The 144,179-nt window shown below is 43.0% G+C and overlaps 3 protein-coding genes across 3 annotated transcripts; 1 reads left to right on the top strand and 2 right to left on the bottom strand.

Annotated features, from left to right (window-relative positions):
* The first annotated feature begins 9,091 nt into the window (after window positions 1-9,091).
* abtb2.L (ankyrin repeat and BTB domain containing 2 L homeolog) lies at window positions 9,092-83,087 on the top strand. The gene is made up of 17 exons (XM_018257374.2): window positions 9,092-10,263; window positions 67,246-67,392; window positions 69,443-69,656; window positions 70,906-71,058; window positions 71,862-72,027; window positions 72,877-72,966; window positions 73,802-73,903; window positions 74,266-74,362; window positions 74,479-74,614; window positions 74,920-75,146; window positions 75,248-75,426; window positions 75,656-75,761; window positions 75,887-75,989; window positions 76,125-76,203; window positions 80,578-80,646; window positions 81,354-81,467; window positions 82,215-83,087. Exons 1-17 carry the CDS (start codon window positions 9,402-9,404, stop codon window positions 82,410-82,412), a joined length of 3,042 nt encoding a protein of 1,013 aa, XP_018112863.1. The 5' UTR covers window positions 9,092-9,401; the 3' UTR covers window positions 82,413-83,087.
* Window positions 83,088-84,851: 1,764 nt separating this feature from the next.
* On the bottom strand, window positions 84,852-103,977 carry nat10.L (N-acetyltransferase 10 (GCN5-related) L homeolog). The gene is made up of 29 exons (XM_018257376.2): window positions 103,820-103,977; window positions 98,557-98,676; window positions 98,356-98,447; window positions 97,795-97,966; window positions 97,449-97,571; window positions 96,943-97,004; window positions 96,719-96,833; window positions 96,448-96,555; window positions 95,817-95,950; window positions 95,163-95,256; window positions 94,749-94,847; window positions 94,025-94,161; window positions 92,049-92,173; window positions 91,313-91,463; window positions 90,277-90,373; window positions 89,973-90,089; window positions 89,610-89,711; window positions 89,443-89,517; window positions 89,069-89,185; window positions 88,829-88,962; window positions 87,891-87,939; window positions 87,597-87,693; window positions 87,233-87,343; window positions 86,964-87,136; window positions 86,231-86,350; window positions 86,054-86,152; window positions 85,889-85,962; window positions 85,466-85,549; window positions 84,852-85,209 (listed from the first exon to the last, which is right to left on the bottom strand). The coding sequence occupies exons 2-29, from the start codon at window positions 98,662-98,664 to the stop codon at window positions 85,113-85,115; spliced, it is 3,066 nt and encodes a 1,021-aa protein (XP_018112865.1). The 5' UTR covers window positions 98,665-98,676; window positions 103,820-103,977; the 3' UTR covers window positions 84,852-85,112.
* A 4,239-nt stretch (window positions 103,978-108,216) lies between these two features.
* Window positions 108,217-113,371, bottom strand: lmo2.L (LIM domain only 2 L homeolog). Its single transcript, XM_018257377.2, has 3 exons — window positions 112,980-113,371; window positions 110,143-110,358; window positions 108,217-109,075 (listed from the first exon to the last, which is right to left on the bottom strand). The coding sequence occupies exons 1-3, from the start codon at window positions 113,018-113,020 to the stop codon at window positions 108,856-108,858; spliced, it is 477 nt and encodes a 158-aa protein (XP_018112866.1). The 5' UTR covers window positions 113,021-113,371; the 3' UTR covers window positions 108,217-108,855.
* Window positions 113,372-144,179: the final 30,808 nt, after the last annotated feature.

Genomic DNA, 144,179 nt, shown 5'->3' on the forward strand with positions numbered 1-144,179 from the left:
TCAAACAAATGATTTATGCTTTCAAAGTTGGCCACAGGGGGTCACCATCTTGTAACTTTGTTAAACATCTTTGCAAGACCAAGACTGTGCACATGCTCAGTGTGGTCTGGGCTGCTGCTTAGGGATCGTCCTAAATGATCAAAACAGCACAAGTCAAATAATATCTGCCAGAAGCCGATACAGCAAGACTGATTAATAATCAGAATATACAGACTGCACTGGGTCCTGTGTTGTCATGTAATCTAATGTGGATTTTATAGTTTTTGTATTGTTTAATACAAACATCTCCAACTCTGCAGAACCAGTGGCTGCAGCAAAATAATCCTCCAAATAGAATCCCAGTTTATCTGTTTAAATCTGGCTCCATGATCTTTGTCCCTGCAGCTGGAGTTGGAAACAGTAAAGGGGATGTAAAGGCAAAATAAAATCCAATACAAAGACTGTCTACACAGTCGCCGACTGCTCTACAGGGAAACAAACAAAGCTGCTTGAGTTCTGCATGGCTGGGAAGTAAGGCGGGGGCTCCCCCTGCTGTTCATAAGTATGATTGTTTCCCTGCAGAGCAGTTAGGGACTGTCTGACAATTCCTATCCACAGCAGTAAATGAAGGAAGAATTTCACTGCATACAGTCAGGTTTCTCATAAAAACAGTACACATTTTTTAATTAAAGTATATCGGAGATAGGTTTCTTTTTCATTAAACTAAAGTAAAAATGGGATTTTATTTTTTTGCCTTTACATGCCCTTTAGGGTTCAATTAAAACCACCGGTACAATTTGTTTTAATATTGCACTGGCTCCTCCGAAAAAGCCATGAAAATATTTACAATGCCTTTGTGGGCCTTCATCTGGAATTCAGTCAAACGCTTACTGATTTTGTACTTATACGGCAATCTGTTTGGACAATTTGAGACTGTCCCAACCAATGTGATTGGCCAGAACGATAAACAATCTGTGCATCTAATTGGCACTTAATTCAGATGCATAGTGGGTGGCTGTGTCTGCACCTAAACAAACTAAGGGGCCGATTCACTAAGGGTCGAATATCGAGGGTTAATTAACCCTCGATATTCGACTAGGAATTAAAATCCTTCGACTTCGAATATCGAAGTCGAAGGATTTAGCGCAGATAGTGCGATCGAACGATCGAAGGATAATTCCTTCGATCGAATGATTAAATCCTTCTAATCAAACGATTCGAAGGATTTTAATCCAACGATCGAAGGAATATCCTTCGATCAAAAAAAGTTAGCCAAGCCTATGGGGACCTTCCCCATAGGCTAACATTGACTTCGGTAGCTTTTAGATGGCGAACTAGGGGGTCAAAGTTTTTTTTTAAAGAGACAGTACTTCGACTATCGAATGGTCGAATAGTCGAACGATTTTTAGCCCATTCGATGGTCGAAGTAGCCCAAAAAAAACTTTGAAATTCGAAGTTTTTTACCTTCAAATCCTTCACTCGAAGTTAGTGAATCGGCCCCCAAGTGTGGATTCAGAATGTGTCGGGTTTTAAAGGTGTGAGGTGGTGACCCTATAAACATTTCCAAATCGCAACCCAAACACCAGTTTTAGTTTCCCAGTGAGGGCAAGAATGAATACTGAATATTTAAAGTGTTGTGTTCTGTCAGTAGATGGCAGTAGAGAGCAATAGTGTAACTGCTGCTAATAAACGGGAGGATCACCTTTGATTTAACTTTTAGTATGTTATCAAATGACCAATTCTAAGCAACTTTTAATTTGGTCTTCATTATTTATTTTTATAGTTTTTTTTTGTTTTTTTTAATTATTTGTCTTCTTTTGACTCATCCAGCTTTCAAATGGGGGTCACTGATCCCATCTAAAAAGCAAATGCTCTATTGAGGCTACACATTTATTGTTAAAAGGGTTGTTCACCTTTGAGATAACTGTTAGTATGATGTAGAGAGGGATATTCTGAAACAATTTGCAATTGCTTTTCATTTTTTATTATTTGTGATTTTTGAGTTATTTAGCTTTTTATTCAGCAGCTCTTCAATTTGCATTTTAAGCAATCTGGTAACTAGGGTCCAAATTCCCCTAGCAACTATGCGTTGCTTTGAATAAGAGACTGGAATATGAATAGGAGAGGACAAAATCCAAATATATCAGGTTGTATCCAAGGACAAACTTTGGTTTCCCCACAGTTCAGCACTTGCAGGTCCTCCTCCACCTGTTTGAGACGATCTCCAAGTACAGAAAATAAAGTGCTAAATTCCTCAAAAATTCATTGAGGAGGGGGATTTAACAGAGAGAATAAAATATAGTATAGTATTTTTATACTTTATTGGCACCCACCGTGATTATTGACAGTGATAATAGTGTTCTTTTAATTTAACTTAAAAGAAGAGGACCCAAAAAAGTGAAGTTGTGAAATTTGAAAATTTAAAAATAAAAAATAAAATAAAAAAGAGTGAAAAAAATGTGAATTATTCAGTGAATTTATAAGTGCAAACTATTTATCTCCAAGTGATAGTGAATGCAGTATCATTCATTTCTTAAACACATTCATTGTGCAATTAGTGAATATTAAAGGGATACTGTCATGGGAAAAAAACATTTTTTCAAAATGAATCAGTTAATAGTGCTGTTCCAGCAGAATTCTGCACTGAAATCCATTTCTCAAAAGAGCAAACAGATTTTTTTATATTTAATTTTAAAATCTGACATGGGGCTAGACATTTTGTCAATTTCCCAGCTGCCCCAAGTCATGTGACGTGTGCCTACACTTCAGGATAGAAATGCTTTCTGGCAGGCTGCTGTTTTTCCTTCTCAATGTAACTGAATGTGTCTCAGTGGGACATGGGTTTTTACTATTGAGTGTTGTTCTTAGATCTACCAGGCAACTGTTATCTTGTGTTAGGGAGCTGTTATCTGGTTACCTTCCCATTGTTCTTTTGTTAGGCTGCTGGGGGGGGGGAAGGGAGGGGGTGATATCACTCCAACTTGCAGTACAGCAGTAAAGAGAGATTGAAGTTTATCAGAGCACAAGTCACATGACTTGGGGCAGCTGGGAAATTGACAAAATGTCTAGCCCCATGTCAGATTTCAAAATTGAATATAAAAAAATCTGTTTGCACTTTTGAGAAATGGATTTCAGTGCAGAATTCTGCTGGAGCAGCACTATTAACTGATTCATTTTGAAATTTTTTTTTTTTCCCATGACAGTATCCCTTTAATGTGATTAGTGAATATTTAGTGTGGGTTAAACTTCCCCTTCGATTTTGCTCGTTTAAAATCCACACTATATAGGTTAGAGGAAAGGAAACGTAAAATACTTTGCCACAATTCCGGTACAACCGGTTGTGCAGCTCACTCACCAAATGTGAGTTAAGGGAGAGCGTCTGATAAGTCCTGTTCGCACTGTTTCCACTTTTTTTCTACTCTCCGGGTTGTTGCAATAGGGATAAAAATAGAGAGGGGCATGTGTAGGGATCACTTTAAAACAGTTTAATAGAATAAAAATACACTCACAAACATGATCGGTAAAACTGCAAAAGGATAGGTAAAAGTCCCACGAAAGTCACTGTGTCTCCTTGGCGTCCCTCGGAGGATACAGACGTCTCTTTGGATCGGGTACTCCTGCAAAAAGTTAGCGTGGTCCTTTTCGCTTCTTATAAATTCACTGAATAATTCACATTTTTTTCACTCTTTTTTATTTTATTTTTTATTTTTAAATTTTCAAATTTCACAACTTCACTTTTTTGGGTCCTCTTCTTTTAAGTTAAATTAAAAGAACACTATTATCACTGTCAATAATCACGGTGGGTGCCAATAAAGTATAAAAATACTATACTATATTTTATTCTCTCTGTTAAATCCCCCTCCTCAATGAATTTTTGAGGAATTTAGCACTTTATTTTCTGTACTATGAATAGGAGAGGACTGGATAGAAAGATGAGTAATAAAAAGTAGCAATAACAATACATTTGTAGCCTTACAGAGCATTTGGTTTTATAGAAGGGAGTCAGTGACCCCCATTTGAAAGCTGCAAAGACTCCGAATAAAAAGGCAAATAACTATAAAACTATAAAAAAGAAATAATAAAAACCAATTGGAAAGTTGCTTAGAATCAGCCATTCTATAACATAAATAAATTTAACTTAAAGGTGAACCACCGCTTTAATAATAATTTCTATTCAGTCCCTCTCCTATTCATATTCCAGTCTCTTGTTCAAATCAGTGCATGGTTGTTAGGGTAATTTGGACCCTAGCAACAAGATGGCTGAAATTGCAAACTGGAGAGCTGCTGAATAAAAAGCTAAATAACTCAAAAACCACAAATATGAAAGCTAATTGCAGATTGTCTCTGAATATCACATAGGGGCATATTTATCACGGGTCGAATTTCTAATTGAAAAAACTTCGGAATTCAAAAAGTCCAACTGAAATTAAGTCGTTTTTTTTTTTTTGTCGAATAGGTCTGTTTACGATCGAATTCGAACCGTACGAATCGAAGGAATAGCGCATTCGTTCGAATTCGACCAATTGACTCCAAATAGGTTCTAGGAGGTCCCCCATAGGCTAAAACAGCAATTCGGGAGGTTTAAGATGCGAATGGTTGAAGTCAAATTTTTAAAGAGACATACATGATAAATTTCGATATTCAATTTTTTTTTCAAATTCAAATCGAATTTGGACTATTCCCTAGTTGAAGTACACAAAAAATAGCTAGAAAATTTCAAATATTTTTATTTGAAAATTCACCTTGACCTTTGATAAATCTGCCCCTTAAAGTATTGATTATTTCATTCTATAGGGCCCCAAGATTTCGGCTTCCAACCTCTGGCCTTTTAGGGCAGAGACACACGGTCAGATTCATGCAGATTAGTCGCCCGGCAACAAATCTCTTCTTCGAAGCGACTAATCTCGCCGAACTGCCTTCCCACAGGCTAGAATCGAAATCACCGGCGGGATTGCACTCGTAGCGATTAGTTTTCCGAAGTCGCTTCAAAAGGAAACTTCGGAAAACGAATCTCCCAGAGTGCCATCCCGCCGGTGATTTACATTCTAGCCAGCTGGAAGGCAGTTCGGGGAGATTAGTCGTCTTGAAGAAGAGGAGATTTGTTGCTGGTTAACTAATCTCCCCGAATCTGAACGTGTGTCTCTGCCCTTACCAGTGTCTACCAGTGACCCGCAGTCTTTATAATAGATTGCAATACTCATTGTTCTCCAGTAGATGGAGCCAGTGACTGATGGATATTATCTGCCTAATTAAAAAAAAAAGGTGGGCAGGGTTCAGCCCACAAATAAGCAAAGGACTAATGGGATGTAAGTAAAGGTTACTAATGATATAATTTGGGCACTGCAGTTACAAAGCTTCTGCCCTTAAGGCATGTTATTGTGCCATACTGTGTGGGTAGATTCCTATTAAACAACAATCCTCCTTTCATCATGCAACTGCCACATAACTACAGTTATATTTAATGTAAGCCCAATGCAAGGTTGCCTATCTGTGACTTAAAGCTGAACATCTAGATGCAGCACTAAGGTTTACTTATCCTTTAAAGTTAACTTTTAGTATGACGCGGAGACAATTTGCAATTGGTTTTCATTTTTTATTATTTGCGGTTTTTGAGTTATTTAGCTTTTTATTCGGCAGCTTTCCAGTTTGCACTTTCAGCAGTCTGGTTGCTAGGGTCCAAATTACCCTAGCAACCATGCATTGATTTGAATAAGAGACTGGAATATGAATAGGAGAGGCACCTGAATAGAAAGATGAATAATAAAATGTAGCAATGACAGGACATTTTTAGCCTTAACGAGCATTTGTTTTTAGATGGGGTCTGTGACCCCCTTTTTCTAAACTGGAAAAAGTCCGAAGAAAAACGCAAATAATTAAAAAAAAACGTTAAAAACTAAATAATGAAGACCCATTGAAAAGTTGCTTAGAATTAGCCGTCGTAATATACTAAACGTTAATTTAAAGGTGAACTACCCATTTAACCAGCTTACTCACCCATATATGAGAAAATAGAAATTCTTTGCAGACAGTTCCTGGACTGGAATAGAACTAAGGACCCAAACTTTGCAAAGCAGCAATACCAACCACTGCTCCAATGTGCCCCTGCCATAAAGCAAGACAGGACTGCCGAACCTTAGTTACAAGGTGAATGAAATACATTTCATGGGAGGTCAGAAACCACATTGTGTTTGAGTACAAGTGCGAGGATGCTGCTGCGGGCCCATGGGACTATTCCCAGGATTATGAGGCAGTTGGCTGTATATGACAGTAGATGAGTGCGCTGGGAATGACGCACATTATACAGTGATACAGGCGGCCCCTCTGTGTAGTGACGTGGGTCCCTGTGATGTTAAATGATTATGTGCCTTTCCCTTTGCAGCGACGTTGTGGAGTCGTTTATCAAAGTCACTCTGCTCCTACTCACCCCCAGGTGTAACTCTGCTTCTCCTCTATAGTTTGGCATCATCCCAGAATTCCTAAATGTGTGGCGTTTGCAGCCTCCCCATGTATCATAAGCTCTGATAGATGCCTATTTTACCCATTTGCTATACAGTTACATTTGCTATATAGTTACATTTGCTATACCGAACCCACACCTGCCTGACCCTCACCCGCCTAACCCACACCACCAACCCCCACCTGACCCACACCCACCTGACCCTCACCCACCTAACCCACCCCACCCACAGCTGCCTAACCCACACCCGCCTGATACTCACCCGCCTAACCCACACCCGCCTAACCCACACCACCCACACTTGCCTAACCCACACCCGCCTGACACTCACCCGGCTAACCCACACCACCCTCACCCGCCTAACCCACACCACCAACCCCCACCTGACCCACACCCGCCTAACCCACACCTGCCTGACCCACACCCGCCTGACACTCACCTGCCTAACCCACACCACCCACACTCGCCTGACACTCACCTGCCTAACCCACACCACCACCAACTCCCGCCTGACCCACACCCACATGATTGGGCAGGCCCGCACATCACTAGATCGCAGATCCAGTAACTTCACTGGTGCCAAACCCAACCCAATATAGGGAGCTTGGGTGCTCCAGTAATTTGATCTGCATTATCCCGACACAACCGTAGCCTAGAAGTGGGGGCCTGTGGATGTAGGGGCCCTACATTTTATTAATCCAACACTGGTTCACCCCCAAATCTAACTCTAACTGGCCTTCAAGATGGGCTTCCAGAAGTATCAAATGGACAAAATTAGACATTCTCCCCAAAATCTGCTCTTTAGTCTGGGACCCCCACAACCAAGATTCTAAAACCCCTTAAAGGGGTGGTTCACCTTTAAGTTAACTCTTAGTATGTTATAGAATGGCCAGTTCTAAACAACTTTTCAATTGGCCTAAATTCTTTCTTTTTTTATTGTTAATTTAATTATTTGTCGTCTTCTTCTGACTCTTTCCAGCTTTCAAATGGGGGTCACTGACCCCATCTTAAAAAACCAAAACTATTTAAGGCTACAAATGTATTGTCATTGCTACTTTTTCTTACTTATCTTTCTATTCAGGCCTCTCCTATTCATATTCCAGTCTCTTATTCATATCAATGCATGGTTGCTAGGGGAATTTGGACCCCAGCAACCAGATTGCTGAAACTGCAAACTGGAGAGCTGCTGAATAAAAATCTAAATAACTGAAAAAACATAAATAATAAAAAATGAAAACCAATTGCAAATTGCCTCAGAATATCCCTCTCTACATCATACTACCAGTTAATTTAATGATGAACAATCCCTTTAATGGGCCAGCCACAAAGTTTAGGAGCCACTGTTTTCAATCAAACCACTTAGGTAGCACCGATCAAAACCTAGAGCCTTCCAGAGTGGCAAGAGTCTTAAGACTCTCAGACTAACTTAAAGGTGAACCACCCCGTTAAAATGAAAACTTAAAGACTGGATAAGCATTAAATGATTAGAATTGCTCATTCTTTTATAATTTTTTAATTATTTGCCTTCTGACTCTTTCCAGCTTTTCAAATGTGGGGTGGGGTCACTGACCCCATCTAAAAACAAATGCTCTGTAAGGGCAGAGACACACGTGGAGATTCGGCTAGAATCGCTTCTTCTTCGGGCGACTAATCTCCCCAAACTGCCTTCCCGTCGGCTAGAATGTAAATCACCCTGGCGGGATGGTACTTGGAGCGCTTTGTTTTCCGAAGTCGCCTGAAGTTGCCTCACGAGGAAACTTTGGGCGACTTCAGAAAACGAAGCCCTCCTGCCATCGATTTAGATACTAGCTGGCGGGAAGGCAGTTTGAGGAGATTGGTCGCACGAAGAAGAAGCGATTTGTCGCCAGGCAACTGAATCTCCACATGTGTCTCTGCCCTTTGCCTCACCAGAAAACTTCTTGCAACTTTGGAAAACGAAGTGCTTCCGAGTGCCATCTCGCCAACGATTTAGATTCTAGCCAGCGGGGAGATTAGTCGCCCGAAGAAGAGGCGATTTGTCGTTGGGCGACTAAATCTCCCCGAATCTGAGCGTGTGTCTCTGCTTTTAGGCTACAAATGTATTGTTATTGCTACTTTCTATTACTCCTCTTTCTATTCAGACCTCTCCTATTCATATTCCAGTCTCTTATTCAAATCAGTGCATAGTTGCTAGGGGAATTTGGACCCTAGCAACCAGATTGCTGAAATTACAAACTGGAGAGCTTCTGAATAAAAAGCTAAATAACTCAAAAAATACAAATAATAAAAAATGAAAACCAATTGCAAATTGTCTCATATCACTCTCTACATCCTACTAACAGTTAATTTAAAGGTGACCAACCCCTTTGATTAAAAATGTATTAAAAAATGTAATAGAAAATGAAACTTTAAATAAAAAGTATAAGATGGAACTCCCTGCAACCTCCTCCCCACAGTACAGACAGTGTGACATGGGGGTATCAGGGGTTTAAGCCGAGAGGGGAGATAGAAAAGTGTTTTTTTGCTGCTGCAAGAATTCTCAAGAATCCCATCACCCGTCCTGCAAACTCAGCCTGATAACTCGGTGCCTGCCACTAGCTGGCCTTTGTATTGCAGCGCTGAGCCCGCCCCTGGGAGCAGCTGATTGGTGAATGCCCGGGCGGCAGTTGCAGGCAGAGTCTGCAGTGACAGTCAGGCTGCACAGTGCAGAGAAGTTTGCAGAGAGGGGGTCGCGCCGGTGATTTAAGAGGAATCCGTTCTCTTCTCTGTATAAATCCGCTCGATCCCCTTGTTGTTATTATTACTATTTGCGTTCTTGGATTAACAAGGCTTTAAACTGGATCATGTAACTACTTTGTAGCAACTTCAGCCGCAGCAGCATCTGGAGAACAAGGAGACCTGCTATGGGGTTCTACATGGGGTGCTGCCAAGTCCCAGTGTAAGTCAGACATTTCCCAAATATCCCCGGGGTTCTTGATCAGCTCCCATGGCTGGAATGTACAACTCTACCTTGAAGACCCTGGAGGATCTGACTCTAGACTCAGGCTATGGAGCAGAAGACTCTTGTAGGTCCCTCAGCCTTTCCTCCAACAAATCAACGTCCCAGCCCTTGGCTTCATCCCAACACAGGGGCAACTGGTGGTACCACTCAGGGTCCATGAACAGCAGGAACAGCAGCTGGGACACCATGAACACCGCTCTGAGCGAGGATCCAGACTTGGTGGACCTCTTCTCCAGGTGCCACCGGCTGCCAGAGCTGGAGGACTTCCCTTGGACGGATGAGGACATTGGGCATCTACTGAGGAAGGGGAAAGGGGACGGGGGTGCCCGGGAGTTCTCTGAGGACGCGGTGAGGAGGATGGCGGTGCTATTGAGAAGACCCCTCATCAGGATCTCCAGGGAGGCGCAGCGCCTTAGCGTCCTCCACTCCAAGTGCACCCGCTACGAGATCCAGAGCGCCATGAAACTCATCCTGAGTTGGGCATTGTCGCAGAGCTGTGCCCTGTCCACGGTTCGCGCGATGTCGCTGTACAGTATGAGCGCAGGGGACGGCTTGCGGAGGGGCAAATCTGCGCGCTGCGGCCTGTCACTTTCAGTGGGCAGGTTCTTCAAGTGGATGGTGGACACCAGGATCTCGGTGAGGATCCACGAGTATGCGGCTATTTGCCTGACTGCGTGCGTGGAGAACCTGCTGGAGGAGATCAGGAGAAGGGTGCTGCTGGCCAGTCAGGGCAACGACGGGGCTGAGATCTCCCTGGAGGTGCTGGACATGGCCATCAATAATGACGCAGAGCTTTGGGGAGTCCTGCAGCCTTATGAGCACCTCATCTGTGGAAAGAATGCCAACGGTAAGTTCTGCTTTGGGCAATTCCCTTTCCCTCTGGCACTGTCTATGGGTGTAATAAGGACATTTATATGGGTACAGGTGTGACGTAGATCATATAGAGTGCTACAGAGTCGAAATAGAAATGTAGCGTCTTTATGGCTGGGGCATCTAAGTTGCGAGTAGCCTATAGTTTTGCCTGGCCTCTGGTGGTAGCTGAGGATGCTGGGAACTGTAGTAGAGCTTCCAGGTTCCACTCTCAGCTCCAGGTTTCAATTTGCAACTTTTGAAAGACCCTGATCATTATGATATGCTCTACCCATTGGTGGTACCCCATACAACTATATGGAGTGCAGTAGAGGACAGCCCCTGTCTCTGACATATGTAGTTTGTCAGGTGACCCCAGGAGCTGTCACTCTAACAGCAGGTTCTGCAGTTATGGCAACAGAAGGAACATCAGGGAAGAATACCCAAAATGCTGGAATTTGTCCAGTTTTAATGCCGGATAGAATGACAGATAGCAGCAGGCAGCAAGGGCAAAGTTATTTAAACAATGTCACTGTTATTGTCCCAGACAGAAAGATGGGGTGGGGAATGTTATTTCTACAGTCTACTTGTGATTGACCTCCATGTGTATTGTGGGACTCCATTGTAGTGAGGAGCGACTGCTGCACCTACACACCTGCTAAGAGCCTTTTTGTATGGTGAATTGAAATCGCTTGCTACAAAATCTCAGCAGTTACTTTTAATATGTTTGTCATGGGGCGACACTCATGTATGGCAGCACCCGCAACAGCGTTTGGCACCCAGTGGGCAGGCTGCCATTGTTCTGGGCTTTTAGCTGGTAACGATTGTGGAAGCAAATGAGTTTCTGCTGCAGAGCTGACATTCTTTTTGTTAACCAGAGGTTGTGCAAGGGACCATGGCCGTAAAAGAAGCGGTACGCCTTTAAATTATGGATGCACCGAATACCGAACTGAATTGGAATCCTACTTTGCATATGCAAATTATGGGTGGGAAGGGAAAAACATTTTTTACTTCCTTGTTTCGTGACAAAAAGTCACGCAATTTCCCTCCCCGCCCCTAATTTGCATATGCAAATTAGGAATCGGATTCAATTCGGCCGGGCAGAAGGATTCGGCCAAATCCGAATCCTGCTGAAAAAGTCCGAATCCTAACCGAATCCTGAATTCAGTGCATCACTACTTTTCATTAACTTTTAGTATGATGTAGACAGGGTCGGACAAGGGGGCCCGGGGCCCACCGGTGCTGTTGTGCCAGGGCCCCTCTCCGGACCCCCGTCACGCATGAGCGATGTTTTTATTTTATTTTGTTGACGGCTTATTTTATTTGCCGTGTGTACGTCTACAGGATTCAGGGAGCAGGTCTGGCCCGGTGGGGCCCACAAGAGCCGGGGCCCACCGGGTATTTTCCTGGTGCCCTGCCGGCCAATCAGACCCTGGATGTAGACATTCGTATTCTAACACTAATTGCAATTGGTTTTTTGAGGTTTTTGTATGTTTTGGCTTTTACTTCAGTGTGGAATTTCAGCGGCTATCTGGTTGCTATGGTCTAGTCTACCTAGTAGTAACTAGGGTCCTGGAAAATGAATAATAGAGGGTTGGAATAGAAAGAGAAGTATCATAGCAACATAGTGCCAGTGGGTGAGGTTTTTCATTGTCGTGGGGGGATCTGGGCATCAGCAGCAATTGGTTTGTCCCAAGGAAGGGCCGGTGTCCCCGTACAGAGCTGTGCCAGTAAAGCAGCCGGAGCGCTCCTGCAGGGAGGATTCTGTTATTGTTGGAGAGGGGACAGATTTTAGTTTCCCTTATTATAGGAAAGGTCAGAAATCATTTCTGTGGGCTTTATGTTTCCCTCTCCCCGGATCCATTTACAGCTGATCTGAATAACCTCCTGCACTTATGTGGGATTTGTCAGGCAGCAGCAGTTATTGGCTCCGGATAAACAGTTATTCCAACTGGCTCCGACTCCAAAACACCAGTATCTGTTACACATATGTAGCGTGTCCTGGGGGGTGATTAACTTAAGGCCAGATCCCAAGAAAATTACATCACCAGCTTCAGTGTCGGATTGGGCCACCGGGGAAAAGCCTGGTGGGCCCCAAACCTGCCCTCCCAATTGGACATCCCCTCTCCTTTGCCCCCAACCGGATCAGATCAGGATAAGAGGGAAGTACGCAGTATTGCGCATGTGCAGGGGGCAGGGTCTGGGAGCGAAGTGAGGTTTAGCGCTGGTAGGAAGGCCCTTTAGTTTTCATGTTGGTCCCTGGCAGTCGCTCTCCCGGTGGGCCCCAGACTTACCAGTCCGACCGTGTCACCAGGAAGCTGTAGTGACATAATGAATTACAGTCCTTATTTACCCCTCCAAATATTGGTCCTGGGGCATCAGGCCCAGAACCAACCTGACCTGCACCGGCGCTGATGGGTTTCTACAGATATGGGACCTGTTATCGAGAATGCTTGGGACCTGGGGTTTTCTGGATAACAGATCTTTCTGTAATTTGGATCTTCATACCTTAAGTCTACTAGAAGATTATATAAACATTAAATAAACCCAATAGGCTGGTTTTGCTTCCAATAAGGATTAATTATGTCTTAGTTGGGATCCAGTGCAAGCTACAGTTTTATTATTACAGAGAAAAATGATTAATTTTTTTAAAAAAAAATCTGGATTATTTGTATAAAATGGAGTCTATGGGAGACAGGCTTTCCGTATTTGGGAGCTTTCTGGATAACGGTTTTCCAAAAATGGATCCCATGCCTGTATTAGATTAGTCATGCTACATTTATTACACACCATTTATTACCTTGTACTGGGATCCAGTATAAGATACTGTTTTATTATTACAAAGAAAAAAATTTAAAAATAAGAATTATTTGCTTATAATACACCAAAGCCATGAATATCCTGTAAATGATATCCTTATAAACGGTGAGTTCTGATGTCATCAGTTATAAACTGTGAGTTCTGATGTCATCAGTTATAAATCGTAAGTTCTGATGTCATTTCTGTCACATGACTCACTGAAATTTGTGTATTATAATAAATAAAGTACCCCCAGTTGTAAAATATGAGGATATTAGAAGTTACCTCGGAGTTCCATGACCTGTATAAAAACACTCGCCCTTCGGCCTCGTACTTTTATATGGTCATGAAACTCCTCGTGACTTATAATATCCTTATATTTTACAAGAGGGGGTACTTTATTCACTATATATAATACACAAAAGCCATGAATATCTTGTAAATGATATCCTTATAAACGGTGAGTTCTGTTGTCATCAGTTATAAACGGTGAGTTCTGATGTCATCAGTTATAAACGGTGAGTTCTGATGTCATTTCTGTCACATGACTCACTGAAACTTGTGTATTATAATAAATAAAGTACCCCTTGTTGGAAAATATGAGGATATTAGAAGTTACCTTGACCTTCGGCCTCGTATTTTTATATAGTCATGGAACTCCTCGGTGACTCATAATATTCTTATATTTTACAATAGGGGGTAATATATTCACTATATAATGGAGTCTATGGGAGATGGCCTTCGCGTGATTCTGGATAATGGATTTCCAGATAACAGATCCCATACCTGTAGCCTTAAACTCTGTAACGCGGCAGGAGGCCACAGGATTGGCTGAGAGCTCAGTCACTCACATGACATGACAGTACCTGGCACCTTTGTGGGAAGCAGCTGCCCCAAATAAACTGTTAATGAAGGTGGCGCTGATTATGTGCTGCTGAATATGGATATATGGAAATCGTTATTAGCAGTTATTTCATAAGCAGGGTGGCACAATGCCTGTGTAACATATGGTGACTGCAGGGTTGCGTCTCGCCCCTTTGTGTGCCCAGCGCTTTGCATATATTAAGGGCACAGCTGAATTAAGGAGCCCAGGGATTTTCTTTAGGGGCAATTCAGTCAGCGCCCCCACCACCGCTGTTGCCTGGGATGTGTTGAAGGTGATGTCTTTGTCTGAAAGCCAAACTGCTGTCAAACAAGAAACTTTTAAAGGGGCAGTAAAGCTTCAAATGATATTAATTAAAGGGGAACTGAGATTGCTATATGATTTCTAAAAGCAAACTGGCAACCCTCTAAACTGCTGCCCCAGCAATTCCCCAGCTCTGTCACCCGGCACATAAACAATTGCTTTAACCATAGTTGGGTTAAAGTTGGGTGCTGGGAAATGTAGTTCAGTTGTATCAACACTCAAACATTGACCTGGTTTTTCTGGTTAAGGGAATCAATATCAAACCTTTTCTACTTATGCACCTGCCATGTCTCTATCCAGTTTAGTAGTTGATAATTAGACGCACCATTATTTTTTATTATTATTATTTTAATATAATTATATTGTTATTTATTATTTTGTTCTCGTTCAGATACTTCTGCTGTGTCTCCTTCCACTCAGCGGGTCTCATTTATTATCCTGAAACCTTCCTCACTATCAGTCTGAGACATCGCAAGAGTCATGTAGGGAATTCAGCAGAAGCACTTGTTGCTAAAGACTCAACAAAGGAATTTAAATGGTTCCCAGGCTGATCCTACTTGCCACCCACTGAGTCTGCATATTACAGAAGCAGATATGTAAGAGTTAGAAAGGAGCTTAAAGGGAAACTAACCAACCCAGGCTTTCTTAACTGGAAAGAGACTGTGACTGTGGGATAGCAGGTATAGTAGGCAGAGATGGGGCCTATAGTAACAGTGGATAATAGTCTCTGGGAAGGGAGTGTGACTGTGGGATAGCAGGTATAGTAGGGAGAGATGGTGTCTATAGTAACAGTGGATAATAGTCTCTGGGAAGGGAGTGTGACTGTGGGATAGCAGGTATAGTAGGGAGAGATGGTGCCTATAGTAACAGTGGATAATAGTCTCTGGGAAGGGAGTGTGACTGTGGGATAGCAGGTATAGTAGGGAGAGTTGGTGCCTATAGTAACAGTGGATAATCGTCTCTGGGAAGGGAGTGTGACTGTGGGATAGCAGGTATAGTAGGGAGAGATGGTGTCTATAGTAACAGTGGATAATAGTCTCTGGGAAGGGAGTGTGACTGTGGGATAGCAGGTATAGTAGGGAGAGATGGTGCCTATAGTAACAGTGGATAATAGTCTCTGGGAAGGGAGTGTGACTGTGGGATAGCAGGTATAGTAGGGAGAGTTGGTGCCTATAGTAACAGTGGATAATCGTCTCTGGGAAGGGAGTGTGACTGTGGGATAGCAGGTATAGTAGGGAGAGATGGTGTCTATAGTAACAGTGGATAATAGTCTCTGGGAAGGGAGTGTGACTGTGGGATAGCAGGTATAGTAGGGAGAGATGGTGCCTATAGTAACAGTGGATAATAGTCTCTGGGAAGGGAGTGTGACTGTGGGATAGCAGGTATAGTAGGGAGAGATGGTGCCTATAGTAACAGTGGGATAATAGTCTCTGGGAAGGGAGTGTGACTGTAGGATAGCAGGTATAGTAGGGAGAGATGGTGCCTATAGTAACAGTGGATAATAGTCTCTGGGAAGGGAGTGTGACTGTGGGATAGCAGGTATAGTAGGGAGAGATGGTGTCTATAGTAACAGTGGATAATAGTCTCTGGGAAGGGAGTGTGACTGTGGGATAGCAGGTATAGTAGGGAGAGATGGTGCCTATAGTAACAGTGGGATAATAGTCTCTGGGAAGGGAGTGTGACTGTAGGATAGCAGGTATAGTAGGGAGAGATGGTGTCTATAGTAACAGTGGATAATAGTCTCTGGGAAGGGAGTGTGACTGTGGGATAGCAGGTATAGTAGGGAGAGATGGTGCCTATAGTAACAGTGGGATAATAGTATCTGGGAAAGGAGTGTGACTGTGGGATAGCAGGTATAGTAGGGAGAGATGGTATCTATAGTAACAGTGGATAATAGTCTCTGGGAAGGGAGTGTGACTGTGGGATATCAGGTATAGTAGGGAGAGATGGTGCCTATAGTAACAGTGGGATAATAGTCTCTGGGAAGGGAGTGTGACTGTGGAGACAGACAATACTGACACAGAGATTGTGAATTACAGTTGGTTGGAATCGTCAAGTGCAGATTTGGTGCTTCTCTTAAAAACAAAATACTGTATCAGTAATGGAAAATGAGTGAGCTCTCGGCTGGGAGGGAGGATACAGGGACATTGGGTTCTGTCTGTGTCTGTCTCAAGCCTCTAGTTCACGTTCTCCGTGTATTTGCCAGTTTATTTGAGTCGTTGCATTCAGTTCCACGCGGCCCAGGAACGTGTCCTTGTATCACGTCTTATTTACATGGTAACAGTATCAGTTTCTTTGTGCAGAAATCTTTGGCTCAGCTGGATCTTCAGTCCAGATGTTGAAAGCCCAGAAGGGTGTTGGCTAAACGTGTTCCCAAGCTCTATTTGTTAAAAGTAATTTGTTCTATGGGAACAGTGGAGCTTCTGGGCTCAGCCTCAAAGCATCTCGGCTGTCATCTATCTGGCAGCGGTGGGTACGGTGCCTGTCCTTTCCTTTTGTGTTTAGTTCACCCTGGAGTAAGTGAGGTCCCACTCCTGTTTCCCAGTAAATCTTCTGACCAGGGGGACCACCTACTGTAGTTTAAATCCCCTGTGTCCCGCACCAGGACCTAATGCCAGTGGGAGGACTTTGCAGATAATGATGTCATTGAGTAATGATGTCATTGAATAATGATGTCATTGGGTTATTTGGAGCTGCACCAAAGGACAGATAATTCCGCTGGTAAGAGGGTAGTTGGAGCTTAATCTGGTGACACCAAGTCTCTTTCATGCCCATTGATGTGGGTGATGTTTAGTTGGATGAGATGAACTTCAGGTTGAAGTTGAGATTGAAGAAGGACAGCTGGGAATTCAGAGGAAGACAAAAAAGTTAATAGTCACATTAAGCCCAAATCCAATGAGCTCCAAAATACCGGGAGGGTCTCATATATCTTCCAAACGATGACAGTGTTTCCTCTCTGAACGTGAGGAGCCCTTGACTTTATCTGCTTTTCTGGGTTTGGCCACCAGTCATATGAACACTTGCCATGAGGAACTGGCTTGCGACCTCCTTTCCCTTTCCAGCGATTAAATCCTCTGGATTATTCCGTCAGTGAAGGATTTTTCTTTTCTGTTCTTCGCTTTGTGCATCTGGTTCCCAGCGAAGCTTTTGGCCGGAGGCAAGAAAAGGCCTGAGTCAGGCGGAGGTGACCTCACGAGTCCTTGATGTCCAATTATAGCTCCGAGTGAGCTGTGAAATATCAGCCAGGGAGTGGGGAAGGTGTGCTCTGGCTTTTTAGTCAGGACCCCCAAAATAAGGGGGTAAACTTGGTAAAAGTTCATGATACAATAGTCCAGGTTCTTAAAGCAACACTGCTCAATAAAACTCTCCCCCAAGTCCCTGTTTCCTTGGAAACACCCCCACGCTTGCACATCATTTAGACCTGGGTTCTTAGGAACCCCAGACTTTCCTTGCACCCACAATTTTTAATCAGTATAGTTACGGAGGCAAGTGCACCCCGTAAGCATCCTTTTCCCTTTTGACGCCATCCACAGATATTACGTAAGCCTACATTTGTACTTGATAGGGCCTTGATTTTCCCTTTGATCATTTTCTGCTCCATCCCTCCAGCAGATCCAACAACCTCTGTTTTCTCCAACATTCCTTCCCCTTTAAAAAAACCCCACAAACACTACATTATTTGTGGGATTACAGCAGAATGATATTTATCTAGAGGAGGGGGGTTAGTATAAAAGATGAGGTTTTGGGAAAGATGAGACCAATGACAACTTAATGAACTTTCCTCGTGGCGTTGTTAATATTTATGGGGGCTTTAATGTTTACAGAGAGGCATCTATTTTTCTTTCCCTGACGCCTCTCCAGCAGTGACAGTAAAAACAGAGGGGGGAGAACAAACAATCGGACACAGCGAGGGACCGTATAGCGAGGAACTCGGGTTTCCTGGAGATTCAGATCCAAGCCATGGTGGGTCACCTTTAAATTAACTTTAAATATGTTATTGACTATACCATATATAGTTGGTGTTTATTATGTATTTTTTTTTTATTAGTTTTTTTTTAGTTTTTTATTATTATTTCAAATTGGGGGGTTACTGACCCCATCTAAAAAAATGAATACTCTGTAAGGCTACAAATCTATTGTTATTGCTATTTATTATTCATCTTTACTTCCTTGTTTTGTGTTAAAAGTCACGCGATTTCCCTCCCGCCCCTAATTTGCATATGCAAATTAAGATTCGGTTCGGCCTGGCAGAAGGATTCGTCCCAAATCCAAATCCTGCTGAAAAAGCCAGAATCCTGAACCAAATTCTATTCATATATTCATATTCATATTCTATTCATATATTACCCCTGAATCCTTCGAGAATCCTACCGAACCGAATCCGAATTTGCATATCACATTAGGAGTGGGAAGGGGAAAACATTTTTTACTTCCTTGTTTTGTGATAAAAAAAATCATGCAATTTCCCTCCCACCCCTAATTTGCATATGCAAATTAGGATCCGGATTTGGTTCTGGCAGAAGGATTCGTCCCAAATCCAAATCCTGTTGAAAAAGACCAAATCCTGGATTCGGTGAATCCCTAGTTGCTAGGGTAATTTCGACCCTAGCAATCGGATTGCTGAAACTGCAAACTGGAGAGCTGCTGAATAAAAATAATTTAAAAAACGCAAATAATAAAAAATTAAAACCAATTGCAAATTGTCTCAGAATATCACTCTCTACTACATAATAAAAGTTTACTCAAAGGTCAACAACCCTTTCTGGTACATGGCACAGGGTATGCATTTGGATATTGATATACTGCACTGCTATAAATCAGATGCTTACCTGCCCCTGCTGTGTCCCATCATGAGCAAAAATATTATCAGGGCTGAAAAGCATGCTGGGAGTTGTAGTCCAGCAGCATTTGAAAAGAGTTGAGGTCTTTATTAAGCTCCCTTCCATGCCAGTTAGGGCAGAGACAGAGGAGAAGATTCTGGGAGATTAGTCGCCCGGCAACAAACCAACTCTTCTTCGGCCGACTAACCTCCCCGAACTGCCTCCCTGCCGGCTAGAATCTAAATCACTGGCGGGATGGCACTGGGATCGATTCGTTTTTACCGAAGTCGCCTGAGGTTTCCTTGTGAGGCAACTTCGGAAAACGAACCACTCCGAGTACCATCACGCCGGCGATTTACATTCTATCCGGTGGGAAGGCAGTTCGGGAAGATTAGTAGCCCGAAGAAGGGGCGTTTTTTTGCCGGTTGACTAATTCTCCCCGAATCTTGTCATCTGTCTCTGCTCTTAAGGTCGTTGGACCCCATTAGTCCAATTGGGGTCAAGTTGATCAGCCATATTAGATCACGTGACACGGGCTTCATATTATAATGTGGCCTATAATAAAAATAAAAGTGGTGAATTAAAAACCTGGCGGGAAGCTGCCAACACATGGAAGTCATGGAGTAGCGGAAACGACCCTGGGAGCGGTGCAGTAAATAAAGGAGTTTAAATGGCAGACAAAGATGACATAAGACTCTATAAAACAGGGGGGTGCGGCTCCTAAAATGAATGATAAACGGCACGAGAGTCTAGAAACGCTGCTGGTAATTGTATGGAAATTGCATTGACTAGTTCCTGGTGTAGGTATCTGCGTGCCCACCTCTCATGTTTTCTAGGTTTCCGAGAACATTGGGCATGTAAATGCTGTTTCCAAACTTGCTGGTACCCATTTAGGGAGGACAATCCCATATGGAAATCCTGAAACGCAAGCAGGGCATGACTGGAGGCTACTGACCATGGTCCCATATTTAATGGTTTAACTTTCAATAGGTTAGAAAAAAATAGCTAATTCAAAGCAACTTTTCAATTGGTCTTCATTAATTATTTTTTTAATAATTTAATAATATTTTCCAGCTTTTAAACGATGGAGGGTGGGGCGAATAATTAAACTATAAAAAAAATAAAATCATGAAGACCAGCTTTAAAGCTGCTTAGAATTGGCCAGCCTATAACATACTAAAAGTTAATTTAAAGGTGCACCAACCGTTTTAAATTGACTGTTGGGTTTCGTTCATGTGCCGCTTGCAGAACAGGTTCCCACTGAGGGCGGCAGAAAATTTTCCCTGTGTCTCTGCAAGAATTTCACAGGTCACATTCACTGCTGTAGAGAGAAGGCAGATGACATGACAGTCAGACAAGCAGCCATTCTGGTGTCGGGATGGTTTACCTTTAAGTTAACTTTTAGTATGTTATAGAATGGCTAATTCTAAGCAACTTTTCAATCAGCCTTCATGACTTATTTTTTATACTTATTATTATTTACCTTCTTCTTCTGACTCTTTCCAGCTTTCAAATGGGGGTCACTGACCCCATCTAAAAACAAATAAGGCTACAAATGTATTGTTATTGCTAGGGATCCACGAATCCAGGATTCGGTCGGAATTCTGCCGAATCCTTCTGCCCGGCCGAACCGAATCCGAATATGCATATGCAAATTAGGGGCGGGGAGGGAAATTTGGTGACTTTTTGTCACAAAACAAGGAAGTAAAAAAAGTTTTTCCCTTCCCACCCCTAATTTGCATATGCAAATTAGGATTTGGTTCGGTATTCGCCCAAATCTTTTCAAAAGAATTTGACCGAATCCAAAATAAGTGGATTCGGTGCATTCCTAGTTATTGCTACTTTTAATTACTCATCTTTCTATTCAGACCCTCTCCTATTCATACTCCAGTTTCCTTTTTCAAATCAGTGCATGGTTGCTAGGGGAATTTGGAGCCAAGCAACCAGTATGCTGACATTGGAGAGCTGCTGAATTAAAAGCAAAATAATTAAATAACCACAAATTTTAAAAAATGACAACCAATTGCAAATTGTCTCAGAATATCACTCTCTACATCATACTTAAAGTTAATTTAATGGTGAATGACCCCTTTCTGCCTCTAGCAGAGGAACTGTTAGGTTTGATATATGGGTAAATACATTTCTAATCAGCACAAGTGTCAGCTCCTACTGAGAATGCTAACTGGCAGTTGGATGTGGGTGGGGTTTTTGCATCATTGGGGAGTGGCCAGTATAGATCGGGTGCATTTTCATTGGGGACCCTATTTTAATTTTAAAACAAATAAATGTCACCTAGCAAAGGGAAAACCATTTGTAGGGTATGACTTGTACATGCCTGCCAGACATTTTGGCTTTGCACATCAGAATGGCCCAGTAAAATCTGTCCAATAAAATCACTGCTAATTAATGCAGTTCAGTTCAGGGCTAGGAAAGAATTCCGCCCCCCGTGAGGTTAAAATCACTGTTACCCTTGTCGGTTTGGGGGAAGGAGAGGGTTATGCTAAGGTTGCACTTAACTGACTTTAGTCTCCTTATTAGATATATTTATTATTTTACTGTACTTTGTGTAGCTGGGCCATCGATTTCACGGTGATATTATAGAATCAACTGATTGTAGGCTGGTGGATTCCCTTTCCAACGCTCGGTTACTACTAGAGTTATTCTTATGAAGAATACATGGTGCAGGGCAGCCTTTACCCCTACAGTCTTGTGCTTTTATTTTCCTGGCAGATCTCCAATTAAAGGAGGACTTATCCCTAAAAATGAATATGGCTAAAATGGCATATTTCATATAGTGAACTTATTGCACGAGGCTAAAGTTTCAGCTTGTCAATAGCAGCAATGATCCAGGACTTCAAACTTGTCACAGGGGGTCACCATCTTGGAAAGTGTCTGTGACACTCACATGCTCAGTGGGCTCTGATTGGCTGTTGAGAAGCTAAGCTTAGGGCTCGTCACTAATTATCCAGCAGAAAATGAGCTTCCCTGGCTGTAATATAAGCTGATGCTACAGGTTTGCTGATTATTAAATTCTGATGCTAATTGCACTGGTTTCTGTGCTGCCATGTAGTAATTATGTGTATTAATTACTAATCAGCCTTATATTGTGACATTTCTATTCTATGTGTACTGTATATTGTGAGTGGGTCCCTAAGCTCAGTAAGTGACAGCAGCACAGAGCATGTGCAGTGTATCAGCAGAAAAGAAGATGGGGAGCTACTGGGGCATCTTTGGAGACACAGATCTTTACTGCTAAAGGGCTGTGGTTGCCTTGGGCTGGTACAGAAGCACAAAACATAATGTACAACATTTCTACCTACTTCTTTAGTTAGGCTTTAGTTCTTATTTAAAGGGGATATAAAGCTTCCAGAGTACAGTGTCGTTATCAGTAACCATGGGACCCAATACTACTAAGTTTGGTAGGGCCCCTCTCTACAATATGGCCCCAATTATTAGCCCATTGTAGTATAGGGTATCAGACTGACTGACTGGGAGAAATCCTGGTGGACCCAGACACTTGTGGCCCAGGTTCACTTGTGGCCTTCTAAAAAGTAGAATATGAATCATGGGCCCTATACTACTTATTTGGCAGGGCCCTTCCCATCAGATGGCTTGTTATTAGCCTGCTGCCTACTGAACCCCTGGAGGGGATTGGCTCTGCCAGTAGGGTTGCCACCTGGCCGGTATTTTACCAGCCTGGCCAGTAAAAATGTTGCTTGATGCTAATGTTATTTATAGGGAAAAACCATAAAAATATAGGAAGGCCGGTATTTTTTTCCAGAAAAGGTGGCAACCCTATATGCCAGCTAAAAGGATAGCAAGCTAATACTTGTAGATTCTCACCTAGGCACTTAATGAGTTAAACTGCCATGTGGTTTCTAGGCTCACTGACGCTAGCAACCAGTCATGAGACTAAAGATTGAAATTGAAAGGGTGTGAATAGAAAGATAAGCAATAAATAATGATTATGAATACGTGATCCAGGCACGCAGATGGCATTTTAACATTCACTCTGGAAAGAGAACAGAACGGGGCGGGGGGGGAATCAGAAACCAAATAAAGGAAAAAAACTGCAGCGTCGCTCAGTTCAGTTCCATCTGCAACACATTAAAAGTCAATTGAAAGCTGAACTTCCCCTTTAAGGTTCAAACTGTATTTTGAAACGTGTCTACGAAAATACCGCGTGTACCTTATGGAAAGGCTCGCAAATCATCGGGAATTTCCTCCCGGGACCCATGGGCTTTGCTGGCTTGGTGTTTCTGAGAAAGAACTTGGGGCTCATGTGCCAGCGTTATACTCCGAAAATATTCGGCACAGCTGAGTCATTTGTCACAATTTGTCAGAGCAAAGTTCCCCCGTGAGTTGGGGGGTAATTGGGCACGGTGAGTCCTGCAGAGGCCACACATTCCTTTATAGACATGCCCACCTTCTCCAGAAACAAATCCCCCTCCTCTCAATGTCCATTATTGTTCTTTGTGATTTCTTTCAAGTGTCATTTTTAGGAGAAACTCAAAGTATCTGGTTTCTGGGGTCACGGTGCCAACTAGGGATGCACCGAATCCATTATTTGGGATTCGCCTGAATCCTTCGTGAAAGATTCGGCTGAATACCGAACTGAATCCTACTTTGCTTATGCATATGCAAATTAGGGTCAGGAACGGAAAAAGTGGGAAAATTATTTTTTGTAGGGGTGCACCGAATCCAGGATTCGGTTCAGGATTCGGAATCGGGCGAATTCTTCTGCCCAGCCGAACTGAATCCGAATCCTAATTAGCATATGCAAATTTGGGGCGGGGAGGGAAACTGCTTGCCACTTTTTGTCACAGAACTAGGAAGTAAAAAATGTTTCCCCCGTCCCACCCCTAGTTTGCATATGCAAATTAGGATTAAGTTTGGTATTCGGCCGAATCTTTCACAAAGGATTTGGGGGTTTGGCCAAAAATAGTGGATTTGGTGCAGCCCTAATTTTTTGTGACGAAAAGTCACGGGATTTCCCTTCCCACCTCTAATTTACATATGCAAATTAGGATTTGGATTCGGTTTGTACAGGCACAAGGATTCGGCCAAATCCAAATCAGAAAAAGGCTGAATCCAAATCCTGCTGAAAAAGGCCGAATCCTGGCTGAATTCCAACCCGAATCCTAATTGCATATGCAAATTAGGGGCAGGAAAGGAACAAGTGGGAAATTTTTTTTTACTTCCTTGTATTGTGACGAAAAGTCACGTGATTTCCCTTCCCACCTCTAATTTACATATGCAAATAAGGATTTGTATTCGGTTTGCCCAGGCACAAGGATTTGGCCAAATCCAAATCCTGCAGAAAAAGGCCAAATCCAAATCCTGCTTAAAAAGGCCGAATCCTGGCCAAATAGGGAACCAAATCCTAATTTGTTTATGTAAATTTGCATATGCAAATTAGGGGCAGGAAAGGAAAAAATTGTTTTTACTTCCTTGTATTTTGTTGAAAAGTCCCTTCCCGCCTCTAATTTACATATGCAAATTAGGATTTGGATTCGGTTCGGCCAGGCGTAAGGATTCACCCGAATCGGAATCTTGCTGAAAAAGTCCGAATCCAAATCCTGCTAAAAAAAAAAAAGCCAAATCCTGGCCAAATACCAAACTGAATATGCAAATTAGGTGCAGGATAGGAAAAAATGGGAAGACTGTTTTTTACTTCCTTGTATTGTGACGAAAAGTCACGTGATCTCCCTTGCCACTTCTAATTTTCATATGTAAATTAGGGTTTGTATTCGGTTCGACCCAGGCACAAGGATTCGGCAGAATCCGAATCCTGCAGAAAAAGGCAGAATCCTGGCCGTATCCCAAACGAATCCTGATTCAGTGCATCCCTATTGCCAACCCATGGACCCTTGGAAAAATGGGGGTGCTCTAAAGTAATGTTCCCAGGTGATTAGAATCCCTTGGGGTGTCTAACATATTCCTCTAGATCGTTTGGGTTCGTTTGCCCTTTAAATATAGTCAGACATTTGTTCCTTGTATGTTCCATGTGTCGCTTGGTAGGAAGGACGTCGGTGAGTCCAGCTCTGAATCACAAATCCCTCCGATGCCCTCGTACCAGCACTTTCATAGCCTTCGGACCTGGCACAACGATTCTTTATAAGAAGCCTCTGCCAGATTTCTGCTGTTGCCATAGGAATGAGACCCAGACAGGAAGCCTTGGCAGGACAGGCCGGGGTCCAACAAATACACTTTTCCCATATAAAGTTGGGGGAAAATTCTCCTCAGCTCTGGAGAATGGGCCGACTGTACTGGAGCTTCTCTGTGCCCCCTCCTCTCTGACAGGCACCCCCCCCCCTTTCACACATGAAATGAATTTGGGAGGAGAGAAACTGATGCTTTTATTTGTTCATTAGTATTTTGATATACTGGATCCTCTTCAATATGTGGCTTCCTAGATGTTCTTGCGCAGTTATGGAACCTCTTATCCAGAATGCTTGGGACCTGGGGGTTTCCGGATAACGGATCTTTCTGTAATTGGGATCTTCATACCTTAATAGGGGCCCCATGAGGCCTTAATTCATATACAGTTTCAATAAATACTCCACTGACTACAGGAAGGGGAAAGGCGTAATATATAGTGAATAAAGTACCCCCTCTTGTAAAATATAAGGATATTATTAGTTACCGAGGAGTTTCATGACCATATAAAAGTACGAGGCCGAAGGCCGAGTGTTTTTATACAGGTCATGGAACTCCAAGGTAACTTCTAATATCCTCATATTTTACAACTGGGGGTACTTTATTTATTATAATACACACATTTTAGTGAGTCATGTGACAGAAATTACATCACTACTCACCGTTTATAACTGATGACATCAGAACTCACCGTTTATAACTGATGACATCACTACTCACCGTTTATAAGGATATAATTTACAGGATATTCATGGCTTTTGTGTATTATAAGAGATTATTGGAACCAATAAGGCAGAAATAATGAGTGGTGCATCGGAATGCATGGCAGGTGATTCCACACTGATGAATGGCTCAAATTGTTTATCGCATTGATTCACTGAATTGCTGCCGCCGTGCCCTTGTGTTCCCATTAATAAGTGTCAGCAGCAGTTGTTGTATCTGTGTGTGTATGTCTGTCTGTGTGTGTGTCTGTCTCTGTGTGTGTCTGTTTCTGTGTGTGTGTCTTTCTGTGTGTGTGTGTCTGTGTGTCTGTCTGTGTGTGTCTGTGTGTGTGTGTCTGTCTGTCTGTGTGTGTGTCTGTCTGTGTGTGTGTGTGTGTCTGTCTGTGTGTGTGTCTGTCTCTGTGTGTGTCTGTTTCTGTGTGTGTGTCTTTCTGTGTGTGTGTGTCTGTCTGTGTGTGTGTCTGTCTCTGTGTGTGTGTCTGTTTCTGTGTGTGTGTCTGTCTGTGTGTGTCTGTGTGTGTGTGTGTGTCTGTCTGTGTGTGTGTCTGTCTGTGTGTGTGTGTGTGTGTGTCTGTCTGTGTGTGTGTGTGTGTCTGTCTGTGTGTCTGCCTCTGTGTGTGTCTGTTTCTGTGTGTGTGTCTATGTGTGTGTCTGTCTGTCTGTGTGTGTCTGTGTGTCTGTCTGTGTGTGTGTGTGTATGTGTCTGTCTGTGTGTGTGTGTGTATGTGTGTGTCTGTGTGTGTGTGTCTGTCTGTGTGTGTGTATGTGTGTGTCTGTCTGTGTGTGTGTATGTGTGTGTCTGTCTGTGTGTGTGTATGTGTGTGTCTGTCTGTGTGTGTGTATGTGTGTGCCTGTGTGTGTGTTTGTATGTGTCTGTCTGTGTGTGTGTGTGTCTGTCTGTGTGTGTGTATGTGTGTGTCTGTCTGTGTGTGTGTATGTGTGTGTCTGTGTGTGTGTTTGTATGTGTCTGTCTGTGTGTGTGTGTGTTTGTATGTGTCTGTCTGTGTGTGTGTGTCTGTCTGTGTGTGTGTACTTCAAGCCATAATCCAGTTATTGTCTCCTGGGACCAAGCAAATACCTTTGGTGTGTGTTTCCTTTGGGGTCAGGGCACCACCTATGTGCTATATATACTGCAAAAATAAAAATACAGTCAGACGCTGATCCTGTTCTGGCCTTGAACTAGTGACTTTGTCCAAAGTAAAGTGTTGTTGCCCTTTTATCTGCGATGCATTGATGACTTACCAGAGACGGGAGGCTTACTGAGCAGGGAAAGAGTTAAGGGTCAGGGCACACAGGCAGATTCGGGGAGATATAGTCGCCCGGCAACAAATCTCCTCTTCTTTGGACGACTAATTTCCCCGAACTGCCTCCCGCCGGCTACAATTTAAATCTTCGGCGGGAATTCATTTTCCGAAGTTGCCTCGCGAGGAAACTTCGGGCGACTTCTAAAAATGAATCACTCCTAGTGCCATCCAGTCGGCAAGTTACATTTTAGCCAGCGGGGAGGCAGTTCAGGGAGATTTGTCGTCGGGCGACTCACTAATCTCCCTGAATCTGCCTGTGTACCCTAAAAGAGAGGGGGTGCAAGCAACAGAAGAAAACAGAGACCCTTACATTAAAAGTCTTCATTAAGCCTAAAGGGGATGTAAACCTGAAATAAAATGTTACCTAAATGCAACTCTAAGCAATAAATTTAGGGTTACAGGTATGGGATCCATTATCCAGAGCCCTGTTATTCAGAAAACTCTGAATTACGGAAAGTCTGTCTTCCATATTTTATCCAGATAATACGGATTTGTAAAGTTGTAATTTTCTCAGTAATAATAAAACAGTAACTTGTACTTAACCCCAACTAAGATATAATTAATCCTTATTGGAAGCAATGTCAGCCTATTGGGTTTATTTAATGCTTATATGATTTTCTAGAAGACTTCAGGTATGAAGATCCAAATTACAGAAAGATCAGTTATCCCAGGTCCTGTCCATTCTGGAAAACAGGTCCCATAACTGTGTTTGTAAAAGTCACTGCCATTGAAAAAAGGATCTGTCCTTCCCTTGCTATCCTCTGCACTGCTGGTTGTGACTGTGAATAAATTACAGCAGAATCCAACTTGATGATCAACTGACACACGAAAGACATGGTGGGGGTTTGTTTGGTGAAGAGCTGACTTGTGCTATTTTGTTTCATCAGTTAGAACCAGCAGTGAGCACATAGAATAGGAAGGGCAGGTTTTAGAGAACATATTTGTAGATATATTTTAGTTGTAGGTAAATACAGAACAAATGCATAAAAGTTGCCTGGTTCATTCCCTGCTATGATTAAGTGCTGGCGTAGGAGCCTTCATTTTCCATGGAGTGCACAGAGAGACAAATTCCAACTGTGAGCGAAGAGCTGATGCTTTATAAATAAGAGATAAATATAGCCTGCATTGTGCTACGATTGGCTGACTGCACTGGTTTTAGTGCTGCCCTGGATATCTGCAATTCCCCCAGAGTGCACAGAGCCATGCCAGAGAGCAGGGGTCAGGGATCAATGTTTATTATTGCTGTCAGTTTATTATTGCTGTTGGTTTACGGAGCAATGGCAGCCGTGCTCTGCAGAGCGGTGCAAAAAAAAGCCTTTCTCCTGCCTCCTCTGTTGGCTATAGAGACGCCTTCCATGTGTATAAAGCACCCCCGGGCTTGTGATCATTTAAAAGGGGTTATTCACCTATGAGTTATCTTTTAGTATGAAGTAGAGAGTTATATTCTGAGACAATATGTAATTGGTCTTCATTTTTAAGTATTTGTGGTTTTTGAGTTATTTCGTTTTTTATTCAGCAGCTCTCCAGTTTGTAATTTCAGCCATCTGGTTGCTAGGGTCCAAATTCCCCTAGCAACCAGGCATTGATTTGAATGAGAGACTAGAATATGAATAGGAGCCTGAATAGAAAGATGAGTAATAAAAAGTAGCAATAACAATACATTTGTAGAGCTTATGTTTTGAAAGCCGGAAAGAGTCTGAAGAAGAAGGGAAATAATTAAAAAACGATAAAAAATAAATAATGAAGTCCGATTAAAAAGTCGTTTAGAATTGGCCATTCTATAACATATTAAAAGTTAACGATATGGTGCACTATCCCTTTAATGCTGAGCTGAAAGGAGAACTAAAGCCTAACTAAAGAAGTAGGTAGAAATGTTGTACATTATGTTTTGTGCTTCTGTACCAGCCCAAGGCAACCACAGCCCTTTAGCAGTAAAGATCTGTGTCTCCAAAGATGCCCCAGTAGCTCTCCATCTTCTTTTCTGCTGATTCACTGCACATGCTCTGTGCTGCTGTCACTTACTGAGCTTAGGGACCCACTCACAATATACAGTACACATAGAATAGAAATGTCACAATATAAGGCTGATTAGTAATTAATACAGATAATTACTACATGGCAGCACAGAAACCAGTGCAATTAGCATCAGAATTTAATAATCAGCAAACCTGTAGCATCAGCTTATATTACAGCCAGGGAAGCTCATTTTCTGCTGGATAATTAGTGACGAGCCCTAAGCTTAGCTTCTCAACAGCCAATCAGAGCCCACTGAGCATGTGAGTGTCACAGACACTTTCCAAGATGGTGACCCCCTGTGACAAGTTTGAAGTCCTGGATCATTGCTGCAATTGACAAGCTGAAACTTTAGGCTGGTGCAATGAGTTTGGTATATAAAAGATGGCATTTTTAGCCATTTTAATTCTTAGGGTTTAGTTCTCCTTTAAAGGGCAAGTAAAGGTAAAAAAAAAGTTTGCACTTGAGCTTGTTTCTATGTCTGGGGCTGCTGAGTGATTTCAACAACGCTTACTGGGAGAGTTATATCATATTTATTGCATCCAAGAAAGCATAGGGGACGCTCACATGAACTTTTTTACATAGAGGTCTATGTGTGTCAGACAGGGAAGCTTTCATTAAAGGAGAACTACTGTATATGCAAAATTAACAATGCTGAGAATGTAGAGACACCCATCAATGGTGGAGGCCACCATGACTGACCACTTGACTTCCAGTCTTGTAGCAAGGACATAGCTTCAAATCCAAGAGCAGACATGGCAGCTACCAGCCCACTTACACAGCTCTGTGGATTGGCCAGAACAAAACAAAGCTGTCTGGGTCCAAAGCAATCCTATAGTCAGTCAATGGGGATCATGAGTTTAAAGGGGAATAAGGCATCACTATATTGTCTCAGCCCATACCATCTGACATAGGTTTATGGGTAGAGATTCCCTGTGTGTTCCTCTTCCCTTTGTGACCGTCCTTGATGTTCCTACAAAGTCAGCACTGCATTCCTTTGCATAATGAGGACAGGGATTAATAGAAGCACATCAGTACCTAGCGTATCGGTACATAGAGGGTTAAAGCTTTATAGAGGCAGGGAATGGTGTAGGACATTGTTACTGTTGCTGCAAGCCCCATCTCCCCCTGGAGGACTGCTGATTGGTAACAGGCTGCCCCCCGCCGAGTTGTAAGATGAAATCACTTTGCTGGATTTGGCTGCATTTGGTATGAAAGCACAAGGGGACGGGAGGGGTGACAGTCAGAGCTGACACTGTGAATCGGATTTCTCCCTATGTACTGTTCATGAGTTCCCACCATCAGTCTGGTTCTTTCAGTTAGGAACATCTTCTGGCCTTCCCTCTGCCTACTGTGCATGTCAGAGAATCCATTATCTCCCCCTTGGCAGGGAGTGATGCCCCTTGTGTCTGTACTGTCCTCCAGTTCTTCTAGTATTCTACTGGCAGTCACTTCCACTCTATAGCTGAACGCTGTAACAAGACCCGGAAACCAGGCCTGAGACATGTTTACCATATGGGAAGCAACAGGCATATTCATCAAATCTTAATCTAATTGGCTGTGATACTGGGTCCCCCATCCAAAGTTCTGGGTCTCACTAGAGTGGCCAACCCCATTATTTAGGGATCATAGTTGTAGAAGATATTAGTATTCTGCATCTCCCACCATCCCATAGAAAAGGTCCTTCCTTCTTCCTCGGGTCCTTCATTCATCCTCAGATCCTTCATTCTTCCTCTGGTCCTTCCTTCATCCTCTTGTCCTTCATTCTTCCTCTGTTCCTTCATTCTTCCTCTGGACCTTCACTCTTCCTCTGTTCCTTCATTCTTCCTCAGGTCCTTCATTCTTCTTCTGGTCCTTCGTTCTTCCTCTGTTCCTTTATTCGTCCTCTGGTCCTTCATTCTTCCTCTGTTCCTTCATTCTTCCTCACGTCCTTTATTCTTCCTCTGGTCCTTCATTCATCCTCTGATCCTTTATTCTTCCTCTGGTCCTTCATTTTTCCTCAGGTCCCTCATTCTTCCTCTGGTCCTTCATTCTTCCTCTGTTCCTTCATTCTTCCTCTGGTCCTTCATTCTTGTCTAGCTCATAGACATGTTCTTGGTGCCAAGGCTCTGCAGAGGTCTTGTTTTATTGATACACCCATAACCCCATGGATTGCTCAGATGCCAGTAGTTCAGCAAAGATAAAGAGCCACAATATTGTTTCTAACTGAGACCATCTGTCAGAGATGTCAGGCCTTGGCTCTCCAAAAAGGCTGGTTTTAGGATTCCGGGAGTTGTAGTTTACAATAGGGGTGAGGGTATATTTTTCACATCCCTGTCGTAGATATAGTAACCATTTTATAGGCTGGAGGACCTGGAACACTGCTCATATTTCCAAGGGGTCAAGAAACAGATGTCCCTATATCCATCTCTTGTAGTCTTCAAATCAAGTCCTAACTATTATAAAGACTTTCCTCAAGTCCATTCCCTGGCACAAGCCAAATATTTCTGCCATGTCCTTTTTTCTGGCTCAGCCACATCTTCTGGGCATGGAACCATAATGAGCCAAACTGGCAATGAAATCATAATGAGCCCAACTGGCAATGAAATCATAATGAGCCCAACCAAGCCCATGACCAGCTCCAAGTTGCCTCCGAACAGTAGTTTTAGGCATTAAGATTTGGGGGTTAGTAATAGTAAGTATTGTAAGTCATCCTAAAGCCATAGATTCTCATGGTCGGCCTTTGCTCTACCGGCACTTAGAGAGTTACAAATAACAAGGCTGCCGCACACACACCTTGAAACCATTTCGGCTCTTCCATTACTTGCTTTAAAGACTTCTCCGGTTTCGCCTGCAATTTAGTGAAGAAGAAAACAGTCATTTGTAAATTAAAATGTTTCCCCTTTAAGGAAGCAGAAGATACATTTGTCTGTTTAGTCAATCTTTGTCAACCCCCGCCTGTGCTTTATGCTCAACTACACTTCCCATCATCCACCTCTAGCCAGTCCAAACCTTTTTGCATAGATACAGAATAATGACTGGCGACATATACCATACATAGGTGTTTTACACTTCCCAAATGTTGCTGGACTACAGCTCTCTAGGGGGGTAATTTAATTAGGGCAGGGTGCAAAGTGCAAATGAAGGGCACAATTTGCCATGGTATCTGCATTTTGTATCCTGCTTTTTAGAGAATTGCAACCCCCCCCCCAGACATGACTTAGGAGCAACATTGGGGCCCAATTCTACTTTTTGGAAGGTCCCTCTACCGAGGGGCCCAGTTGACCAATGGACCAAGCTCCATGTTCATTACTGGTACAGGAGACAACAGCCCAATTTGTTTCTTTCTTCCTATAAACTGGATTCCTCTTTTTTTGGAAAACCCCCCCCCCCCAGAACAAATAGATCATCATTGCATATAATTATTCTAATTACTATAATATTTGGCTCCTTAGTCTGACCTTTTTAATCAAAGATAATTGCCTTGGTCCCCTGAAGACTTTCCTGTGCCCGAGTGTCCTTGGAATTGGCATTTAGCAGTGTAAAGGAGGGGGGGGGTGATTTTTAGGAATGATGAAGATGACGAAGCGCGGGCATTGTGTATAGTAAGGCAAGATGATGTCAGGGGAAGGGATAATTTAGCGTCCTAATTTTCTAGTTTGGAATGTTGGGAGGTATGATTTGCTCCCCTATGATTTATCCTAGAATTTGCCATTGTGAGCAGCTCCTGCAGGAAGGATTTTATTTGGGGAAGAGAAGCCTCCTGAACTCGCAGGATTAACCCCTGTGCTGCTGGTCAGCCGTCAGAGGGAAAGTCTTGCTGCTGGGATTAACATTAAAAGGGGGTCAGTGACCCCATCTAAAAACAAATGCTCTGTAAGGCTACAAATGTATTGTTATTGTTACTTTTTATTACTCACCTTTCTATTCAGGCCTCTCCTATTCATATTCCGGCCTCTTGTTCAAATCAATGCATGGTTACTAGGGAATTTTGGATCCTAGCAACCAGATTGCCGGTACTGCAAACTGGAGAGCTGCTGAATAAAAAGTTAAATAAGTCAAAAACCATAAAGAATAAAAAATTAAAACCAATTGCAAATTGTCTCAGAATATCACTCTCTGCGTCATACCAAAAGTTAATTTAAAGGTAAACAACCCCTTTAAAGCAGCTGAGGCCACTTGCTAAGTACAATGTGCCAGGCAGGTGCCAATGAGGGAATACTGACACCTATTCTAAAAATAGGGTTGCCCCTGGTACACAGGTGTTTTATCCACTGCTGCAGGCAGAAAACGAGTAGACCTTCTTAAAAAGAAATGACAATTTTTACCGGATATTCTTAGAATCCTTAAACTTTCAGGGAGGCTTTAACTTCCCCTTTAACTACTGTTTTTACAATGCAGATTATAACACCCACTCTAAGGGCAGAGACACACGGTCAGATTTGGGGAGATTAGTTGCCCTGCGACAAATCTCCTCTTCTTCGGGCGACTAATCTCCCCTGAACTTCCTTCCCCTGCCTCAACTCTTTTATATATTCATTAGAGTGTAAATCGCCGGCAGGATGGCACTCGGAGCGATTTGTTTTCCGAAGTCTGAGCGTGTGTCTCTGCATTACACAGCAGCAAGGCCCATTCTGGGAATCATTGGTTAAAGATGACTGCTAATCCATCTATCCATGATATTGCAGAACTACAGCTCCCAGTATGCTTTAACCCTTCATAATACACATATGAGACCTGTTATCCAGAATGCTCAGGACCTGGGGTGTTCCCGGATAATGGATATTTCTGTAATTTTGATCTTCATACCTTAAGTCTACTAAAAATCATGTAAACATGAAATAAACCCAATAGGCTGGTTTTGCTTCCAATGAGGATTAATTATATCTTAGTTGGGATCAAGTACAAGCTACTGTTTTATTATTACACAGAAAAAGGAAATCATTTTTAAATAATTGGATTATTTGGATAAAATTCAGTCTATGGGAGACGGCCTTCCTGAAATTTGGAACTTTCTGAATAACAGGTTTCCGGATAACAGATCTCATAACTGTATATTAAAGCCCACTGGAAAATCAAGACCACATTTTTAAGCCTGACCAATGGAAAATGGAGCCAGTAATTCAATGGGGAAAATTTGAATCAGTTTATTATGGAGCATGTCTGCTTATTGGCTGCTCCCGCTAGCTCTGCTTCCCAGGGAGTGTGGGCGTCAGACCCCTTTAATGAGATTTACATAAGAATAAAGGGTAATGCCAGCCGCATTATAATCACAAATACCCTAATCCCTTTAAATACGTAAGTCATGGCTCATGCAGCTGCTCTCACTCTTGCTTAATTCCTTGCAGTTAACCTCTTCCTACATGGTTAATACAGGGGAATTAACCTTTATTAGGATCAAAAGGGTCCGACAGGGGGGGCTTCCCTTGGGGAGGGAGGGGGGTACATGTGCAGCTGTTTCTGTTTCTCCATGAGTCCATTTAACATGCAGAAAGTACAGAAGCCTTCAGGGAGGCCTCCCACTGGCCCACTAGACCCCAGCGTCTGCAACTGATAAAGAGAGAAACTTGTTGGATGAGGATTTAATCAGAAGCTCCTAATGAGACTATCTGATTCCATAATGTAACAACCTCTGCCCCTCCAGTTCTCAGTTCCCTAGGGATGCTGGGAGCTAGCACCTGGTGGGATAAAGGTTTGCCATGACCTGTAAGGGCAGAGACACACATGAAGTGTGAGGAGATTTAGTCGCCCGTCGACAAATTGCCTCTTCTTCGGGCGACTAATCTCCCTGAAGAAGCCTTCCTGCCGGCTAGAATCTAAATTGCAGGCAAGATGGCACTCGGATCGCTTGTCAAAGTCGCCCGAAGCTTGCTCGTGAGGCAACTACGGAAAACAAAGTGTTCCGAGTGCCATCTCAGATTCAGATTCTAGCCGGCGGGAAGGCTTTTTCATGGAGATTAGTTGCATGAAGAAGAGGCAATTTGTCGCTGGGCAACTAAATCTCCCCGAATCTTCATGTGTGTCTCTGCCCTAAAGGGGCACAAAATGCTCGAATTGTATTATTACCCTTTATTTATGTAGCGCTGACACATTTACACAGATATTTCTCACTTCAACTTTATAAGTAGCCCATTAACCTGCCTATATGTTTTTGGCGTGTTGGATGAAAGCAGAGAATCTGAAAGAAACCCACACAGATACTGGAGGAACATGCAAACTCCTTACAAGTAGGATCCAGGCAGCTTGGGATTGGCCCACTGGGATACCAGGAACACTTCTGGTTGGCCCAGGTGTCTCCATGTTGGACCCCATTGTTGTGCAGAGTCCTAGTAAGCTTTCTCCTAAGCAAAATATTTTTCATTTTGGAAGAGGCTAACCATGGAGTAATGGAGGAGCAACTGTGGTGTGTTTCCTTTCAGTCATCTGGGTAACTAACCAATCAGAACGGTTTGGGACTCTTGTTAATATTGATGGGCTCACTAATTGGAGGAGAGCAGTGATGTTTGATGACCTATACAAGGTGACCTCAACCGAGACCATGTCATTGGGTCCAGTTATAATACATTAAGAGCCGGGGATTCTCTGATGAGAGTCATTTCTCCAATTATTATGGACCATGTGACAGAGGCCTAGGGTCTAATCTTCTCATTTTAATTTTTGTGGCCATATGTTGGCCATAGACTGCCTTCATTGTGGTTGGGTCACTTCAACTCTTAGGCCTCCTACATACATAACTCTTCTGAGATTATTATTCATTAAATTGGCACAACATTTATCCTGCCATGGGTTCTGGGGTATTACACATATAATCTGCCCAAACTGTTTAAAAATGTGTTAAAGGACCCAAAGGGGCCCTAATTTGTTTCAGGTTGATGCTGAACTTAACAGATGTCACTGGTGCTTTGTATAAATCTCCATTTTTGTAGACTTTCATATTTGCTTCCCCTTTTTACATTTCTAACAGGACTCGTAAATTGCCGGATCTGCTTTACACATTTAATCACTGACTTGTTAAAGTGCCGGGCGTCTCGTAAAAACCTGGCGTTTAGATCAGAGGCGGGGAACTCGCCGCGCAAGCTTTGAGGAATGGTTGGCCTCCCATCTCAAGCTCTTATGCGGAATTTCCAAACCTTTGAAGCTCTGGATGCAGCCTCTAAGCATGGGCTGAAAAATCATTTAGAGCCGTGTAGGTTAGCCCACTGTGTCATTGCCATTAGATATGGTGCTGGGGTGGTTTGTTCAGTTGGTCTAGCCAGGGTCAAGTTAGTACCATAGACTGAAATTCCATATTCTACCTGCAATTATGGTATGATCCAGGACAGGTGAAACATGTAGCTCTGAGATTGCTGGTTGGTTGACTGGGGGGCTCTGAGAATTGCATTTACTAATACAGATTTCATATTTAATTTTTGGTTTAAGTGTCCTTTACTCAACTTGATATTTCGTTTGTAATAGCCCTAACTGTTGGACTTTTTGGGTTCAGTAGTTTATTCATGGTGCTTCTCATTTCAGTTTCGGATAAGTGATATTTGCTACTCATTGGGCATGGCTGTAGTTTGCATAGAAGCAAATTGTCATACCTGCTTCCTGGGGTTTTAGTTCTCCTTTTCCATAAAAGAACTCTTGCATTGTTCTTGGCTGAACCCGAGTTCTTAACATTTTTCAATTGGTCTTAATAGTTTTGAATTATTTACCTTCTTCCTCTTGACTCTTTCCAACTTTCAAATGGGGCTCACTAACCCCAGCAGCCAAAAAACTATTGTTATTGTTACTTTTTATTACTTACCTTTCTGTTCGGGCCCTTTCCTATTCATATTCCAGCCTCTCATTGAAACCACTGCCTGGTTGCTAGGGTAATTTAGACCCTAGCAATCGCATAGGTGCTAAATTCCAAACTGAAGAGTTAAAAAACTCAAAAATTACAAATAATACAAAATGAAGACCAATAAATCACAGGGAGACAGTTGTTAACATATGGCAACTCCCAGCACCATGAACTGGTTATATTCATCAGTAGCTGAAAGAGGGGGGGGGATCAAGTCTGACACCTCCCATTTAAAGTGTAAATATCCCCTTTTACAGCTTTACAGACGTCTGTCCCTTGTACGGATTGCCTCTGCTTTAATAAGGCACCTGAATAATCACTGTCTCATTAGCCGAGCTGAATCAGAGCCTGTGGCCCAAGGACATTGCTTCAACTCTCAAAACCTTTTCTGCCTTAGAAAATAAACGATGTTCTTTCTCACAGACGCGCACAATAAAAACCCAGTTCCCCCCAGCTCAGTCTGCTCAGGCCAAGTCTCTTTGTGCGTTCGCCTGAAAAGTAGGAAATGTTCCAGGGAGGATAAACATCTGCCTGATTGGGTGAATGGCTCCCTTGTTGGTAAAAGCCAATGGCTTGTACTGTGCTCATAATGATGCCGCTCTCCCTCTTTCTCCTTTCTCCGTGGCACACTGGTTCCAAGCCCAGACTCTGGTCCCATGTACCGAATTTCACTTGTCGGGGTGGAAAACATGTTTGTCTTTTAGCTGCTGTCCTCTGATTCACCCACATATCTGGCAATGATGTGGAATTCTACAGGGGCATGAATTCTAGAACTGGAGATATTATTGTCCTTATATTTGAGTGGAGCTTACAATCTAAGGACCCTATCATGCTCATACTATGGTCAATACTATCATGAGCCCATAAACCCATCTAGAGTGTTGGAGGAAACCACCAGAAACATTAAAAGAACATACAAAAACCTTGAAGATACCTGGAATCAAACCTAGAACTCCAGAGTTGCAAGGCATCCACCATGAATGGTTGTCCTCCATATTCATCATTCTTTCTGCTCCTCATAGACGAGTGATGACTGGAACCTGCCTTCCTGTCCCTGGTGAAGCAACATCTGATAACACATGACATTAACTGCTTTCTCTTGTGCTTGTCAGTCTCATCGTCAGGACAGCAAAGTGTTGAGAGACTGAGAAAGTCAAGTGGACCATAGCAGCCTTTTAACTCAATCTCCACTGATAACCCTGCCTTTAACCCTTACGGAAATAGCACACCAGGAGATTAATAGCCAGCGATAAATCTCTGCTTCTGCAGGCAACTAATCTCCTGTAAAAGCTTTCAAATAGGCAATAATATGAATCGCTGGTGGGAAAACCCATGAGTCGATTCAGTCTTCCAAGAGTTTCTTCAAGTGATTCTGGTAGACTGAATCGACACATGGGTTTTCCAACCATCGATTAATTTCCTGGTGTGCCATTGCCCTAAAAGGCCCAGAGGTTCTTATTTAATTCACAGCTATTGACCCTGGGACCTTGTAATGGTTCTTGCAGCTCAGTTAACAGATACTGGAGATGGGAAGAACTTTGTAGAAGACCTTTTATAGCTTGATTCTTTATGAATATTAATGACTCACACCTTGTGAATTCACCCGTATATTTCCCCTAATTTGATGAATGACTCCTTCATTGAGTCGCAGATAAATGGCAACAACTGTAAAAACGGTGCCATTCTAGTCGGGATTCTCTGTCATGAACATGATGTTGAGTCATTGACTGAGTGAAAGTGGAGTGGAAGTTACTCACTCGAGAGGCTGAACCATGATGTTTAGACAGTGGTCTACTCAGCCTACCATAACTTCTTCATCTGGTCCCTCCTGCTATCTTTCAGAATGTATCATTGGTAATAGGTCAGTGCCACTTAATTGGCCAACATATACGGGAAGGACAGTGTCGGACTGGGTCTTTTAGGGCCCACTAGAGAATCTGAAATCTTGGGAACATTGTCACAGCAATTAGATGTACATATTAGGGTATAGCTTATTATACAGGTCCACAGTGGGAGTAAGAATGGGTAGATGTGTATATTCCTAGGCTCACTGAGAGACTCTCTGGGACTCTTGTAGGCCAGTCAGAGCCTTAGAAAGGCACATGCCAGTGACAGAAACATATGGTGGAGCTCACTATGAACAATGAAACTACAAGAGTAGAGAAGTTTGAGGACTCCATGTACTGTAAGGTCACTTATGTAGGAAACCAACCTAGACATCAGCAGATTTATGGTCTCATCCATCTTCTTCAATGACCGGGATCAGATTGCACCCATCTCTAGTGTCACTGATGACACACTCTACCAGACCCTGCTACTAAATCCCACAGTCACTTGTCACGGCTGCTTTGCTAACCTGATTGATTAGTTTGCACAAATCAATGGACACATCTTATGAACACCAAATGAGCCTGGGCGACTAAAGTTACATTTTGACTGGTGAATGGTCCTCATTGTCCTGTACACTTTGCCTTGGGCAACCTGGTGGGAACAAACAAAGGGATAAAAATCTAGGCGGTGCAGGGCTTCCAACATAGAACTTGGGCAAGATCTACGTTGTGTAGCACCATAATTAAATTCAAGTTATATAAGACTGGTCCAACACTCTAGAGTGGGGAAGTTCAACTAGAGACTTGTGGACTAGATTTGTCCCAACCCTTGACTTTGGTCTTTGCATAGCATCTTAATTTTATTATAAGGCCCCCATACAGGTGACATAGCAACTAACTGACTGTCAACATTGTGTGGCAATGGCGAAGAGCATGGCTATCCAGTTATAGTAATGATGTCATATGCCTAAATATAACCTTAGAAAATGCAGCACAGGAGACCTGACTACTAATACAATGTTTTGGACGTGTGAGAAGTCAGAACAAGCAATGATGGGCATAGTAAGGGTAGTGAAGTCAATAGTAAACTTACTCTGGGGAGGAAGGAAGGAGTAGGGGAATTGTGGGACCTTACTAGGATCCTCATACCTAGACAAAGGCATATTGTGACTTTAGTAACAATATGGAGAGTTACTTCTCATGCTAACGATATAACCCAGATGCATTTCTTCCTGTGTAGTTAACGTATCTTATCAGTCCCCCAAGAATCCTGGGACATGGTCTTCCATGAGATTCAGCCTGGTACAGGAATGTTGTAGGACACCAGGCATGGGGACTTTTAACATATGTCTTTTTTGTTTTACTGAATTACAGCTATTTGGCTGTATGGGGATGCTGCTAGATAACCTATATAACCTAGATAACCTAGATAGCTATAGGTTAATTGTTTGTTTACATAAGGCCCTATGCTGTTTTTTTCCCCTGGTTTTTCCCCCTAATTTCCCCTTCCATTGCAGTAGAGGGTTCACTGTAGTGTGATGCTGAATAAATCTCCTCCTGTATTTGATAGGCCACACAGTAAATAGTTGTTATTTAGGCTGTTTTGCCCTTTCTAGGCTGTCTTCTAAGGCTGCTGCTCACTCTCAGGTCTGACAGCTCTGTGCCAGTTTTATGTCAGCCATTTGGCTTTTGTAATAAAGTGGCACAAGCGAGGAAACATCCAGTGTACTTGTAACTTATAAAAACCAGATGTAACCTTAAAAAAAGTCAAGAGCCCCGTGAAATCTGAAGGTCACAGATGGAGAACGCCCTGACTGGGGAAGGGATGGTTGTATTTTCCAGGCTGGATCTGTTATAGTGTTTGTCCCTTTTCTGTCTCACATGTAACACTCTCTGCTTCACTCCTGTATAACCTACTGGATCTGTATTTCATTTATTGTTCACCTCCCTCTGTATTTCAGCCTGCAGCCTTATCATTTACAGTAGGGGGTACAGTATCCCTTATAATACATGAGTGATACTCAGAGTTCCCTGTATAACTCAGCCTGCAGCCTTGTGCCTTTATATGGTCACAAAACAACCCCTCAGTGACTTCTGATATCCTTATCATTTACTGTAGGGGGTACATTATCCCTTATAATACATGAGTGATACTGAGAGTTCCCTGTATAACTCAGCCTGCAGCCTTGTGTCTTTATATGGTCACAAAACAACCCCTCAGTGACTTCTGATATCCTTATCATTTACTGTAGGGGGTACATTATCCCTTATAATACATGAGTGATACTCAGAGTTCCCTGTATAACTCAGCCTGCAGCCTTGTGTCTTTATATGGTCACAGAACCTCCTCAGTGACTTCTAATATCCTTATCATTTACAGTAGGGGGTACATTATCCCTTATAATACATGAGTGATACTCAGAGTTCCCTGTATAACTCAGTCTGCAGCCTTGTGCCTTTATATGGTCACAAAACCCCTCGTGACTTCTAATATCCTTATCATTTACAGTAGGGGGTACATTATCCCTTATAATACATGAGTGATACTCAGAGTTCCCTGTATAACTCAGCCTGCAGCCTTGTGCCTTTATATGGTCACAGAACCCCTCAGTGACTTCTAATATCCTTATCATTTACAGTAGGGGGTACATTATCCCTTATAATACATGAGTGATACTCAGAGATCCCTGTATAACTCAGTCTGCAGCCTTGTGCCTTTATATGGTCACAGAACAACCCCTCAGTGACTTCTAATATCCTTATCATTTACAGTAGGGGGTACATTATCCCTTATAATACATGAGTGATACTCAGAGTTCCCTGTATAACTCAGCCTGCAGCCTTGTGCCTTTATATGATCACAGAACAACCCCTCAGTGACTTCTAATATCCTTATCATTTACAGTAGGGGGTACATTATCCCTTATAATACATGAGTGATACTCAGAGTTCCCTGTATAACTCAGCCTGCCTTTATATGGTCACAGAACCCCTCAGTGACTTCTAATATCCTTATCATTTACAGTAGGGGGTACATTATCCCTTATAAATAAAAATATAAAGGCTTCTAATATCCTTCTAAATCCAAAGCCCATTTAAGTCGTTAGCCTTCAGTTTCCCTATGACAGGCTGATGAATACGCTGGGAAGGACAGCTAAGCACCTTTGCCATATGTTGAACAATAAAACCATTAGTCACAGTGACACTAAGAAGCCAGGGAAGTCCTGCAGGGAACCAACCTCTGTCTTCCTCAGTTTACAACATAAACACAGGTGGTGATCGAAGGAAGCCCTCTCTGTCATCTGTACAACTGCCAGCTCAAGTGCTGGGAATCCAATTTGGGTTGTACGGTGCATATATGTGTGTGCCAGCTTGGAGGGAGAGAGTAACCTCTTACCTGGTGGAGTCATACTGGAAGCTGATTGGTCAGTAGCTGATTTGGTCTAAAACTCCTGCATCGTTGCTATACGCATGGCCAGTACAAGGCCTAATGGAGTCCCATATAAATTGGGTTCACCAGTGTAATTCCATGCTGGAATTATCTTCTTGACTACAACTGTAACCAGGGCTGGGTGTATAAGTGCAGTGCCCCCAGGCTGGGTATCTGCAGCTCTGGCTGAGTGGGAGAGGAACATGTTGGCTTGCCGAATAAATTGCTCTATTGACAGAAAAACAGAATGTTGTTAAATGTAGTCATGGTGGGAATGGATGGGGCTAGTCCAGACTTGGGGAGAGCTAACCTCACCCTGGGCTTAGTAAAAAAATCCAGTAATACTAGAGAGGTACCCCCCCATGGGCTTCTATTCATTAAAGGAGAACTAAAGCCTAACTAAAGAAGTACCTACAAATGTTGTACATTACGTTTTGTGCTTCTGTACCAGCCCAAGGCAACCACAGTCCTTTAGCAGTAAAGATCTGTGTCTCCAAAGATGCCCCAGTAACTCCCCATCTTCTTTTCTGCTGATTCACTGCACATGCTCTGTGCTGCTGTCACTTACTGAGCTTAGGGACCCACTCACAATATACAGTACACATAGAATAGAAATGTCACAATATAAGGCTGATTAGTAATTAATACACATAATTACTACATGGCAGCACAGAAACCAGTGCAATTAGCATCAGAATTTAATAATCAGCAAACCTGTAGCATCAGCTTATATTACAGCCAGGGAAGCTCATTTTCTGCTGGATAATTAGTGACGAGCCCTAAGCTTAGCTTCTCAACAGCCAATCAGAGCCCACTGAGCATGTGAGTGTCACAGACATTTTCCAAGATGGTGACCCCCTGTGACAAGTTTGAAGTCCTGGATCATTGCTGCTATTGACAAGCTGAAACTTTAGCCTCGTGCAATAAGTTCACTATATAAAATATGGCATTTTAACCATATTCATTTTTAGGGTTTAGTTCTCCTTTGACCTTACTTTAGATGATGGGGGGGGTGTATGGGAATACCTTCATACAGCAAATACTCATTGGTCATGGAATTGGTTCCGACTGTTCCACGGACCACTAATGTTAGACAGACAGATGCCCCTGCTTGATCCAGCATCTCATTGATTATTACAGAGTTTTTTTTACCCCTATTAGCCCGGGATTCTGAGCATTGCAGCCATATGTCCAACAAACCCTATGCGGGCGTAGTAAACCTGTAGTAGGAACTGATGTGCCAAAAACGGAACTCCTACGTTTCTCGATATGTCATTAAAGGGGTGTTTAATAGAGTGGCTAATTCTGAGCAACTTTTCAGTTGGTCTTCATTTTTTTCTATTTTTTTTTTTACTTATTTGCCTTCTTTTTGTGACTCTTTCCAACTTTGAAGTGACTAACCCCATCTAAAAACAAATGCTCTGTAACGCTACACATTTAGGGGCAGATTTAAGGGTGGAATTTCAAAGTAATGGGAGTTTTTTTTAACTCCCATAACTTCAAAATTCAAATAAAAAAGACCAATTGAAATTTTTTAAAAAAATTCAAAGTTTTTTTCTGCGGGTGAATTCGAAACGGTCGAATCGAAGTAAGATCGTATTCGATCGAATTCGATTCAAAGTATTTTTTTAAAAAAAATTGACTCGAAATAGGTTTTAGGAGGTCCCCCATAGGCTAAAACAGGAATTCAGCAGGTTTTAGAAGGCGAATGGTCAAAATCGAAGTTTTAAAGAGACAGTACATGATAAATTTAGATTTTCGAATTTTTTTCAAATTCGATTCAAATTTGGACTATTCCCTAGTCGAAGTACACTAAAATAGCTCGAAATTCGTATTTTTTTTCATTTTCAATTCAACCCTTGATTAATCTGCCCCTTATTGTTATTCCTAATTTTTATTACTCATATTTCTATTCTACTCCTATTCATATTCCAGTCTCTTATTCACATCAATGCATGGTTGCTAGGGTGATTTGGACCCTAGCAACCAGACTGCTGAAATTGCAAACTGGAGAGCCACTAATTAAAAAGCTAAATAATTAAAAAACCACAAATAATAAAAAATGAAAACCAATTCAAAATTGTCTCGGAATATCACTCTCTATGTATTAATCAAAGTTGATTTAAAGGTAAACAACACCTTTAAAGTGCAGTCTTGGTTTTCTGTCTTACACCCCATTAATACTCACAGGGAACACCAGAACCAGAGGCGAAAGTTAAAGGTACAAGATAAAGAAACAAGATACACACACTATACTGTACGTCTGATTTGAACTCATAGCACTGGCAGGCAGGATTCTCATTGGACAATCATCTTGCATCTGTAATTAAGTTTGAGTCCCGTACCTTTAAGAGCCTGGGGGGCTTTGTGGCTGCCCAGCTGTTGGTGAAATTCAAGCCCCTGTATCTTCTGTCCTATGGGTGTTTCTCTAAACTTTGCTGTTGGCCATTCCCACCATATGTCTATGGGCAAAACCCAATTAAGGACACAATAAATCAATGTTGGTAGTGTATATAACATAGAGGCTGCTTTGTAAATTAAATATTGTCAGATTATTGTATTGAGTGGCTGTCCTTGTGCCATTGATCCAGGGGTACAGGGCAGGTGATTAGCTGACACATGCTTGGACCCCTCCGATCTGCTCCCTACTAGTTATGTCAATGAGCTCAGTTTTATTTTAGTTAGATTTTTTAAAATTAATTTCTCTTTACTTTCCCTTTAATTCCAAGTACCCTGCTGCATTTTCATGCCAGTTTGTTTATAGTTGTCGTTGCCTTTTCCAAAGTACAAGACCCCGAAGCGGAACAATTCCAAGCTCTGGATACGAAATGCTGGGAGTAACAGCGTGGAATAGACATAGTAGCTCGACTGTCTCTCCAGGCCCCTGTGGCTTTTTTCCACTGGCTGCTAAAGGGTGTGCGAGCTCCTGTGTTGGGCTAGGGGGATAGCGTTTCCCCCCTCATTACCCACAAGGCTGCTGTTTATTTTCAGTATACAGCCCCATGCACAGAGGAGGCGCGGGGGGGGGGGGGGGAACGCAGACCCCCTGGAGATGGCAAGCTCTGAATGGGAGAATTGTACTCGGTTATATCCACCAGTACCTATTTACCTGCTAACCCTTGAGCAGTTTATGTTCACTGCAGAACAAAGGGTTAAAAGCTCCCCCCCCCCTTGAGACCATGACTCTGCTCAATAGTATATATGTGTGGGGGCTGCCACAGCGATAAGGAGTGCTGAGTAAGATATGAACATCTCCCAACCCACACATTTCCCAGTTCCCAAATGTGACCCCATGCTGTGGTGCCCCCTGGGAATAAAATGCTGAGATGATTTCCTCTCCATTAAACTGTATAACTTTGTTTGAAACAATATTCCCTTGATGTCCTTTTCAGACGCAGAGGTTCCACTGAATTAGGGCCCCAGGGCCAATCGTTGCTTTTAAAGTGCCGAGATCAAGCACAAGAACATACAGGTCTTACTCCCAAAGTTTAAGGGGCCTCAATGATTTTATTTGGGGCCCAGTAATTTCTAGTAATGTCACTATCCAGGACCACCAATAAGCACCACCAAATCTTTAGTTTTCAGAATGGGCCCCAACCTATATGGTTGGGAGCTCTCCTATGGGTCGGGTTGCCACCCGTCTGGTGTTTTGCCGGCATAGCCGGTAAAACACCTGCCACGGCTGGTATTATAAATTTGCCGGCAATGTGGCTGCCGGTAAATTTGTAATGTTCCTAACAAAAGGCCTTGGCCTGCCCCCAATCCGCTAAAAAGTTACCTTTTCTCCACCTTCTGGCCATTGCACGCTGTGGCTCCACCCCCTTTTATGGCACCATTTACTCCACCCCCTTTTACCAGCCAAGGCGGTAAAACACCTGCCGAGGTTGGCATTACAAATTTACCAGCAATGTAGCTGCCAGTAAATTTGTAATACTCCTAACAAAAGGCCTTGACCTGCCCCCAATCGAAACGTACCTTTTCTCTTCCTTCTGGCCGTTGCACGCCATGGTTCCACCCCTTTTATGTCACGGTCCACCCCTTTTGTTCCCGCCTCCACCACCAGCCGGTGGAAATTTTATGAAAAGGTGTCTACCCTACCTACTAGGGATGCACCGAATCCAGTTTTTTGGGTGCGGTCGAACCCCCGAATCCTAAATGAAAGATCCGGCTGAATAGCGAACCAAATCCAAATTTGAATATGCAAATTAGGGGTGGGAAGGGGAAAACATTTTTTACTTCCTTGTTTTGTGACAAAAGTCAGGTGATTTCCCTCCCCACCCCTAATTTGCATATGCAAATTAGGATTCTCATTCGGTTTGATTCGGCAGAAGGATTTGCCGAATCAAAATCCTGCTAAAAAGGCTAAATCCCTAACTGAATCCTAGATTTGGTGCATCCCTACTATCTACTGGAGATATAGCACAGTTACCATCATGGGGCCCCATACTACTAGACCTTACAAGCCACCTTACTCCTAGGGGGACCAAATATTATCCCACTTATCACCTTGGCTCCATGGGTGGTGGGCTTTGCCAACAAGTAAAATGAGGCCCCAATACAAAAAAGCCCCTTGTATGGCCACTATTCATTATGTCAAAACTCTATCTCTGATATTTCCAAACCCCACCAACTCCCCTTAAGAACACTCCTTTCTTGTCCTGCGAATTACGCTTTATCATCTCAGACCTCTGTCACGGGAGCCTGACTGCAGTAACCCCTGTAGCCCTTGTGGTGGTGGCCCTTGAGAGGTGGACAGGAACATGTCAGCCACCTCTATTCTTCACTAGAAGTCATAATGCTTGTGGGACATTAGTCTAAAGCCTAGGCTGACCATACATGGTTGATGAATGTTCCTACAGATTGTCCAACCATTGCTACATGCATGGAGGCTCCTACGGAATATGATGCCATTTAAATTCATTCTGCAAATGACTTGCGTTGGGAAGCTTGAGAGGTCATGTGCTTAACTGATGTCACAGGGTTTGGCCCTATTAATATAGCTGATTTTTTTATATCTGCCGTATATTTACAACGTTTTATATCATTTATTTCACTAAATGACATGGTGTTCATCTTTGTTTTATTTATTCCCCTGCCAGTAATAATTTAATTGTAGATCTTTAGGGCCCAGATAATGCTCCTTATCTCAGGCTATTGTAGTCCCAGATAATGTCTAAAAGCAGCTGGCCGAGAGCCGCCTATTGTAACGTGCCACTCGAACTAAAGGTGCCCAATGATGGCAATACATCAGCTGTCACCCTTTGTTTCCATGTGTGGGGCTTCAATGATCACCTTCCTGATCAGTACGTGAACAGGGTCTATTAATAGATCAGGATCTAATAAAGTATCAGTCACGTTAGGAGTAAAGTTCCCTCGGCCGAGGAGCAAGTGGTTCAGTGCAGGTTGTTGGCAGATGATGGGCTTTAATTTTTCACCTAGATTTTCCAGTCATTAGCCAACGGCCATGTCAGCAGCTCATAGGCTTGTGTATATATATATATATATATATATATATATATATATACACATATATATATATACTGTATATGGCCCTTCCGGTAGTGTGCCTGACCGATATCTGCCACTGCCATGCAAAAACAGAGATGCACCCAAAGCAAGCCCACGGTCGTCAGTCACCCCTATGAGCATCATCCCAACTACACCATCTCTACACCATCTGCCCCCTGCTTGCTGATCTCCACTTCCCCCACCACTTGCTCTGCAACCTTTCCCCCTGTATACAACTTGACTGTTTGCTGATCCTGGTCCAGAGAGAGAAATGAGCCCAAGGTCCTAGCACCCACACACATTCACCCACAGTTGTGCCCTAGGCAGACACGTCTTCTGCCAAGCCTGAGTCCTGAGATAACTAAAATGCAGGCTTGAAAATCCCATTGGACGAGGGATACATTGGCGCATTGACGTGGTCCTCTCCTTCCGGGTCTCTGTAGGGCAGTTATCCCCAACCAGTGGCTCTGTAGCAACACGTTCCTCACCAACCCTTGGATTTTCCTTCCAATTGCCTCAAAGCAGGTGCTTAATTTTACATTTCTTGCTTGGAGTGAAGTTTTGGTTGCATAAAAACCAGCTGTACTGCCAAAAAGAGCTTCCTGGTGGTTATCAGCACACATAGGCACTACCAAATATCCAATCACAATCACAGCCCTTATTTGGTATCCCCCAGGAACTTTTTGCATACTTGTGTTGCTCCACAACTCTTTTTACATTTGAATGTGGCTCACAGCTAAAAAAAGGTTGGGACCCCTGCTGAAGGTTGACTGTCAGGGCCAAGGGCTCAGGAAGGAGGAAGTATGATCCAAGGAGGAAGCTGGTAGCAGAAAAGTCTGATTTGCAGTGTCCAAAGGAATAAGCAGGCTAGTAGTCATTATTCAGGCAAAATGATCAGGGCAGGCAGATGGCAACAAGGTCCAAGTCAAAACAGAAGGTCAAAATCCTGAAGAACAAGACATAAAAGTAATTTACAATACCCATGAACTCTTTAGGAAGAAGAACCTATATTTGGGCATTGAACCTGGGTCCTTGGTGTTCTTCTATTTTGAATTTTTGAGCCGAAACGGTGGCATGATGACGCCAGATTGAGGCCATGGGCGCTGCCATCTTGATTATGAAGCAGGGTGCTTCTGACAGTGACATTATGATCAGGTTATTGGCCTGGGGGCCAAACAACTGGATCATCCTGATTTGGCCCAGCAAGTTGGTGGCCAAAACTAGTTAAAATCCACTCATCTAATGACCGTGCCAAATGAGTGGATCTTAAAGTGTATATCTATCCTAAAGTGTATTGTATCTCTACTTGCATTGCTCTCTTAGTATCCCCTTAAGGGAGTGTTAGGTAACGGCAATATATATATAGTATTAGAGTATAGGTGTTACCTGCACCCCATGCCCTTCAGGGAAGCCGTTCCCACCATAACATGAAGGTTCTATGTCTCCCACTTCCAGAGAGAGGAGAAACAGAGCCGTGTTATTGCAGAATGATGTCATTAATCCAAACAAACACTTCGGGAGTGAGAATTTTTCCAAGTGAGGGACTGTTCCAGGAATGAGTTCCTTGTACACAGTCAATGTGTCTCCTTGTTCAGGAAGAAACACCAAAAGCCATATCTTTTTATTTTTATTATTATTTTATTTTCCATTCCGTTCTGTTTCATTATTTAACATTTCATAAGGAGAAGAGAAGAACTGTAACACAGGGGAAGGGCTGAGCAATTGGTAACGGTACTTTGACTTTTAAGGGAACAATCAACATTCTAACCCTGCTGGAGCTTGTGTTTATTGGAGGATATAAGAGCTCATTTACTAATGGCACGGCAAGGTGCAACTGATAGTACCCGGCTATCCCCCGTTGGCATTCTCTGGTTCAGGTATTACTCCAGAATAGAGCAATAGGATTGTTGCAATTGGCACAAGCCTTTTAGGGGGGGGCAGAAGGGAGGGGAGGTGATATCACTCCAACTTGCAGTACAGCAGTAAAAAGTGATTGAAGTTTATCAGAGTACAAGTCACATGACTGGGGGCAGCTGGGAAACTGATAATATGTCTAGCCTCATGTCAAATTTCTAAATTAAATATAAACTAATCCGTTTGCACTTTTGAAAAATGGATTTCAGCACAGAATTCTGCTGGAGCAGCACTATTAACTGATGCATTTTGAAAAAAACATGTTTTCCCATGACAGTATCCCTTTAAGCAAGCAATCATTCTTTTTATTTGTTGGTTTTTGTTTTTTTTTTTTTTTTTTTAAGAACATCTGTTATACAGAAGGCTTGGTACTTCGGTTTTGTCTGTAATTTTGGTGCAATGGGAAATGGCATTCATTGGGAGCCTTCTGGATAATTAAGGGGGGTCCACAAAACTTGTTTTCTTGATCTCTGGGTATAAGCAATGTTCCCCATAAACGCAAAGATTTTTCTTTGATGAACGACCGATTAAAGTGCAATCCAACCAATCGGTCAAATTATCGCGAGGTTAGTGGGAATCGAACAATCGTGCATCTAACGATTTTTCGTCCGACATCGGTCAGAAAATTGATGGGCCAGGTTATAAAATTTTCATCGGTCACAGTGAAATCTATTGTCCAATTATTTGCAGGGCCAAACAGGCAGCTCCCCTCAGTTTTCCTGGCTTCAACTAGACAACATCGCTTGAAATGGTCTTTTTAGTTGATGGACAAATCGCACATTTAAACGATCATTTCAAGATAAGCTTGGTCTAACAATAACGAAAAGATCTTTTAAAAATCTTTACATCTGTGGCCAGCTTTTGGCGTGCGCTTGTGCAAGGCCAGTGCATACAGCAAATTGTGGTGAAAACAAAAATTTTTCTTATTAATTCTGACCTGAGCACACAGTTTAAAATGTGCGCACAAAATAATTTTTTTGGCGCACAATAGCCGAGAAGGAATTCGATGGAACATTGGGTGTAAATACTGTTTGATGTGGAAGGAGTTAAACGTTTAACCCTTCACAAAAGGAAGCGAAGGAGGGAACTAAGCAGCAAACTCGTATTCTTGAGATGGTTGAATAACTGGCCACAGCTGCAGCCCACCCTTCTCCTTTCCTATTTATGAATGTATAGCAGGTGTAACGGTGTTAGAACGCAACCACAAAAGTGCCAGTTATGCCTATAAGAATGATAAAAGGCCCTTTGTTGGCATTTTCTGATCCCTGGGCCTCCCAGCTGACTTCCTTTTTTACTTACACATTTAATAGGGAAGTACCATTTGCACTTCACCCATCAGCGAGAGTGAATTCTGGCACCCACGAGGTGACAATAACCCCTCCCCTCTCACTATATATATATATATATAGCCTCCCTGATGGATACTGACAGGTATTGACAGGCTGTTTTGATTGGTCTGGGCTTTTAACAAGGTAGGAGGTAATTTGGTATAAAGGAAAAGACTGTAAATATACAAATAAGGCATTTTATATTATACATTATCAGTCCCTGCCCCAGAGACTCTAAAACTGGACAGGTATGGCAAGTTTAGTTTGTTTGGGAAGGTCACCAATCAAGCAGATCTTTTCCCAGTTTGGATGTGCGCGCTGGGCCAAATTGAGCTGATCTGGGGGCCATAGTGGAGGCCTATGCAGACCCAATGGAAGACAACCCCATGAATGCATCTGAAGGAATTTTATAATCTGTCCAGTATATTTTGCCAATTTTGGATGGATATCAGTATTGAAGGAAGTTGGGTAGGCCCCATACACAAGCCAGTAACCTGCTTTCATCATAAACCCAATATACCTTTCTGTATTAGAGGAATGGAAGGGGAAACCTTCGCCATGGTCAGTATCAATATTGCTTGGGTCTTGAAGTTGATGCTGACTATGATGCAGTTTGTTTGGGCTTCTCCTGGAATTCCTGATCCCCAAATATATTACCCGCACATCACCTCATTTGCAATTGTTTGGCTCTTGGAGTACTGCTTCAAACCCAATCACAGAAAATGCTTGAGTGGAAGCTGCCATCAACAGACAGAGACATGATAACTCTATAGACGTTACTGATACATAAACAACATATAAAGCTTGGGGTCTGCAGTTACCCCCAAAACACTAGCTAGTATATATTCTACCTTGACCTGCAGAGAGAAAATATAAGGGAACACAAGCTTCTAAGTGAGCTCATAGCCTGTCAATGGAACAGAAAGCCCCATCTGTCATATCCATTCCCCTGGAGCAGGCACAATAAAGCTGCCATTTTTCAGTGAGCTATCATTCCAACCTTTACCGACAGACTACATCAATCTTTCTGCGGCTAATCAGCACGAGACACGAGTTTGGCTTCTGAGGAATAAGTTTTAGGGCAACTTTACAATGATTACAAGCCCCACACTGTACAGTGTACAATAACAACATTCTTATAGCGCCAGTGAGATTTACACACACCCTATAGCCTGTTAGCAAAAATAGGATTTCCTTACAAAGCCATTGAATGAAGGACTTTCACTAGAGGCTAGGAATTAGTAGTAGAACCATGAATAATTACTATCATGTGAGCCTATGAATTGGGAATAGTGCATGAGTGCATGGGTGCATTAAAGAAACTTCAATTTGAGCCTAATAACTCAAGGTAGTGCCATGCAAAGAAGGACTTTGTGTAGAGTATAGGAATTGGGGGTAGTGCCATGTAAAGAAGAACTTTCACTTGAGTCTAGGAATTGAGGGTAATGGCATTTAAAGAAGGACTTTCACTAGAGGTTAAGATTGGGAGTTATGCCATGCAAAGAAGAACTTTGACTAGAGTCTAGGGATTGGGGGTAAAGCCATGTAAAAAAGGACTTTCACTAGAGTCTAGGAATTGGGGGTAATGCCACACAAAGAACTTTCACTAGAGTGTAGGAATTGGGGGTAATGCCATGTAAAGAAGGACTTTTACTTGAGTCTAGAAATTGGGGGTTAAACACCATACAAAGAATGTCCACAAGAGTCTACGGATTGGGGTAATGCCATGCAAAGAAGAACTTTTACTTGAGTCTAGAAATTGGGGGTAATAGCACACAAAGAAGAGCTTCCACTAGGGATTGGGGGTAATGCCATGAAAAGAAAAACTTTCAGTATAGTCTAGGAATTGAGGGCAATGCCATGTAAATAACTTCAATTAGAGTCTATGAATTGGGAGTAATGCCATGGAAACAGAAGTTTCACTAAGGTCTGGGAATTGTGTGGAGTGTCATGCAAAGGACTTTTACTTGAACCCATAAATTATCAAGAGCATACATGAAATACTTTTACTTGGAAGTGTGGCAAGTGGCATTTAATGAATGATCTTTACCTGAGTCTATGAATTATGAATGAGGACACACAGAGAACGTACTGTGGAAAGTGGTATGTAATTAAGGATTTCCTAATCCTATGAAATGCCTGTGGTGGACTTGTACTTGAACCAATGCATTGTCTCTAAGGACATACAATGGAGGCCTTATACTTGAGCCAAGGACCTTTACCGGTGCAGAGGAATTAGGGGTAGTGGTATACAATTTAAGGCTTTTACTTCATGCCAGAAATTGGTGCTGGTGGCTTGTAAAGACAGACTTATTCCAGAGCCCTAAAATGATAGGTAATGGTATTCCAAAATACTACTGAAGAGAATATACGTTTTGTGTAATGGGTACCCCGTTTTCTATGATTATCAGGCTGTAATAGGAAGAATTGACATTTTTGTTGCCAATGTGCTTTAACCTCCTGTAATTGACACAATACATATGGACATCCCAGGGGGGTGAGAGACCAGTGGTATATATTGAAGCAGTTTATTCTACCAGGAATACAAGCTCAGGGTGTCCTCAAGCACTAACACTGTACTCCAGGCAGAGTGTAATGAGAACAGACGAATAAGGCATGGTTGTTATTCATTAAGGGTTTTTATTTTGGAGAAATCATGGCTTTGTTTATGCAACTTATTTATAGAAGGAAAAGCCGCTTTTTCACATTTCAAAACATTTATTTATCCAGCAATGAACATTGGTTTCCAGCAAGGCATTCCAGTTCCCAGGATCATCTAGTGAGCTCAGGTTATCTCACAGCCTGTGGTTGGTGGCAGAAGAAGGACAAATGGCCTTAAGTGTTTTCCGAAATGTGAGGTTGATCCACATGGGGGGGGACAGGATTGGGGAGAATGCCTATTTGGCCTTCTGGATACACCTAAAAGCCAATTCTGAAGGCCATTCAGACTGAGATTTGGGATGCAAATGATTTTGCCATCCTAGACATGTTTGGAAACATGACCTATGGCATGCCGGGCATTTTTGCCACTGATGTAGACAGGCAGAAAAATGCAGCCATTAAATGCACCCCAACAATTCAGAGCCACATCTGCCTTGAGCAGTGCAGTTTCCATATATCACTATGGGCAGCAGTGACGTCGTATACAGAAACAAGTAATTAAAAATACTGACCAAGCAGAGAAATGGTATCTCCAGCACACTTCTCCTTAAATTCACCGGGGATCTTGCAATAAAACTGTCAGATTTATGGGTGGCAGTAGCAGAGGGTGCCTCACCAGCTTTATATGATGTTTTAATGCCGTGGATTAACTGAGCGATTAACACAGCAGGGCAGCAAGCGGGTTGTAGGCTTATGTTTCCATCTCCTACCATAGATCTGAGCCACATGAACTGAGCAAACCCAAGAGAGTAAATCTGAGGGTTCTAGAATTGTGCCATGAACATCTGCGTGGTAGGGCCCCTGACTTTACTAGAAGTGTCTGAAGACATTGTGATGCACTGGCAGGCCATAGTGTAATTGGGCAATGGTCAGAAAACCCCTAGAATTCACCACCTGAAAGTTGGTATCTTAGCTAAGACTAAACTTGCAATGAAAGTGTGTAAAGCTGAAGGTTCTAGAACTGTCCCATATCCTGCTGCATGGGCCTCCTATTAGAAGGCCTCCTCCTAATTAAGATTATAGTATGAGATCTGCTTGTTTGTCATTGATCATATTTAGATAGTTAGACAGTAGGGTTGTCACCTGGCTGGTAAGATGCCAACAAAGGCCGGGGCCACCCTCAGAGGGGGACAGGCAAGACTCCTGTTAGAGGAGGTGTTTCTCACAAAAGAGTTGGAATTGGCACACATTGGAGTGGGGTTTGGCCATATAAGAGTGGAGTTTGGGATTAGAGGTTTGGCTATGCAGAAGTATCAGACTCCACAATTGGTTACACCAACCAGGATTACACCAACCAAAAGACCGCCATAGCCTTTTGCGTATAGCTCATTTTTTCCCTACTAGAGGATTAAGGAAGGGGTTAACCTACAGAGTCCACATAAAGACTGTATGTGTACAGCTCAATAAGAAGACTGGGTGATGAGGAGGATATTTGGCAGGACTGGAGGCTGGAATGAAAGAAGAGCCATATTGAACTGATCACGATGTATAAACTGCAGGCAACAAATCCGTTGGCAATTAATCTGATCAGTCAAACGGAGACGTCGGGGGAGGCAGCACTATCCCCGCTCATTTACGTAACTGGCTACCTGGGGAGAGAAGATCATAATGCTGCCTCTGTCTGCTTTCAATCTGAAATTTGGATGATTTATTAATGTAGAAAAGCCACAGAGATCAGCTAAAAAGACTTCGGGGTTCATTTGCCGACGCTGAGAGCTCAGTGATTGGCTGCTGCCCATAAGGCGGTTCTTCTCAGAGCACAGCAAAGAAACCATTGTCATTCTTCATTTGTCATTGGCCACAGATTGTAAGCTCATGTGATCCCATTTTTATTCTGTTGTCCTTGTATATTAGATTACTTTAATGCCTCTTTTTCAAATAGCTGGCGCTATATACATAATTGATGATGATGATGTTTTCAGTTCTAGGGATCCAAAGCAATTTTTTGAAATTTCAAAACCAGGTTTAATTTATACAGAATTGGTTTCAAGATGAGTGCTCCTTTCCCCTTCTTTTTGCCCCTCCTTAGAGCAGAGAAATTGACCTTATGGGCCTCAAATGTGTCACATCTCCTATTATTAGTTGACTCTTTGCCATTTGACTCATAATTTAAGTTATCCTTTAAAGGGACTCGTCTCAGAGAACAGCATCCAAACGAGGTTATTTATGACTTCTCATCTGAGAAACCTGTATTTCCTGTTTAGTACAGTTTTGGGTACCTTTCTACTAACAATAAGTAGAAGAACCTGAAGAAGCTCAGGGAAGGGCAACTCTTTGATGCCATGGATGATTTAACATCCAAAGAAAGGCCTGACGCACTTTGGTTGCTCTTCTGAGACAGGCGCCTGAAATAGGATCTGATGAATGTGTACAAATATTTGCATGATCAGGATAAACACTTGTCAACGTCACTGTTTTCCATGTGGTTGAGGGACATCTATAGAGACCTGAGGAAGAGAGATCTCAGCATAGGACGGGTGTCTTTGCTATAAGGGTAGTCCGGGCAGTCAAATGGAAATACCTTGAAAGATGAGAGATTTATTGGTGGGTTCCAAATGTGGGTTGGATGCAAAAAAAAGGGGGCGAAGCCTCCCCAAACAAAATGATGAAGGTATTATACATTAGTTGGCACTGTATTTATCCTGCCATGTGTCCTGGGAGGCATTTTATATAAAATTGGCACTATAATTCTCCTGCTGTGTGTTCTGTGGCATTATATATAGAATTGGCACTGTATTTATCCTGACATATTCTGGAGGCATTTTATATGGAATCGGCACTGTATTTATCCTGATGTGTTCTGGGGGCATTATATATGAAATTAGCACTGTATTTATTAGGGATGCACCGAATCCACTATTTTGGATTCGGCCGAACCCCGAATCCTTTGCAAAAGATTCGGCCGAATACTGAATCCGAATTTGCATATGCAAATTAGGGGTAGGAAGGGGAAAACATTTTTTACTTCCATGTTTTATGTGACAAAAAGTCACACGATTTCCCTCCCCTCCTCTAATTTGCATGTCTGCTGAAAAATCCCGAAACCAAATTCTGGATTTGCTGCATCCCTAGTATTTATCCTTTCATGCGTTCTAGGGGCATTTTATATGGAATTGGCACTGTATTTATCCTGCTGTGTGTTCTGGGGATTATATATGGAATTGGCACTGTATTTATCCTGCCATGTGTTCCGGGGGCATTATATATGGAATCGGTGCTGTATTTACCCTGCTATGTATTTTGGGGGCATTGTATATGGCATTGGTGCTATATTTATCCTGCCCTGTGTTCTTGGAGCATTATATATATATATATATATAGACAGGGGCATTGCTACCATGAGGCAAGTTGAGTAACTTGACTCAGGTGTCAGATCCGAAAATACTCCATCTCAAATGTGCCGAGTCAATGGCAGATGTCCCTGAAGTTGTTTCTTGACATCGTGATCTGCAGAGTTTTCGTCTGATAATCCAAGTTTTTGCAGCGAAAACCTGATAAATTGAGTCTGCAGAGCATCAATCGTATAATTCAGTTTGACGCTCGATTTTATTGTGATTATTGATAAATGAGTTAAACTCGAGGTAGGGAGTTTGGATTTGTTTCCAAAAAAAAATGTAATTAATGTGAGTTTTAGTAAATGTGCCCCTATGTGGATGAGTTACCGTACGGACTTTCCAATTAGAACGGCAAATGGTCTGAGAGTTTGTCCCTTGTAAAAAAAAATATACAACTTCCCCTTTATTTCAATGAGCACCTTGTAACGTTCACACATTGTAGCCTCTTATAAAAGGCAGGAGGAAAAAAATAATCATTGCAGATTAACCTGTTTCCTGTGACGGGGCAGCAAAACAGCACCAGATGCTTCAGAGAGCTTAAAGGCACAATAAACCCTCTTACCAAACAAGGTTTACTGCCATTTATTTTCTTCCTACGTTTCTAGTTAGCTGTATCGGCCTCCGTTGTGCTGTACACAGAGCCCTGTGCATGTGCATTTTTGTGTTCATTCATCTCAACTGGAGCGGCCATGATTGTTCTGACAAGGTGACCTCACCCTCTATTGAGTAAACAGTCGCTTTCTCTGTCACTTACTGTTCTCTGGTTTGAATTAAAACAATGCAGCAGAAGTCAGTTCTCCTGCAGGTCTGATCATCAGATGACTCAATGATCCAGGAGTCAGAACCAGCCGTGTAGAGAATAACAGGCTGCTGGATTCTGCTTTTTGAGCTTTTTATTCGGCGGCTCTCCAGTTTGCAATTTCAGCAATCTGGTTGCTAGGATTCAAATTACCCTAGCAACCATGCATTCATACCTCCCAACTGTCCCGATTTTGCCAGTTCAACCCGCAGTCCGGAATTGTTACTGTAATGTTTCTCGTTGATCTCCCGCACTAAATAGCCAGAAACAGATACAAAGTTTCTAACTTAAAGGGGAAGGAAACCTCCTCGGCGCTAACCCCCCACCCCCCCTCCCGTGTATTGCCCCCCCTCCCTCCTCCCCCCTGGCCTACCCCTCCCGCTGGGCAAATGCCCCTAACTTGTTACTTACCCTTCTGCGCAGGTCCAGTCCAGGGAGTTCACAGACGACATCTTCTTCCACGCGATCTTCTTCCTGCTTTGAATGGCGCATGCGCAGTAGGATCATTTCGCCGGTACGATCTACTGCGCATGCGCGTGACTTTTGGCGCATGCGCAGTAGATCCGTACCGGCGAAATGCTCCTACTGTGCATGCGCCAAAACGCCGGTCAAAGGAGGAAGAAGATCGCGTGGAAGAAGATGTCGCCTGTGAACTCCCTGGACTGGACCTGCGCAGAAGGGTAAGTAACAAGTTAGGGGCATTTGCCCAGCAGGAGGGGTAGGCCAGGGGGGAGGAGGGAGGGGGGGCAATACACGGGAGGGGGGGAGGGGGTTAGCGCCAACGAGGTTTCCTTCCCCTTTAACTGGCTTTTGGCTGAGAGCTCAGAATAGGAGGCAGGTGCACTTAGATACATTTGTAACAATTTAAGATATACAATGGTAACCATTTGAGATAAGCAGGTGTCTTGGGGAAACTGTGAAAAAAATTAAAGAAAAAATTAGTTTGTAAATAATGAAAAAATTAGAAAAAGTCTTTATTAAGAAATAACTTACCGATTGTGCTTCTCTTCAGAAAAGACAACAGGGCGACAATCCATCGTGCGGTGTTCAATTTCTCCTCCCTGCCTTCCTTATAGGAGATAGCCAGGGAGGAGAAATCGAGAGCCGCACAATGGATCGTCACCCTGTTGCCTTTTCTGACGCAGTATCAGTAAGTAGTGATGGGTGAATGTGCCCCGTTTCACTTCGCCACTAAATTCACGAATTTCCTGCGAATTCCGCAAAATGGGTGAAAAATTTGTGAAACGCGAATTTTGACGCTGATGACATTTGACACGCATTAAAGTCAATGGGCGTCGGTTTAATTGTCGTCGGTGTCTGAATTGTCGGCGGAACAAATTAACTAATTTATTCGCCAGCGAAACTAGGAAATTCATAGTGAATTCGCGCCTGGTGAATATATTCGCCTATCACTATAGGTAAGTTATTTCTTAATAAAGACTTTGCAAATTTAAAGTCAAATGTGTCTTGGTGGTTTTTTTTCTCCGTTATGTACAAAGAATTTTTTTAAACATTTTTTTTATGTTACTGGTCCTTTAAAGGGCAATTCGCCTTCATTAGCAAAACTGTAATAACACATAAAACCCCCAGAAATGTATTCAAACTTTCATAACCTTGCAAATTTTTGTAAAATGGGCATGGTAATTAGGGGGTGTGGCCAGAAAACAGGCGTGGCCAGAAAAATTCCCTCTTTTTGTCCCTCTTTCTATTTCCAAAATGTTGGGAGGTATAATGCATTGATTTGAATAAGAGACTGGAATATGAATAGGAGAGGCCTGAATAGAAAGAGGAGTGTAGCCTTATAGAGCATTTGTTTTTTTTTAGATGGGGTCAGTGACCCCCATTTGAAAGCTGGAAAGAGTCAGAAGAAGAAGAAGGCAAATCATTATAAAACTATAAAAAAGGAAACATAAAGGCCAATTGAAAAGTTGCTTAGAATTAGCCATTCTATAACATACTAAAAGTTAACTTTGTATTTAAACGTCAATATAAAAGTTAACTTCCCTTGAATAGTGGAATGTTATATGTCAATCACCCCAGAATCGGCTCACACTGACGGCAGGTACCAGTCACATTGCTCCGAGTGTTACAGACACGGTTTTTTTTTTGCCGTGAGATATTCTCCCCTTGCAGTGAATGGATGAATCCCCCTCTTCTCCCAGACTTTCTACCTTGTTGTTTGCGGTTTATATACGAACAGCGACTCCCTTCATCCCTTCAGGAAACCATTATTTGTGAGTTTCCTACTGCCGGGCCCTGAATGCGGCTCTGTCCTATCGGCTGCTACTCTGGAACTTTAGGGAAAGAAGAGAATTCTGTATATTCTCATCCAGTTTAACAGCAGCCCCTATGTATGAAATCTGTCCTGCAGGAAGGCACGAGCCATACCATTAATTAAGCGGCCAGGAAGATGGGGGGTAATAGGGCTACTCCCTTACCCCTGTGTTGGATGGGGTTAGAGGGGTGGGTTACCTTTAAATTAATGTTATAGCACGGCCAATTCTAAGCAACCTTTCAATTGGTCTTCATTATTTATTTTGTATAGTTTCTAGGGATGCAACGAATCTACTAATTAGGATTTGGCCGAACCCCTGAATCCTTTGTGAAATCCGAACCGTAATTCGCATATGCAAATCAGTAGGGGGCGGGGAAAAAGGAAGCCACGCTTGCAGCAAGCAGCTCCTTGTTTTGTGACTAATGATGAGCGAATTTATTCACCAGTCGTGAATTTGCAGTGAATTTCCACGAAACTGCCGACAATGTTGATGCCGGTGACAATTTACGCCCATTGACTTTAATGCAATTGGACAAAATAGGCCCGTGTCAAATTGCCGGCATCAAAATTCGCGTTTCTCAAATTTTACAGGACAAATTCGCTCATCACTATTTGTGACAAAAAATTAAAGGATTTGGATTGGGTTCGGCCAGGCACAAGGATTCGTCTGTATCCGAAAATGGCCGAATCCTGGCTGAAAACCGAACTGAATCCTGGATTCAGTGCATCCCTAATAGTTTCAAACTTCTAGTTTTATTTGCCTTCTTCTTCTGACTCTTTTCCAGCTTTCAAACACGGGGTCACTGACCCCATTGGAAAAAAAAGTGTAAGGCTACAAATGTATTGTTATTGCTACTTTTTTTAGCTCATGTTTCTATTCAGGCCTCTGCTATTCATATTCCAGTCTCTTATTAAAATCACTGCATGGTTGTTAGGATAATTTGGACCCTAGCAACCAGATGGCTGAAACTGCAAACTGGAGAGCTGCTGAATAAAAAGCTAAATAACTCGAGGTCTCCATCACAGTCACACACACTATTGCTTTTTTGCAGCTCCCTAGATACCATGTTAACAGCACCCCTAGGACGGTTCATTATATTAACAGATCTAACAGTTTAAATTTTCTAAGAAAAGGAGGAAAGCATTGACCCAAAATCGAACATTTGCATTTTGAAAGACAAAGTCATTCTGAGCAACTTTCCCGTATACATTTAACTATTTATATTCTCTGCACTGCTGCTTTTGACTCTTGAGAAAATGTAGCAGAAGCCGGCGGATTAACATCATTTTGGTTAACAAGGGTTTGTAGTTTGCAGTTCCCTGTTGGTATTGGAATTGTGGGCAGCAGAGCTAAGCTAATGAAAGCTATCTATTAGATTCATTTTAATTAGATTCATTTACTACTGTTTGGGACTTGCACAGAGGACCCTTGTTTTGACGTCTCCAGGTATAAAGGTATAATCAGCTTCTGTGTGTTTCTGTGGATTATTGTTCCTGACTGTGAACGACGTGCCCCCAAATTACTCTTAATTGACAAGGAGTGATGATTGGGGGCCCTGGCAGCGGGGAAAGGGTTAACGTGGGCGAGCCCGTGCCCCTGTGCAGCCATATTAATAACAATCTAACGGCTCTGGCACAAGAGGAGCAGTGTATAAAGTGCCGCTCAATGGACCCTCTAATTGTATCCAGATGCCTCCAATGGCTGGAGCCAAACCCAGGGAAGGAGAGGGAGCTGCAGGGAGTAACCGATTGTATGCTGGAGGGCTAGGACTTTAGGGGGAGGGAATTTTAAGAACTGCAAGTTAAATGTCTTTAAGAGGTAGTTATGATATTTATAAAACCATGTATTAAATATGATGATTATTTTACAGCACCTTAGAGCTGGTGTAACCCATTAACGTCAACGGGGCTTTAGAGACATGATGTGATTACTAATATGTAATTGATAGGCCGTAATTTGATGCACTGCCCCCCACAATCTCACTGCAGTTTTAGTACCACAGCCTAGAGTCCCGCTTCAGGTCAGGTACCTGTGGAATACCTGCAAAGTGAACGGGTTTCGGGCTATAAAGTCTCCAATTCTATGACTGTGCGGGGAGTCCGTGGGTAACCTGGCTGGGTACCCAACAAAGGTGCGGGCTTCACCCCTCCCCTATGGTTTTTTAATTTGCTTGCGAAGATTCGGTGCCGGAGTGATGCCGCTTCCATTCAAATGTGACGTCACTTCCGGTTTTATGTGTCCCCTGGGCAGTGTCGGACTGGGGTGCCAGTGGCCCACCAGAAAACCCTAGACCATGGGCCCACTTTTCAAGCTATTATTCCTCCTTTCCTCACTCAACCTCTTTATTCTCTTAGTCTTTTATATCTATTTACTATATTCTTGCATTATTAAGTATTTTTTCCCCATAAAGAATGGTCATGAAATAGGCTAAATGGTTAGAAGCAAGAGGCCCACTGATACCTGGGCCCACCGGGAGTTTTCCTGGTATCCAGGTGGGCCAGTCCGACACTGCCCCTGGGTCGAGAGTAGTGATGTGCAAGCCGGGCCGATAGCCAAGGGTTTACCCGCAGGGTCGGTCGGGTTTGGGCCGACCTCGCACCCCCATTTGCCACCTTGCACTGCCGACTTCGGGCTTCCGGTTTTATAGCAGCGCGCCTGCTCGCCCCTCCCCAATTGTGATGTCATCGTCGGCAGGTTGGCGCGGGTCTATAAAAGGATCCCGGAATTCTGGCGCGGGTGGAGGAAGGGCGGTTATGGGGCGGGTGCAGGTCCTGCACATCACTAATCGGGAGATTAGATGACCCATTGCGGGGCGGGTAGCTGGAACATGCGGGTCAAATTGCGGGTATGAATCGGGTACTGGTTTCAAAAAATGGACCTTCACAGGACTCCCAGCCCCCTTAATGGAATGTGGCTGCCCAGCTATCTCTGCAGTTAAATCTTGTTTAATATACAGGGTAATTACTATTCACCTCGGTGAGTGATTCTCATGGCCGGAGACTGTGCCATGTGGGCAATGCAGGAAATCCTATGGAGAAATGTTGTGGGTTGTGTCAGTAGAAATGATCTGTCTAGCGCTGATGGAAGTAACACCCCTGCATGCTGCACATATTGTCCTCATTAATGTCACTTCATAGACCAGCCAATCAGAACTGTCACTGCTTTCATTTAAAGAGCCAGTTTATATTTTATAATGTTTTGGCTGCTGTACTTACCTCTCTTCTGTTACTGCTTCCTGGATCTGTGCCGAGCTCCACCTCTCCAGCAGGGGGCAGGAGATCGTCAGCTCTCAAGTAAATGAAATAGTTATGTAGTCGGACAGGACCTCTCCACCCATTGGTCAAAACTGCTCGTAGGAACCAGAGTTAATTAGCCGGATGTCAGAATGTCAGTCTTCATTTTTAAGGCAAACTTTTTTTTAAGTTTAATGTTTTAGATTTAAAGTGGTTTAAATATGGTTACCACCTTTTCACTAAAAAAAACATTGACAGGGTTTTAGGGGGGCAGGCGATGGTGCAATAGAGGAAGGGATTGGGAAGGATCATGGGCATGGCTTATAGGGGAAGCAGGCAGGAACCTCATTGGGTCAACGGTCTAATTAGGCAGGCCAGGGCTTTTACTGGGTAGATCTGGGGTGTAATTAGACAGGCCAGGGGTTTTACTGGGCAGATCTGGGGTGTAATTAGGCAGGTCAGGGGTTTTACTGGGCAGATCTGGGGTGTAATTAGGCAGGCCAGGGCTTTTACTGGGTAGATCTGGGGTGTAAATAGGCAGGTCAGGGGTTTTACTGGGCAGAGAACCAGGGTGTAATTAGGCAGGCCAGGAATTTTACTGGGAAGATCTGGGGTGTAATTAGGCAGGTCAGGGGTTTTACTGGGCAGAGAACCAGGGTGTAATTAGGCAGGCCAGGAATTTTACTGGGCAGATCTGGGGTGTAATTAGGCAGGCCAGGAATTTTACTGGGCAGATCTGGGGTGTAATTAGGCAGGTCAGGGGTTTTACTGGGTAGATCTGGGGTGTAATTAGGCAGGTCAGGGGTTTTACTGGGTAGATCTGGGGTGTAATTAGGCGACTGGGCAGATCTGGGGTGTAATTAGGCAGATTAGGGGTTTTACTGGGTAGATCTGGGGTGTAATTAGGCAGGTCAGGGTTTTACTGGGTAGATCTGGGGTTTAATTAGGCAGGCCAGGGGTTTTACTGGGTAGATCTGGGGTGTAATTAGGCAGGCCAGGGGTTTTACTGGGCAGATCCGGGGTTTAATTAGGCAGGCCAGGGGTGTATCAGGGCAAATCAGCACATGCAAAGGGGCAGAATAAAATTATACAGACAGTAAATTTTAAATAAACCAAACCACTGTTTTTATGACTAGGCTAGCGATATATTCGCTGGGTGTAAGCCCTAGTTGTAAGCCTTTTTTTTTTTTTGAAAAAGTGTGTTGCTTCTCCCTAATATTGCTGAACTACACCCCAGCATACTCCCAACATATTATCAAGGGTTAAAGCATGTATTCCTGCAACACCAGAGATGGATCCATAAAGCAATACTGCTCAATAAAACTCATCCCAGTGCATGGAGTCCATACAAACAGCATGCAGATATGGCCCTGGCCTGGCCAAAATTCTAACAAGACCTATATCATATTTCTTCCATTCTCCAATCCACAAGACTTGCAAAGTACAATTAGAGAGGCTACAGAACAATAGCTCCGCCATCTAAAATCCCAGACTTTATTATACTTTTGCCGTTGCCGTTGAGCAGGCTGAGCATTCCTATCCCATAGGAGAGCATCATGAAGACCAAATGCAAATAAATCTCTTTGCTGCTTTGTAGTGAGTTTTTATCTATTACACACAGATGCCCAATACTCAGTTTATAAACCCAACTATAATCCCACTGTCCCCTGAGCCCCCCATTAAATCCACTTCTCTCCCCAGGGTCCCATATCCAGCTGCTTCCCATACACGCGGCTAATCATGTGCAGGGGCCATTGCAACGACAAACCGATTATATGTTATTCATAGCCCCCTGTGCAATGCCCACAAATTCTGAATTAAACCTCAGGGTCCCGTCTCCATGACTTTATCTCTTGGGTCCCGCAACAAATCTTGACAATCTGGAGTTGTTGATCCAAATGTAGTCAGGAGCACATTGCTACGGAAGGTTTATTTCCCCTTTAACGTGCTCGTAGCGTTTTTTATAGAGAGACTGTGGATTTTCCCCAGCATGAATCCCGCATTAATGATTTGATCAAATAAAAGTCTCCTGCATCATCCACTCCCTATTGATCCGCCCGTCGGAAGTTTTGCCATTCAGCAAATTGCTAATAAACTGTGTTTTCCATTAATATGATTTTTTAATGACTTATCCACATATAGCTGTTGTCCACTTTTGGGAAGGCCAGGCCTCCCAGAGCGTTCATTACAGGCTTCCTTCCTCTGTTTACATATTTAAAGGCAAAACAGTCACCGATGAATTGATTTTAGGCTTTCGTTTAATTTTTCATGTCTTTCAATGGGCAGCAGCGTGTGACGGCACAACCTTATGGACGTCACAATAGAGACAGCAGCCTAAGTGTATGGGGCAAAGGCAAGTGTAAGGTGGCTGAAACCTGTCCCTGAATCACCCAGCTCCAGCCATTAGCACTCACTCCGGCGCCCAAAAGAGAGAGTGTTTGGCAGTCGCGTGAAATGTACAGATGAAATGCTGATTTTCCTAAATATTTTCCTTGTCTGGGGAAGTTATTACCACCGTCCATGTCATAAAAAGCATTCGTGCGCTTCAGGGAAACAGCCCTTTCTGCGCTCTCCATTAGAGGGGAATTCGGGGGGAATGGAATAAAGAGAGGGGATTGTGCAGATAGAAGGGAAGAGGCAGATGGGTATTGAAGCTCTTGACCTAAAGGGGAAATGTATTCAAACATTTTGCAAAAATTTTAATATCTGGAACATATATATATATATATACATGGTATCTCTTTGTACAAAAGAGTGGCCCTGTTCGGCCCTATATATGTCTTGTTACAAGATTATAACACAAAGGAGACCTACGGGAGAATATATGGCGGGTTACAACCAGTCATTAAAGGAAACAATGGCTGTTTAAGCAAAGCTGAGACTGCAGGTTTAACTTGTATCTTTCCTATTATGGCTCATTCATCAACAATGGGCAAATATGCACCTAGGCAGTAGTCAAGTTTTTGCTTTCGTTGCCCTACTGGCCTCTGATTGAAAAATGCTAATCATTGATTGGTTGCTATGGGTTACTGCCCTGCTGCAAATAAAAAATTACCCTAGCAACCATGCACTAATAAGAGACTGGAATATAATTAAGGGAGGGTCTGAATAGTAATAGGAGTAATAAATAAGTCAAAATAAGAATACATTTGTAGCCTTGCAGAGCATTTGTTTTTTTTAGATGGGGTCAGTGACCCCCATTTGAAAGCTGTAAAGTAGTGATGTGCGGGCCGACCTCACACTCCTCTTCGCAGGTGGTGGCTGGGGGTTGAGCTCCTCTCCTGCTCTCCTGCCACCTTCAAATGCCGACTTCCGGCTTTATAGTTGCTTGATCCGCCCCTTTTGTGACGTCATCGGCAGGGCAGGTCGGCACGGGTCTATAAAACAACCTGGAAGTCAGATGCAGGCGCTGGTTGTGGGGGCCGGGTCGGGTTTTACCCAACCCGCACATCACTTCTGGAAAGAGTCGAAAGAGGAAGGTGAATAATTAAAAAACTATAAACAAATAAATAATAAGGACCAATTGAAAAGTCTCTTAGAATCGGCCATTCTATAACATAGGAAGAGTTAACGCAAATGTGAACCACCCCTTTAAAGGGACAAATACTTTGAATGGCAATTTCATTTACTTTATATATGAAAAAATTGCTTACAGGGTGGGACTGGAACACCGTGACACCGGGAATAAGCCTGGTGGGCTCTGGCCTTGTTGGAAGTGGTTGTAGAGCCACGGTGGTGGGCCCTTAACTCAGGGATTCCGGGGGATGCCAATCCAACACTGGTTGCTTAGAATTATATTTTTATGCTAAAAATAGAATAAAAATGAATTCTGACATTCTGTCTATTTTTATTCTTTGTAGGTGTCCTCTCCCTCCCTCCCTATTTCAGTCCCTATAATGACGGCGCTCTCGCAGGAGACGAAACAGCGAATGCCTACACGCATCTGGAACTGCGGACGCTGGAACAGTCCCTGCTCGCAACCTGCGTCGGCAGCATCTCTGAGCTGAGTAAGTAACATTCAGGGGTCCAGAAACAGCAACCACCACGTTACAGAATCCAGGGCATCCAAACAGTTTTTTTTGGGTTTAGTTCCCCTTTAATAATTCAGACACAGTTCTGAAGGGGCTGGATAATACAGTATTCTGCATGAAACATTATAAAAAAACATTTTTATGGTTTAATTTATTCCGCTTTGAGACTGGGATGAGGGCTCAGATGTGGTTTGTTACATGTTTTTACATTTCTGAAGCAGCAGTGTCTCCGTTTAATAATGGAATAGCCTCGGGGTGCAGGGATCCCTGACATTGAAACACATGTTTATTCGGGCGAGTTCCGGCAATTTATATTTATCTAGAACATTCTGCGGTAACACATATGTCATCAACATTCGATTTGGGAAGGTGGGACCATCCTAATAATGTCCTAACCTGTTACCTGGGGGCGGCAGTTGTTGGGTGTTACCCTCTGACTCTGATTGTGGCACGGCTCTGGAGTTTTTTGTGGCCATAATTATTTTTTTTTGCATTTTTATAACTTATCAGTAAGTTATTAACAGATGGGGTCAGTGACCCCCATTTGAAAGCTGGAAAGAATCATGATAAGAAGACAAATAAGGAAAAAATAAATAAATAATGAAGACCAATTGAAAAGTTGCTAAGAATAGTACATTCGATAAAATACTAAAAGCTAATTTAAAGGGGTTGTTCCCCTTTAAATTAACTTTTAGTATGATGTAGAGAGTGATATTCCGAGACAATTTGCAATTGGTTTTCATTTTTTATTATTTGTGGTTTTCAAGTTATTTCGCTTTTTATTCAGCAGCTCTCCAGTTGCCATTTTCGGCAATCTGGTTGTGAGGGTCCAAAGTACCCTAGCAACCACACATTGATTTGAATAAGAGACTGGAATATCAATAGGAGAGGCCTGAATAGAACGACGAATAATTAAAAGTAGCAATAACAAGCTACTTAGATGGGGTCAAGAATCTGGAAAGCTGGAAAGAATCAGAAGAAACAGGCAAATAAAAAAAAATAAAAAAATAAAAAATATATATATATATATATATATATATATATATATTAAAAAATAATGAAGACCAATTGAAAAGTTACTAAGAATAGGACATTCTATTACATACTAAAAGCTAACTTAAAGGGGTTGTTCACCTTTAAATTAACTGCTAGTATGATGTAGAGAGTGATATTCTGAGACAATTTGCAATTGGTTTATTATTTGTGGTTTTTGAGTTATTTAGCTTTTTATTCAGCAGCTTTATTTCAGCCATCTGGTTGCTAGGTTCCAAATTACCCTAGCAACCATGCATTGATTTGAATAAGAGACTGGAATATGAATAGGAGAGGCCTGAATAGAAAGAGGATTAATAAAAGCAATAACAATACATTTGTAGCCTTGGAAAGCATTTCTGTTTTTAGTTGGGGTCAGCGACCCCCATTTGAAAGTCAAAGGAATTTACTCATATATATATATATGTGTGTTTGTGTGTTCTCTTCTCTGTGCATGTGTGAGTGAAGGGGATGTAGAAGGGTGTTTATGGCATTACAATATTGTTAGTGTTGATCAATGTGATTCTGGAACAGTAGTTAAAGCTGTTGTTACTACGGGGCCCCGTGCAATCGCCTCCCAGTGAACATGATCACATTTCCTCGTGTGTTTCTGACCTCTGGGTCGGTTCCTCGAGAGAATCGCTCATCGGTTTTATTCCTCTCTCATCCCACGGATATTGTATCACACGCAGCCCGTACTGCTCAGCAATGTAGCTACAACGACCTTTTAAAGGGCAAATGTGACGCAGTGATGTAAAGATGCGACCGGACGGAGAAGAAGGGATGGAGTCAGCGTATTTTGGATAATTTGGGGAAATAGAGTCTAAGATTTCTGTCTGTCTCTTGCTAGTTTCCTCCTGGAATAGAAGTAAACCTTAATGGGGTTGTTCACCTTTCAATTACCTTTTAGTATGGTGTAGACAATAATAATGTTAATTTTAAGGGGAACTAACCCCCCAGTGCATTTTATCTTGACTCCTGGCTGTCTCTACAGGTGACCTGGTGTCCCGTGCCATGCACCATTTGCAGTGTCTGACGAGCCTACGGCCCGGAATGAGCCCCTCGCGGCACTCCCGGCACCCTCAGCATCACATCACCTGGTCGCCCGACTCTCTGCACACACTATATTACTTCCTACGCTGCTCCCAGATGGAGTCCATGGAAAACCCTAACCTGGATCCTCCCAAGATGGCGCTACACAATGAGAGGTACATGAGAGCGCTACAGCTTATGATGGCATCACTGTGAGCTCACTAACGGGTCATGCTTGGTAGGTCAGGGTTAGTGGTGTAACTACAGTGTGCTGGGCCCCCCTGCAAAAAAATCTTCAGAGGGCTCAGCGCACTGCACTTCCCAACCCGCTAACCCGTCTGCACGGCCCACTCCCGCCTCATGCCCACCCACTCCCTGCCCCCTCCCAGCACTAGCGCAGCCTACATCCCAGGAAAAAGTAAGATAATGGCTGGGGAGGTGGGTGTTCCATGTAGAGGGTCTGCTTCCTCTATAGTTACTCCACTGGTCAAGGTTATCGAACAACTCCTCCAATACCCTCCAACTGCACCATTAGTGGGTGGCAAGAGAGAAGGGGCTTAGTGGGAACTAGATAGGGCTATGTTTGAATTTGGGAAGGATTTAGGTGGATTGGGGCCTCCTAGTCCATATCAAAGTATACAAGGCCCTGTTCCATCCAAGCCACACCTTGTTATGCCCAGCCCACTTGAGAAGACTTCCCTTTTATCCAAGACCTGGACAGAAATCTAGGATACTCACAAAAATACAGGCCTAAATGTACTGACTAGTGATGTGCGGGCCGGCCCGATATCCCCGCGGGTCGGGCGGGTTCAGGCTGACCTTGCACTCTCCTTGGCGGGTGCGGGTTGAGCTCTTCTCCTGCTCTCCCTGCCCGCCACAGTCAAAAGCAGGCTTCCGACTTCCTGGTTCTTCCTGACGCTGAGCCTGCTCGCCCCGCCCCTTTTTTATGTCATCGGTGGGGCGGCACGGGTCTATAAAAGGAACCCGGAAGTCGGGCTCGGGCGGGAGTAGGTGAAGGGAGGGAGGGTGTCAGGCGGGTGCGGTGCGGGATTTCCACTAGTACTGACCATTTAGAGGGTCAACATTTGAGCGAGTGTTCACCCAACCTGGACCAATTTGTATTGCGATATTGACACATAGAAGAGTTCAGAATGGAGTTCTACAAAACATCGATTTATTGTTTAAAAACAATTACTTTTATGTATTCACATTAAAGCAGCACACAGCATACCCTTATATTGACACATAGTACTCAAAGCATTCCTACCTTTGTCTATGACTTCCAACTGCCATATAACATTGGCACAGGTACTCTTTATAGGCCACCCCCCAGCTACCCCAAGGTTGACTGATGACTCAGTAGTACATGGGGGTGAATTACAATACCATTAACTTGTTCTTTATTCTATCCTTCTCCCCACCCAGGCCATTCATCCTGCTGCCCCCTCTAATGGAGTGGATGAGGGTCGCCATCACGTACGCGGAGCACAGGCGCAGTCTGACAGTTGAAAGTGATGACATCAGACAGACGGCCAGACTCCTCCTCCCGGGGCTGGATTGTGAACCAAGGCAACTTAAGTGAGTAACAGGAGCACTTAGTATTGGGATTTACTGGGGGGCCCAAGTGAATAGTACTTTCCTTCTCTTTAAAGGATAAGTAAATCTTTAAAATAAGTGAATGTAAAATTGATGAGGGGGCTATTCTTAGCACAAGTGTAATGTACAATCATTATTTATTTATTTTTAATTCCAAGATATTAAGGGATACATGTACTGTTAATATGAATGAATTTTGTTACAACAGCTCCACCTGACCAGTCTGACCACCAAGTAGTCAAGGAAGTTGTCAGGAGAAAGAAAGAGGCTGCTCTGATGTTCTTCTGCTTAGGAAAGATTTGAGAAAGGTTTCTGATTTTTTTCTTAAGCAGAAGAACATCAGAGCAGCCTCTTTCTTTCTCCTGACAATTTCCTTGACTACTTGGTGGTCAGACTGGTCAGAAAATGACCAGCAGGTGGCACTGTTGCAACAAAATTCATTCATCTTAACAGTACATGTATCTTGGAATTAAAAATAAATAAATAATGAATGTACATTGCAAAAGTGCTTAGAATAGCCCCCTCATCAATTTTATATTCACATATTTTAGAAGTTTACTTATCCTTTAAATGAGAACTACCCTTTATTTAAAGCTAACTGATTGGTTGCTGGGAACCGGGGTAAACTTTGCTCATGTAACTAGACAAGCAAAGTTGTGTCTTCTTCTGGTTAGTAATGTTGTTCACCACAACGTCACCTCCATGGTTTCTCTGTCTTTTGGTTATTCTTCCTTCCCTCTATCCTTCCCCTCACTGTTTTCCTGCTTTCTTCACCCAAATCTCAGGCCAGAGTGTTGCTTCAGCTCATTCCGACGGCTGGACGCCGGGGCAGCTACTGAGAGATTCCAGCAGGATCTGGGCTTCCGAATGCTCAACTGTGGCAGGACCGATCTCATTCCTCAGGCGGTGCGGGCTCTGGGGCCCGACGGGATCAATACTATGGATGACCAGGTGGGATATAGACACTTACAGACATACATAAAGGGGAAATATTACTTTTATGATTAAAGGGTTTATCTTTAAAGGAGAAGGAAAGGCTAAAACTAAGTAAGCTTTATCAGAAAGGTCTATATAAATACACCAGTAAACCCACAAAGTAATGTTGCTCTGAGTCCTCTGTCAAAAGAAACACCACATTTCTTTCCTTCTATTGTGTACTCATGGGCTTCTGTATCAGACTTCCTGTTTTCAGCTTAAACCTCCAGGGCTTGGGCTTGAGCATGCTCAGTTTGCTCCTCTCTCCCCTTCCTGCTGTAATCTGAGACCAGAGCTATGAGTGAGCAGGGAGAGATCTGCAAAGAAGATTAGCCAAACAACACAGGCTAGTGTATCTCCCCTACACGTTTATTTCGTCAAGTGATGTAACGTTTCGGGGGCTAGCCCCTTCATCAGACCTCCAGCCAGCACCGGGCAACTATTACCAGGAGAGACCTAGGGCCAAATTAGGTAATCTGTTTTGCTGAGCAGGGAGAGACTCAGGCAGGAAGTTATGTCACAAGCTAATATGGCAGCTGCTATCCTAAACAAGCAGAGAGAGTTTCTAGAGCTGTTTACTCGGGTATGGTAAAGTATTTTGCAGAATAAATATAGTGTTATAGCTTGTACTATTGTATCTATTGGCAATAAACTGCTTTGGAAGCTTTCCTTCTCCTAGGGACAAGCAACCTTTACAGTTGCGTGTGTTGCAGCTGCAGTTCACACTATCTCTATCCTTATTATATAATGACCCAATCGATCTTCCCGTTTCTAATTCCATGTCGGTATTAATGACTCATGTTTTTATTTTTCATTTTTAAACAGGGTTTGACGCCGCTCATGTACGCCTGCGCTGCCGGAGATGAAGCCATGGTCCAGATGCTGATAGAAGCTGGCGCTAACCTGGATGTGGCAGTAAGAGGCCTTCTGTGTTGTCACTGGGTAGGGAGGTGAAGGGCCACATTTAGAAAAGATTGGACCCCATACAATTATAACTGATTCAGGGGTGCACATCCCTGCTGTATATATAGTATCTAGCAAGTGTTACTTAATATAATATATCCATTGTGCTTTTAGCTCTGTTTACCCCATAGGGCCACTAGAAATGCCATGTAGCCTTGCCTTAAAGGGAGTGTTTCCATTAAAGGAGAACTAAAACCTAAAAATTAAAATGGCTAAAAATGGCATATTTTATATCCTGAACTTATTGCACGAGGCTAAAGTTTCAGCTTGTCAATAGCAGCAATGATCCAGGACTTCAAACTTGTCACAGGGGGTCACCATCTTGGAAAGTGTCTGTGACACTCACATGCTCAGTGGGCTCTGATTGGCTGTTGAGAAGCTAAGCTTAGGGCTCGTCACTAATTATCCAGCAGAAAATGAGCTTCCCTGGCTGTAATATAAGCTGATGCTACAGGTTTGCTGATTATTAAATTCTGATGATAATTGCACTGGTTTCTGTGCTGCCATGTAGTAATTATCTGTATTAATTACTAATCAGCCTTATATTGTGACATTTCTATTCTATGTGTACTGTATATTGTGAGTGGGTCCCTAAGCTCAGTAAGTGACAGCAGCACAGAGCATGTGCAGTGAATCAGCAGAAAAGAAGATGGGGAGCTACTGGGGCATCTTCTGAGACACAGATCTTTACTGCTAAAGGGCTGTGGTTGCCTTGGGCTGGTTCTCCTTTAAAGGGATTGTCTCCATTAAGGCCAGTGATAACTGGATTGTTATTTTATTCTGGCAGGTCCCCAACTGTTCACCCCGATACCCCTCTGTTCATCCTGACAGTCGGCACTGGACGGCATTGACATTTGCAGTTCTCCATGGACACATCTCGGTGGTGCAGGTATTAGAATTTCTTACTATTTAGATAAGTATTTCCCTGCTTCCCTGGTGTTTATGACACTTTCAAGCAAGTCTATACAGGCCCGGATTTGTGGAAAGGCCGCCTAGGGTGGCAGGATTTTAGGGGGGGGGCGGCATGCTGCCCAACCACACCCACATTGGTTCAAAAACACTGGGGTTGCGCTGGAGATACAATAATTTTTTTAATTTCCCATGCGCAGTCCCTATTGCTCCGGTCCAGATGATGAAAATTTGGACGAATAAAGGGAAGGGAACAGGGGCGATGAATGCCAGTGGGCCTAGGGGAGCCAAATATGTAAATCCGTCCCTGAGTCTATAGTCTTTGATCTTTTTTTTTCCCAGCTGCTGCTGGACGCCGGTGCCGACGTTGAAGGCTCAGCCGAAAACAGCAGTGAGGACAACTATGCTGAGACACCCCTACAACTGGCATCAGCTGCAGGTATCTCACCCCAACACAGACCTTGAATTCAAAATTACATACTGCCTGCTGCTTTCTGCCATTCTTTCTCTCCCCTTTGAAATGATGATAAACTGGGAGTTGTTTTATGTTTGCAGGTAACTACGAGCTGGTGAGTCTGCTCCTGGACAGAGGGGCTGATCCTCTCCTGAACATGCTGGAGGCAGGGGGTGTGTCCTCGTCCCTGCACGAGGATATGAATTGTTTTAGCCACGCTGCAGCACATGGGCACAGGTGAGCAATGTTACCTGCACCTACAGAGACTCCTGATGGCCCAGTTAGGTTAAAACTGGTTGTAGTTCATATGTGGTCTATTTATTTGTTGAGCTCAGGTGTATTGTGCTCCTTCAGTGCCGATATGGGCAAGCAGCTCTTTTTGGAGATCTTTGTTTTCTTATGTGACAATAACATAAAGAAGTAGCACCACCTAGTGGCCACCTTTATGCAGAGGCAGAAAAGTCCTGTTCGTATATAGGAACTGATCTCCGGAATGGCCTCATTATGTGGATGCTCATCTTCATTATTCTATACCATTGCAGGAATGTTCTGCGCAAGTTGCTTACGCAGCCTCAGCTCTATCCAGGGGACGTCCTATCACTGGAGGAGATACTGGCTGAGGGGGTAGAGAGCGACACGTCCAGCATGGGAAGCAATGACCGAGGGCCCGTCCGGCTCTGCAAGGCCAGGATGAAAGCTCTGCAGGAGGCTATGTATTACAGTGCAGAACATGGATACCTGGATATAACCATGGAGCTCCGGAGCCTGGGTGAGGCGCACACACAGCCTTGCAGGGTTCATAGATCATAGTCCAGCATATTGTAGCACCTTGTGCAATGCATTGAATTTATGCCCATTCCTGTGTTCCAGGGGTCCCATGGAAGATGCACGTGTGGGTGGAGTCCCTGCAAACGTCTTTCCACCACTTGCACCTCTCGGCCATGGAGAACCTGCTGCAGGAATTCTCTTCCATAAGAGAGGAGGACTACAACGAGGAACTTGTCAGTGAAGGACTGGCTCTACTCTTCCATATCTTCAAAGCCAGTAAAGTAAGCATGGTCTTTGTACCGGCATAGATAGAGATGGAGAAGAAGGTGGACCCTAGGTAGAGCAGAAAGTATGGGGTCCCAGTATCACTCACTCTTAGCATTCACCTCATTGGGTGTTGGGAGCTGCTAATGTTCATGCATGGACTTATTCCAGGGTTTCTAGACACCCTGGAGAACCTATGGATTGTTGAATACACTACTGAAGACTAACTTTGCTCTCTTTCCACAGACTGATGCCATCGTACAGAAAGCGGCGGCCATCTTTACTCGTTGCTATGGCGACTGCCCGATACCCAGCATTCTGGAGGCACAAAAGGCACTTCCTGCGCGCCTGGGTGAGGAACACTTTATCTGCTTAATATTTCCAATGAACCTGCCACTAAGATATAGGGTATGAGGGTGGCAAAGCAAATGACCCGGTTGTGGTGGTGTCTGACCCTTCACATGTTGTACCTTACAGACCCCCACTTTCTGAACAACAAGGAGATGTCCGATGTGACTTTCCTGGTCGAGGGGAAACTCTTCTACGCTCACAAGGTCCTGCTGGTCACGGCCTCCAATAGGTGAGACAAGGGAGGCTGCGGAATAAGGGAGGAGAAGCCAAAGTAAAACTTGTATTTCCTTGTTCTGTGCTGACAATAATTCATCAATAATCACAGATGGATCACCTACCTGCCCCTTCCCCTATTTCTCCTCAGGTTTAAATCCCTTATGATTAAGGAGGACCCATGTGACAAGACCATTGAAATCTGCGATGTCAAGTACAGTATATTCCAGGTGGGTAGCTAAATCTAATAATGTCGGTCTACAACTAAATCACTAAATTTCACTGGTTCTGCCTTGGAAAAATCAGGATTGTTATCAAGAACAGCTATGGGGAACTCCTAATGTCAGGTCCAATCTATTCTGCTGCTTTATTCTGGGAAGCAAAAAGGCAGCTGCCACAATGGAAAAATATACATTAAAAAGGGGAACTCCACCAAAAAGCTTTTTTCACCCAGTCTACCCTCAATAATAGCCATTGACCAAGTGCCCTAGGGGGCAGGAAACGAGTAGGGCCAGTGGAGATTCATTTTTTAATGAATATAAAATAAATAATGTATTTTTAATGTTATCTTTGGCGGCCCGTATGGAAATATTTTTAAGTGCCTGGATGCCCCCTTTGCTTTTCTATCCCCAATAAAAGACCCATTACCCGCTGTCAGCAATGTGCACCTGAATTCTTACTTATCTGCTACCAATGAAATGCATTGAAAAGTCACCCGAAATCCTCCAAAGCAGTCAAGGAGGGAGCACCATCAGGGGCTGGGCAGAAGTGATGTGCGGGCCAACCCTAACCCAAGCCCTCACAACCAGAATCCTATAGGGCCGGCACGTCCACTCTATTTATAGACCCATGCCCAACCTGCCCATCTCTGATGCAGAGTCCAGGGAGTCCAGGCCCACCAGGGCTACCACATCAGGGGTCCACACACACCTGCTCCGACACCCCTTCTGACAACTTCAGGGCCTCCAATGCCAGCTGCCCTCAACCCTCCTCTATCCGGGTAGAGATTACGGAGTGTGGAGTGAGAGCGGATCTGGACCTGTGGAACTCATGAGGGCTGCTGGCCCACCGGGTTTTTTCCCGGTGTCCCGTCGGCCCAGTCCAACCCTGCTCTGATGTCATGAAAGGGGTCGGGCAGTCGCGCGCCTATAAATAGAGGCTGGCACAGTAAGGTCGCAGGGAGAGTGGAATGAAACGTTCAACCCCGAACCAGCCCGAAGCATGGCAAACTTGTCTGGAAGTTGCCTAAACCCACCCGGGTCCCGTGGGCTTCAGGCTGGCCCTCACATCACTACAACAAACAAGGGAAAGTTGTGCTCACCACTAGTTTTTAAAATCATTAGGCGGGGGTGCAATGAGGGTGTGACCACAAAATACATATAGACAAATACAAGAGTCCTCTGCACTCAACCCATTATCAATATATTTAAGACAGAGACATTTTGTGCATACTGCTACTGAAAAATGCCTTACCCTTTAAACAAAACAGGGATTGTTTGTCCATATATTGCAATATATTTAAGCTGGCCAACTACGTCACAGTCATCCCATATCTGGCCAGTCCTATGCTCAATTTTCATCTGATTCATTAAGAATTCTATGGTTTAATTATACATTTTATAAAAGGGACGAATACGTTTTACCTGCAACTTACTTGCTGCTTTCAAAGTAAAACTCCCAAACTTGGCTGCCCTTTTATTAGACACCAGTGGGATCACCTGACTATAGCTGGGAAGGGTGGGAGCTACAACATGGAGCTGGTCACTGCTCCTGTAGAACTATAACAAACAAGGGAAAGTTGTGCTCACCACTAGTTTTTAGTTTTTCACATCACTACAGGCCAGGGTGGAACAGGATGTGGCTGAGGGGCATGGTCAATAACAGACCCGTTACCCACTGTCAGCAAACTGCACCTGAATTCTTACTTTTCCACCCCAATGAAATGCATTGAAACGTCACTCAAAAATCTCCGAAGCAGTCAAGGAGGGAGCACGATCAGGGGCTGGGGCAGTAGTTTTTTTAGCAGGGGTTTGTTAGGCAGAGACAAGATGCAACCAGATCTAAATTGGCATCTCTGTGGTTCTGATTCTGGTTGGATCCTGTTTTTAATTTGTGCAAACAACATTAAACCCACTGAAAAATTGTAATGGATGTATATCGGAAACATTTATTTCATTAGTGAAAAAAAATGCAATTTTGGTGTCTTGTTCCACCTTAAAGGAATGTTCAGTGAAAATTTTAAATGTTTCCAAAAATAAAAAAGTTTCTGCATCTGTAAAAAGTCAGATGTGCAACAGCTACTTAACAATTCAGGGTGATACATTTGTCTGTAGTCACACACCGCCCGTGCGCCGCCATCCCGGGGTCCCTGCCATTGCTGATGTTGCAGAATAAGGTAATAAACACGGAACATGGCTTTCCCATCAGCACGGAGAGATGAACTTGGATCTGGGGGCTGCTGTTTTCCGGTTCAGCTTATCTTCCGTCCACTTCTTTCATTTTCCAGATGGGAAGCCCAAGGGGGAAGAGGCCCCTAATGACTGGTATGATGGCCTCGGTACAGAGCATTCCTTCCAACTCTCAGGGCTGGATTTGCACTTAGCAGGCAAATACCAAAATGACTCAATTAGAAAACAAGGCATGCTGGAGAAGACATTCTAAACGGTTTCTCCTCATGGCAGTAAAGCAGAGGGCTGCATCATCTAAACAGTGGAAAGTGACAACAGTTTCACATTATTTTGTATGCTACCACACAAAAGATACCTAACAAGATCCAAGATGGGGAGCTCCTATGGACAAATCTGAAGGCGTGGACCATTATTATAGGGCTGCTAAACGTCTGGGCTGGTACATTAGTTTCTGTGTATAAAATACAATCTTTCTAGCCATCTTTCTGAAGGGGAGCTGGGAAGGCTACAGTCTAGACCAGGGATCCCCAACCTTTTGAACCCATGAGCAACATTCAGAAGTAAAAGGGGTTGGGGAGCAACACTAGCATGAAAAATGTTCTTTGGGTGCCAACTAAGGACTGTGATTGGCCATTTGGTAGGATTGTCAACCTACATTGAGGCTCTGTTTGGCAGTACACCTGGTTTTTATACAACCAAAACTTTCCTCCAAGACTGGAATTCAAAAATAAGCTCCTGGTTTGAGGCCACTGGGAGCAACATCCAAGGGGTTGGAGAGCAACATGTTGATCACAAGCTACTGGTTAGGGATCACTGGCTAGACTATCCATCTAGACCAAAAGTGTAGTTATTCATCCCTAAATTTTTCGTTGTTTCGCTGCAAAAATGATGCCCCACAGACTCTAATGGGTGAAAAAAATTGTTGCACATCAAAGATTTGTCACACATCAAAATAAAAATTGCCACCCATACACTTCAATGCATTTCAGCAAATATTTGGCTATGCGAAACGGGTCAGATTTGTCCTCTTTCCAACCAAACACAGTCATCTAACAGCTAAAAAGATGGTTGGTTCTGTTTCTTTCTAACCATAAGCTGGTCAGATATTGAGTATTAAAGTACAAAAACTGACACAGAGTATCATAGAAGCTACCAGATTTAAGACCCAAACAGGCCCTGTGAAAGTCTGAAAGCAGATGATGGGTCAGGTATGACTGGAGCTGAGAGAAGGAACACTGTACAGAGGAAGGTACCGTAATAGGCTTATTCTCTTGATGTCATCCATATGGGCACTTTGATTAAAGCATTGCAATAAGCCCAGGCCAACACTTGGCAACATGTGGAAAAAATATTCCGAAATAGGACTGTCCCTGGAAATGAGGTACTGCTGGCATCGGCACAAGCCTTTGAACTAGAGGAGCAGGAGGAGGCGTTTCATGATTTTTGGCTATTGTTCAAAATTTTATTGTTCAATTTTTTTTATTATAACGTCATTAAAATCTCTATGGAGACCAACTCTGAGAGAGCTCTGCCCTTTCCAAGAGTCAGACATCGAAGACCTAAATGACTACTTGTCCTATAACTGATGCACCTCCAGTACAGATCTCCAAAAAGAGACAGATCTTCTGTAAGAGACCCTCTTGAAAGAGAGTTGGGCTGAGCCTGACCTTAATGGAGATTATTCAAATGTCTTCTTCACACACCTGTGGCCTCTACATCCTGAGGCTCTTCCAAAAGCCTTAGGTCTCTGTAGTCTAAGTTTCGGTTATCTGACATGATATAAAGCCTTTTGTGCCCTGATGCGAGAAAGAATACTATCATGCACAAGCTCAAAAGTCTTACCTACATTATTTGTATAATGTAGAATTCTCAGTAAGCCTCAGTAATATACTACTACTAGTCATGAGCTTCTATAGGGTTTATGGAATGGCACTTTGATTCTGTGAAATGGCTTGGGAACCCACATGCTTCCTCTTCCATTCATTTTGCCGTTACGTTCTACCTAATGAAATACTTGCGTGCCCAATAAGGTCCAGACAGCTGTGTTTTTACGATATGGACCCTGCCACCCACCGTTGTGACATAATTGTGCAACCTTTACCGGTGGGATAGTAAATTGTTTAGGAACCTGTATCAGTTGACACCCAGCGCTTGGAGGAGTCTCATGTCTAAATATAATAATGGTCTTCCTTGCAGATGCTCATGCAATACCTGTATTATGGAGGAACAGAGTCAATTAAAGTCCCCATGGCTGCTGTTTTAGAGGTAAGTGGAAAAGTAAAATATAGATATTTTTAATTTCTGTGTTGATGATGGGTTTAATATCTGAGAACTTTCAGATAGTCCAGGTTGTCCATGGACAACTTTCTGTGGAATGGCTCCCAAATTGCCCCCCATCAATAACCAATGAAAATGGGTGTAACACGCAGATTAACATCGACATTTTCAGACACCATGTTTTGTTGTCAAGACTTTTACTTCTAGTTAAAAATGTGTCAAAGACCAGAGCTTGTGTGCTACAGACCTCCAGTGGTCTTGAAGGACACTGCACTTACCTCTCATATACTTAGATTAAAGGTGTAGCAAAAACCTTCTAGTTTAGGAATAGACCATGTTGCTCCTAGGGGACCTTGAGTTCTTAACTTTTCACCATTACTCCCATAACACAATGTCCCATTCCCCACTCTCCTTGGTATTTATTGCATATATCTCTTTATAACATAGTATCAATATCCTTGCCTCAGTCTACCAAAAGCATTGATGTGCCCCAAGCCAGTATCCATCTGACAAGATAGAATAGTCAATTTTTTTCTGGGATGCCCAGAGTTGTACCCTAACTTCTCCATGCCTACTGGACAAGTTCCTGGTGTATGTAAGCATCCATTTTGGGCCTGCACGTTTAAAACTTGCAAGAGGTAATAGTAAATCTAGACCTGCATGCTATATTCATACCTTCTGGCTTCCTTATACAGCTCCTTTCAGCGGCCAGTCAGTTCCAGCTCGATGCCCTGCAGAGGCACTGCGAGATCATCTGCTCCCACAGCATCAACATAGATAATGCAGTCAGCATCTACAAATTCGCAAAGGTAAGATCTTGCTGGGTCTGTCTCCAAAACCTTCCCCATACCATCTCATCAGCACCTGGTGTCCAGTAATATTGGGATGTTTGAGGCTCTTCTAGAACTAACCGAGCTCCAGACAGTTGTAGCTCTTCTATCGTCCATGGCTGCTTTGAATACATCCATAGATATTGTTCCGGACTTAACTAGAGTAGTGGCATCAACTACGCCTTTTGGCCAAAAAGATACAGATTAGAGCTGAAAACACCCAGTAAGAAGTTGGGGAAGGCACCAGCACAGGCAGATAATAATAGACTATATTGTGAGTCCTAGTGTCCCCAAATAGAGACCAACTGCTATATAACAATATATAATTACAAGCTCTCCAACGGAAAGCAGTCTATTGGTAGCCTCCCCAAATAAACATTTCACCCGTCTAATGAGAGCACCAGATGAATAACCCTCACACTGTTTTGGTATACAGTTCAAAAAGTTGGCCTTCAACATACATCTGTAATTATTATTCTTCATAACAACCTTCGCTTGTAAGGAAACCACTGCTTAGCACAATGTTATCACGCTTGATGATCACGTTTCTTGACTTCAGGTTGAGGGCCATGGAAAGTTAGTGAACAACTCTACATTTGGGTGCCATATGCAACCCCACCACTCCTTTTAGTTACTGTATAATTTGCCCTTGCACATCCTAAAATAAGTGATGCCTCCCTTCCCAATTGCCAACTAATAAACAATGTGGTCTTTTTTGCTCTGCAGATCCACAATGCACCTGAACTGGCTCTCTATTGCGAGGGATTCTTCCTACAGAACATGAAGACTCTCCTGGAACAGGATTCCTTTAAACAGCTTATATATGGACGCAATAGCAAAGTACAGGGGCTGGATACCCTGACGGACTTGCAGGAGACCCTGTCTAGACGCATAAAGAATGTGTATATATCGTCCCGGGTTTGACCCAATGATTAGGGTTGCCGTATATGGAAACAGGCACTCCCAGGCAGAGAACAATGCTTAAATCACTCAATCAAACCCAAAGACAGCAGACCAGGTTCTATCCAAGTCAACACCTCACAGCAGGGGCAGAACCCTGGTTCTGGTTTAAATGGGCTCCTGGATTAATGGATTTACCTGTATAGATAGATGGAGAGTGAGCTCATGTGTACAGTATTAAAATACAAGTAGGCTCAAAACAAAAAGCTCTTTGTAGACAAATCAGAATAAACCTTTGGTACCCTTATAGAGGTAGAAGGTACAGTGAGAGGATGAAGGTCCACATATCCCAGAATCCTCCCATGCAATTAATGGGGTGTCGCTGGTTACCCAATGCCTGCATTAGATGTTGTGTGTGCCTTATTAGATGGCAACACTGAAGCGATGGCGGAGGCCAAATCATTTTGCACCTTATAAAATCTGGGATATTGAGCCTACAACTAGTGGTTGTTGGCATGGGATCATATGAATTGTCACACTAGAACAGCCGAGGGCCTGCCAGCTCAAGAGATCAGAAGGCAATTAGGAGTTGGGGAACAGAAACAGACCCAGATTAATGTATAATCTCTGTAATTGTTTTGTGATGTAAAGAATTAATATTTGGATTTTATTAACAAATAAAGGAAGGTTTTGGTCAAAAGGAGAGTGATATATGCTGAATGGAAAGCAAAGACATACTGATTAATGGTGAATTCCCTGCTTAAAGCAAACAAATAAGGTACAATATCTTTCACCTTGGAATGAGATATCTAAGGCATAGTCATCTGTTAAAAATATATACTTCTGTTCTCTTTGCAAGGAGTAGATTGCAATATGGCAGATGTCACCCATGAGCCCACCCAGTGTTCTATTTAAAGGCTAAGGTCACAGACCATCCCACCCAGCTAGGAGACTTTTCTTTCCTGGGAGGCAAGAAGGAAGAAGTGATAGTGGGCTCAACTGGACCACCCACCTTGCCTATAACAATCCAAGGAAGGCTGGCAATACAGTTGTTTGCATGTCCTTGTGGGGGGTAAACGTAAATATATAACGGGTATTCCTTTGTGTTTCAAGGATCATCCAATCAGAAGGCAGTTTGAGTTTTTTTCTGCCGTGGGTCACATTAGCAGCTATCAAACCATAAGGCTCATGGTACATGACATGTTTTGAACTATGCAGTGCCTTCAATGGGAATGGTCAAAATGCCCTTACTCGTCTGTCACTGCTGCCCTAAAACTATCGGAACATTAGCCGAAAACATGTCTAGTTTCACAATTGCACATCTGCAGTTCAAGTATTTTGACCCACACACAAGGAGCAAGATTTGCAATTCAAGAACTCCAAGTAGTGACACAAAGATGGGCGTTTTAGGTAGCGAGTAGGCGGTGGCCATTTAAAATACTGAGTAGAAGGTTGCTTTTTTTTGGGTATAGAGTAGATGGTGTCTGCTTTAGGTATTAAGTAGAAGGAGGGGTTCATTTTAATTACTGGGTAGAAGGTGGGGTTCATTTTAGGTACCGAGTAGAAAAAGACACCCATTTTAAGTGCTAGGTCGAAGGTGGGGGTCACGGTTAGGTACGGAGTATCGATCTACATCCCAATGGTGCCTGTGTCGCCCAATCTAGGGAAGATACATTTTCATTTTAGGTATGGAGTAGAAGGTGGTGGTTATTTAGGGTGCAGCGTAGAAGAAGGACATTTTAGGCAGGTAGAAAAAGGTGTCCATTAAATAAGATGGGTCAAATGGTCTCTACATCAGTGGTTGTCTCAAACTGTTAACACCCACCCTTTTCAGGTCCCCCCTTTGCCTCAAAAGAAGGAAAATATTGGTGGTGTAGCCTTGCAGCCAAGCCAAGAATATTCAGAGCAGCACCCCCCCCCCAAACCTCATGCAAACTGATATTTTAACTGGGCTCTCAGGTGTAGCTAGCAGAGCAAATATGCATTATCCCCTTACCCTAATTGACCCCCTGATCCCTCCAAGGAGGGAGGCAGTCCCGCAGTTTAAGAGCCACTGCTCTCCATCCTAGCTTTGTAGACACAAGACAGATAAAGGCCTGAGATATATACACAGCTTAGCGCAGGGGTCCCCAATGTTTTATACCCGTGAGCCACATTCAAATGTAAAAAGAATTGGAGAGCAACACAATCATGAAAAAAATTCCCAGGGGTGCCAAATAAGGGCACTGATTGGCTGTTTGGTATGTGGACTGACAGCCTACACAAGGATCTGTTTGCCAGTACACTTGTTTTTTACGCAAATAAAACTTGCCTTCAAGCCAGGAATTCAAAAAAAAGCACCACTGAGAGCAATATCCAAAGGGTTGGTGAGCAACATGTTGGTCACGAGCTACTGGTTGGGGATCTCTGGCTTAACGCATCTCACACATATAAAGAAGGCACATATTGATATAGAAACGTGTATATATTTACACATACGGTGCTTTATGTACAGTTTTAAAATATACAAAGATCACCAAACAAAAATGAGCCCCACAAATATATCTGGGAAAATCCTTGCTAGTCTCTGTCTGGCACACAGAGAACAAGGGGGAAGAGTGAAGAATTGTGGGAAGCCAGAGAAGAAAACCTCCCTTGGTGCAAGTTTCCTCCCACCTTTTCCATGACAATATAAATATACTGGGCTCAGCAGATCCTCCCACAATCACAATATGCCTTAGAGAACTATTTAGCAAATTTCTGCTTTTTCTCCTTATTCTTTTTGAGCTTCTTCTGTTTGAATCCCTCCTTTTCGGGCTTCTCCAACTTTCTTTTCATGTCACTAGAAAAGTGAGGAGAGATGAGCATCGGGTTGTATCAGATACAAAGAGCAGGACAAACATTCTGGCATAAGAAGCTAGAAGGGCACTATAACTGCATTTTTCGGTTACATGGGTCTACAAGAGCTGCCAACTGGTGCCCAACACACTGAGCTGGCAGTTTAATGGCTAGCATATGGGATCTTCCTGTCCAATCCAAAAACTGGGCAGATATTCATCTGCAGGTAAGAAAATCATGATCCATGTGCCATGACTTACCTCTTCATGCTGATAACAGACGCATTTTGACCCGTTTTTTTCAGGACTTCATTCCATTCCTCATCATCCCCTCGGATCACATATCTGCAGACAGAGGGCATATTCTTTATTGCATGGCCCGATATCTCCAGCCAATCGTTTCACTAAATATTCTTAAAACTCTGCCTGTTCCTCAGCCTGACTGACCACATAATCTACTTGATACTACATGAAGGTTAAACACATCAGGATATGAGGAACCAATCACAAACAATCAAATATCGGAAAAGTTTGACCCATTCATAAAGGTATGGTCCGTAAGCTTGTACTGGAGCAGTTAGATAAGTAAAGGAACCGTGGACAAAACCATCATTTTACTAGACTATGAGTGCGACTTGCCCTTTCTTTTAAGGCCATGTTGGATATCTGAGCAGGGTTACTCACTCTGAGAGATTTATCCCTTTTAGCTTCTCCACTTCCTGCTTGTGTTTTTCTTGAAACTCCTTGCCTGCTTCTTCCTGGTCAAAAGATGAATTAAAAAGCAAATAAAACCAGGCGCTTAATGAAGAAATGTATCAAAATACTCAGTTCACGGGTATCTCGTCTTACCAGATCCTCCTGAAGAGACTTTAGGGTTGGCTCCATAACCACCTCCTTAGTGGTCACCATCTCTTCTTCCACCGCCCTCTCCTGGATTCTGTTAAACAGCTAAAGAAAGAGGCCAGATCAGGAGATGTCTACAAAGTTAAAGTGATGGCAAAAAGGCGCCAGTGACAGAGAACCTACCTGTACTACTTTCCGAATGATACGGTTGAAGAGTCCCATCAACTGACTGCTGGGTAGCTCAATCTCTTTCTCCAGCTGATCAACACCTTTATGCTGCAAGCCGATGCCCAGGAGCAGAGCCTTGTTGGAGGAAAGAACATGGAGTTAGACCACTCCTATAAACATCTAATACCATACAAAGAACTTGTGCCCTTGGGACACCCAGTGCATTGATAGTCCTGTTATACCATCTAACCCATCTTACTAGCTCTGCCCTCTCCTGTTGACTCCTCTTCTTGGTGAAGGGAGTGGGCATCAACAGATGACAGTAGGCCAAAAAAAAGAAAAAGATCTTAACTATTTGGCCATATATATTATTTAATATGTACAGCCATATTGAACAATATCCAAGTAGTCTGCATGACTGGCCAGATAAACAGCTGGCCCCTGAATGACTGTCCACATGGATAATAGAGAGTACTGACTGATAGAAATAGACCCTTGGCAGCTTGTTAGAGCCAAAGCAGAAATTCTGACAATTCAGGGTAGAGTTTAAAGTGGGTATTGACTTAGAAACCAAAACTACAGGATGGGATTAAAGGGTAGGTAATACATTCAAAAGATCTCTCTTTATGGCTTGTAGGAGGGATGGTCAGTAATAGAACATAAAGGAGCCAACAGATATACGGGCCATATCACAGCAGTGCAACAATCACAAATATATATATAAATATGGTATAGTATATTGACTAACAGACTGAGCCGCGGACAAGCTGAGGCCTCCCAGTTGCTGCAGGAAGTACATCCGAGCCAGAGAAGGGATCAGATCCATAATAAGATGATAATCCACCATGTTACGAGAGTACATCTCCAATCGCTTCAAGTCGTAGGGTGTTAGGGCGCCCTCTAGCTGAGAGCGAGAAATCACTAAATTCCAAGAGAAGAACGTGGTGAGAGGGCAGCAAATGAGAAAAGTAAAACATATATATCTCAGGATTAGGGGAGGATTTGGTGAAGACTCACAGTTTTCAGACTGCTTCTTAATGTTCCTGTTCTGTAGAATGTTCAGGGCCAGCGCTGGTGTAAAAGTACTGAACTGATAGGAGAGGAGAGAGAGGAAACGTTTCTGGAAATCTGCAAAAGATCCAAGAGTGAATTAGGCTTCCAACAGTGGTTCCCCAATCAAAGCATGATAACTTTTATACTTTCTATAAACAGCCACTAGTACTGCTTAAATTGCTCCAATCATATTCTCTCTCAGATGTGAACATACTGAAGTAACCCTCATGGGTAAAGCACTGCGTATCTTGACAGCGCTATATAAATAAATGATGATGATGGGCATGTCATAATTCCTTGCATGTCCCAGCAGCCAACCAGCTTTTACCTTTCCAAAATGCTGTCAGCCAAGGCTCCTGATCAGATTCCTCATCCTCATGTAAAGTTTTCAGCATTACGCAGGAGTGTTCCCCCGTGAGGTCGTTCTACAACACAATAACAAAGAGCTCACAAATCACTTCTACTGTTTCACTGTGCGGTCTTATCTGCCAATACTGATAGCACATTCACATGTTGCCTTAAATCAACCAACCCCCTGGTTCTTCATACCCCTCCCTGGGCCAGTCTACAGAGTGACAAGCTGGGTACATAGGCCTAAGACAAAAGCTATAGCAACACTTACCGGAGTTTGCCGCAAATAAACCGGTACAAACCCAGCACGCTTCCAAAACCTGTCAAGAGAGGACATTTTTTAAAGGGATATTGTAATGTAAGAATAATAGGCAAGAACCACCCAGTATAAGACAGCGCTGAAGAAATTACTTGATTAAACAATACTATTAAAAAGCGATATGGAATAAAGTATATCCTACTATAAATCATACGGATATCAGAAGTCAATGAGGGGTTCTGTGACCATATAAAGGCACAAGGCTGAGTTATACAGGGAACTCTGAGTATCACTCATGTATTATAAGGGATAATGTACCCCCTACTGTAAATGATAAGGAAATTAGAAGTCACTGAGGGGTTGTTCTGTGACCTATAAAGACACAAGGCTGCAGGCTGAGTTATACAGGGAACTCTGAGTATCACTCATGTATTATAAGGGATAATGTACCCCCTACTGTAAATGATAAGGATATTAGAAGTCACTGAGGGGTTGTACTGTGACCATATAAGGCTGCAGGCTGAGTTATACAGGGAGCTTTGAGTATCACTTCTGTATTATAAGGGATAATGTACCCCCTACTGTAAATGAAGTAGCATTTACATCAGTATAAATTTGGGTTGCCACCCGGCCGGTATTTTACCGGCCTAGCCGGTAAAATACCTGCCAAGGCTGGGGCCGGTATTACAAATTTACTGGCAATGTAGCTGCCGGTAAATTTGTAATACGATCACAAGGAGCCCTCGGCCTGCCCCCAATCCCCTGCAACTTACCTTTTCTTTTGCCTCTTCTAGCGTCCGCGGGTCTCCGTTGCATGGCCCAGCCCCTTTTGACGTCACGCCCCACCCCTTTTGACATCATGTCCCGCCCATTTGAGGCCCCGCCCCAGCAGCCGGTAAATTTTTTTATAAAAGGTGGCAACCTTAGTATAAATCCAACAAGATACTCACTTCAGCAGTTTGGGGGTTAACCCATACGATACGCCAAGATAATCAAGCTTCTCTGCTGGCCTCTCGCTGAGTCTCAATAGCAGAGGTGGCAAGTTCTTCCGAGGGGTAAGCGACTCCTCCAGGAGACTCACAGCCTAAGGTCAAACAGAGTTTTGGGTGGAAGGAACTCATAACCATTTCCCAGAGGCTGATACAAATCCTAATAGAAAAATGTAAAAAAATAAAAATGTGCGCCCATACCTCACCGCTGATTGAGGTGATCTCCTGGGGCTTGTTAGCTGCATTCTCCTCCAGGCAGGGGAACTGGCCTTCATAGTACATCTGCACCAGCCGCAGGGCACGACTTCCATATCCCATCTGTGAGAGGGAACAACAGTGTGAGCAAATGGCAATGCTGGGTGAGAAACAAGACTGGGGGGGGAAAGAAAGGATCGAAAAGGACATATTCATATAAAAGTTCAGAGAGAATTACGGATTCCATTTGACACATAATTAAAACAATTCGGTACATGCAGAAAGGTAAAGATAAGGCAGGTACCCAAAAACCATTGCAAAGCAGTAGGAAATATGTTATTGCCCCTAAGGAGCAGTAAAGAGCCATAATACAATATTACCCCCTGGTAGTCTGGATGAACTGCTATCCGCACTACTCTTCCCCCGGACAGACTGCCAAAGTCAGGATCCTGGAACTGTGGACAGAAAATGTGTTATTGATGAGCAGAATAACCCAAAATGCCTTCAAAGAATCCTCAGCTAGTAAGTGGCTTTAGTTGGAACCCACCTGCTCAGAAACAGTCCAGGGAATCAGATCCCCTGATGCCTTCTTCCCACGGGATAGACTGCTCAGGATGGACTGGCGGGAAATCTCTCCCTCGAGGCACACCTAGGATACAAGGAGGAAAGGTGCATAAATAACCTGGGTGCAAGGTAAGAATGACAATACTTTGCACACAACAATATGATTTACAGGACAGGACTGCTGAACCACCCAGAGAGTTATAGTTCAATCAAAGCTAGAGCACAGAATGTGCAGTTTATCTCCATCTGTACCGAGAGATGAAATCTTGTAGTACAAGCTCAGATTCCACATTGTTTTGATTATGACATTGCTTTGCTTGTTGGAAAACGAATCAAGACAATGTACCTGGACCACGGCCAGGACCTCTGGCAGAGAATTCTGAGTTGGTGGAACCGGGGGAAGGAGGCAGAAGAGATGGTGTGCCGGAGCATCAGACATCATCTGGAGGTCGTTGGGTGAATTCTTCAAGGTTACATTGGGAGGAAAAACAACATTATAACAAAGATATGACAACACAAAACAAAGGACTAATGAAACGTTAATAAGAAAAGGCATCCTTGATCCTTTCCATTTTCTCTTTCAGAGTATGGGGGTCAGGCATACAGAGCAATTCAAGGCTGATCGTAAAACAGAAATACGTGCCACTCACCTTATAATGAGAAGCCACATACAGAGCCACGAGTCTCTGTAGAAAAGATTCGGAAGCCTTGTGATAGCAGAATAGTGTGTCCCGGTTAATGTAATATCTGCAGCCAAGTGTTAAGAATATCCCATTGCATATGATAACCAAGCCCCAAGCTGCGGCAGGCTGTCTCAGCCGGTTAGGGGGTGAATGCCTATTTACTCTCCTAGATACCCTCGATAGAGTCCTGAGTGGGTTGTGTACCCGCAAAAACCTGCAGGTTGTGGGTAGAAGTTGCGGGTATAGATGCGGGTCGGTGGTTCTGCGGGTCGGGCCGCGGGTCTTCTCAATAGCGAGTTTTACCCCTTTTTTTCTGATCACGTCTATTTCCGATGAGGTCACTTACGGTTTACAATGACAGCACTACCTGATTCTTAATGGTCAGCGGGTCCGGGTTGCAGATAAGGTACTTACGGGTCGGGTAGCGGGTCCAATCGAGTAAGAATGCGGGTTGCAGTTTGTGGGTACGGGTTGGGTACTGGTTCCAAAAAAATTGACCCACACAGGTCTCTAACCCCCAACACCAAACATGAAGGCTAATTAGGGTGAAAACCTATTTGCCGTCTTATATATTATTGGCTTATAGTACTTATGTTTCCCTATGTCTGCAAATCTTGTTGTACCCTAATATGGCTTTGATTAAAGGTTGGGAGAACCAAACCCTCCCAATAAGAAAAGCTCCTACCTATTTACCCTAGATAGTCCCCCACCCTGCTTCCCTCCCACATACACCATTACCCCTGAAAGTGTCCTGAATAGAAGACTGAAGACTCGAAATATGGAGCCTATTAGCTCCGCTGCGCTTACTCTGCACCGATATGTGAGCAATGTATCCGGGACACTTTTAGGGGTAATGAACTATGGGGGGGGGGGAAGCAGCAGGGAGGGGGACTAGGGTAGTAGGTAGGGGCTTTTCTTATTGGGGGGTGTTTAGTTCTCCTTTAAGGGGGGCGAAATGAAGTTCCTGATTTTTATATTGCATATAAGCGCAGCATAAGGATACAGCTCACAGGTCTCAGGGAGGGGGCAGCCAGAGATGATTCGGCTGATGTTCATACAATCCAAACACAGCATGTCATTCAGCCATTTCTCTACGTGATCTCCGGGTGCATAACGGATCGATTCCTGGAGGGTCACTTCGTGCAATGTCCGGGCTGAGAGCAGAAAAAATAAGTAGGAGGCGTCACTATGAATTACACAGTAAAGGAACATGGCTCCCTAAATCTTATACATCTTGTTATACAGCTGCTCTATATCTAAAATACTAACCGTCTGTAGCTGGGAGAAGGGAGGAATTTGTTTATACAGAGGGTTTTCAGTGGACTGGAGATTTGTTTTGACTCTGCACACAAAAACAGGAAGCAAAATGTGCCAATATTTTAAATTTGCAGATTTTGCCCCATTTTAAAGGAAAACTATACATATTTCCTGAGGCCAAATGTATGTTCAGAGAAGTCCAATTCATTGCGCTAATTTTGAATAAGGGGGGGGATACAGTCCCTTTAAACTTAGAATTGAAGCACAAGGGCTGTGCATGAGCACCATCTGTTGGTTGGAGAAGAGCATTGCAACTGCCTTTACGAGTACTGCCTACCTGTAATAAGTTACTGCAGGATTTTAACTGTATGAACACAGCTAATGTTAATAAACTGTCACTACTTATGTAAATAATAGCAAGTGGCAGTATTGACCGGAGACAAACCTATTCTCAGAGCTCAGGCGTCTGATATAATATGTACCTGATACTAATTTATTACTAGCTGTGGATTTGTTCTCAGCTGTCAGGGTGACCTGGCTGTCAGCACTTTGCTGTCGGAGCTGCTGGATCAGTTTCAGAGACAGGGAACGACCAGTTCCTTCATACCTAGAACAGAAAAACCGTCACACACATTAGCCTCTCTTTGCATTTAAAGTGGACCTGTCACCTACACATAATAATGTATTATATAAAAGTCCATAGCAAATTAAACATGAAACAACATTTTTTTTTCATTCAAAACATCCATATCTGTTATAATGGGTGCTTAAATTTCTGAGCTGTCAATCAAATTTCTGCCACACCTCTATGCCTTAGGCATATTGGTAGGGCATTCAGGGTCGGACTGGGGCCCACCAGGACTGCAGTCCAGGGCCCCCCTACAGGCCCCCATCCCCTACTGTGTGCTGTGCGCCACCTCCTTGGTGTGCATGCGCACACGGCGCCCCCGGTGCATACGCAAACAAGGTGCCCCAGCGGCGCTCATGCGCACAAGGCGCCCCAACGGCGCGCATGCGCACACTACGCTGTGTGTCACGAAGATCCTTTTGCTTAAAAAAAAAAAAAAAAAAAAAAGGAGCAACAGGAGAGGGGGTCTGGCCCGGCGGGGGCCGATGTGGGTCGGGGCCCACTGGGTTTTTTCCCGGTATCCCGCCGGGCCATTCCGACAATGAGGGCATTCAATTACTTTCACTTTACATTCCGCACTTCCTTAATGCAGGGCCGCTCCTGCCATGGGCAAGATGAGAACCTTGCATCAGGCGGCAGTGAGCAGCCAGTTACAAAGGGCGGCAAAAAGTCGCCTCTTGTAACTTTAAGAGTCAAATTTCCAGGTTTTAACCTGGAAATTCAGCTCCGCTAGTGCAGAGAGCGCAATTGCTGCCCCTTTTGACCCGCGCTGACGCTGATTTTTAAGCACTAATTTTTCAGGCGGCAGCAGCCCCTACATGACACTGCACTTCTCACATTGCCCCTTCCCTCTTCAGGTTTTATTATCATCTAGGGCACTGCACATAAGTTCCCTATTCTGGTGTATACACAAGATTTTGGAGTGATACACAATTTATCTTAATAACAGTGTCCATAACATGGCTCCTGTCTGCTTGTTGTAATTGTGTAATTCCAGGACTGAAGGAAAAATTTAAACAATAAATATAGTGTAAGTAAAGTTTATTTTACTCAATTAACATGACAGAAAATAATTTGGAATTATTTCTTTACATGACTGGTCCCCTTTAAGGGGTTGTTCACCTGTCAAACACTTTGTGTGATTTTTTTCAGATTTTTCACCAGAAATAAAGATTTTTTTCCATTACTTTTCATCTTTTATATTTTACAGGCTTTACAAAATCTAAGTTTAATGTCCCTGTCTCTGGTGTTTGAGTCTGGCAGCTCAGTAATTCAGGTGCAGACTCTGGACTGTTACAATTTTGCAACATTAAGTTGATCCATTTCTCAACAGCATCTCTGGAGTATTAGCAACGATTGTATCAATTCTAACAGCTGTCTGTAATGATGATTCTGCTCAGCAGGGACAAAGATAAGAAATGTATGAACTAAATGTATCCATTTAAAACAGTTTACAGGGTCGGCGACCCCCCTCCCAGAGCTGCTTCAGAAGGTGAAAAATGACACTTCAGACTTTAATATTAGAAAAACGGTCACACATTGAAAATAGAAAGTCATTGGAAAAAGTCGTTATTTCTGGCGATATATCTGAAAACAACTAGTTTTTGAAGGTGAACCACCCCTGTAAATTGACCAAATGTTACAGACCCAGCAAATGAAGGCTGCACACTCCTATATTAACATATGAAAGGCCATATTTTATGTTCTCCAGTAAAAAGCAAACATACTAGTTTAGATCAGTCCAATACTGCCAGGAGCATGGGCAGAATGCCATTTGTTCCAGTAAGTTTCTCTTCCCTCTCCCTTAATTCCCAGTCACTGCTCTCTCACCCATTGATAGTGGAAGCCATGAACACCAGGTAGGGTCCCATGAGTTTCTTCACCAGTGGAAGAGGAATAGCGGCCGCCTCGTCGATCACCACCAGCTCTGCCTGCCCCAGTTTAACTGCATCCGCAGGGTGTATGTACTGCGTTTGGGAAACAACAGACATGTTAAATATCCACCTGGTCCCCATAAATCCCCTTTCTAATGGCATATCTTATAGGGGCCATGCCTGTAATGCTATGAATAGTAACTGCCAGTAAACACCACCAGCCATTTAGACAGTTGAAAGTCCTTAATTTTTCGAGGGAGAAATAATTGGGTACAGATATGGAGATCCGTTATCCAGAGAGCCTTTATCCAGAAAGCTCCGAATTATGGTAAGGCTGTCTCCAATAGACTTATTTTATCCAAATAATCCACATTTTTTAAAACGATTTCCCTTTTCTCTGTAATAATAAAACAGTAGCTTGTACTTGATCCCAACTAAGATAAAATTAATCCTTATCCGAAACAAGTAGTAGACTTAAGGTATGAAGATCAAAATGGAAAGATCCATTAAACGGAAGACCCCAGGTCCTGAGCATCCTGGATAACAGGTCCCACGCCTGTATTTAGCGTAATTACTTCTTAAAGAATCTCTTCATGTGAGCACCCTTCAATTTGGCATTAGAACGTCCTTTATTGAGATAGTACTGTTATGTAGCTGGGTAGAAATATCATTCCACTTACCTGAATAGTCTGCCTGTGCTCCTTGAACACATTCACTCGAACCACGGCTTTCTCAAATTCTGGGTTCAAAGACTGGATAATCTCATAATCCATGTGCTCCTACAACAGTTTAACAATATGTCAAAACGTTACATTTAGGAGGGAACAAAAGGGCAACCCGTCCGTTTAACGCTTTCACTACCAGATGATTTTCTGCAGTGCCAAGCAAATTTGACAGAAATATTACAGAAATAAAGAAATATCGAGGTAACAGTCACCCTGTTATAGTTCCAGGGGTATCCAAGGTAGCAAAAATGCCCTCACCCCCAAATGCCACCTTAACTGTTCTTCAGGCTACCCAACCCTTTGGACCCCTAGGTGGTGTAGTCAGATAATTTGGCAAACAAAGGCCTATGAAGTGAACTACTTACTTACCTGGTACTGCAGTGCATCAAACCCTTTGAAGATGAACTCAAACAGAGTGTGCAGGTTATCAGGGCTTGGAGAAGTTATAAAAATATTTGAATACCTAGACAGGAAGAAAAGAAGAAGCAATTTACCATCTGTAACAAATCACAACAAGGACAGCCAATCAGGCAAAGAAAAGAAATGTAACACCAGAACCCACATATAAAAGAGAACTGTTCATACAGAAGCATTTCTATTGCAGGTGCTTTACACATTGCAATAGAGCCTTAGAAAATGTCATTCAGCGTAAAGACAGTGATTACTTTTTTTCAAGCTGATTATCTATATGAATGTGAAATTCTATATTGTTATCAAGAGGATACACATTTTCACCAAAAGGATTTGATCAGGAAACAGCCTATGTGCATCCATTTAGACTGTTTTGCTGGCAAATTTTAGTAATGACTCAAGGTGGCCAATTTCACTTACATGGGCTAGCACACCTTTGTGTTTAATATGGATATATCTTATGTTGGCATGTAGCTGGAGACAACCCTATGTTGCACATCCATATTTCCTATATACAGATACACAACATAGTTTTCCGAGATACAATGGTAGTCAAATGTTATACACAATCATGATGTCATTTTCTGGCAGCATGGCGACTGACAGCCTTACCCAAATGCCACAGCTCCTGCAATTGCCAGACCTAGAGCAGCAGACTTTCCTCGACCACGAGCTGCTGTCAGGGTCACTGTGCTCCGAAGGGTCTTCTCAGACACAGCCTCTATGAACTTCAACACTGCCTTTGCCTAAAACAAGGATGAAGATGGTTGTCCCAAGGAGAAGATGTCACATTGCCCCACTTCCACATTAACAAGGTTAAAGATATCAAATATTGTCATATCTGCTATCGTTTCAATAATATCTTGCTTAGCATATGTGTTTACAACCAATCACACCCACGCTGGGTTTCCAGGAAAGAGTCGGTCAAGCAAATAAGAATTCACCTTTCACCCTGAGCCCTAACATCCACTGATTTGAAACTCCAATGGGGGCCAGACCTACATCTTGGGAACCCCTGATTTAAATGTGGAACGGACACATACTGTAGTGTAAAAAGTCCCTCTAGCCCATTGATAAATTCAGTACAGGGAATGGTGCAAAAAGCTCTAAAAATAAATATAAAAATATCCATTCCTGACATTGTCACATAAAAAACTACAATATTTGTGGGTTGCTAGGGGAAACCTGCCCATGATATTATATTTATATTTTGATAGCAAAGTCTGTAGAAGAAGCTTAATACCTGATCCAGAGTTTTACAGTTGTCTACCAGAACTCCCACAGGCTGCGTGTCCTGAAGACTAAGTTTTACATCCTGTAGCTCTTGTTCTTCGGGGGACAAACTGTCGTCCTGGGAAAGGGAGGATACACAGGGTTAATAGGAACAATACCGGGTCATCTACTCTCAAATACAATGGAAAACACTGAACTGGGTCACATGCTTATCCCACTCTAGGACTGTGTTCCAACCGAGCAATGCCAGTGTGAATTCAGAACGACAACCACCCACATACCTGAGTTTTGGGAGGGATAGGCTTTATGTTGGCAATGTGGCTGGAGATTGGCAAAATGTTTAGCTGATCATCGATCACCATGCAGGTCTTGCAGGAGGCCAAGGAGAGAATGAACCTAAGAGCAAAATTACACACAAGCATTACCTAATTTGCTTTGAACACCACCCCAATGGGCAGGATTTCTATACAGAGACAAGCTATAAATCAGACTTAATATTCATTACCTCTCATTGAATCTCACAACTACATCCTGATGGGCCTCAGTCCTGTAGCGAGAGTGAACGTCCTACAATACAAAACACAATTATGCAAAAGACTAAGATCTACATAAAACAAAGTATTTGACACTGCTTAGAGAAAATGTGTATATAAAATATTTGGGGGGTGCACCCTGCACAGAGCAGAGATAGCAGGCAGGCATACTTACAGCCTGCTCCACAAAGTCCCTGGCCAGAAACCCTGGTCGCGCCCAGGAGACAAGTTGCAATCTGGAAGGCATTTCTACAATTTGGAGGTTGAGTTGGCCCTGGTGCTGCTTGCTCCCGTGTTGGGGGTTAACTATTTGGCTACAGGGATTCCTGCTAAACATATTGACCCGGGTGTCCATGCTAATCTCTGATTGAAGGGGTTCGTTTCATATTGGTGCAGTGCACAATGGAAACCGCTTAGCATGCACCCTCAATTACTGAATATTTTACTTTTCACAATGCCTCACATCCTGTATTCTTACCATGGTCATGGTGTAAAGCTGCTTGAGTGAGCTCATGGTGCGCAGAAGAAGAACCACAATTCCTCCTCCTTCGACAGTCTCTACAGTACGAGCCAGTAAATTGGGAGTCAAAGCCTCAAAATCCTGAAGGGAAAGAAAGAGCACCCTGGTTTAACTATGGGACAAAAATGTAAACTAAAAGCAAGAAACGGGAATGCATGTATAATATGGGCAACTGCCCAACAGATTGTAATGAACATAAAGCAATATATCTGTAGAATGTGATCTCAGGGATGGAACAATTCAACCACATCTTAAACAAATCTGGAGGAACGCAGGAGTAAATGTATTGGTGCAGAGAGCTAACCTGGAGAACACACATGCCGAACGTGTTGCCAAGGATTTTATGGGTCTCGTTGTAGTAACAATACCGAATGTTAGTGGCAGCAACGAAAAGCTCAAAGGGATCATCCTCCTTGATGTTTAGGGAGCCGCTTTTTATCCTCTTCTGCAGCTTTCTCATTTTTTTCTTCCGGTGACTGGAAGACACATTAAAAGCCAGTAAGAAACAACAGGCAACAAATTCTACTCTGGATGAATTAATTAGGGATGCACCGAATTCACTATTTTGGTATTCGGCCGAACCCCCGAATCCTTTGTGAAAGATTCGGCTGAATAGAGAACCAAATCCGAATCCTAATTTGTGTATGTAAATTAGAGGTGGGAGGGGAAGAAGAAAACTGCGTGCGCGGCTAAAAATCTTTTTACTTCCTTGTTTTGTGATGAAAAGTCACGTGATTTTAAGGATTCAGATTCGGCTCGGCCAGGAAAAAGGATTCGGTAGAATCCATCTGAAAAAAAAAAACAAATCCTGGATTCAATGCATCCCTAGTATTAATTGATTCTATGTTAAAAAAGATAATCCCACCTGCTAAAGCCTAACTCTTTCTTATAGCACCACAGGACTGAAGGACGGGCTCTGACGGTGGCTTTTGATAGCATATGGTGAAGAATGACAACCTAAAGGGGGAAAAAAAAAACATTCATAAAATTTTAACATTTACACTGGATGAGCTGAGAAACCCTAGTTTATTTTCAGAATATATGAATATATAATGCATGCTCTTACCTGATCCTTCCCATGATCCCCCACAACCACAAAAAAGCTCCTGTGCTTCTGAGCCACCCCATTCTCAATCAGGACACGGATGCGGTTATCGATCTTCTTGCGTTGCATCTTTATTTGATTCTGGAGAAACACAGATATTACAAAGCTCAGGCATTCAATATATGTATCATTTGCAACATAAATAAAACACATGAGGGGAATACACCCTTCCAATGCAGACACTTGTGAATATATGGCATGATGTTCTCTTCTCTCTTATAAAATGTACTGCCCCATATTTCTTGGTACTAATCGGCCACGCAGGGTGCACAACTTACTTTTTTGCAGGTTCCACTCTATATAAAACAATGGCTGCTAAAACTATGACTTTCAACTGTTTGTGTTTGCCACAGCTCCAATTATTGGACTTATGAAAAAAGTATGAAACAGGAACGGCACCCTTACGAATAATCCATAGACACGTAGCCATTTATTTGCAGAAAGGCTTGTGCTGGAGATGGATTGTTTCAGGACCAGTTTAAACCCAATGGACAAGGACCCTATTCACAGCCCCATATGATTTTCCTCCTGGACCCAATCAGTATGAAATGTTTTGGCCACTGGGCCCACAACATGACCATGCACACTAAAGCAGATTAGATGCAAATTCCAAGCCGGTACTGATAAATATACTTTTTTTCCCTGTATCTTCAATGGCAGTGGGCACCAATAGGTTAATCCCCTGCTATGTGACAGAAAATGGTATAGCAATCAGTTAATTGGGCTCCATGCACTACAAATGCATCCCCATTCCCCGTCATGCATGTTCACCCCCAAGCAGGGTCTACTGAAGCTCCAAGGGTATTATTACCTATGTGTTCCTTGGAAGGGTCCGACCTGGAGCATGGCCATCTGTTGCCTCTCATTTCAATAAGATGCAAAGCCTTTGAGCACATGTGCATTAAAGGGGTTGTTCACCTTCAACAACTAGTTGTTTTCAGATAGATCACCAGAAAGAACGACTTTTCTAATTACTGTATATTGTCTATGTGTGACGCTTTTTCTAATATTGAAGTGTAAAGTGTAATTTTTCACCTTCAAAAGCAGCTCTGGGAGGAGGGGGGTCGCTGACCCTGTAAACTGTTCTAAATTGATACATTTAGTGGATACATTTCTTATCTTTGTCCCTGCTGAGCAGAATCCCTGGGTTTCATTACAGGCAGCTGTTAGAATTGATACAATAGTTGCTAATACTCCAGAGATGCTGCTGAGAAATCTATCAACTCAATGTTGCAAAATTGTAACAGTTTAGAGTCTGCACCTGAATTACTGAGCTGCCAGACTCAAACACCAGAGACAGAAACATATTTTACTGTTTTTCCAAAATCTAAATTTAAAATCGAATAAATAATAGAAAGTAATTGGAAAAAATGTCTATTTCTTGGGAACAATCTGAAAACAGATTGTTCCCAAGGGGTGGTTCACCTTGAAATTAACTTTTAGTATGTAATGACTAATTCTAAGCAACTTTTCATTTTTTTTGAGTTTTTGAATTATTTGCCTATTTCTTCTGACTCTTTCCAGCTTTCAAACGGGGGCCACTGACCCCATCTAAAAAACAAATGCTCTGAAAGACTACAACTGTATTGTTATTGCTAATTTTTTATTTCTCATCTTTCTATTCCGGCCTCTCCTATTCATATTCCAGTCTCTTATTCAAATCAGTGCATGGTTGCTGGGGCAATGTGGACCCTAGCAACCAGATTGCAGAACTTGCAAAATGACAAGCTGCTGAATAAAAAGCTAAATAACTCAAAAACCACAAATAATAAAAAATGAAAACCACTTGCAAATTGTCTTAGAATATTCCTCTCTACATAATACTAAAAGTTAATGTAAAAATGTAAGTCAATGTTTGCATCCAAGAGTATGAGGGCTCTGTTCCTACATTAGAATGAAAGCACTGTTGACACCAAATGGACACCTATGTGTCTCTTTGTTCCCTCAGAGTGATTTTGTTCCTTTGTTTCCCGTGGTAGTGAGAACTGGAAGAAGGTGGTTAAGTGGGAGGCAAAAACATTTAAATTTCCCTTTCGAACCACTGTTTTGCAGTTGAAGTTACAGCGGGAACATTGGCAGTATTGGTAAATGAGGGCACAGCAGCAGGTCTGGACTGGGATTCAAAATAGGCCCTGGTATTTCAAGTACACAGAGGCCCAAAGAGCCCCACAACTGCCACCTAAAATAAAGACTGTCTAGGGCAGCGCTGTGCAAAATATGTTGGCACTCTAAAATACATGTTAATAATAATACAGTAGCCCACTGGCATTTGAAAGAATCCACAGATCCGGGGATGCACAGATGTAATAATGCATCTCTGACCACAGTTCTGATTGCTAGATTCTTAGCCATAAAGCAGTACAGAAATGCTGTGCTGTGATCAACAATGATGGAGTTCATCAGGGCCGGACTGGCAATCTGTGAGTTCTGGCAAATGCCAGAGGGGCTGCTATAAGGTGCCATAGAAAGTCAGTATTTAAAAATGATTTATTTCAATGTTTTCGCTCCTCTACTAGGGCCATCTTCAGGATGTCATCATGAAGACGGCCCTAGTAGAGGAGCCGAAATGTTGAAATAAACCACTTTAATTGTTCCCACTTACAAAGTTCCTGGAGTGCGGTTATTGGATATTTAGGTAGCCTGGGTGCCATAAGCTTGAACAAATGTATGCAGGCACAACAGAGGCTCGCGCTCACAGGACTTATGAATGGAAAAAGATGTGTTTATTATTTGACAAAAAACAACTGACGTTTCGGGCTAGCTCCCCAGCATTTCTCAAAGTGTTAAAACAAATGACTGCAACCTTTAAATAAACACCAGTGGCGGGAAAGGCACTAAAGTGACGTCACTACCCATCCCTGATAAAAAAAATGTATACAAAAAATAAAATTAAAATAAAAAAAGATGTGCAAACCAAAACTAAAGATATAAAGACATAGTGGTAAATAAACATATAGATACAAGTCAGTGCAGGAAGGATGTATCAAAATAATCAATTGTAACAAAAATGACAAGTAAAGCATAAAGTACAATGTTACAAAGTCGCATGTATCTACACACTCGGAACATAGTCATACACTTCACTACATGCCGGAACATGATAAACTGATCCAGTTCTTAAATATCCACACTCAGGTAAAACAATCCCCATCAAGCATCAAATAACGTGTTCAAATACCCATATTAAAATATATAATTGCCCGCCCATGTGGTCTCATGTATCTAGGGAAGGCACAAAAAAGTGGGTAATGTCACACCTGGAGATTCGGGGAGATTTAGTCGCCCAGCAACTAATCGGCTTTGTTTTCCGAAGTTGCCCAAAGTTTCCTCGTGAGGCAACTTTGGGCGACTTCGGAAAACAAAGCACCGCGAGTGCCATGCCGCAGGCGTTTTTTCATTGCAGCAGGCAGAAGCAGTTCGGGGAGATTAGTCGCCCCAAAGAAGAGGCGATTAGTCGACGAGCGACTAAATCTCTCCGAATCTCCAGGTGTGACATTACCTTAAGGGAGCGGATGGGTAATCACCGCTCATCACTACGAGCAGCATTTGATACAGGCAGAAGTGACATTGCGCTGTATAAACATTATCTTGAAAAAGGACATGGTCCATCGACTTTCCGATTTCTGGGTATTGACATGGTAACCAAACCTGGAGGTGATTGGTCAAAACTGTTGCTACAAAAGGAAACTTTTTGGATGCAGACTTTGAATACTGTTTCCCCTAAGGGTCTTAATAAATATTGTTCTTTTGTATCATTCTTAAATAGCCATTAATGGAGTATTTTTAATGTTTGATACATATTTATTATTATTACCTTGTCTGCTATATTGTAACTTATATCGTAATTTATAATGTTCTTAAATTATATATGTTTCACTTTTTAGTTCTAATTTGGGACAATAGAGCATGCTGGGAAAGCTATGCCTGATCTTTTGGAGTGTGTGTGTGTGTTTTGGTACCATTCAAATAAAAAAGAAGAAACCAGCTCAGAGACAGAGAGCCAAAAATGCAGTGCCAGTGGAGAGTTCTTTCTAGGAACTCAACCACAAAGCTGGAGTTTTCAAAGTGACATGAGAGGGATCTGCTGCTTTACTGGGGACCCCCCCATAAAATGATCTGCACATGTAATGGCTATTAAAAATTAGGGTTGCACCGAATCCAGGATTCGGTCTTTTTCAGCAGGATTCAGCAGCTGAACCCTTCTGGCCGATCGAACCCAAATTTGTATATGGGGAGGGAAACTGTGCGACTTTTTGGCACAAATCAAGGAAGTAAAAATGTTTTCCCCTTCCCACCCCCAATTGGCATATGCAAATTAGGTTTTGAATCGGTTGGGGATTCAGTCGAATCTTTCACAAAGGATTCGGCCGAATCCAAAATAGTGGATTCGGTGCATCCCGATTATAAAGGAGCACTTGATTATCTCTTTCTGTTCTCTGGTTCTGACTCTCTAAACTTTCATTAATCAGCCGGCTTCTGCTACATTTGTTCAGGAGTCAAAGCCAGCAGTGCAGGCAGACAGACAAACATCCAGACAGATACTGCTTTCAACAGCAACTACTCATACAAATATTTTTTTTTTTTTGGTGGTGTCGCCCTTTAAAGAGGATGTTCACCTTTGAGTTAACTTTTAGTAGGATGTAGAGAGGGACATTCTGAGACAATTAGCAATTGTTTTTTATTATTTGTGGTTTTTAGCTTTTTATTCAGCACCTCTCTAGCTTTTTATTCAGCACCTCTCCAGTTTGCTATTTCAGTCACCTGGTTTCTATGATCCAAATTCTCCTAGCAACCATGCATTGATTTATATAAGAGACTGGAATATGAATAGGAGAAGCCTGAATAGCTTTGGAGAGCATTTGCTTTTTAGATGGGGTCAGTGACCCCCATTTGAAAGCTGGAAACGAGTCAGAAGAAAAAGGCAAACCATTAAAAAACTAAAAAAGATAAATAATGAAGACCAATTGAAACGTTGCCTAGAATTGGCCATTCTATACCATATTCAAAGTTAACTTAAAGGTAAACCACCCCTTTAGGTGCAGAAACACGCACATTGCTCATAGGACTAGATTTTACGAATAACAAGTATGAAAGGAAAGTTATCAGGATAGGATTTCCTTATATCCCTGCAGCCATCACCCTTATAAAGCTCTTCCACACAGAGATACAGTCAGAGCCACAAACATACCCCAGAAACCCCAGAAAATAGGCAGCGGAAACTCACATGGAACTTGCAGCATGGACACACACACACTGGGCGAGAAAGGACCACCGGGTGCCGTTGCAGCGCCTGACACAAAATCCAGGGGCTGCCCCTGCAAACGCCTGATGGATACGGAAGGTCCTTCTTTGGGGACGTAGCGTAAGTGACGTCTACGACGCGGTTTTCTCTGATGACGCTTTGCATATACAAGCAGTACTGTTTTGCGCCTAAATACACTGTGAAGTGATTCCAAAAAAGTTGTTTCACTGTGTCGTATTTTGCCTGTGCCCTTGTTATCGGGATACTGTAATAATTACATAAGCCATAATTACATAATTCGTGTAGATATATAATATAGGATAACACATTTGTCCCAACCTCCATATATTAAAAAGATGTAAAATGTAGGCCATGCCCCTGTGTTAAACATACTCTGTTATGGAATCCCAGTAATACCTCCCAACATTTTGGAAGTAAAAAGAGGGACAAAATTTTTTTTCCCGCACGTAGCGCAGCAATTTTTGGTCACACCCCTTTATGTGGCCACACCCCCTAATTACCATGTTTGTTTTACAAAATTTGGCAGGTTATGAAAGTTTGAAAATATTTCTCCTCATCTAAACTGTGTTTTTGTGTCTCAAATTTGTTACAAAGTATCTTATTTGCACCTGTTAGCTGTTCTGGGCTCTCTGCTAAAAGCCAATTAAGTGAGAAACTTTGTTTCTTTTTCTGGCTGTTCAGTGCAGAGAAAAGAGGGACTTTCCAGTACAAATGAGGGACTGCGGGTTGAGCTGTCAAAAGAGGGACTGTCCCTCCGAAAAAGGGACAGTTGGGAGGTATGTAATCATCATCTTAAGGGCAGTCTGTTCATAAGGCTTATCCCTCTGAAATTGGTTCTCTATTGAGCAAATTTTGATTTTTAGGGTCATCTAGGGTTGCCACCTTTTCTTGAAAATAATACTGGCCTTCCTATATATTTATCTTTTTTTCCCTATTAATAACATTGGGATCAGCCATCATTTATACCAGCCAGGCCAGTAAAATACCGGTCTGGCGGCAACTATGGTTTCCACCAGGACTGGACTGAGACTCAAAATAGGCCATGGCATTTTAGGTACATAGAGGCAGAAGTAGCCCACACAGAGGCCCAAACAGTTCCTCACCAGCCCAATAAATAGTAATTGTCTGTGGCAACTTACAGCAGCCCCTCTGGCATTTGCCAGAACCTACAGATTGCCAGTCCGGGCCTGGTTGCCACCTGGCCGGTAAAAATAACGATTGATTCCAATGTTATTAATAGAGAAAATGTGGCAACCCTAGGGTCATCTTGGCCACATCCCTGTTAGACCCTCACGGATGTTGGCTAGGGTTGCCTCCTTTTCTGGAAAAAAATACCGGCCTTCCTATATATTTATCTTTTTTCCCTATTAATAACATTGGGATCTACCATCTATTTTACCGGCCAGGCTGGTAAAATACCGGCCAGGTGACAACCCTAGTTGCCACCTTTTCCGGAAAAAAATACCGGCCTTCATATATATTCATCATCTTTCCCTATTAATAACATTGGGATCAACCATGATTTTTAGCGGCCAGGCCAATAAAATACCGGCCAGGTGACATACCCCTGTATATGAGGTAATTTCAGGAAGATTTAGGCCTCTTTTGTTTTGTGCAATAGAATAAATTTAGGTGTGAATATGACAGTAGTGATGTGCAGACTGGCCCGATGAGTCAGTCGGGTTCCGGCCGACTTCGCACCCCCATTTGTGGGCGGGTCTGAGTCAAGCTCTTCTTCCTGCTCTCCCCGCCTGCCACCTTACACTGCCAGCTTACGACTTCCGGATTTATTGCTGTGCGCCTGTTCGCCTCACCTCGCCACTATTATGACGTAATCGGCAGGTAGGGTTGCCACCTGGCCGGTATTTTACCAGCCTGGCCGGTAAAAATGATGCTTGGTGCCAATGTTTTGCAATTGGTATTTATTTTTTTATTATTTGTGGTCTTTGAGTTTTTTTATTCAGCATCTCTCCAGTTTGCAATTTCTGCCATCTGGTTGCTAGGGTCCAAATTACTTTTGCAACCAGGCACTGATTTGAAGGCTAGTATCCAGAAAGCTTTGACTTTCGGAAAGGCCGTCTCCCATAGACTCCATGTTATCCAAATAATTCAGATTTTTAAAAAAGATTTCCTTTTTTCTGTGTAATAATAAAACAGTAGGTTGTACTTGATCCCAACTAAGATATAATTAATAATTATTAGATGCAAAACTAGGGTTGGGTTTATTTAATGTTTAAATGCATTTCTAGTAGACTTAAGACAAAATCCAAATTACAGAAAGATCCATTATCCGGAAATCCCTGCTCCCAGCTCTGTAACTCTTACTGCATATTTGCCTGATCTGGCCTTTAAGTCACAAATCTGCTCCTTTTTTCACCACAGCTCTGCCCCTCCTGTTTTTACCCCCTCCCTTGTATTATTGCCTAGTACTTTTTCCCTCCTGGAAGGAATTGCCCCAGACAAAAGGTGGCAAGCCTATTATATTTCAATGAACTTCCTGTATTCAGTTAACTGACAGTTGCTGACTCAGTTGAGCCAAAAGCCTGGTATTAGCCGTCCATCAATTCCTTTTTTGAGTTTAGAGCCCCTTTCAAATCTGAACAGGATTTCAGTTCTCCTAGTTTGATTTTTGGAACAAAAACGAAATACAGGTAGTTCATATTGAGTCCAGGCAGTCACTTGAAGTCCAGTATAAGCAGAGATGAAACCTGGGCTTATTTGCATAGACCACCTTGGAAACCTCCCCCTGGGCAAGTGAACCTTAACTGTCCACCCCACCCAAAGTTTCACAGTTGGGACCAAAACCCCACCAGTTCTGCATCAGTGATATGCCCTAAGCTTTATAAAGCCCACCCCTCCTGCCTTTTGGTTCTAGGGTTGCCACTTGGCTGGTATTTTACCTGCCTGGCCGATAAAAATGATGGTTGATCCCAATGTTATTAATAGGGAAAAAAGATATATAGGAAGGCCGTTTTTTTTTTCCAGAAAAGGTGGCAACCCTATGTGGTGCTACAGATGGATGTGTTACTACAGATGGATGTGTTACAGATAGACCAGAACTAGGGCTAGGCAGGTAGAAGAGATTGCACCGGTGCACCCTAGATACATGTTGCTTCTCACTTCCCCTAGTTCCAGCCCTGGCTCCACTTACTACATTACATAAACTATGGATCCTGTCACCTAGTTGCATCTGATGGCAAATGGAGAATGGAGAATCCAAGCTCTCCACTTATCCTGTGGGTGGTTGAAAGGTGGTTTATGTAAATTGCATGATTTCATCCAATGTTGCCTTTGCCTTAACAGTTGTTGCTTGAATGTGAATCCCTTAGCAAGAACTCATGTCAGTAGCCTGGAACGTGGTTGGTATCATCTGACAAGAGCTGTCCCAAGCGATTTACATTCAAGTCTATGGATTGTTGCTTTGGAGCTTTGGCGCTTACAGTGCCCAAAGTTTCCATTCTCCTTAAAGTAAACATCCAACCAAAGTTACGGGAACACTCATTTTTAATATACAAATATCCCTCTGTAAAGGAGAACGGAAGCTTCAAGTTGTAGTGGTTGGGCAGCTGTACTGTTCCACAATGGGGTTTTGCTTAAAAAATGCCCAATGGTTCCTTGCAATTCACTTTTAGGCCCATGACACGTTGGCTTCTTTGCCATATACCTTGGCCTTCAGTCAGGCTCTCAGGGTTTCAAAAATGTTAGCCATTTATCTGAAGATAAAACACCTTGAAGAAGTGCAGAGGGGAAAGACATTTTCCTGTAGAATGCAAAGGATTCCTTAATATAAAAGAAACTCCACCAGCAAAAAAAAGTAAGAATATCCATGGCAAATCTTGGATTCACTGGATCTCAGTATGTTTTTCTCTAAAGAGGTCAAATAACAGAGCAAAATATAGGCATTTTTTCGCAAGACACAACAGTTGCTTAACTGACCAGTGATACCATTGTTTTGCCCATTGGTCTAATGGCTATGGTTCGCTTTCAAGCATCAACATTTTGTATAGAGCAGCAGATGTCAAACTTATTTTATTCAAGCTCACCTTGAAGATCCAACCTTTAGCCAAGCTACTCCCCATGGTGCAACCTTTGCTCAGGGTCCCTCTTAGCTCTAGCAATGGTTACAGATATACAACACATGAACATATTGGCGTATCAGTCATTATTTCAAGAATATCTAGGGCAACAAATACATATTCACCCCAAATTTCACCCAAACTGACCTTCAATCTGGGCTTTCAGTGTATCTAGGAGAGCAAATTGGCCTTCAAGCTGAGGAGCCCCTGCCACTGCCCCATGTCACCCCCACATTTTGGAACCACTGGTATATGTATTTCTGGGACTCATGGGAGCCAAACTAATCACAAATAATAATCTTTATTCATTTGACCCTTTCCCAAACCAATAGTCCCACTCAGTGCCAAGTCAAGTCCAATAGTCGACCAGGGCAAGATTGACTCTTATTGCCAGTTACTTAATATACTGTTCAAAAAAAACAACACTTCCCTGATAACTTTACATTTTGCAATAGATTTTCCAGGACGAGTGTTATAAATGAGTTTATATAGTGATGTTCATAGGATTGGGTGGTGTCCAGGCTGTACCATTGAGGTGTCCCTTTCTACTGAAAACCCCCGAAACCACTGTCTTTACATTCATCACTTAAAGGGTTGTTACGGGATCTTACTCTTTTAAAGTTTTACCACTGTTATGTCACAATAATCCACGTGTGACTTCAGTAAAGACAAGAGCACCAATAATGACAGTCGAATCACCAGAACGACCTTCTGGATTTACCTTGTACATGTGAGTGTTAATTCAGTGCATAAGACCATATAGTGCTAATAGACCAGACCGCAGTCTTTTTACAGGGGGAAACTGTTGTTCCAGTGGAAAGATTGCGGTTTGTCAGTTGTTGCTTTGTTGTCAGTTACAGTGTGGTCAGTGAACGTGTGGCTGATGTCCATTGTTGGGCACTCCATGAAGTTCTGACATTGCTACATCATCTCATTGAGCTTGGTCCATTCGTAGATGTCCTGTTCGCACACAATGTCCGAGTTAATGAGCAGATAGCGGTCACCCACACAAAAGTGCTTCTGGCAGGCGGCACACTTGAAGCACTCCAGGTGGTACACTTTGTCCTTCACCCTCATGGTCATCTCGTAGGCTCGGATCCGCTTATCGCAAGAGGCACACAGTCCGTCCTGGCCGAACAGCCTGTAAACCAGAACCACACAACAAGATTTCATGAAAGAGCCACTAGCTTTTGTGTTATTCTTGCAATAAATTGTTGGTTATTTATTGCTTTGTATACGATGAAGGAGCAATTGCACCAAGACCAACTGTATATCTAATATTATCGAGGTTATCTAGTAACAATTGTTACATTTTGCCAGGTTGTGTGTCACACAATCAACCGCAATCAGTATTTGTATTTAGTGAACTGCCCATGGGCTTGAAGTGGTCATACAACAGATTTTATGACAAATATCCTGACAAGGGCTTCACTTACTTCTTAACATGTTATCAACATCATTTAATCTGGTTCCTAAACACAGGGTCAGACTGGCCCACTGGGATACCGGGGAAAATCCTGGTGGGCCTCTCTGGCCCAAGCTCGACAGCCACATTCATTTTTTATGCCTGTTCTCAGGGTCGGACTGGGCTGGCAGGACACCGCCCCTTCCAGCCCAAACCCGTTCCCCCAATCTGCTGGGCCCCAAAAGAAAACAACATGCAACACCAGCGTTTGCACATGTGCACCTCACTCCAGCATTCGCGCATGCGTGTGGGGCCCCGGGAGTTTGGAACCAGGTATGCCCCCAATGTTCAAGTCCGACCCAACCTGTGCTAATGTTTAATGGCAGGGATGGGTGGGTCGTGCTGGAATGTAAAATTTGCAGCCTGGCAATTTTCTTTTGGAGTTGGGTAGAGGGTGGCTAGGGGGTAGGGAAGTAACTACAGAGGCAGCAGACCCTATGGCTGTAGGGAGCCCAAGAGGTATAGGGGGCCCCACAAGGCCCTAATTAATGAACAACAGAAGAGAAGCAAATAAACATCCATAGAGTATGGGGGCTGCCCATCTCTGTAACCAGCAAATAATTTTTCAGGTCCCCAAAATGCCTAGAGATTTTTTGACCCATTTTACCAATATTTATTTAAATTCTATATGAATTTGGGACCCTATACCGCCTGGGGCCACGGCAGCTGCAGGGTCTGCTTCCTCTGTAATTACAACCCTGTTGCTAACTGTAGGCTAATACAGTCTATCTGATTGGACATACCTGAGGTAGTCCCTTCGGCACAGTTTGCGCCCCAACTTGTAGTAAAGTCTCCTCCCAACCTCGCCCAGCCTGCACCCACACAGGTCACAGCTCAGGCAGTCTTCATGCCAGTATTGATCAATGGCCTTCAAGAAATAGCGATCCCCGATGCTTTGCTGGCAGCCCCCACATGTCAGCAGTGAGGGGGGGATCTGCAGAACTTCATCCACTGGCTCACTAGAGGGAACAGAGAGTAACAAGTGGTTAGTTCTGACTCTTCTGAGTATGGCCTGCTCTTACTGACACATGTTATTTCTTTATGATTAGTCATGGGCAATGGCACAGCAGTGGCACGACATTTATGGCTTTAGCACACGGGCAGATTCAGAGAAATTTAGTCGCCTGGCGACTAATCGCCTCTTCTGCGGGGCAACAATCTCCCCAAACTGCTACCGCCTGTTAAAATGAAAAAATTGCCTGTGGCAATGCACTCGCGGCGCTTCGATTTCCAAAGTAGCTCGAAGTTTCCTCATGATGCAACTTCGGAAATCGAATTGCCGCGAGTGCATTGGCGCTGGCGTTTTCTCATTATAGCAGGTGGAAGGCAGTTCGGGGAGATTGTCGCCCCGCAGAAGAGGCGATTAGTTGCCAGGCGACTAAATCTCCCCAAATCTGCCCGTGCGCTAGCTCCCTTAGATCTATGAGGAATTTGTCAAGCCCCTAAATATGCTGGAGAAGCAGCCAGTGCAGGCACCACAGGCACTATTTGCATCTTTCAGAACTGATAGTGCAATACAAGCAGAGATAAGGATGAAACGCTTCCTCTGTCACCCAGATAGAAAGAGGAAAAGCTACTTATGTTAATCAGTCTTCTGCATTTGCTAATACCACCCAGTCAGAGATGAGGCCAAAGCTGCACCCCCCACCCCGATTCAGGTTTGGATATGGAATGAGAGACAAGATATTTTAGGGCACAGACTCACGCTCAGATTCAGGGAGATAAGTCACCGGTGACAAATCTCCTCTTCTTTGACTAATCTCCCCAAACTGCCTTCCCGTCGGCTAGAATGTAAATCGCCGTCGGATTTGGCCGAACCCCCGAATCCTTTGCGAAAGATTCGGCCGAATACCGAACTGAATCCGAACCCTAATTTGCATATGCAAATTATGGATGGGAAGGGAAAAACATTTTCTACCTCCTTGTTTTCTGACAAAAAGTCACGTAATTTCCCTCCCCGCCCATAATTTGCATATGCAAATTAGGATTCGGATTGGGTTCGGCTGGGCAGAAGGATTCGACTGAATCCGAATCCTGCTGAAAAAGGCCGAATCCTGGCCGAATCCCGAACCGAATCCTGGATTCAGTACATCCCTAATTTTTTTTCATTTTTCTAGTTTGAGTTATTTGCATTTTTCTTCTGACTCTTTCCAGCTTTCAAATGGGGATCACTGACCCTATCTAAAAAAACAAATGCTCTGCAAGGCTACAAAGTGATTGTTATTGATACTTTTTATTACTCATCTTTCTATTCAGGCCTCTCCTATTCATATTCCAGACTCTTATTCAAATCAATGCATGGTTGCTTGTAATTTGGACCCTAGCAACCAAATGGCTGAAATTGCAAACTGTAGAGCTGCTGGATCATAAGCTAAATAACTCAAAAAGCACAAATAATAAAAAATGAAATCCAATTGCAAATTGTCTCAAAATATCACTCTCTGTATCATAATAAAAGTTAATTTAAAGCTGAACAACCCCTTAAAATGAGTTGGTTGTGCTCTCCCCAAGCCCATTCCACTTGATGCAGTTCTCTCTCTGTTCTCCCATATCCCGCAGTAGCTTCCCCTTTATATTGAACTATACTGAGCAACTGATGTGCTTTGGATTCTTCCCCAGGTGGATGCAGAACAAGGTGGTGGAGCAAAGTTAGTGCCTCACCCCACAAATGTTGAATCTTCATGAGCCTCAATCATCCACACCCAACTCCTCCTCAGCCCCATGGCTTCTTCCCTTCTCTGCTTCCACCACCACAATTTTGGGGGAAAGTGTATGTGTATAGTAAGGCAAGATGATGTTAGTGTACTGTATATAGTAACACTGGAGAATAGGAGGGTCCCTGGTAGTGCAGGTAAACTGGAAAGAAGGTAAAACTACATATAACAGGCATGACAGTCTCCTGCTATTCTTCAACTACAACTCCCAGAATCCTCTGACTGCAACAGAATGTTGGTAGGAGTAGTTCGGTTACAGCTGCCCGGAGGACAGCCCTGAATGTCCCCCTTATTATAAGTTATAATGTGACATTATTCCTGTTAATATACGTGCATGCATTAATAATCAACATATATTAGTAATGGTGAATGGAGCTGCTATGTTTTCCTGAAAATCATCTATATATATATATATATACACACACACACAATAGTGTGCACTCAAAGCATAACTTACATTTTCATATATTATAAATAAACATTATAAATAAACATCCCAGTAGCCAAAGTGTCATGAGAATGGGTAAAATCATAGTTTGCCTTTCACAGTGACCAACCCCTCAACCCGGCATCCCTTGTCCCAAAGCCACATGTGGTTCCGAGTCCCATTAACACTTTAGCTTCCGTTGGGATGTGCAACGGACAAGCCTTCATGCAATGTAGCACAGCAACTCCTCGCTAAAGCCAACAGCTGTCGTAGGGGGATACAATTAGTTGCAGTGCTACAATGCACAAAAGGTTGAATCCCTGCTTTATGTAATTTCTTAAAAAGAGGGCCCCAGCTTTTCTGCATTGCCAGGGCCCCCTTCTTTCCTCCCAGCTCCCCTCCAAAAGCACCCCTTAAGCATATTCCCAAGCATGCTTACTCTGCTGGGTCCAGGCTCTTTCTCTCTATAGCTGATGACATTTTCAGAATCTGGCGCACCTCCTCCTTTTGTCCCCCGACTCTTCTGCCAAATGAATTAGCTCCACTGGACCTCTCCTTTGCACATGACAGTCACAAGCTCAGCTCCCTGTAGCCCTGAAGCTCACAGGCTGCACCTGAGGAACATGCAAGTGCCCCCTGCTGTCTCTTCTCCATCCCTGGTGCTCTCCTTGTGTAATTCCCCAGCCAGTTGTATAGTGTATATGTGTGTATGAGAGCTGCTCTCCTGCTGCAGGCAGGTCTGGGAGGGAGCCCTGTGTCACTGTCACTTATATAGCCCATTGGTATCCCTCATGCAGCCTTTAAGCTCAGCCCCTCTGACTCTGCTCTCGTTTCCTTTTTCCTGATCACCATTCAAATACAATAGAAGGAAATGGCATTTAAAGGGGCAGCTGCTTACTTCTGTGTGGCTGGCTATGGGCTTGAAGAGCCAGGATTAGTTGGAAGCACCAGACACAACAGCTGCCTTGCTGGTTAACCCGTGCACTGCTGGAAAGACCTGCAGTCAATGCCTCTGGGTTTGGGCTTTGGTCGCAAACAAGTGGTGGGGGTAGAAGCGTGAAGAAAGGGTATTGCCGTGTTGATAAAAGTACAGCAATAGGCGTTAAAAAAGGTACAAAATTGGTAGCATTTAGTGTAGCTAGACTTTAATGCAAGGGGCAGAGTGTGACTACAGGGGGCCCATGGCACAAAGAATTCATTCTCTACCATTAAAGGGTTTAGAAAAGTATGGCAAATTATACAGATCTGTAGGGGGCAGCAGACTAGGGGGCAGGTGTTCTTCGTCACGCTTGATACACAATCACACTGATAGCAGAATCACCTACATAATGACACCTCCATCAATATCGGGGTCCCTTATAACATAGATCGCCCACAGGTAGGGTTGCCACCAGGCCAGTATTTTACCGGCCTGGTCAGTAAAAATGATGGTTGATCCCAATGTTATTAAAAGGGAAAAAAGATAAATACTTGTATATAGGAAGGCCGGTATTTTTTTCCAGAAAAGGTGCAACCCTACCCATGGGTGATGTGAGGAAGGAAGGATGTGGGTCAGAACCAGTAAAGATCAGTGTGTCAGAACCTGAAGTGACCCAACCCCTACTTGTACCCAGGCCCAGGGCCATAACTATAGAGGAAGCAGACCCGCGGCTGCAGGGAGGTCCAGGAGGTATAGAGTTACGCCACTACTCAGGCCTATGCGTCCACTTGATTCTGATTTCGATACAGATGCAACACTTGCAGTGCATCCAATGGCAATGGAAAATTGGGAACATTTGAGACCCATGTCTAACAGTTTTCATATATTTTCAATATCTGTATCAGAGATGTCCACCCTCGGGCTGCTCTAAAACTGCATCTCCCAACCCCACTGTCACTGGATGGTAGTTGGACCAGTTTTTGTTCCCCTTTGATTGGTTCTGTTAGCAGGGCCTGGTTTTGGGGGGGGGGTGAGGGGTTAGGAAGAGGGTCACCAATCCCCTTATTCTGTGGTGCTAAAAGCTTTTCCCAAATCCTCTCGGGAATCAGAAGTGTCAGTCTTTATTTAAACCTCTTCTGGTGGAGCATCTATTGACTCGCTCACAAGATGTAATGCAGCAGCTGTGCAATTTAAAGTGCCACTTTCTGCACTGGAAGGATACAGTAATGGCTTTCCCTAATTAATTGCTCTAAGACACACCCAAATGTTGCTGGACTACTTTCAACATGTGCCAATGTGGTGGTTCACCTTTAAATTAACTTTTATTATGTTATAGAATGGCTAATGCTAAGCAACTTTTCAATTGGACTTCTTTTTTTATAGTTTCTGAGCAGTTGTGGCTGGGGCAGGGACGGGATGAGGTGTATAATGTGTTTTTGCTGCTGGGGCAGGGGCCGTGGGGGTCCTGAAGCAGCCAACCCTGTCGGCATTTATTCGCTGAGGTAGTAGTGGCCTGATAATGCAGCCTGTCATTTCTCTTGATTAAATTTGGACAAAAGAAGCTCAAATCTTTGATGCAAATGACAGACTGCACGACTGCAAAATGCTGGGGGAGAACTATATATACTATATATATATTATACCTTGCATAATGTGAGACTTGGGTTAATGACAAATGGTTTATTTGTATTGATTGGCGAATGAATACGGCTGGCACGAATTTGCAGTGAATTTTTGCGTTTTGCCCCCAGCGAATAAATTCACGAACCTCCCATGAAAATTCGCTGGTGAAATTTCACCAGCATCCAAAATTTTTGGATGCGCATCCGAAAAGTTGTTCACGCAAAATCGGCGCACATCAACACTGAATACGGCTGGTACGAATTTGCAGTGAATTTTTGCGTTTTGCCCCCAGCGAATAAATTCGCAAATCTCCCATGAAAATTCACTGGTGAAATTTCACCAGCATCCAAAATTTTTGGATGCACATTTGAAAAGTTGTTCGCGCAAAATCGGCGCACATCAACACTATACGGACGCCCATTGACTTCAACGCCAGCGTCAGCTTGAACGTGGGCGTCAATTTCTGATTTTCAAGATTTTTTCGTGAAAATTTCAGATTATACGATTTTTTCGTGAAAATGTCATTTCATGATGTTCCTGCAAATTTTTGCCGTTTCACGAATTTCACAAATTTTGCGGGAAATTCACAATTTTTTGCTGAAGTGAGACGGGAGAAATTCGCCCATCACTATTTATTTTCCCTGCTGACATGTACATATTTAAAAGCCAATCTGCTGCCTTTTGTATGTGTAGGCACTGACAGGTACACAAGGGGCAGATTTTGGTGCAAAAATGCTACTTTTGTTATGCCGATGCCGTGCGTTTCAGTGCATACACAAGCAAGGGCAGACAGGAGTGGATCATTTTTCTCTTCCAGCTTGGTCGAACCCTATTTCATCTGTTTCTGGAGTCCACCATCCAACTGGCTGAGGATGCCGGGAGTAGTTTAGCTTGAAATAGTGTCAACATCAGTGTTGGAGGTCACAGCTAGGCCTGCTTGGACCAGCTCTGGCAGGTAACAGCATGTGTATTATCCATTATTCATCTTAAGCGCAGAATGATCGATCTATCCCAGTGTCTTTATCTGCCCTCCCAGGAACATTTCTGTGCAGGGAGAAACACTCTGCCCGTGCCTGACGGTCACTGATAACTTTTTTTGGGCGGAGGTACCACGGGAGCATTAACTGTACCATTACAGAAACACACCCCCCTGAAACAAGCTACACCCAAACAACTTCTTCCACTGTCTTCATTTCTTAAAGGAGAACTAAAGTTAAGAAAGTATAGATTAGAAAGGCTATGCATTTAAGATGCAAGATTCAGTGTGTAAAAGAAACCTTTTGGGAGCTCAGAGGCCTGCACCATTCACTGCGCAATGCTCACCCAAGTTCAGTAATGTATGTTTTGGGTTTCTGTCTAACACAACCACAGCCTTTTAGAAGTTTAAGATGCCCCCAGTAGCCCCTCATCTTATTTTCGTCTGATTCTGCGTTAGAATATATGGATCATTTCTGTTATAGGGATGCTAAACCTTTAGGCTGGTGCAGTTCATTCTGTACATAAAATATTTGTTGTTTTTTTTTAGGTTTACTTTAAGGGGAAACTGCATTCAGACAGCTTTGAATACCCACCCTTTGATGCAGAACTACAACTTTCAGCATCCCATAGACTGTCAGATTTAGATCATTTACCTGCTGGAGTTACCAGAAAGTCTTATATGTGACAGTTCGTGGAATGTATGTGTCTGTCTGGCTGCTGCCATTGGTCTACATGCCTTGCTCCTGTTGACCACCTCTGTTTATCACACAGAGATAATTCCACCCTTCCCTGCTCACCCCTGTCTGTCTATGTTGCCTGCTGGCAGATAACTCCAGCCACACAGAGACTTATCCTTTACTTGGATCTTGGTATGATCTCATGTCCATTACATCCTTTATAAATAACTGAATATTGTGTCAGCTTAATTAGGAAGGTCACCTTAAGGGAATGTGCACACAGAGCAGTTTTTGGGTGTTATTTTGGCCATTAGCTGAAGGATAATTAATCTGTGTTTTATGAAGACATTAAGCTTGCAATTCACAGGCTGGGCCACGACTGACCAAACTGACGTATTAGTGGTACACTTATGGAGCTATACTATGCCTCCCCAACTGATATTTAAATAGGAATCAGTCAGATTTTGGATAATCCCTATTGGACAAGGACCATACTGGGCTGTGCAGCGAATTGCACAACTTACTATTGGATCTCTATGTGATCCGAGAGCCATATAATATGCTTGTTTGGCACCCACGTCAAACAAGTGGACCTTCTTGTATTTAGCCAGCTTTACTCAGGGAACTCATGTAACCCCATGTAAGCCAAAAACTATGACTTTTTCAGAAGTGAAGTTCACATTTTCTTCCCCTAGCACTGTGCATTCTGTAACACTGCATTAATTTAATTTAGTGAAATTCCATTTATTAATTGGAAGATCCAGCTCTAGTAAGATGGCACCAAATTTGATCAGCCAGAGCATATGTTATGTTAGTCACACAAAGGCTTTAGTCACCATATATCTGAGTGACTCTCCTGAGGTATAATCATAGTCAGTGGCACAACTAATAGGGGTGTTGGGGGGGTGCGTGTCCCCTTGGGTCTGGCGGAGAAGTAAAAATTAAGCTTTCTTCACACGTGTGCACCTCAAGTAAGAAATTTGTGTGTGGATGGGTGGGGCCCTGTTGCAGGCCCTGAGTTGTCAATCTGTGGATGGCTGCTGTATAGGGTTGCCATGTGGCCGGTATTACAAATTTACTGGCAATGTAGTTGACGGTAAATTTGTAATACCCTTAACAAAAGCCCTTGGCCCTCCCCCTATCTGCTTGAAACGTAACTTTTCTCCTCCTTCTGGCCATCGCATGACATGGTGACATGGTGGCCGGGTGCAGGTAAAGCTCTTCTCCTGTTCTCCCTGTCCGCCACCTTCAAATGACAGCTTCCGTCTTCCGGCTTTATAGCCGCGTGCCTGCTTCCCCGGCCCTATTGTGACATCATCAGCAGGGCGGCACGGGTCTATAAAAGAAACCTGGAAGTCAGATACGGGCAGGCGAGGGCTGAGGGAGCTCAGGTTAGGATCGGTTGTGAGTCGGGAAAAACCCAACCCGCACATCACTACCGCTTACCCAGACCCGCTCGACACCAGAGACTCTTGGTATTGCTCACTTCCCCCACTAGAACTGATCACACCCATAATAAGAAAAAACAAGGTACATGCGGCATGGGGCTGGAGGTTGAGGCTGGGCCGGGGGGCCTGAGATGACAACCGTGGTGGGTCCTGGACCCCCATTCCAACACTTTATGTTGGTGAAAAGGTTAATTGTTCTGTTTGGAAATTCAAAAGAGTGAATGGAAATTCTGTGTATGTGCGTATGGCCAACTAAATTGGACTGACTGATTTTGGGTCATGGGTATGTCAGAAACTGAATGGACCCTCACTTCCTCCCAGCAAACCACTTACTGGCCCACAAGGCTGATCTGTTGAATCATTAAAATTTGTCACCAAACTGCACTAACATCCCCACCAAGGTATTTGGCTGAATATCCATGAATTTGGTGGGTACAGACCATTTGCATTTAGACCTGTGGGACTGGGAGCTCTTCCCAGAAGGCAATCTGCTTGTGCAATAATTACCCAAATGGCCATAAAGTGCCGCTCTGTGTTTGTGTGTTAACTGGTCAACCTTTCACATTCAGTGTCACTATAAATGTTTATTGTACACATTGTTCTAATTTGAATGGATGTCCATTTTCTGTACACTATGCTAAATGAAATATCCCTCTCAATTCTACTTATGGCAAAGGGGCATTAGCACTAAATTGGGCTTATTACAAAGGAATACAAATTGTTTTTTTCTGGTATAAAACTTTCCCAGTTTTCCCGCCAAATGTTTCACCACGGGCTGGCAATTAGGCCACACCCACTGGCATCCTCCACATTTTCTCTCATGACAGAATGACACTAGAGATTTAACAGGAGATACAATAGTTTTTTAAATCTCCCGTGCTCCAATCCCCATTGCTCCAGTCCCGATGACAATTTGAGCGAATAAAAGGGAGGGGACAGGGGCGACGAACGACAGTGGGTCTAGGGGTGCCCTCAATTTAAATCCGGCCCCGGGTAGAACCAGCAAATTTGTTCCCCATCGCCACATGTAGCAACTAGAAATAAGCTATGGTCATTGGGTTCTAAGATAATGATGATTGGATTCTACAGTTTCTATTATTATTTAAAACTATTTTAACTATTCTTCGTTATTTGGGCCTGTTGTCCTACAATTGTTCACAAGGCCTGACAGCAGTCACAATCCCTATGGTAACACCACTTCAAATCCTTTAAAACTGTTATATATCCAGTTTTTAGTTAGCCACTCATATTAGTACAGCCGGTATAAACATTAAATAAACCCAACAGGCTGGTTTTGCTTCCAATAAGGATTAATTATATCTTAGTTGGGATCAAGTACAAGCGACTGTTTTATTATTTAGGAAATAATTTTTTAAAAGTTTGGATTATTTAAATAAAATGAAGTCTATGGAAGACGACCTTTCTGTCATTTGTAGCTTTCTAATGGGTTCTGGATACAGGGGCGATCCTGGGCCCTCCGCCGCCTGAGGCAGCAGCAGTTGCTGCTGCCCCCCCCCCGGAAATTCGCTCTTAAAGTACCAGGAGCAGCATTTTTGCTGCCCCTGGTACCTAGTGGGGTGCTGCCGTCTGAGGCGACAGCCTCAACTCGCCTCATTGGCGAAGCACCCCTGTCTGGATAACATACCTTTAATACATTAGACACAAACAAGAAAAAAGGTTTGGTGTTTATTTTTTACATTTTTTATTGCTTTTATCCCCCCTAAATGCAAGATTCAATGGATTACTGTTGAAGTAGATTCTTTAGTACATACAGTACAGGCAGTAAAGCTCCTCTGTACAATACCTTTGCACCTTTGTTCCGGGCTGGTTTTAGGGTGAGGGTTTTTGGGAGAAGTATGTTGATAAAAGCTCAAATTCGTATTATGCTATATATCAGGGGCATGTATGAAGTATATCCAACTTGAAGCCAGGGCCAATGCCAGGACTTCCACAATTAATGCCGCTGGCACTCAGTTATTGCCTTGCAACAGTGGAGGGTTGCAGGTTTGAGAAATTGTTAGTTAAAAAAGATCATTTGGCTAGTAAACCAGAGGAATTATTTTTTTTCTGTCACTGGTAAATGCTGCCTGAGGTGAGTGCCCTGGCCAGTATCTAGGGTTGCCACCTGGCCGGTATTTTACCGGCCTGGTCTGAAGGTGCCTGGCCACCTTAAAGGTCCCCATAGACGCAAAGATTTTTCTTGTCGAACGACCGATTTCAGTGAAGTCCGATTCGAACGATCATACATTTTACGATTTTTCGTCCAACATCTGTCAAAAAATTGATCGGCTGGGTTAAAAAATCTTTATTGGTCCCAGTGCAATCTATCTATGTTTGCAGGGCCAAGCAGGCAGCTACCCTTCAGTTTTGCTGTCAATATCGCCTGAAATTGTCTTTTTAGTTGATCGACACATCGTACATTTAAACGATCATTTTAAGATAATCGTGGTCTCACGATAACGATTTACATCTATGGCCAGTTTTAGACTGGGGAGCACTAGGATTCCAGCAATGCCAAGGGCCCCCGTATTTCTAAATACGGCCCTGTGTTTGTATCAGGGAGAGACAAAGGAAAAAATGTTCGATTTAAACTGAAAAGAGACGGCTACAGATTATAAATCTGTTTACTCTGATGATCCCGGGTGAGATTAACGTCATAAAAACACTCTCTCTCTTTAACAAGACATGAAAACATAGTCGTATAGCATTTCTGTCCCTTCATCAGTACAACACCGGGGTCTGCCCAGCAATCTTGGAACATAACAATGGGGAGGTGATAAGTTCATCAGACATAAAGGAAACATTAGGAAAGAATTCCCACTTTAAATAGTCTTCCAGTGTAATTAGCGATTCCGATAACTACTAAAAGAGGCACTAATGCTTGGTGATGCCTAAACTTAAAGGGCAAATGAATCAGAATTTTAAGCAATTTTTTATTTCCCTTTATTTTCCTAAAAATATTCATGTGACATTGTATGGCAGAGGTCCCCAACCTTTTTCTCCCATGAGCAACATTCAGATGTGAAAAGTGTTTGGGAGCAACACAAGCATGAAAAATGTTCCTGGGTGGTGCCAAATAAGGGCTGTGATTGGCTATTGGTAGCCCCTATGTGGACTTGCAGCCTACAGGACACTCTGTTTGGCAGTACATCTGGTTTTAATGGAACCAAAACTTGCTTCCAATTAAAAAAAAATAAGCTCCTGCTTTGAGGCCACTGAGTGCAACATCCAAGGGGTTGGGGGGCAACAGGTTGCTCACAAGTTACTAGGGTTGCTACCTGGCCGGTATTTTACCGGCCTGACCAGTAAAAATGATGGTTGATCCCAATGTCATTAATAGGGAAAAAAGATAAATATATAGGATTTTTTTCCAGAAAAGGTGGTAACCCTATGAGCTACTGGTTGGGGATCACTGTTCTAGAGGTAAAGTCTAAAGGTAATGTCATATAGCCCATTTAAACTTCTGACAGGTTGCGGTCTACCAGGAATATAACCGGCATCTACTAGTAGACCACGTCCGCAATCGATGTCCTGGGCTCCCCTGAGCTACAGCCAGACGGTGCAGGCAGTGGACGATGAAATTTTTTTTTTTAAGTTGCAAAAAACCCCATGGGCCCCTAACCACTATGGGCCCCTAGGCTATAGCCTAAGATAGCCTAGGCATTAATCCGCCCCTGTGTGTATAGTAAAGCTGTCCATGCATGGTGAGATCCACCCATTTGGCAAGGTCATCAATAAAGTGGATCTCTACCTGATTGACTTTGACACACACACACAGGGGTGCTCCACCAATGAGGCGAGTTGATCCACTCGCCTCAGGTGGCGGCGCCCCCCTGGTTGCCAGGGGCGGCAAAAGTGCGGCAAAAATGCTGCTCCTGGAAACTAAGAGCCGAATTTCCGGTTTTCAACCCGGAAATTCGTCTCTTCTAGTACAGGGAGCGCAATTGCGCTCTCTGCACTAGCGTCATGCAGCGCCCCGACCCCCTCCTGCGCAGAAAATGTGAGCGCCGTGAGGAGGGGTCGGGGTGGCAACGGAAGCCCGCCTCGGGCGGCCTAAAGGCGCGGATCGGCGCTGCACACACACAGTTGGTTAGTTTAAATATATTGCAGTATATGGTAGGATGCACCAAATCCAAGATTCTAGTTCAGTGGCGTGACTAGCATTGGCCAGGCCTGGGTGCAGGATGTGAAACTGGGCTCCCTGCCATGTCCTCATCCCTCCAGACCAGGCCGGGACTGGCAATTTGCGGGTTCTGGCTAATTTCAGAGAGGCTTCTATAAGGTGCCATAGAAAGTCACTATTTAGTGGGCTGCTGGGGGCTGTTTGGGCCTCTGTGTGGGCTGATTGGGCCTCTGTGTACTTGAAATGTCAGGGCCTATTTTAATTCTCAGTCCAGACCTGCTCCTGACCTTCATCCTCTGTTGTATCCTCCTTTTAATTCCACTTTATAACTTACTTTACACTATTTTATAATACAGCTATATTTACTCGGCCTTCGGTTTGTAAAGCAAAGGGTTATGACTGTGGCCAGTTAAAAACCTATAGACATCATTAATTCTGAGTTATTTCCTGGTCGGGTGTAAGCTGATAAAGGGAGTAACATTAGCCGGCTGCTCTGGAGAGTTCGGGAATGTTGGCACAACAAGGGCAAGCAGGAAATGGGCAACTTTCCTTTCCTGTGTATTAATCACCTGTTTGTCTACATGTAATCCCCCATTTCCTATGGCAGCTCACCCCACCAGCTCAGCTCTTTCACCCACGCTTGCTCCTTATTCATTACTCATCATTCCAACATGGTTAGTAGACTGCATTTTGTATGTCTGAAACCAAATAGAAACCTTTTACCCTTTGCCTGACAGTCAACATGGTCACTTCTACATTGCATAGCACAGAACCCAGAATCAGAATCTATAAGAATTGCCTGGCAAGGATTGAGAAAAAGTTGAATTTGGTTACATATGAATTTTAGATAAAGATGAACAGTGAACAGTGAAGAATCTACATTGCTGGCTGTTTCAGACCTAACTGTCACATGCCATAGATTCTAGATTTCCTGGTTCCATTCCTGGGATTTCACAGTTGGTTGTATCAATAGGGGCTAGACACTTAGCTAGGGGCTAGATACTATACCTGCTATTCAACAGCCACAGTCCCTTCCCAGAGACTATTATCCACTGTTACTATAGGCACCATCTCTCCCTACTATAACTGCTATCCCACAGACACAGTCCCTTCCCTGAGACTATTATCCCACTGTTACTATAGGCACCATCTCTCCCTACTATACCTGCTATCCCACAGTCACACTCCCTTCCCAGAGACTATTATCCCACTGTTACTATAGGCACCATCTCTCCCTACTATACCTGCTATCCCACAGTCACACTCCCTTCCCAGAGACTATTATCCACTGTTACTATAGGCACCATCTCTCCCTACTATCCCACAGCTGCAATTCCGTAGCTACAATCGCCTCACAAAACTAACAGGGAAATAGTGCTGTTCTGAAGGGCAATTGTCCATCTGGGGCCTAGCCTCAAACGACAGCTGTAGTTAGGGTTGCCACCTGGCCGGAAAAAATGATGGCTGATCCCAATGTTATTAATAGGGAAAAAAGATAAATATATAAGGCCGGTACTTTTTTCCAGAAAAGGTGGCAGCCCTAGCTGTAGTGCTGGATACTAGGTAAGAGTTCACACACAATGAGCTATGCTTGCCAGTTCGTGCAACCCACCAGACTTCCATGGCAGGCCTGGACTGGCAATCTGTGGGTTCTGGCAAATGCCAGAGGGGCTGCTATAAGGTCCCATAGAAAGTCAGTATTTAGTGGGCTGGTGGGGCCTGTTTGGGCTTCTATATAGGCTGAAATGCCAGGGCCTATTTTAGTTCTCAGTCCGGCCCTGTTCCATGGTATCAATAATTCCATATTAATGTAAAATCTGACAGAAACAGAAGCATTTGCAAGTTCATGTGCTGCTCTGGGATTCTATATTCCCCCTCCCCCTCGGCCCTCTGGCCTGGAGTGCAGCCGGCTCCATGCAATACAATGTTCCAGTTCCTGTATGGCTAATTTCCTGTCGTCCACAGCTGCACGCAGCATGTCGATAGGACAGAGCATAGCAGATGGCTTCCTGCGATAGTTCCCATTAGCACCCCTAGATCACACAGTATTCCACAAGCCTGTCAGAAATGCCAACTTTTCTCATATACTCCCCGGCCTTGGCTCGGCCACATCTGTAGATTGCACAGAACAGCTGCGCCTGTAAGTCCCACACAGGAAGACATTGACAAGCCCTCTCACTTTTTAAAGGGAGCCGGTCACCCAGTGAAAATGCTGTGAAATACAATTAAAGACAGAGGCACCTGAGGGGAGAAATGTCATGCCTTGGATTAGTTCAGTGAGTGGTGTAAGAGGTAAGCTACTTGATGGGTATGAGGTGTTTTTTTGCAATGCATACCATGACCTAAAGGGTGGGGGTTTGGAATAGACTTGGGTGTCAAAGGGCATAATCAGTGCTGGACTGGGCCAGCGGGACACAGGGAAAAAACTTGCTAGGCCCCCCTGACCCCGAACTGCTCTCCTCTGACTGCTCCTCCCGATCACTGCAGCAACGAAGATAACAAGGTACATACGGTGGAGGGATATGGGACTTCTTTGGAGAACCTAAAATCACGACTGGGGATTATTAGTCTGACGCTGGGCATAACTGAGGGTTTTTTAAAAGCAGGCAAATATGGTGGACAAAGAAAGTCAACTCTAGTGGTCTAGACCAAGACCACAGTAGGACGCCCCCGCTTCTTCTTCTGTGCGCCACATATGATTTTGCTGCTTCTGGGTTGTGTGGCGCTTGGGTATCTTTGTCCTTATTCAGAGTGCCGTATGACATCATCACGCATTGGACAAATTCAAATATTTAAAGGGCTTGCTTTTGCTAACATGCTGTCCAATGTATGGTCTATTTTCTGTTACTGATGTGTTCCTGACCCTGCCTGTCCCTGACCTTGTCTAGTCCGCTGCCTGTCCTGACCCTTGCCTGTGTGCTGACTACTCTCTCGGATCCCACTGCAATATTGGTGAGTTTGACTCGGCCTGTGACCTCGGCTTTTCTCTCGCCTCTTGATTCCGTACTACTTCTCCTGATTGGTATCGACCTGGCCTGTTCCTTGACCACGCTCCTTGTTCTCCATTCCAGTTCGGTTCCTTGCCTGCCCAGAACTCTCTCCCTGGTCCTCTCACGTTAAGACTTGGCGGCACCCGAGTACTGGAGGGCTCCTCCCGAAGTGAAAAGTGGTTGTTATAGGTGGAAGAGTAAGCCGTGACCAGGACCTTGGTTCTAGTTCTGGGTTTGGGACTCCATTCATAACATGCCCTCTCTCCACAGAGCCCATGCAAAACCTGTTCCATTTGGTAGTCAGAACAAAACTGTGGAAAGCTAGAGGAAAGCTAGAAGGTGTGGTAGCTACATCTGCATTATTTAAAGATGTAATTTATCCCCATATCATTAGGAAAATAATTCTACTTTATTTAACTGTACAAATTAGGATGAAACGGAATAAAATTTAGGGCAATGGCAGACATGTAAATGAGCCATCAGCGATAAATCACCTCTTCTCTGGGCAACTTATCTCCTAAGAATTTTTTTCTCCACCGGTAATCAATAAATAATAATAAATCGCTGGTGGGAAAACATATGCCGTACCTTATTTTTCCGAAATTCCCCCTGAAGTTTGTGTAAAAATGTTGGGCTGCACATTTAGCATAGTAACACCACTGTCTCCTATTAGGGGCCAGTGGAAAAATAACAGCCTAGGTTTTTTGGATCCCCTACTTTTATACCCTGTCAGAAAACCCAACGACTATCAACTTTAAATTGGAGTAAATTGTTTGTTTACAGCAGGAAATTACAAACTTATTATTTATAAAAAAATAAAATTTTGAGCAGTAACGCAGGGAAGAAATCTTTGGATTCCGAACCTCTGGTGCGATCACCACTGTTTTTGAGGAAGAGTTGGAGAAAAGCAATTTCACAAATTCAGCTCCATCTTTCTGAATTTGATGTTATTAACGGCATAAAAATTTCCTTATGCTGAAAAACTTACACCAACATCGAACTGCTGTAAATTTGACTCCAGGTTTGTCTGGATGAATAGGATGCTCCAAACTTGGTGTACAATTGGTGAATTTGCTGTTCTTTAGTTAGCTCCAATAATATTTATTTCTGAAAATTTTAATTGCAAATTCGCCTATCATTTGAGATTAATATTGACCTTCGGCTTTCGTTTGAGATTGATTAATATTGACTCCAGGTTTGTCTGGGTGAATATGATGCTCCAAACTTGGTGTACAATTGGTGAATTTGCTGTTCTTTAATTAGCTCCAATACTATTTATTTCTGACAATTTAAATTGCAAATTCGCCTTTCATTTGAGATCAATATTAACACATTTGTGAATCACCTCCTACATTGTAAATCACCCTTTCATTACTTCCCCCAGCAGCTCCAGCAGATGATAGGTTAACGACCTCTAAATGCCACCTCCTTCCACTAATTACCCTTGCTGCTTGTTTACTTGCCTGCGTAATCAGAAGGCTGGGTGCAAAGCCAGCAATGATCTACTTATTGCTTCTGAACAGTTTTGTTTAATGACGATGTTTTCCTCATCAAACAAGAGTTAATTAGCTGAGATTAGCTGAGATCCACAGAGAGGGTTCTTGGCCCTGTAGTCTCTCCCTGAAAGAGGTGACATTGCCTTAATGCGTCAGGCTCAGGGCTTGTTACTATTAGCTAATTTGCTGCTGCGGTTGCCTCATACTATTCCCCGTACTATTCCCATCAGCCCTTATTTCAACTGTAGCCTATAAAAAAAAACCTATAGCATTTGGCACTATATATACTAATATATATATATATATATATATATATATATATATACATACACACAGCCCTTTAGCAGTACAGATCTGTGTCTCCAAAGATGCCCCAGTAGCTCCCCATCTTCTTTTCTGCTGATTCACTGCACATGCTCTGTGCTGCTGTCACTTACTGAGCTTAGGGACCCACTCACAATATACAGTACACATAGAATAGAAATGTCACAATATAAGGCTGTACTGTACCAAACTCCTACCTTGCTAAGTCCCTACACCTAAACAGGGTCGGACTGGGCTGGTGGGACACCGGGAAAAAAAACTCAGTGGAACCCACCAACCCAGACTCTCTCCTCTGCTGAAATCTTGACCTCCCACTTGGCACGAGGCACTAATTGCTTTCTCTTTTCCCAATAGCAATTTCCCTTTAAACTGCTCCCCCGTTAGAGACAGACAGGAAACGGCAGAGGCAATGTTGAAATGTGGCCTTGTTGAGGATTTGACACCGGGGTAATAAATGCCCGATTTCCTGTTTTTACTCTTTGAGGGCTAAAACATCGTATTTAAAGGGGAACTCCACAAAAACATAACTTTAGCTTTTTCAAACGTAAACATAATTTCAAGCAACTTTGCAATATACATCAATTAAAAAATATGCAGACTTTTCATGGTTTTTAATGGTTTCTGACAGTTCCCTAAGCCTAGCCCCCTGCTCTCCTACTGATCTGTCTGACTACTTTGCTGAGCTGACTGACTACTGTTAATTTGTAACAACAGCCATCTGTCCTCAGTCTGCATCCTCCAAACCCCACAATTCCCTGCACATGTGATTTCCATAAGGAAAGGAACATCACAGTGCAATGCATTGTGGGTTATGTAGTTCCTGCATGCTGTCTGTAAGCTGTGGAGAAGTTGTTACAATTTGTAACATCAGTGTTTGGTCCCTCCTTCCCTGCCAGGATTTCAAATGATGCAGAAAGAAAAGAAATGTTAAACTGCTGGATTTCAGCATAGAAAATGGCATTTATTCATACTTTTTGAAGAAACAGGTAACTGTGATGGGTATAGTTAGGGGTTTCTGTGTTATGTGGGCCTCTTTGTCAAATTTTGGTTTGGAAGCCAGAGTTGCCCTTTAATAATAAATAAATAAAAAGCCCTGGCAAGTTCACAAAACTCACACATCGGGGCCAAATGGAAATACAGGAAAGGGACATTTCAGGTGAGAGTGCAAACGTCTCGGAGATAGAGAAATAAAGTTCCCAGAGTTCCGAGCATGGAAAAAACTGTCAATCTGTCACCACTGCTAAAGCATTAACCCTGCCCCTTGCTGGAAATGGGGAGAGTTAAAGGGATACTGTCATGGGAAAACGTTTTTTTTTTTTTTACCCACATCAGTTAATAGTGCTGCTCCAGCAGACTTCTGCACTGAAATCAGTTTCTCAAAAGAGCAAACAGTTTTTTTTATATTTAATTTTGAAATCTGACATGGGGTTAACATATTGTCAGTTTCCCAGTCATGTGACTTGTGCTCTGATAAACTTCAGTCACTCTTTACTGCTGTACTGCAAGTTGGAGAGATATTACCCCCTCCCTTTCCCCCAAGCAGCCTAAAAACAGAACAATGGGAAGGTAACCAGATAACAGCTCCCTAACACAAGATAACAGCTGCCTGGTAGATCTAAGAACAGCACTCAATAGTAAAATCCAGGTCCCACTGAGACACATTCAGTTACATTGAGTAGGAGAAACAACCGCCTGCCAGAAAGCAGTTCCACCTCAAGTGCTGGCTCTTTCTCAAAGCACATGACCAGGCAAAATGCACCTACACTCCTCTTCATAAAAGGCCATCTGGCGATCCATCATGTGGCGCTCGATTTTTCCTCCCTGCTTTCCTTATAGGATATAGCCAGGGAGGAGAAATCGAGTGCCGCATGATAGATTGTTGCCTTTTCTGAAGAGGAGCGCAAGCAGCGTTTCGGTGAGTTATTTCTTAATAAAGACTTAAGTGATTTAAAAGTTTAATATGTCTTTGTGGTTTTTTTTCATACTATACTAACTTTTTTTTTTTTTTTAAATTGATGTTACTGATCCTTTGAGATGAGGTGCAATTTTTGGGTCACAAAAAAAGCAACAACCTATTTTTATCAACTTATCAGTTGGTCTTCGTTCTTTATTTTTCTAAATTCTTTTATTTATTTGTCTTCCTCGGCTGGCTATTTAGAGTTTTCAGATGGGAGTTTTTGCTCTGTCCTCACCTATTTGTCCTTTTCACAGTCTCTCAATTAGGGTTGCCACCTGTCCGGTATTTTTCTGGCCTGGCCGGTAAAAATGATGGTTGATCCCAATGTTATCAATAGGGAAAAAAGACAAATATATAGGAAGGCCGGTATTTTTTTTTTTCAAAAAAGGTGGCAACCCTACTCTCAATCAAAGCACTGGCAGCTGCCAGGTTGCTAGGAAAAATTGTACCCTAGCAACCAGATAGCTGCTAAAATTCCAAAGTCTCATGAAAAAAAATTGTATTGTAAACCCTCACTAGGTACATAGTGAAGATGGTAAATACAGAGCGCCTTGGCAGCCTGCGTCCGCTGGGACTCCCAAATAGGTACGACACAGCCCCTGAATGGTTAATAAGCTGACAGTTATTTCTAAGGAAATCTGCCTGACAGCCCACCCCCCCCTATTTACAGTTAGAAAGAAGAAGTGAAAAAGGTCACCCCATCCTGTTACGGGGGGTTTATTGAGGCGCAATAAGGCAGCTGGACCCCACCTGTTTGGCTCATAGGCTGTCAGTCATTTGTGTGTTTAATGTATACACTCTTATTGTACAATGCTGCAGAATATGTTGGTACTTTATAACTAAGAATAATAATAAGAAAAAAGAGACTGTAACTGTGGGATAGTGGGCATACTGAGCCAAGATAGACCAAGATCTCTCTCTATGTTTTGTCTGAGTGGCTCCAGCCATCTCACAATAATCAGACAAATACCCAATTAGTGGGCCCTCTAGATTACCCAGCATCCTCTTCCTGCAAAGACAGTCCTTGATGTGATGTTTATTGTTAATTCACTCACTTCTTTTAGAGCTGCATTATCTCTATAGCTTCCTGCCTATACCCAGTACTGCCAGAGCTCAAGAGTCCATTAGGATCACCTTCTAGAACCGTGTCTCACCCCTGAGAATCATTCCTGTTTTATCTCTTCCCAGAGACTATTATCCACTGTTACTATAGGCACCATCTCTCCCTACTATACCTGCTATCCCACAGTCACACTCCCTTCCCAGAGACTATTATCCCACTGTTACTATAGACACCATCTCTCTCTACTATACCTGCTATCCCACAGTCACACTCCCTTCCCAGAGACTATTATCCACTGTTACTATAGGCACCATCTCTCCCTACTATACCTGCTATCCCACAGTCACACTCCCTTCCCAGAGACTATTATCCACTGTTACTATAGACACCATCTCTCCCTACTATACCTGCTATCCCACAGTCCCACTCCCTTCCCAGAGACTATTATCCCACTGTTACTATAGGCACCATCTCTCCCTACTATACCTGCTATCCCACAGTCACACTCCCTTCCCAGAGACTATTATCCACTGTTACTATAGACACCATCTCTCCCTTATATACCTGCTATCCCACAGTCCCACTCCCTTCCCAGAGACTATTATCCACTGTTACTATAGGCACCATCTCTCCCTACTATACCTGCTATCCCACAGTCACACTCCCTTCCCAGAGACTATTATCCACTGTTACTATAGACACCATCTCTCCCTACTATACCTGCTATCCCACAGTCCCACTCCCTTCACAGAGACTATTATCCACTGTTACTATAGGCACAATCTCTCCCTACTATATCTGCTATCCCACAGTCACACTCCCTTCCCAGAGACTATTATCCACTGTTACTATAGGCACCATCTCTCCCTACTATACCTGCTATCCCACAGTCACACTCCCTTCCCAGAGACTATTATCCCACTGTTACTATAGACACCATCTCTCCCTACTATACCTGCTATCCCACAGTCACACTCCCTTCCCAGAGACTATTATCCACTGTTATTATAGGCACCATCTCTCCCTACTATACCTGCTATCCCACAGTCACACTTCCTTCCCAGAGACTATTATCCACTGTTACTATAGGCACCATCTCTCCCTACTATACCTGCTATCCCACAGTCACACTCCCTTCCCAGAGACTATTATCCCACTGTTACTATAGGCACCATCTCTCCCTACTATACCTGCTATCCCACAGTCACACTCCCTTCCCAGAGACTATTATCCCACTGTTACTATAGGCACCATCTCTCCCTACTATACCTGCTATCCCACAGTCACACTTCCTTCCCAGAGACTATTATCCACTGTTACTATAGGCACCATCTCTCCCTACTATACCTGCTATCCCACAGTCACACTCCCTTCCCAGAGACTATTATCCACTGTTACTATAGGCACCATCTCTCCCTACTATACCTGCTATCCCACAGTCACACTCCCTTCCCAGAGACTATTATCCCACTGTTACTATAGGCACCATCTCTCCCTACTATACCTGCTATCCCACAGTCACACTCCCTTCCCAGAGACTATTATCCACTGTTACTATAGGCACCATCTCTCCCTACTATACCTGCTATCCCACAGTCCCACTCCCTTCCCAGAGACTATTATCCCACTGTTACTATAGGCACCATCTCTCCCTACTATACCTGCTATCCCACAGTCACACTCCCTTCCCAGAGACTATTATCCACTGTTACTATAGACACCATCTCTCCCTTATATACCTGCTATCCCACAGTCCCACTCCCTTCCCAGAGACTATTATCCACTGTTACTATAGACCCCATCTCTCCCTACTATACCTGCTATCCCACAGTCCCACTCTCTTCCCAGAGACTATTATCCCACTGTTACTATAGGCACCATCTCTCCCTACTATACCTGCTATCCCACAGTCACACTCCCTTCCCAGAGACTATTATCCACTGTTACTATAGACACCATCTCTCCCTACTATACCTGCTATCCCACAGTCCCACTCCCTTCCCAGAGACTATTATCCCACTGTTACTATAGGCACCATCTCTCCCTACTATACCTGCTATCCCACAGTCACACTCCCTTCCCAGAGACTATTATCCACTGTTACTATAGACACCATCTCTCCCTTATATACCTGCTATCCCACAGTCCCACTCCCTTCCCAGAGACTATTATCCACTGTTACTATAGGCACCATCTCTCCCTACTATACCTGCTATCCCACAGTCACACTCCCTTCCCAGAGACTATTATCCACTGTTACTATAGACACCATCTCTCCCTACTATACCTGCTATCCCACAGTCCCACTCCCTTCACAGAGACTATTATCCACTGTTACTATAGGCACAATCTCTCCCTACTATATCTGCTATCCCACAGTCACACTCCCTTCCCAGAGACTATTATCCACTGTTACTATAGGCACCATCTCTCCCTACTATACCTGCTATCCCACAGTCACACTCCCTTCCCAGAGACTATTATCCCACTGTTACTATAGACACCATCTCTCCCTACTATACCTGCTATCCCACAGTCACACTCCCTTCCCAGAGACTATTATCCCACTGTTACTATAGGCACCATCTCTCCCTACTATACCTGCTATCCCCTTTCCCAGAGAGTAATATACCCACTGACAATACTGACACTGACAATATTGTAGTTCAAAAACATATGGAGGCCAATCCCTGCTATATGTGGTTATCCTGGATTCCTGCAGATAAATGGTGCACGTATCATTCCCAGCCTTTCTCCCAGCAGAATGGGCCCCCTGGGCTTGGGTTGGGTGTGTTGACTCTCAGGAGTCATATCAGGCTGAAACTGAACAGGCTCAGGAAGTGAGTCAGGCATCAAAGGGGAGACCATCCTCAGGGAGAACCTGTAATCAGTATTATCCCTCTACAATAATACCATTTGGGGAAGACAGCGGAAGCCAAGCACTTCGTAGCCATGTAAACTGCTTCCTGTATTTGCCAAACAAAACTGTGCATAGAGAGCTCGGCTGTGATAAGCCAGGATTGGTCCAGCTGGGATTCCCACTATAACTCACAGCGCCAAAGGCAATACTGATACGGCGCATTGTGTAGGAAAATATTTCACTGAAGCGATGGTCATTAAGAACAGATTCTATTATTTGAAAAATAACGTAACTATTTCGAATTTTGCCTTGAAACAAACGTTGGGTATGATGTAGAGAATGGAATTTTAGACATTTTTCAGATTTTTCTGAATATTATTTTCTTTAGTTATTTACATTTTTGGTTCTGCAGATGTCAGGCTTGGAACTTCGCCTTTAAGTTAACTTTATTATGTTATAGAATAGCCCATTGTAAGCAACTTTCCAATTGGTCTTTATTATTTCTTTGTTGTACCTTTTAATTATCTGCCTTCTTTTTCTGTCTCTTTCCAGCTTTCAAATAGGGGTCACTGACCCCATCTATTGGGTTTCTATTGGGTTTCTATGGCTTACTTACCCCAGCAATCAAATAGCAGTCAGGATATAAGAAAGACAGGAAGAGGGCCTGGTTACAAATATAAGCAATAAAAAAAGAAGAAAAATGTAATTAAAAGCCTCTCAGTCGGCAACCTTGACATCCCGATAGATTTTCCAATATCAGGACAGAAGAAAAAACTAAAAAAAGAGACAGATTAGGAAGGATAATAACTAAAAAACCACAAGACATTCAGTTTGCACAGAAAGGATTAATTTATAACAAGTTTATTTAAAGGTGAATTGCCCCTTAAATGGGGTGGTTCAACTTGAAGCTAACTTTTAATATGTTATAGAATGGCTAATTCTAAGCAGCTTTTCATTTGGTCTTGATTTTTTCTTTTTTATATTTTTTAAATGATTGCCTTCTGACTCTTTCCAGCTTTCAAATGGGGGTCACTGACCCCATCTAAAATTCAAGTGCTTAATAAGGCTACAAATGTATTGTTATTGCTACTTTTCATTCCTCATCTTTCTATTCAGGCCTCTCCTATTCATATCCCAGTCTCTTATTCGGTATGCACTAATATATATAGTGAATAAAGTACCCCCTATTGTAAAATATAAGGATATTATAAGTCACTGAGGAGTTCCATGACCATATAAAAGCATGAGGTTGACCTGTTTTTATACAGGTCCGAGGTTACTTGTAATATATATATATATATATATATATATATATATATATATTTTTTTTTTTTTTTTTTTTTTCCCAACATGGGGTACCTAATTTATTATAATAAACAAGTTTTAGTGAGTCATGTGACAAAAATGACATCACTACTCACCGTTTATAACTGATGACATCACTAATCACCATTTATAAGGATATCATGTATAAGATATTCATGGCTTTTGTGCATGATAAACTAATTTAGACTTTTTTCATGGTCAACCTTACAGTTATTATGTTTCACTTTGTCTTTTAGTACTTGTCATAATAGTCCTAATGTTTATGACAAAAACTAATAAACATTTGAAATTCTATATAAACAATATATTTTCAACAGAAATATATTGTTGAAAATATGTTCTGCCTATGTTGTTCTATTAGAAAGTACGGTTCATTGTTTCGTTTTTAACATTACTTCTTCCCCTGTGATCAAAGAGATAATGAGCTCTGTATAAACAAGCCCCCAGCAGCAGCCTTTATCTCTAGCTTCCAGATAAAGAGGAGTTTAATATACCCGGTGTAAAGGTAATATGATTAACTACTTTCACTTCCTCCCATAATGTAAAAAAAAAAAGGGAAGTTGCAAAACGAAAGTCTTTCAGTTTCACGGTTTGCTCTGTAGTGAAAGAAATACAAATCATCAGATATTTCATAGCTGCCTTGCATCACTTGGGTCCTAAATGTAGTTTCAAGCGGGGCACTCTCTGCTAAAAGTCTGAGTGGTTCCCCAAATAGGAAGGTTAATTGGCTACTGATAAAACTGCCCCTAGTGTGTGTAAAAGGGATAGGAATCATAGATTGTAAGCTCTGGAGCAGGGACTGATGGGAACGATGTATAATCTTTTGTAAAACACTGCTGATAATAATATATACAGGTATGGGACATGTTATCTAGAATGCTTGGGACCTGAGGCTTTACAGATAAAAGGTATTTCCGTTATTTGGATCTCCATACCTTAAGCCTACTGAAAAATCATTTAAACATTAAATAAACCCAATAGGCTGGTTTAGTTTCCAATAAGGATTAATTATATCTAAGTTGGGATCAAGTGCAAGCTACTGTTTTAATATTACAGCGAAAAAGGAAATCATTTTTAAAAATGTGAATTATTTGATTAAAATAGAGTCTATGGGGCAAATGGGCGAAATGACTAACGTGGGCGAAAATTCGCCAGCGTGATGTCATCACGGTACTTCGCCGATTTACTTATGGTCACTGGCTTAACTTCGCTGGCGAAGGAGATAGACTCTAGTGGTAATTTGCTCCCTAACGCCTGCCGAATTTGCGCTCTGGCGAATGGACGTAACTACGTAAATTCATTAAGATGCGGATTTTACTGAACGTTACCCTTTGCGCCAGATTTGCCTTCGCCACCTCAGACCAGGCGAAGTGCAATAGAGTAGATTAGACTTCCTCAAAAGATAGTTGAAAATTTTTCTAAGACCCAAAAAACGCTGGCGTCTTTTCCTTTTTCAGGGTGATAGGCTAAAAAATATCGTAATTTTTTTTGGGGGTAACCCCTACATTTCCTAACATATGGCACATAAACTATACACTGGGCTCATGTGTAGGGCAATATAACAACTTTATTTTATTAACATTTCCTGGGCTTGTGTAATGTTATGTATTTGCTGTAACATATACGTCCATTCAACTTTAACTTCTCGCCGTATGCATATTAGCCAACGCTATCGCTTCGCTTGGCACAGTAACGCTAGCGCAACTTTGCCAGCGTTCAGCGCCCTAGACGCAACTTCGGATTTTAGTGAATTACCGTTGTCCTGGCGAATCTACGTTTGGCGAAGTGTTGCGCTGTGAGCGAAGCCGTCGCTGGCAAATTTTCGAAAGGTTAGTGAATTTGCCCCTATGAGAGACAGTCTTCCAGTTATTCGGAGCTTTCTGGATAATGGGTTTTCGGATAAGGGATCCCATATCTGTAAATATATATATTTTTTCAAATGACAATAATCTACGTTTCAGACATGTGTGTTCTTCTGCCCTCTAGTGGCTTTAGCCAAAATTCCAGCACTCATTTCAGACTCCGCTATGAGAGGTTTGAATAAAATAAATACATTTGCCCCTGAACCCTCCACTTACAGTTTGCCCTTGCCCAGAGCATGCAGTCCATTTTCCCACCTGACCCCAGCCTAGTGATAGTGATGTCACAGCAGGGGGAGCCATAAGGTTTACAGTCGGTTGTAGGAAAGCTATTTGGAAATATTTTTATTTATTATTTTCAAAATGTTTTTTCTTTGTTTTAGTTCACATTTCTGAAATATTTATTTGTCCTACCTCTTGATTTAGCTCTACACTGTCATACCCTGCTCAGTTAAAAGGGTGGTCCATCTGTACCTTAACTTTTAATATGTTATAGAATGACCCATTCTAAGCAACTTTTAAATTAGTCTTCATTATTTATTTTGTATAGTTTTTTTCTAATTATTTGTCTTCTTCTCACTCACTTCTTCACACCATTGGGTTTTTCCTGATGTCCCGGCGGTTGTAAATCAGGAAGTGGAACAAAATTCTGCCGAGTGTAGCGTGGGGTAACTATTATGACTGTGCCCCTTTTGTGACCACCACACCCCTAAATAACATTTTACAAAATGTGTCAGCTTATGGGAACTTCGAGAATACATTTCTGGGGGTTTTAGATTCATGTTTTATGTGTTATTACAGTTTTGCTAATGAAGGTGAATTGTCATGTAAGCGGTAAGTCTTAGTTCTCCCAAGAGACTTTTTATCGTATTAGTTACAATTGTATCTTTGCTTATCTTAAATAGTTACAATTATATCAAAGTGCAGGTGCTGAGTATTCTAGCCTCTTATTTGATTAAGTTTTAGAAACTTTGTATCTTTTTCTGGCTGTTCAGTGCAGGAGATCAACGAGAAACGCGTGACATTTCAGTAACGATCCGGGACTGTGGGCTAAACTGTCAAAATTGGGACTGTCCCACGAAAAATGGGACAGTAGGGAGGTATGCACACGAAAAGTGATACATTCCTTGGGCAATGCCATAGTTATATGCAGGCCGGCCTGATACTCGCGGGTTTACCCGCAGGTAGGGCAGGTTCGGGCCAACCTCACACCCCCATTTGTGGGTGGGTCCTGGTTGAGCTCTTCTTCCTGCTCTCCCCGCCTTGCCACCTTGGTTCCAACTTCCGGCTTCCTTTTTTATAGACGCGCGCGGGAATGGTGGAAATGAAACTCTGGAAAATGCAGTCTTTTTTAATTGGGAAAGTAACAAATACATAATTTTTTTGGATTTGCCCAATTACACAATTCTCCACAAAATATTTGTCCAATGACCAAACACCATACAAACCTAATCTGCATATTTAAATTATACATTTTAAAAAAATCCACAATGCAGTGTTCTTTTCACCAAAATCCCAGCCACAGGAAATTGTGCCGGCAACAATTGTGCCCAAACTCGCCCAAAGCAACTTGCTCATTGACTTGAACCCGGTTCAAGTTGCAGCTAGAAGAATGGGGGATCCTATTACGGTATCTGACTTCTGAGGATGCTGGGAATTGTATCTCTCTAGCTCTATTTGGAATGTTGCATGACTGGTGAATTGACTAACAAGAGTCATGTCACTGAATGGCAAGTAGCAGTGTGCCACCTAGTGGGAGACCTGATTAAATGCACCCATTAAAGGAAAGGATCCACCAACCAAGGAACTTGACTAATTAATTCCAAAGGCATTTCAGCTGATCAGAAAGAAGATACTAAGATGTTGACATTTATGATGTGTATTCTTTATCAGATAAATCCCTAAAGCACTGTGTGTGAATTCCACCAGCCATGGGTTTCTGATTGGCATTTAACACTCTTTTTAAGTTATCTATCTGCATCAAATTAATGACCTACCATTTGCCCCCAACATAACCAGGTCCCTAGAACTATATTAATGGGTCACTATACCTCAAGATTTTCTTGCAGAATTGTTCATTTTTAGGGATGGACCGAATCCACTATTTTGGATTCGGCCAAATCCTTTGAGAAAGATTCGGCCGAATATCAAACTGATTCTGAATCCTAATTTGCATATGCAATTTAGGGGTGGGAAGGGGAAAACACGTGATTTCTCTCCCCACTCCTAATTTGCATATGCAAACTAGGATTCGGTTCGGCCAGGCAGAAGGATTTGACAGAATCTGAATCCTGCTGGAAAGGCTGAACCCCGAACTGAATCTTGGATTCGGTGCATCCCTATTCTTTGTACGGGGTAATATGTGGGATATATTATATAGATTGGGCAAGGGCAATCTTGAAAATTTTTAAAAAGAAGGAATAGTCATTAAGTCATTAAGACTAGATGAGGCCCTAAACAGTGTCAGACTGGGGGGCCTGGGGCCCACCAGGACTGCTGTTTCACTGGCCCCCGCCCATGCCCCTCTAGGCACCCTCGCCCCTGCCACAACTCCCCCCCCCCCCCGCTGCCACGCGAATACACGTACCTCTATCTTGCAAAGACAAGGGCAGGAGAGGGAGGACAGAGAGAGCAGTGATGGGATTCAGGCAGTGAGCAGGGCCCAAGTGAGCCTGAGCCCACTGGGGTTTTTCCCCGTGTCCCACCAGCCCAGTCCGACCCTGGCCCTAACAGAACTGGAGCCCCGGGTCCCCACAAGAGAGCTTGATCTCAAGGCCCCCAAGGGAAAAATGAGTGCCATCCATCTCATCATAATTAGTGGGTAAGCTCACCTACTTAGAAGCTGCGTTACCCTACTAGACAGAGTGGTTGTGAGTGACCGGCGATTTAATGGGGGGGACCACAAAATTTGTTTTAGTAGGGAGGCCCGGGCTCCTATAATTACAGGGTAAAGGTGACCATACCTGAGCAGATTTAAGCGGCCCCTTATTTGTCTACGTATGGGGCCTGCCCTGCTGATATCTTGCCAAAAATCAACCACATACAGGTTTGAAAATCACATCAGACGAGGAGCATTGAGGGTGTCCTGGTCTAGTAGGTGTCCATTTGCCCCAAATTGGCCCAGCATGTAAGTGGCCAAATTAAGCCCAGGTCGGGCCACCTTTTAGTCAGACACACAACTGAACATTATCAATAGACACACACACAGGCCACATATAAACATGATATGGTACAGGCAGGATTTATACATTTAACCCCCCCCCCAAATCAGCTTATTAAAAGGGTGTAGTTATTGGCCTGCAACTCCCTATTCCTTGGGCAGCATATACACAGTAGGTAGTAATGTAAGCAATAAGTTGTCCCTTCCTGAATCCCCAGATATCCAGTATTCAGGAGACTGTATTAAATTCATTATCTAACCCTCACCTAGTATATATTACACTGTAAGCCTTATCAGAGGTACATCCCCCTAACCATTATTTAGAGATGTAGTGCAAGCAGGCCTGTACTGGGAGTCAAAATAGGCCCTGCCATTCCAAGTACACAGAGACCCAAACATCCCCCCTACCAGCCCACTATATGGTAAATTTCTATTGAACCATACTGAAGCCCCTCTGACCCACAGATTGTCAGTCTGGGCCTGAGTGCAAGCATTATTTTAGCAGCAGACATCATGCAGTCACGTCAGTCAGGATTAATGCAGGAGAGAGCACGTCCAGCCAGCATATAGGAAAGACATAGCACTGGATCATTCTAGCAGTGCCCAGGAAAGTTAGGTATATGTAGTATGAAGTCTGCTGAGATGACTGATGGGGTGGTGAGAATGCTATAGATCTCCACAGAATTAAATTCAGCTTTTCTAAATTCTGCCATGCTTAATGGAGAACTAAAGCCTAACTAAAGAAGTAGCTAGAAATGTTGTACATTATGTTTTGGGCTTCTGTACCAGCCCAAGGCAACCACAGCCCTTTAGCAGTAAAGATCTGTGTCTCCAAAGATGCCCCAGTAGCTCCCCATCTTCTTTTCTGCTGATTCACTGCACATGCTCTGTGCTGCTGTCACTTACTGAGCTTAGGAACCCACTCACAATATACAGTACACATAGAATATAAATGTCACAATATAAGGCTGATTAGTAATTAATACAGATAATTACTACATGGCAGCACAGAAACCAGTGAGCTTAGAGACCAACTCACAATATACAGGTATGGGACCTGTTATCCACAATCCTCGGGACCTGGGGTTTTCCGGATAACAGATCATTCTGTAATTTGGATCTTCGTCTACTAGAAAATCATGTAAACATTAAATAAACCCAATAGGCTGGTTTTTCTTCCAATAAGGATTAATTATATCTTAGTTGAGATCAAGTACAAGCTACTGTTTTATTATTACAGAGAAAAAGGAAATCGTTTTTCAAAATTTTAAATATTTGATTATAATGGAGTCTATGAGAGACATCCATTCCTTAATTGGGGAATTTTTGGTTAAAAGGTTGCCGGATAACGGATCCCATATCTGTACTGTATATAAAGAAATGTCACAATATAAGTCTGATTAGTAATTAATACAGATAATTACTACATCGCAGCACAGAAGGCAACCACAGCCCTTTAGCAGTAAAGATCTGTGTCTCCAAAGATGCCCCAGTAGCTCCCCATCTTCTTTTCTGCTGATTCACTGCACATGCTCTGTGCTGCTGTCACTTACTGAGCTTAGGGACCCACTCACAATATACAGTACACATAGAATAGAAATGTCACAATATAAGGCTGATTAGTAATTAATACAGATAATGACTACATGGCAGCACAGAAACCAGTGCAATTAGCATCAGAATTTAATAATCAGCAAACCTGTAGCATCAGCTTATATTACAGGCCAACCTCATTTTCTGCTGAATAATTAGTGACGAGCCCTAAGCTTAGCTTCTCAACAGCTGCTCAGAGCCCACTGAGCATGTGAGTGTCACAGACACTTTCCAAGATGGTGACCCCCTGTGACAAGTTTGAAGTCCTGGATCATTGCTGCTATTGACAAGCTGAAACTTTAGGCTGGTGCAATACCGTCAGTATATAAAATATGCCATTTTTAACCATATTAATTTTTATTGTTTAATTCTCTTACATGGCCCTGTAGAGAGCAAGCAGGGGCTCATTTATGAACACAAGGGCAAATAGCTAAAATAGACTTAAAACTAAGAACACCCTGATGCTGTTTAGAAAGGTACTTGCAATTATATACTGTATATGCTTTGCAAATTGCATTGAGCGCCAATTTGCTCCTTTCTGATAAAACTCTGATGAGTTTCTTGCATTGATGCAATGGTGACATGGTGTCTATACCTGGCAGTAATATTAGGCCATTATCAGTACTAGGGAACCTGGTTTGCAACAATTGCAGTCAAGTGAACGTGGCACCATTCAAAGACAAATGCTGCAACTTGCTCAGGGTCAGACTGGGCCAGCGGGACACCACCGACCCAGGAATTCTCTTTGCTTGCAGCCCCCTAATGCTTCTGCAAGTGAAAGACAGCTGCAAGTTAAAGGACTGCTACATGGCTGACGCAGCATACATACCAAAGGGGGGGGACGCGTGGAGGAGGAGGAGGTGTGCCGTCCAAAGGAGCAGTTCATGACGGGAGTGGGGGCCCGAAGGTTGCAGCCTAGTTGGGCCCCAGACCCCCCAGCCCAACACCTATCTTATTTACAGTTTAAAACTTGCATCCATACTGGTGCATCTGGCACAGTGTGTGTTGCCAGCACTTCCCCTAAGGCTGGTTAATTGCCATGCCCTACAAAATAATATATAGTGAATAAAGTACCCCCTCTTGTAAAATAAAAGGATATTATTAGTTACCGAGGAGTTTCATGACCATATAAAAACACGAGGCCGAAGGCCGAGTGTTTTTATACAGGTCATGGAACTCCGAGGTAACTTCTAATATCCTCATATTTTACAACTGGGGGTACTTTATTTATTATAATACACAAATTTTAGTGAGTCATGTGACAGTAATGACATCACTACTCATTGTTTATAACTGATGACATCACTACTCACCGTTTATAAGGATATAATTTACAGGATATTCATGGCTTTTGTGTATTATAATATTATAATGGAATTGGATGCAGGCCTGGACTCAGACATAGGCCCTGGCATTTCAATTACACAGATGCCCAAATAACCATCCATAGACCCAATAAATAGTGAGTGTCTATGGCATCTTACAGCAGCCCCTCTGGCATTTGATGGAATCCACAGATTGCCAGTTCGGCTCTGCTTGGATGTACAAACAGCACAGACAGACTCACCCTCACTCGAGGTCAGCAGATTGAGGAGACAGGCCCAGGACAGAGCTGGCACAGTTCAACTGTAGTTTGGCAAATAGCCGACCAGGCCTGGAAATATAGATCAGAAAGATAATGATACACCTACAAGTGGAAGAGCAAATGCAAAGTGTAAAACCTACACAACTTTGTGCTTATACTGTTGTGTCTATACATGCTCCTTACACAACCAACATGCCAGTTCTGCCCACTCTGGTCTTTCAAGTACAATGAGACCCAAGCATCTCCTTGCAGGTCCTAACTATGGCTACTTTGAGTATTTTAATGAGAACTAAAGCCTAACTAAAGAAGTAGGTAGAAATGTTGTACATTATGTTTTGTGCTTCTGTACCAGCCCAAGGCAACCACAGCCCTTTAGCAGTAAAGATCTGTGTCTCCATAGATGCCCCAGTAGCTCCCCATCTTCTTTTCTGCTGATTCACTGCACATGCTCTGTGCTGCTGTCACTTACTGAGCTTAGGGACCCACTCACAATATACAGTACACATAGAATAGAAATGTCACAATATAAGGCTGATTAGTAATTAATACACATAATTACTACATGGCAGCACAGAAACCAGTGCAATTAGCATCAGAATTTAATAATCAGCAAACCTGTAGCATCATCTTATATTACAGCCAGGGAAGCTCATTTTCTGCTGGATAATTAGTGACGAGCCCTAAGCTTAGCTTCTCAACAGCCAATCAGAGCCCACTGAGCATGTGAGTGTCACAGACACTTTCCAAGATGGTGACCCCCTGTGACAAGTTTGAAGTCCTGGATCATTGCTGCTATTGACAAGCTGAAACTTTAGGTGCAATAAGTTCACTATATAAAATATGGCATTTTTAGCCACATTCATTTTTACGGTTTAATTCTACTTTAACTGAATATCTCCAGTCTCTAGGGTTGCCACCTGTCCGGTGACAATGATGCCTGATGCCAATGTTATTAATAGGGAAAAAACATAAAAATATAGGAAGGCCAGTACAGGTTGCGACCCTACTACCATCCTGTGAAAGTGCTGTGCCCATCGTATAATTACTCATTCGCTGAGTGGCCTTTTGTACAGACAGAAGTGTTGTTTTATTACCCCCAACTGGAGCTTTCTAAATAACACTATAAGGATGAAAAGGCAACTGTATCTGAACCCTTTACAGCCTGTCCCACTATCACATTTTCAGTAATTGGGTGAATAAATGAAAGAAAGGAAATTAATGTTTTTAATGAATGTTTTTTTCCCATGGGGAAGATGATGAGTTTCATGCACAGATGTCTAAACTGTATATCATTCAAGACCCTCTTTAAAATGTACTTCTGGGCCCCAACAGCTGCTGGGTCTGCTGCAGCTGTTGTCATGTGGGTTATTATAAGAACTCCCGGTATTTTGGAGACCATATTTCATGTATTTCATGTTACAAGGACTGGATTATTATCGCCATTGTGACGTTGGGTTAGGCGAGACCTCAGTCAATACAAAATTATAAAGGAAGCTATAATATGGCCAAATATACAAATTAAATGTTAGCTCTTTCAGATATGTTGGACTTTTGTAGCTACGATGTAGCATGATACAGGTATGGGACCTGTTATCCAGAATGCTCGGGACCTGGGGTTTTCCGGATAACGGATCTTTCCGTAATTTGGGTCTTCATGC

This window comes from Xenopus laevis, chromosome 4L (genome assembly GCF_017654675.1).
Source record: "Xenopus laevis strain J_2021 chromosome 4L, Xenopus_laevis_v10.1, whole genome shotgun sequence".
NCBI classification, from domain to species: domain Eukaryota; kingdom Metazoa; phylum Chordata; class Amphibia; order Anura; family Pipidae; genus Xenopus; species Xenopus laevis.

Bases quoted from the DNA above. Each gene is read 5' to 3' on its own strand.
- abtb2.L (XM_018257374.2), top strand. From the start codon at position 9,402: ATGGCTGGAATGTACAACTCTACCTTGAAGACCCTGGAGGATCTGACT. The intron at 10,264-67,245 runs GTAAGTTCTGCT...TATTCTTTGTAG, and splicing joins CTGTGGAAAGAATGCCAACG to GTGTCCTCTCCCTCCCTCCC. The intron at 75,762-75,886 runs GTGAGGAACACT...TGTACCTTACAG, and splicing joins GGCACTTCCTGCGCGCCTGG to ACCCCCACTTTCTGAACAAC.
- nat10.L (XM_018257376.2), bottom strand. From the start codon at position 98,664: ATGCAACGCAAGAAGATCGATAACCGCATCCGTGTCCTGATTGAGAAT. The intron at 98,448-98,556 runs GTAAGAGCATGC...TTCCCCCTTTAG, and splicing joins GGGATCATGGGAAGGATCAG to GTTGTCATTCTTCACCATAT. The intron at 89,186-89,442 runs GTAATATTGTAT...TCCCTCTCACAG, and splicing joins TTCATCCAGACTACCAGGGG to ATGGGATATGGAAGTCGTGC.
- lmo2.L (XM_018257377.2), bottom strand. From the start codon at position 113,020: ATGTCATCAGCTATAGAGAGAAAGAGCCTGGACCCAGCAGA. The intron at 110,359-112,979 runs GTAAGCATGCTT...TGTTCCCTCTAG, and splicing joins AAGAGCCTGGACCCAGCAGA to TGAGCCAGTGGATGAAGTTC. The intron at 109,076-110,142 runs GTATGTCCAATC...TCTGGTTTACAG, and splicing joins TGCCGAAGGGACTACCTCAG to GCTGTTCGGCCAGGACGGAC.